Source organism: Acomys russatus, chromosome 24 (assembly GCF_903995435.1).
Source record: "Acomys russatus chromosome 24, mAcoRus1.1, whole genome shotgun sequence".
Classification (NCBI taxonomy): domain Eukaryota; kingdom Metazoa; phylum Chordata; class Mammalia; order Rodentia; family Muridae; genus Acomys; species Acomys russatus.
The window spans coordinates 21,604,944-21,749,122 of NC_067160.1; the positions used below are offsets into that span (position 1 = coordinate 21,604,944).

The following is a 144,179-nucleotide window of genomic DNA, read 5'->3' on the forward strand; positions in this document are numbered from 1 at the left end:
TATAAGGCCTGTTGGAAATCTCAGCATCCACATGGCCCAGACTACTCATGTTCCCTTTTTATTCTTATTTTTAACTTTAGGAAAATGAAGACGTTGGATATTTTCCTTTTTTTAAAATTTTACTGAGGTGTTCTCAGTTTTTGGAGTTCCAGGCTTTAATCATGAAGCTAGTGACCCCTGGTTGTCATCAGTGTTTGAGGCTGAGGCCCTGAAGGAGGAGGACGCCCAGGCAGGGGAACAAAGCCTGTTCAGTTTTTCAGGAGGAATGTTTATTTTGCCATGGGCAGAGGTGTTGGAAGTTAGCTTAGTGAAACAGGCCAGATGATTTCTAATTTGGTCAAGGAACAAAGAGTGTGTGAAATATCTGGAAATCTTCCACAGTGCACAGGATGTGTGACACTTGATGAAAGCAGGGACAGAGGTCTGGACTCAGTGTATAGTAGCTGTAACTTGGATGACACAATGTGTTTGCTATCCCACTGTCTGGGTTTTGAGATGGAAGTTTATGGGTTGGAATCTTGGCTGCACCAGTTACTAACGGCTAAGCAACATGAGCTTGGGGCCCTAATATGCTTACATATAAAATAAAGCAAGTAGAATTGTAGAGAACAAGGCAGAATGAGGAAAATGTTCTCATTTAATAAAAGAAAGGAAAGAAAGGAAGGAAAAATTAAGCCTTTTAATAATCCCAGACACCTTCAGATTTATTCTGGTTTTCCTTAGAATTCTCACCAGTTCAAATGAGTTTTTCCAAGACAGCAACCCCTGTTCCTTCACAGATCTCCTCACTTTACTCCATCTCTTGTTGTGGAAGGAAAGGAAGACCAGAGTAAAGCTAGTGCTATGATCCCCTGGTTTGCCAGTGCTGTGGGGTCTGACCTGACAATCCAACCACAGCTTAAGTGATCTCAGGCACGGAAGGATCTAAGGATCAGTTCTGCCAGGACCCACGCAGGTTGGCAGTCGGTCCTCCTAGCCCAGAGTGGCACTGGGCCCGCGGGATTGGGACGACAGGATTCAGCCTTGCACTCGCTGTGTTGCCCACCTGGGAAGGCGACGATGGGGCCTCGGGAACCAGAGGCTAAGGTCCCCGCGCAGCGGGAGAGTGACGCCAGCGCCCCCGAGTGCCCGGGCCAGGCTCACGGCCCGCCAGGCTGGCGCGCCATCCTCCCCGCCCCCCGCACCGCTCCTCCCGGTCCCCACCCTCCACGTCCCCACCCTCCTCCTCCGCCCCCGCCCCCGCCCCTCCCCCGCTCCCCGCCCCACCGCGTCCCAGCCGCCCCGGCCCTGAGCGAAGGCTGCCTTGCTACCGCACCTGCAGGGCGCTCGCTGCCTGCACCCGGGTTGCACTGCTCTTCCCCAGTCCTTTCCTGCTGTCGCCGCACGGTTGATGACTCTCTAGAGCCCTGAGCGACAACCATGACCACCTCCCTGCAAGATGGGCAGAGCGCCGCGGGCCGGGCGACCGCCCAGGACTCGCCGTTGTCCGTGCAGGTGTGCCGCGTTGCCCAGGGCGGGGGCGCCGCCCAGGACCAGGCTCGGGTCCCGGGACTGCTCGTGGTGTCGTCCGCCTCCGATGCGACCCGCCGCGGTGCGGCAGACAGGTAGGCAGCTTCCTTGGGGTGTCCGGGTCGGTAACCCGTGCTGGGGTGAGGGAGATGGCCCAGGGGTGAGTGTGTGCCCAGAGCCCGACCAAGTTTTCAAAGTGTCTGAAGACAATTCCCTTGGAGCCTGCTCCCTCGGGGTCGGCAGGGCATCGCGATCTCCAGGTGCCCTGTTATAAATAGCTTCACGGGGTGGTGGAGAGCGGTCTGTCTCACCTTTGCCCTTTGGTGTGAACCAAGAGGCCACACTCCAGACTGACCACACTCAGCTGCTGGGTGGCCCTTTTCATACTAAACTATAGGCTTCAAAAGCCGAGGCGTGAACGCGTTCACCTCCCACGCAGAGTCTTCCAAGGACCCTGGAGAGACAGAGCAGAGACTGACATTTGAGAAGTCTTTATGTTCCACAGGAAAGAGCAGAGGCTTTCAAAGGTTTCTCCTCACCACAGCAGTGAGCACTAAATGCCTTCAGAGTTGTCATACTTTAGGAAAGAAAAAGGCGACAACAGCATAAAAATCTGTGGCCCTTTGCAGGCACACATGAAAATACCGCTCTTGCTTCTTTGTTAGGATCGCAAAGTGCTCCGACTTCAGTCAAGTTCAAGTAACTCCCCAGGGGCCTAGCGTGCATTCCAGGCTGACAGCCTTCTATTGACTTACCTTCCCAGAAGGACTGCCTTGATGTTCCGTCTCTTATAAGCACTTGAAAAATTAACAAACTGTGTGTGTGGGCAACACTGTGAATGAAATCTGAAGTGAGATGAACCACACCTATATTTAATAAATCATAACTTCCAGCAGCGATGAGTAAAAATTCCTGGGGATGAGCTCACTGGATGTGACTTACAGATTTTGTCAATCGAAAAGGCGCCAGGCAATGGCGCGCTCGTCCACTAATGTTTGCATAAATCATGATGTAGCTGTGTTGGTGTTCAGGAAGCCCTAAGTGCAGGAAATGAAGTGTCCATGTCGACTGAGCTTGCTTTTTTTTTTTTTTTTTTTTTTTTTTTTGAGAGGGGATTCCATAGAATTGTTTGTGCTATTCGGCATATTTTCTTTTGATCCACAGATAGACAATTATAGCTCTTTCCTATACACTTATATAGTGTGACCATTGTCACAGAGTGAGGCATCAGCCTTAACGGCACTCTCTCCCCTGACGGCAATTATATTATATATTCTGTTTTATGTAAATGATGTCCTATGTTCTCTTGGTGTAGGAGAAAAAAGAAAGATCTGGATGTTCTGGAAATGCCATCAATTCCCAACCCCTTTCCTGAGCTTTGCTGCTCTCCACTTACATCTGTGCTGTCAGCAGGCCTGTTTCCCAGATCGAATTCAAGGAAGAAGCAGGTATGTGCCTCTAGGGTTGTGAAATTCTAATGTCTTTGGAGGTTATGCCCACAGACTTCAAGGCTTTTGAGAGAGAGAGAGAGAGAGAGAGGAGAGAGAGAGAGAGAGAGAGAGAGAGAGAGAGAGAGAGAGAGAGAGAGAGAGAGAGAGAGAGAGAGAGAGAGAGAGAGACATCAAAGGAGAATTTGCTTGGCCCACGTGACATTAGCCTTGACTGAAGAACTCTCTTGAGATGAAGTTCCTTTTGGGGGCCTCAGTTTCCTTAGCTGTGCGGTGGGAATATCAGACGCTCCCTCTTAGAATCTTGGGGGAGCATAGAGTTGAAAGACTGTCCTTGTCTGCTATTGTCACTCACCAGGCAGATGGGGCAGTTATATGTGATGACAGGTATCAATTTCAAATTTCAGTCTTAATTGGAAGGTGTGGGACAGCAGTATTGGGTGAGAAAAGAATGGGCTATGTAGTTGTTCTTTACAGCGGTTCATCCAATGCTAGCCTCATGTTTCCGAAGGAAAGTGCTGTGAGGAGACAGGGATGGGAGATAGGTCAGTAGGTGAAGGTGTTTGCTACCAAGCCTGATTTCTAGGGCCCATAAGGTAGAGGGAGATAGCTGACTCCCCAAAGTTGTCCTCAAACTTCATGGGTTCTGTCAGTTCTATGTCAGATCTCTGACTTGGAAGCAGTGATGAGTAAATGGATTTCATTTTCATGACCTTCTTTCTTGTTTGAGTCGGACTTACACAAATCGAGTTGCAAAGTCCAAGTGACCAAGAGACTTTTATGTCATGACTATACTTTCTGAGAGAGCGATACATCCTAGAATTCTTTATCTCTTCTCACAGATTTATTCCAGTGTTTAATGAACAAAATGAAGAACAGCTTCAGTAGTCAAAATCCACCTGTTCTTTTAGGGAGAGGAACAGTAAAATTCAACACCCAGATAACTCTGGTAAGGTGAGGGGAGAAGGCAGGTGGCCATGTTCCAATCTATTCTCCATAGCCCCCCTCCCCCCGCAACCTCTGATGGGCTCCTGATGTAGCTTTCCTTAGAAGAAGGGATGAAAGACTCTGGGAAGCACCGTAGTTTTTGGACTATAAGATGCAATTGACCATAAGATGCACCCAGTTTTTAGAGCATTAAAACAAGAAAAATAGTAAAAACAGCAATTGGACCATAAGGTGCACCCTAATTTCCTTCCCCACTTTTTTAGTGTGAGGAGGTGCGTCTCATGGTCCAAAAAATATGGTAGATGTGTTTTTATTACAATGCGACACTAGATATAGTAGGAAGTGTGTGTGCAAGAGTTTCACAAGTGTGCAAGCACTGTGTGATGTGTGGGTTAGAGGCCAGAAGTCTATGGCAAGTGTCTTCCTCAAACACTCTCTGGCCTGCTTTTACATTTATTTATATATTTAATCGTGTGTGTGTGTGTGTGTGTGTGTGTGTGTGTGTGTGTGTGTGTGTGCGTGAATACACGTGCGTACCTAGTCAGGCAGAGATGTCCCACAAGGAGTGATTGGCAAAGCAGGACTGTGGTGTATGGCTGGGGTAGAGTCTGCAGAGGAAGACAGTAGAAAGAGTGGTATGGAAAGGCTTTCTCTTTAATTTTATGAATAAATACAGGATGCTTCTGTCTAAAAAAAAATACTTATAGAGCAAGCTGGGTTCAAAATAGAATGGGAAAATAGATATTGGTGTGTTCATGCTCACAGGGTGGGGCGGTTAGTGATTTTCAACTTGACAAAATCTAGACAGGCCTCTGCCTGCAAGGATTAGCTCTATTTGGTCTAATTGAAGTGCAAAGATTACTTACTGTCGGTGCGACCATTCTCTGGGCAGTGATTCTGGACTCTATGAGGTGGAGAAAGTGAGTAAGTCAAGCAGGCGTGCATTCATCCATTGTTCTCCTTCTTACGCATGCAATGTGGCTGACTACCTCAAGCCCTGCCACTGTGACTTCCCTGGCAGTAATGGGTTGTAACTTTGAACTGTGAGTTAAAACAAACTTTTTCCTTCGCAAGTTGCTTTTGTTATAGTATTTTATCTATAATTTTTTTGTTAATAACTAAGATTAGAAGAGAAAGAGAGTAGTTAGGGCTCAGCTCCAAGTAGGAAGTGCCTTCAGACCAGAGAAGGGCAGTGGGTTTTCATGTTAGGAGGATAGAGAATAGGGAAAAGATGACAAGTCCCTCACCTTAACAGCTTTTGCTTTTTCCCTTGCAGCTTGTACTTAGCGTGAAAGAGAACACTGCACACATATAGACAGCTGAGCCTATTTATGAGCTAGTATTGGCTGCCTTACCGGGGCCAGTCCCTGAGAGGTGTCCTACCTACACAGACAAGCTTGTCAATCCCTTCCTAGGCCCAGGATTGACAACTTCATGTTGATGAAGAACATTTGTTTTCTCTCTCTCTCTCTCTCTCTCTCTCTCTCTCTCTCTCTCTCTCTCTCTTTCTCATTTTCCTTTTTATCTCACTTAGACATTACGTTGATAATTGATCCTTTTATTTTAACTATTTTGTGCATTCTCAGTTCTTTGGGATAAGGAGGCTTTGAGAACTCATGGTTGTCTGTGTCAGCAATTTCCCTGGGCTCAATATCTTTATTACATACATGCATGAACCCCCATCCCCATCCCCCTCAGTATAAGACAGTACTTCTGGTTCCAGTGTCTGCAGACTTCAATTGCACCTCTCAGTATTACTTATGGTTGAAACATTGGAAGACGATTCCTTTCTTCGTAGTGTCTAGCATTTGTTAAGGCATTCCAGACATGTTAGAAAATTCTTTTCTTTCCCTAGGAAAATGAAGAATTGTTACTTATGATTTATAAACCAATGTCCAGAATGTTTGAAAGCATCCAGACTAGAAATGTTAAGTTTCATTTGGCCTTTCAAAGCCACAGTCGAAATCACTTTCCAGGCCACAAGTATGCTTTTAAACAGCATCTTGAGATGCTTACACGATGTGGGATTGGTACATTGCACTGGAGCCGCAATACAGTGGGCTTTGTCTCTTTTGCAAGGAAGATGTGCCAAAGCCTATAGTGTTGTGTGATTTCGGTATTATTTTAACATGAGAGCTAGGATGAAAACTGCTTCTTTATTCTCCATCCCTCTTTTTTCTTTTTAAATGTTCATAATGTGAAAGCATGAATGAATTTTGTATTTGACAATAGCTAGGTGAAGTATCCATTCCTTTAAAATGTGTGATCTAGAAAAATTACTTACATTAAAATTGATTTTCATTATGTAAAGAAGTCTCATTTCTCATGTATGATAGACATTTGCTAGGAAATTATTCTTCACTTATAGATGTTAAATACCCATTACTGAGGAATAAGAAAAATAAGAAGTTTTGGTCCTCACTGAAGAATCATTTTTTTGCCTTGCTTTTCGGGCCTTAGGTAATTTTTGAGCGTAGACACAGCTTGTGTGGGGGTTGTGGTGAGTTGCCTCCCAGGACTGTCTAGGATATCTAGTGTGGGATAAGGTACCTGGACATTTTAGAGATTCAGCACAGTGAAAAACTGTGTCACTGTCTGCTGGATTCAGGAGAGATGCTTGACATCATCTACTGCCCTACTTTCGCAGATCTGTAAATTGTGTCTAAGTGATGCTAGCTGCTTAAAAGTGATGTAATTAGGACTTGGCACTTGTATTTCTTGAGGATTTGACAGTAGTATTTTCTTTTTAGGACGGTACAATTTCCAAAGACAACAAAGACCACATAGCTAGTGCAGGCAATAAACTCTTACAAACATTCCTGGCTATAACCCCAACTGTAAAACAAGACAGCAGGCCTGAGTAGTGTTGTTTGCTCATATTCATCTAAAGATGTGGCATATCTCTTTCCTTTTCTTTCTTTTCTTAATCACAACTCTCTGATTTTCTCTTTGTTTTTTATCTGCTAAAATCAATAGGAAAAATTGTAAAATAATTAGCTACATAAATCATATTTGTTAGTGTTGTGAGGAACTAACTTTCATATGCAGCTCATGGTCCCAAGTGAATATTAGGACGTGATAGTAGGTCATAGTACTTAGAAGGCTGAGTCAGAAGGATTGTGAGTTCAAGACCAGGCATGCATAGGGCATCAAAAAGATTATAATATCTTCATGTGCTTTGTGGCTCACATTCCATTTTCAGTCTGTTCTGTACCATTTTTCTTTTTCCCTCCTTTACCCTTCTTTCCCTCCTTCCCTCCCTCCCCTTTCTCGCTCCCTCCCTTTTCTTTCCCTTCCTCCCTTTGTTCTGTTTTTTCTTCTTTCCTTCCTTCCTTCCTTTTTTTTTTTTTTGAGTCAGGATCTCACTATGTTGCCCTGGCTGACCTGGAACTCTCTATGTCGAGGAGCCTGACATTGAACACAGAGCCACTGCATCCCTGGCTCTGAGAGCAGTGATGAGCACCACAGTCCTTGGCCCTGCAGCCTCTTAACATTTATATCAGGGAAAACAAGAATGTCTCTCTAATAATTAAGTCATTAGTCTTCCATATTCTCTGTCTTGGGTTTCCTGACAAAATTTCCTCTAATGTGTCAATGATGTTCAAAAATAACTAGATCTCTGTCTCCAAGTTCAAACTTATCTTATTTCACTGTGATGCTAATAATTATCCCACTGTGTACGTGTCAAGCCTAGGTGTATGGTCCAAGGGTTATATGTATATTCTCCTTATTTTATTTCTCTAACATGCATAGAAACAGAGATAGAAAAAAAAATCTACCCTGATGCTCTTAGTGTCCAAGCTCAGTGAGTACCAAGATTTTGCTTAATTTACTTCATCTATTCTTTTAAAAATATTATTTTCTTTGAAGGAATATTTTGGAGTAAATTTCAGACATTCTGTCACTGTAGCCCTACTTAGTTTTTATATATGAACCCAGAAAAATACATTTAAAACCTGTAGCCCAAATAGTATTATCTTCTAACAAAAAGAATTCCTTGATATTATGTGAAACCACTCCTAATCAAATTTTCTCAGTGGGAACGCCACATGAAATTCTCATATTATATATTGATTATGTTTCAAAAGTCTGAAAATTAGCCCTTTGGAACTTTGAATTCATCTTCAGATGAAAACAACATCAAAAATCATATTTTGGTCCTCCAACTCTCCAAGCTATTCTATAAAATTCCATTTAATGTGAAATGAAACACACACACACTCCCATGCGCACACACACACACACACACACACACACACACACACACACACACACACACATATTCAGGAAGAATAATCGAAAGAATACTTGTTTTTTTTGTTGGGTTGTCAAACAAATCTACCTCTGTAAGAACCATTTTCTATTTTTGATACTTGACGAATATCACTGTTATTTTGCAGAATGTAAGACTGTACAGATCTGTTAAAGCAGGCTGGCAGAGCCAAGGCTTCTCAACAGGTGCTCACAATAGCACCTTCCTTCAAGAATTTGGACTTCTTACTGCAGTCCTTGAAGAGTAATTTCCCCAGGAAGAACAGAAGAAATGTATTCCTTATGAGCTTTCTTTGCTATGTGCACAAAATCAGCTCGTCTCTTCTCTGCCACTTTTAGGCGTTGTCAATATGACTTTGGAAAACTGTGAAGAAATCCCTTCCGTTGAGAGAAGGTGGGGATATTGCAAATGGACTTTGGCTGGTATCTTAGCCATCTATTGATTCTTTGTGGGAAACAGAGCCTCACATGAACTGTCCTGGGAAATTATGTTTTAGTACACAAAGGAAAAACAATTTCAATGGTCTTATGAAAGACTGGAATTGGAAGATGGAAAAATCTGCAAAACAAAACAAAACAAAACAAAAAACAAAACAAAACAAAAAAACAAAACCCCCAAAACAAAAACCAAAACCAAAACCCAAAACATAGCAAACAAACAAACAAATAAAAACAAAACAAAAAACAACCAAACAAGAAAACCAGGGCAACCACATTTTCTATCTCTTTCCTCCTAACTGCATAAACTAGCCTGTGCTTCTTACAACTTCACTTTGTCCTCTTCCACTCTATATTATTGCTCACCAAAGGCTGTCCCTTGGTTATTTTAGTGGTAACTCAGTATGTGACAACTGACAAGAGTCTGTACCTGTAGAGATATTATCCCAAGGTATCCAGCTTTGAAACAGCGTGGTCAAGGGCACAGAGGGGCATGCGAGGGAGAAGGACAGGTTCAACAGGTGTGGTGTAGAGAGACAGAGAAAAAAAAAAAAAAAAAAAAACCAACCCAGGTGCCAACGTGATCGGCACCAGAGTGTGCTGTTGGGAGCACACCAAAGCTAGCTCTTAATGGGCATGCATGACAGGTGGTGACTGCTAATCAGCTGTCTGACTTTGTGTGTGGCCCTTGGTGTCCAGTTGTTTGCTTTAATTCATGTATTTTACATGAAGCTCATTTTCTAAGTAGTGGTTTCAGTTGATGCCGCTCTTCTGAGGTGATCAGCTGCAGTGACATTGTCTCAAGCTTCAGGAAGTACCTTGGCCTCTGATGATGGGAGCTATCAACACAGCGTCATCTCCACCTTCTGTAAGTTACCTTCATTTACTTCAGAAGACAGATGCCTCTTTACACTCTACAGTCTCTCTGGCACACCAGCTATTTCAGCTAGTTTGAAGATTACTTCCAACACTGGTTTAATGTTGCGACCACATTTGCAGTCCATGTTTTTCCCTTTCTGAAAGCTTGGCTTCTGTTTTGTTTTTTTTTTGCTTTTTTCCTTGGAGTATAGATTATCTTCTATCACAGGAGGGGAAATTGGAGTTATTCATTGTTCGGAACAAATGTGTATCTTAATAGAATAATTTCTCAGGTATTTCTTTAGAGAGAATGCTAATTTATATGAAACAGTAATAGATATATTGTGTTAATAAATACTTGTAAGTAGAGATTAAGAAAGTGAGCAAATTTCTTTATGAAACTTAAGAGACAGATCAAAGAAGAACCTAGGAAGTGATCATAGGCTTTGGCCCCAGCAAAGGAACAGAAAGAAGGATTCTGAGTTAAGTGAAATGAGAGTGAACTCAGAAAGAGACTGACTTGCCTCTTCTGCTTTCTTGCAGTGGCATATTCAATATTTTTCAAAGCCACAAGTAAAATAAACACAGACTTAAGACTGGAGATCCCTAGAGTGCTTACAAATGTCTCTATTCTTAAAGGTCATTAGTAAACTAGAGGGTTATCCACATATTTTATTCCACTGATGAAATGCTGTTTGTGGTAGTTTTGGGATCCCTGGAACGTGAAAGCATAGAGAAGTTACAACCTTCTATGTACCACGTTTAGTTTTGTATCTGTGGGATGGTGTGAGTCAGTGTGTTGTGATTGAAAGTCGTTAGAGTGGGGACCAGCATGTCTATGTTATAATACCATCCTACTACTTCTGGCAAATGCAATGTGAGACTATATCTTACACTTCCCCAGGAATTGGAGCTCTTCAGTTTTGTTCTGGTCCCAGGGCAGGGAAGTCCTATGGCTCTTAAGTCATTCATGACTCCAATGTAGTAGACGGAAGAGTTACAAGATGATGCTCTCGCTCTCTCGCTCTTTCTCTCTCTCTCTCTCTCTCTCTCTCTCACACACACACACACACACACACACACACTAGATGTTCCCTTGGTCTCCTTTCTGAGCTTCTCCCATGGTCACTGCACCTCTTTTGATAAAGTGTGCATCTGTGGTGAGATGGTGCAAAGGGCAGCAGGTCGTGGTCCATGGAGAGAGTGGGAGCAGGAAGGTCTGGTTAAAGTAATCATTGCATAGTAAGTCAAGGATCAACTATCAAAAAGAGAACCAGGAGGTCCTTACATTGGAGAAACAAAGGGATGTGGTACAAGTACTTAGACTAAGAGAGAAAGAAATGAATCACATGTGAATATTTGAGGTTGTCATAGGCCCAGTCTGCACTTCCCTCTGCTTGGCTGTCTGGCTGTGGGTTGGCTATGGCCCAAGTTCTTCTTCAAACTCCTCCTGTTTCACCCTCAAACCCTTCATTTGGGTGTTAAATATGCAAATATAAGGAGACCACTTTCTCTTCTTAATTATCACTGACTATACCATTGAACCAAACAGGCTAGAATCAACATAATTCTCTTTGTCTCTACCACTACTGTCCTATTTTAAGCAGAGACCATAACTGGCCCTGGCTCTACATTAGTCTATCTTGATCCATTCCTCTATGATTTTTGTTACTAGGAACTTTCAAAATTACAGACCAGGCTACTTCAGAGAAATGGATCAAGATAGGCTACCAAGATAGGTTACCAACGCAATACAAATTAGGCCTAGGAGCTTAAATACACACATAAAACATTTACAGAAAAACAGAACAGACCATATTGTCTTTCTTTGGTTGAAAAGTCTTGATCACTTATAATAAAGATAACAGCCCTTCCTTTGGCCTACGGTACTGTATGTGGCCAGTCCTGTCCAGTGGCTCTTGCATTTCATCTACATTTTCCTTTTTGCTCATTATACTGTACTGAGAGTCCTGTGTGCTATGAGCTGGATAGGTTCCTTGCTTCTGTCTCAGTGACTGATTTCTGTGCTTGGAGACTCCTCCTTAGCTCTTGATGGAGCTGACTCTACTCATTTAGGGTTAGGTATAATATGCCATCACCATGGTCCTTCTGCCACAGTGTACATGACGTGACTTTCATTCCTTTTTCTCCCTACCCTAGTTTAGTTTCTTGGCTGCACTTCCATGATCCAACTTGTCTTTTTATCTTTTTGGTCTGTTTACTCTTTTTCTATCCACATGAATTATCCTGGGTTCATTGTTTCTAGGTTCTTTTGTTGCAAATGAATGGAGGAATGGATTGTTGAAGGGTAATACAGAATGGAAACCCAATTTGATCATATTGTGTCATGTCACAGTCCAACCATGGTCAATTATCTTCACTAAAACTTAAAAGTAACCATAGTTTTATTAGAATATTCTATTTACAAAAACAGACATATATTAGGACTAATTGGACTTATTATAATATTGTACTCTAGTTCTTAGTACTTTGTGGTCATCTTTAATGCAATTAGTGGAGACATTTCTAATTTTATGCATTACTCTTATTTGTTGTACTCCTAAGAAACAAGTGCTCAGTGGACTACTGGACTGTGTTATACCTTACTCTATCTACAAATTCTGCACAGATATACTTAAATGCAACTGTCATTTGCCTATATTTCTCTCAGCCTAAGAGGAAAAACTAGCAAATGCTCTATTTAATTCTTGGTTTTTCTATTTATTTTTGAGACAGGGTCTCACTGTTTAGTTCCAGTTAGCCTAGAATGTGTTCTGTTAGATAGACCTCAGTCTCTCAGAGATATGCTACCTTCTGCCTTCGAGTAATTCATTACTAAGTATTAGTGTCACTGGTGACTTATATAGACCAGAGTTTATCACTTGAGAGAAGAAAGATACAGACCATTGGATATATGCCTAGACTTTTTCAGGGGAAGGCAAACTCAGAAATTTGAGGGAATTAGTATCCAAGTCTTCATCTCCTACACACACATTTCCGTAAATCTTTCCTCTCTAAGAATATACCATGCTCACAATAGCTTCTCTGCTTTGCTCCTTGCCTTGGTGTAGGATTCCTTTAGGGCATTTCAAGCTATTTTCAGTTTTCTTTATGAGATGGGGGAAGTCACCGTATTGTTCAAGACTGCCTAGACACAATTGTTTTTGCCTCAGTTTTCACATTACTGGTATTATAGACAACAGATGTCTTGATCTGCATTTAAAACAGGTTTGTTGAGGGTGCATCATGGTTGGAAAGTATTCAGGCCAGTTTGAAATGTTTATTGAGTCATATAAAGATATGAAGGGTCTAGTGACAGTCTTTATCTTCAATCTTCAGCTTTAGTTGTGTTGTGTCTAGACTGTTAGAAGACAAAAGCCTCAAGGGACAAAGTAAAGAGCTCATCAGAGAGAAGCACTTAAGTACTTAAATGGCCTTTGTCATGGATGTCAACATATTTCCTACTGCACTTAATACATACTTATAGGATCTTGCCAATTGGGAGAAAATGTGCCTAAAAATACCTGCTGTGATATAGGCTAGTGCTTAGTTCAGAGTCTCAAGCACAGGCTTGCTTGCGGGAAGCTTTTTGCAGTGTGCACTTAAAAGCAGTACCCATACTGGTTAGTTTTTTTCAACTTGACACAATGAGAGTCACTTGGGAAGAAGGCACCTCATCTGAAGAATTGCCTCCGTCAGTCTGGCTTTGGACATGTCTGTGGGGGCATTTTCTTGGTTGTTGATTGATGTGGGTAAGTCCAACCTGCATGCCCTGGGTAAGTGGTCCCTGGCTGTGTAGGAAAGAAAGCTGAAGAAGGCATGCTGAACAATTCTTGTCTGTAGTTTCTACTTCAGCCTCTTTCCTTGGCTTTCTTGGATGATTAACAATAACTTATAAGCTAAAATAAATTATTTGTTTGCCAAGTTGCTTTTAGTTAGTGCATTATCTCAGCAATTGAAAGCAAACTAGGACAGTACCAGAGGGAAAGGCTAGGAGAGAAGCCAGGCTGTGGTGCACTTGTGACAAAGCCCTCAACCCATTCCTTAGACACTCTGGAGCTAGGTGGAACCTATGGAATTGTTAAGAATTAGGGCACAGCAGCTGGGCTGCCCAGGAAATGCCTGGCTTCTGATACTGAAGCTCCCTGTCGCAGAGTGCAATGGCAAGGAAGGAAGTCTTAGCCACAATGCCTTACTGGCTGCTACTTGGAAAGTGAGAACTTTGGTCTTGAGTAGAGTGGGTTTGTGTGGTTGCCAGCATCCAATACAGTTAGTGATTGATTCTTCTAAATGCAACATATTTTTTCTGCAACTACTAAGTTTTTAGGATACATTGGTTAAAAGTCAAAGATAAAATCTATGTGTGGTTTCTTTAAAATTTTGCATGCATCTCAACATTGTGATTAACTGTACAGGAACAAGTTATATTATGAATTGTTTATTCCAACTCTGCTCAGTTCCCATCTACCTCATCACAAAATATTTAAATATGTTCTATTTCCTAAAATAGTCACACACTAGTGGGTGGGTTAATTTTTGCAGAATATATTGTTTGCTGTCATCAAAAATATAAGAAACATTTACTGTGACTAGTATGACATTTAGTGTATACATTTCTAATATTATACTTGATTTTTATTTGATTACATTCAAAGTTGCAACCCATAGGGGAAATGTACTCTAACACAGATCACAGAGCAGGCCGGTGCACTTCCTAGGATTTCAACATAACGTGCAGAAGTCTTAACCCCTTCACCATCATTATTATGATTGTTTGGAGTAAAAGATCAGACAGGTTCTCATTTCTTAAGGCTGTGCTCAGATTTCATACGTAGCAATGGCTGTCCTTGAACTCATGACATGATACTCCTGACCATACCTCTTAAATGCTGCAAATACAAGCATGGACCACCATGTCTTGTAGTCCTGTGTTATTAAAGTTTGACCTTTTTTTTTTTTTTTTTTTTTTTTTTAGCTGTTTCTATTATTCAGTCTAAGCAATAATTTATTTTGTCAATTTTTTAGTGTTTTGACTCAGAATGAGGTTGATATCACTATATAAATGATCAATAAAGTTTAATCTTAACTGAGAGTGGATTGACTTCCACGTATATGGTTGGGCAGTCACTCTCGTTTTTTCTCTCCTCTCTCTATAACCCCTCTCTCTCCACAGGGTTCTACTATGTGGCCCAGTCTGGCCTCAGAATTCTGATCTTACCTTCACCTGATTGTGCTGATTATAGATATGCACTACCACACAGGGTTGACGTTTTCCTCAAATTGAATGAACCAAATCTAAAGTCTTAAGCTTTTGAAGAAAATACACTTAAAACAAAAGACAAAAGCATATTATGAAAATGAAAGGTTGGAAAAATTCATTCAAGAGCCTAATAAATGTACCGGTTTGGTCAACATGTGCTGAAAGTATCCACTTCCCTCCAGAATTTTCTATGTATATTAGTTTGAAAAAATTTGTATTTATGTAAAAGACTATAAGTCAATACTGGTAAAGCTATATTAGTAAAATATCTAGACACTAAGAAAATGAGTTAGTCTTACTGGATGACATGTCTTTTTCAATCTAGTCAATATGAATTTAGGAGGCCTTGATTAGTTCCAGTTGATTGATAGACAAAGATGGTTTTTATCTCAGGTGGACTTCAAGATTGACATTGTCTTTATTGTCTTCAGCTTCCTCTTTCCCCTTTTATATTGCTGAGATCTTATTACTGTGACAAAGTAGCTAAGGTAACCAACTTAAGAATTAAAAGAGTTTTGGATACAGGGCGGTTTCTTCTCTCTTGTTTTTTTTAATAATAATATTATTATTATTATTTCATATTACATCCTGATTATAATCTTCTCATTCTTATTTTCTGTTCCCACCCTCCTTCCTTTTTCCATGCTATTCCTCCCGTACCATCTGACCACAGCTTACCAGGTCTCAGGATAGCTTACCATTCCCTTCCTTTGTGTTCCCACAGGGCCTCTCCCCTAAGGGGCAGTGATCAAATCTAGGGCACCAGAGTTCTTGTCAGAGGCAGTACGCCCCCCACCTCGATATGTGGAGAATAAGCTTTCCATTTGCTACATTTGAACAGGGTGGTCTAGGTCCTCTGCTTGCAATGTCCTTGGTTGGTGCATCAGTTTGTGCAGCCGCCACCTGGGGCCTTGATAGTCTCCTTTTGGAGCTCCTGACAACTCCTTCCTCCCCCATCTTTTCATCCCCCAACTCTTCCATACAATTCGGGAGGTTTCTTTTTACATCATGGTCTTGAGTCTGTGGTGGGGTCAGCATATGTTGGTGAAGAGTACATGCGACACAGTGTGAGCCACCTTTTGGTACCAGCAAAGTTGCACTGAAAGGTGAAGGGACCATGTTCCAGGGTCTATTTCAAAGCCCTCCACTCATCCCCTCATCCTAGTTGTCACATCTCAGTTTCTGCCACTTTTCAATGATGTTATGTGTCAGGGATCAAGATTTTAACCCACAGGCCTTTGGGAGACATTCAAGATCTAACTGTTGTGTTTACCCAGCCTAATCTTTCTCCCTAGTACTTATTATCCCTGTACTCTTTGTTCACATATTGTGTTGGCTCATTGCCTCTACTCACTAAAGAGAAGTTCTGTGAAGGTGGAAATGCTATTGCATTAATATTTTAAACTTTATTTTATTTCTATGTATATGCATATGTTTGATGGGGGAAGGTATCCATGGAGTATGGATGGAGTATAGATGAGAATGTTGATTCCTTGGAACTGGAATTATAGGTGATTGTGAACTACTCTTTGTAGATGCTAGGAACTCAGTTCCTTTACAAGATCAGTATGCTTTCAACCACTGTGTTGAGAGTATACCCCTTGTGTTAGGTTTTCTATACTAAGTTTCTAGAAGGTAAAAAAAAAAAAAAAAAAAAAAGTCTGGCTCCTAATAGACTCTCAAGAAAATTTTGCTTAATAAATGGAAAAATTAATGAATAAATAAGTGGGGGAAGAAACAGGGCAGTGTTGATTTGTTGGGGGCAGGTAAGAGTCTATCTGAGATCACACTGATAATTTAATATAAATGAATTTAATCTATAATGAAAGTTAAAAATGTCAAGTCTACTTTTCGGGGTAAGGTAAGATGTTGAAATAGATCCTGGTCAGGATAAACAGTTGACTATTGTTTTAGCACTATAAGCGTATTCTAAATTTGGATCACACTTGCTCAGAGTAAGTCCTGCTCTTTGTCTCATGGTCTCCTTGTCAGCATTTTCATCCTTCCCAGCACATGTGTGCCAATTCATAAGTACATCTACTTTATGGGGCTGCGTCTGGTATGTTCTTCAGCCAAGCCACATTCACAGTGGAAGATTGCTTTCATTCTTGGGGAGGGTGACACGGGCGCGGGACGCTCAGTATTCAGATGAAAGGGCCACTTTGGTATTATTTAACTGCGTTTTGGCAAGACTCTGGTTAGTGTCTGGTTTCTCTTTAGAGCCATTTTGCATTATATTACAGTACTCTGACTGTGCTATGCCAAGGAAACTAAGATCAGCTGGAACACTGTGTTGGTCGTTGGCTTGGACTCTTAGGGCACTGGGAACTTGATGACCTCATTTAGGCTGAACCTGCCTTTGTCCCCAAAGCATAAGGGCTCTTTTTACAAAACCAAGTCTGCAACTCGGGAAAGATATGAGAGAGGTTCAGAGAAAAACGACTTAATAGTGAAAGATATTTCGGTCAGCATTGAGTATGGAATATATAATACATGCTAATATAATTGAGAAAGATGAAGTGGAGGCAGAAAGTTCCCACAACATGACTTTGGCCACCCAGTCTGGTGATCTTGGAGATGTAGTTGAAGACTGGTTTGTAAGTGCCTGTGCATGTATGGCATGAAGGTGAGATGTCGATCCTGTGTCTTTCTCAATTGCTCCTGTCTTGTTTTCGAGATAGGGTCTCTTACTGAACCTAGAGTTCTCTGGTTAAACCAGGATAGGTGGCCACTGATGCCCCTGGGGGGCTCCTGTCTCCAATGCTTGGATGTATGATGCTGCTGGCTGTAGCTTGTTTTGGTTTGGTTTTTTGAGACAGGGTTTCCCTTGTGTAGCCTTGGCTATCTTGCTCCTTGCTTTGAGGACCAGGCTGGCCTCAAACTCACAGAGATCTGCCTGCTGCTACCTCCCAGAGTGCTGGCATCACAGGTATGTGCCATGATGCCCTACATGGCCATAGATTTTTTAATGTAGGTTTCTAGGGGAGTCAAGTTCAGGTCCTGAATCTTTCCCAGCAGGCACTTAATTAACTGGGCTGTCTCCTCAGCTCTGAACGACATGGTTTAAAGAAAACTATAAGAAAGAAATGTCCCCAGTGCCAGCAGCTGTTTGTGGATCGATCGTATGTTCTGTCGGTCTGAGGAGATATACAGGGTGAGGCATACATCGAGTGAATATCCTCCGTACAGTGGGACCTCTGGTGTGCTCTGAGTGCACAGGCTGTGTGAGAAACTTGTAGAGGACCATCATCATATGAGAAAAAGCTGCATGATAAACATAAGGAGCCTTTTAGATGGGTATGAAGAATGTTGAGGACAAAGACTCACACTATATAGCACTCCTTGGCTGGATCTCACAGAGCTCTGCCTGCGCCTTCCTCTAAATGCGGGAACTAAAGACATGTACTTGCCGCACCCAGTCTGGATTATGAAATTAATTTTAATTGAAAAATATGAAGAAGATATCTTTCTTTGGGGATGCATTTGAGAAAAAAAATGACAGCATGGACTTTCAAGCACAAATTAAGTTCCTTAGTAATAGTACTTTCTTTGAGATGCTTAGGGCTGAGCAACTAGTCTCTCTTCCATGTTGGGTGGTTCTTGTAGAGACATTTGAAAAGTTCCAAGGCTTCCAGTTTTGAGAAAAGGGCCTATTTGCAACCTCTACTTCTTTCTGCTCATTTCTTCTCTGGCCAAATTTCTTCCTCCAGATTTTTCATTTAGTTAAAATCTGTGTCATTAGTGTTGAGGCTACTGGGTTTTGTTGCATTTGAAAAGTAGTTTTTGTTTCATGTTTCCTCATAGTGACAGGAAAATGGCTCTGAGTGATGTGTCTGAAGACCATGTAATCCGGCCGGCAGCTTCTCTGCCCCAATTTCAGTGGCTCTGAGTTTGGTTCACTTTTCCTTCTTGAGATACCTTCTTGGTTTTTGAGTCTTAAAGAGCATGCTGTAGGATTTTAATGTCCGTGTTATCTAGAATTTTATCTTGAAATTTGATTTCATTTTAACTGCCAATGTGATCGCATTGGTTTCCATGGCTGCAATTGCAGTACAGTGAGTTGGAGCTAGAACTTTATCGTGGCCCAGTTGCTCCTTGTATTCACTAGTGCAGCCCAGAAATGGCTGCAGCTCAGCGTATTTCTAATGGAATCAATTATTTTCTGTTGGGACTTGCTCCTTCTCCTCTATTCCCCTTCCATGAAAATTGAAGACCTTCCAGTCACATTGGCCAATCATAGCTCTCAGCTCATCTTCAACCTCCCTCTTGAGAAGACAAGTGTTGGGATATCCAATGTTTATAACCCGTCTTCCATAGCAGTAGCTCAGGCCAAATCATTGCTCTCACACACATCTGGAGGCTCTTCTCACTAGTTACTCTGTTGTCATCTTCTGCTCTTATAAATACAATATATTTTAATTATGTTGCTGCTGTTGTTATGGAGGTCAAGTTCATGCAATGTAAGAGTTGTTTTTCAGTGTTTGATTTACTGGCATTTAATGCATTCCAAGTTCCGCCATTGCATTCATGCAGTTTTAAGACATTTCCATCACGGAAAAGAAAGCCTCTCCCTGTAAAATTGTCACTCCATCTCTTCCTCCCTTTTAGTGATGGATAGGCATTAGTTTGTGCTTCATCTCTGGAATTTTACAAATCCTAGATGCTTCATAAACCTGGACTCTTATACCACGTGACTCTTTGAGTCTTGTTTCTTACAGTCAGCCTATTTGTGTTTATTTTGTAATGTGTTAAAATAGCTTCACCCCATGAAACAATTCTCAATTTGTAGAGAGGCAATTAGTCTCTCTAATACATAAGAGAGTATTACTAATTCCTGCTCATTTCTTTATTCTCCATCCCTGTTGCTCCTTGTTTTCCACTTTGATGGGAAAAAAATTTTTTAAGGTAGGAGATAACCTTTTTTCCTTCCATTATTTTATACCTTAACAACATAGAGCACCACAACATGACTTGATTTATATAAAAGTGCAATGGGCCTGGCAACATGCCTCAGTGGGTAAAGTTACCTGCTACCAAGTCTGATGACCTGGGTTCGTTTCTAAGATCCATATGAAAACATGATTTCCACAAGTTGCCTTCTGATCTCTTTGTGTGTATGTGTACCCCCCCCATATGTTGCCTCCCATAATAAATAATCAAGTATAATACTTTATAAAGAAAAGTACATTATATGTGCTTTTTTAATTAATCCATCCATCATTAGATTATGTATCTGGTTTATTTTCATTACACATATCATAATTTATTGTGTTTACACCTTAGAAATTTTCCATGAGAAAATGTGCTTGGAAATGGAACTGTTGGAATGTGAGGTCAGTTAGCTGCTCAGTATTACTAGATTCTGCCAAATGGCCAACCTGAGTAGCTGTGCCCACAAACACTATATGTGTCTCTGTTTCCACACTTTCTGTTCAACAGCAGGCATTTCACAATTTTAAGATTTTTTTCAGTCTGGTACATTCAAAGAAATTTAACCAATGTGTAAATTTGAAATTCCTTGATTATTTGTGGAGTTTTCCCTAGCTTCTGCTTACTCATTTCTCTTCTTTGTGAAGTAGCTATGTTCTTCTGTTATTTTTCTCTTCAGAATGATTTATGAGAGTCATGTTAGTAATACACGCTTTTAATAGTTGAAACCATTACAATCATGTTTTCTCAGTATGATTTGCTGAAAATGTGCTTACAGTGTCTCATGGTACAGATTATTGTCTACTTTTGTGTGTCTTATTTGAGAAAAATTAACTTTCTATTCATAAATATATTTTTTATCTAGCCAGTTTAACATTTGAGTTAGCATGGAGGGCTTTTAAGACATCATTATTTAATTCTTATTTTTTTCAAAAGAATACCCTCTCCTACTAGCACTAATACACCATATATTAAAGTAATTACCTCCCATCTTTTTCAGAGTTTTGAAAATGCTCTTTCATCCTGATCACTTTCCTTATGGAAGTAATAGTTTTGAAGACAACTGTAGTTATAACATTTCTTTTTTTCTTTCTTTCTTTCTTTCTTTCTTTCTCTCTCTCTCTCTCTCTCTCTCTCTCTTTCTTTCTTTCTTATTGGTTTTTCAAGACAGAGTTTCTGTGTGTAACAGCCCTGGCTGTCCTGGACTCACTTTGTAGACCAGGCTGGCCTCGAACTCACAGAAATCTGCCTGCCTTTGCCTCCGGAGTGCTAGGATTAAAGTTGTGTGTACCACCACGCTAGCATAAAATTGATTTCTTAAACTCATTTCATGAATCCTTAACCTGTGTTTGAGTGTTGATTTCAGTGAGCTCCTTGAGATGCTATGTGGCAGGGCCAACTGCTTAATTTTTTTTCTAACCTCTTCTTATTTATACTGCATGTTTTGACCACACTAGATGTCTTCAGTTTCCTACTACACAACTTCTCTGATAAAATAAGGAATTCCAAGCACACCTTGACACGTGGGGCAGGGCTCAAGTCTTCTCATGAAGCTGATGCTCAGTCTTCTCGCGTTCCTTGACCCCTTCATCTTTAAGTAGCTATATGAAGTGCATCTCTTTGGAGTGTCAGCTCAGAGTGTTTTCTCTTTCCCTGACAAATGGTCATGAGCTACCCTGTTTGGAGATGACCTACCTGGTCAGCCACATGGCACTATCAGTCTATTTACTTACCAGTATCCCATGATCTGGGAAGCATTCCCAGGTCACAGCAGTCATGTTTACCTTTGACGTCAATATATTTCTGGACTCTACCATTGTACCTGGACAGACGAGGCCCTCTGTAAATACCTGTTGAATGAGCAGGAGGTTCACAAAACTCAGCTGTGAGTAGGATTTCAAGATATCTAATAGAAGGATATATATGCATATATATAAACATACACAAATATATGTATATATATATTCTATTCATTATGTGTGCATGTACATTTATGTATGTGTAACACATGTATGAGCTGGCCAGAAGACAGCCTCATATGCTAGTCTTCTCAACAGTCATGGATGTCAACCTTGTTTCTTAGCACAGGATCTCTCACTGGGATCTGGGGCTCTCTGATCAGGTAGGCCTACTGACCTGTGAACCTCAGGGACCTGTTTCTCACTACCCCATGACCCACTGCTATGACTCCAACTAGGCATCTCCTCCCACTGTACTTTTTGTTGTTGTCTATGTGGACTCTGGGGATCAAAATGCTGGTCTCCATGCACGCTAGCAAGCATTTTATTGACTAGGTTAGCTCCCTAGCCTCTCTCCATGTTATTTTTCCTGTGGAGTAAGTATATTGCTTTTAAGAAATATGAATTCTTTTTGTTGTCATTTAAAGAAATGTCAGGAACCTTTATCATCATTTTACACTGTGTAGGATTTTGAATGATTTTTTTTTTTCAGAAACTAGAGGAAAAACTGGATTATCTTAAGATCAGGATGTATTCGTATTGAATTAATAGCTGTGCTCTGGATTGTTAAATTAATTTTCATTGACAGATAATAGTCTTAGATTTAAATAAGATTTATGTCAGGAAAAAAATCTAACTGGACAAATTAGGGGAAGTGGAGAGGACAGAGACCCTTGGACAAAGTCAGGGAGGGCACCTGCAGAGAGAGTGACTATCTAGCAATGGACCTGTCTTGTTAATCTATGGCAGTCACTAACAAGCCACACACATACATATCATTAGAATAAGTGTGGGTCTGTAGGTATGAACTGCAGGTAAACACAGTGTTATTAAAAGTACAAAAATTCGGAAGTCATTCAGGTACCTAAGAGATTAAATTGAATTCCATTTCGAGAAGTGTTTGACAGTCCTTTACTTATCAATACAATCAGTCTTCCACAGGTTATCTTATATGTGGCCCTTCATGGTGGCAGTAACAAGCACTGGCCTGGAGCATTTGGTGAGAAGTACTCATCCTCACACACCATCCTGGAGAGTCTGTGTCTTTAGGCTCAGGTACTAGGCGTTTGAACATGTACCTCCCAGAAGAACCCTCTATTTGTGATGCAGCCTGTCTTATGCCACTTTTGAAGAGATCTTGCTGCAATTCCATTGCAGGTTTGGAAGGACAGCACTTCCCCTTCCAGGATGCACTGGGCAATCTGCCATCCTCACAGGAGGAAATGTTTTTTTGTTTGTTTGTTTGTTTGTTTATCATATGCTTGTTTCAGCTTTGTGCATCTATATGTTTTTGATGGATAACTCTTGCCTAAATCTTTTTACTTCATCTTAAGCTGCTTAGCTTTTGCTTGGGTTTTGAATGAGGTCACTTCTAAAATGAAAGTGTATGCACTGTTGGATAAGAAAGTGGTTTGGCAGGTGGGAGTTGTCTTTTCTCCAGTCCTGCTGAGTGGCTGTTGAGCACACAGGGGCGCTGTGTGAATATGCTTTGGCCTGGGTAGTTCCAGACACACACAGCAGAGAAGGCATGCTTTGAATGACACAGGAAGCCTACTGCCTGATTTCATTTGATTTTTTTTCCTCCAGTATAAACCTTTCTAAATAACATTATTAATTCATTTTGTTTGGGTCATTAGAACAATATAATTTGTTAAAACAAATAGTCTGTTGAATAAAGGAGTATGTGAAGTTCTTGTAACTTAATTATCTGACAAAAAGTATTTTGAAAAATGTATTTAAGTAATTCTTATTCTTGTCATGGTTTCACATCATATTATGAACACTGGCCCCAGATAGCATCTGTTTTAGGCTGAGCGGTTCGTTTTTTAATTGTGAGAGTATAAATACTTCCTTGAGTATGAAACTATAATGGGCAGATATCTCCTGTAGATTATTATTTGAATAAAAGTTTTGTGGTGTTTTGCCTGAGAACTGATATATCATTAGGCTGTACCATGTCAGCATTACCTTTTTGTCTAGACTTACTGCATATGCAGATATTTTATTTATAGTTTAGTGGTCGCTTTCATATAACATCATGCCATTAATGCTTTTAAAAAAATCAATTCTCCGTTAATTATGATGAAAAAGAAGCCTTGAGCTAAGTTGATTGTAAAATGAATACCTTTTTGTTATTTTACTTTTTGTTATTCTCTTTTGGAGCTGTGAACTTTTTGGTTCACAATCTTTGGGGTGAAGAAGGGGCTGCTCCATTCTTATGTACAGTCGCTTCAGTTCCTGTGAAAACTGGACAGAGTAGCAAATGTTACTGTTGGTGTCAACACATGGAGGCAGGCTTTAGTGGACTAAAAATGGTTAGGGATCTTTTGTTAAACCTCCCATTGAAAGAAGGAGCCCACATCTCCTCTGGAGTCTGGAGGACTAAATATTGAACAGTGTAACTCAGTGGAAGCACCCGTGTGAGTTTCTGGTGTGAGGCTCTGTGGAACAGGTGCTGGAACTTTGAGCTACCTCATCCGAGCCTCTCTACATCACTTGCTCCGTGATGGAGAGTTCATATGTTCATTAACTCTGCCTGCTGCAGCTGGAGGGAAAGTGAAGCCACAGAAATGTAGCTTAAGGACACCTAAAGAGCAAAGGCCATGTCAGGAAGAACTTTGCTAGTCTTAGACAGGTCGCCAATCAGAATTTGTCATAGGCATGAACAGTCCAGTTGTTTTGTGTTTCTTATAAGCTCTTGTAGAAAGAGCCCTTCCTGTGTTGGTTTTATTCAACATTCAATGACAGAACGCTATACAAGAATAATGCACACAAAAAATGTAAAATCCTGGTATATTTTGGACATCCCTTTGAAAACTTTGCACAAACTTTCCCATAGAAGCACTAGTTCAGATTTGAATGTAGCAGACAGTATACTCAAAATATGACATTAGAAATAATCACTGTCTCTATCAATTCTGTGTACGCAGGTGTGCTCTATGTCATGGCAAGGGAAAACACAGCACTGTGGTTCTGATCTCCCTTGTGGTTGACACCATTGCTTCAAGTAAGCCCTGGCTCACCTCTCTCCTCTTAATTCTCAAACTTGGAGGGGCTCTTTTGTTGGTGTGTTCCCCTTTTCCCTGTTCTTTCTTTCTTCTTCCTAAGGGAAATAGAATGAAGTTTATCCATTTGATGTATGTTGCTGATTTTTGAGGGAAAACTGTTTTCTTTCTTTTTCTAAAATCTTTTAATTGATTCTTTCTGAGTTTCACATCATGCCCCTGAGTCCCGCTCCTCTCCCTATCCCCTCATATCCACCCTTTACCCTTGCATCCTCCTCCTCCAAATAAACACAACAGCAACAACAACAACAACAAAGCTTAGAAAACATCTCATTGTGGAGCTGTGGGATGTCACTGTGTGCCACACAGTATATTCCTCTGTCCACACATCTTCTCTTACAAATGTTCATTGCAAGATCTCTTGTTCGAGATCGCTGGATCCTGTGTCCTCATCAGTATTAGATCCTCACCAGGAATCCTTCTGGTTATCCTGTTGTTGTCCCACTGTCATGAACACCCTGCAGCTTTGATACAGAAAAACTGTCCCTTTCCCATGTCTCAACCTTTCGCAGATGGTATAGATTTTGGGATGAACTGATTCAGAGCCCTGGATCTGGGCCTTTGTAGTGGTGCCTGAGATGGTCAGCACACTGGTTCTCCTTTGTCTGCACCACTAGGGTGAACTCCAGCTCACCCAGTGTGAGCTGCACTGCTCTTGCTAGGCTACTCAATGCCACTGTAGGCAGGAGGCACTGTCAGCTCTCCTGCTCTCATGCCCTCAGGGCTGGATCACTAGTTAGTACCCAGGACTCCAGAGCCAGCTCCACTGTGTTGCCCAGTCAAGGTGTGGGCCATATCCCACCAAGTGCTACAGCCTGTGAGGGGTTGGGCCAGCACTCCCAATCTTGCATCTTCAGTGCTTGCTCAGTAGCTGGATCAGTTCTGTCATACTAATGCCCTTGGGGCTGGCTCACCCACACCCCTGCCACCAGGGTCAGCTTCACAGTGCTGCCTGGGAAGGGCACAGAGCCCACTCTCCCAAGTGCTGCTGCTGGTGAAAGATGGGACAAGCTCTCTAGAGTACTACATCCAGTGAGGGGCTGGGCCTGGTGTTTGTGGTGTGTGTGTGTGTGTGTGTGTGTGTGTGTGTGTGTGTTTTAATGTGTCTTAGGTATAAGACAGGTTTGGCCACCAAGCCAGACATCAAGCTAGAATGAACAGAAGGACTGCTATCTGCTCTGGCCCTGACTCATAAAGAACAACACCAACAAGGTGTCTCTTTGCCCATTGCTGGGGGTAGGTGGAGGGTGGTATTGTTTTCTTTATTCTTCTCTCCTTCTCTTTTGTCTCTCTTACTTCCCTTCTCCCCATCCTCCCCTCTCCTCCAACCTTTTTTTTTCTTTTTTTCCACCTTCTCTTCCTCTCCTTTTCTGCCTTTCTTCCTTCATCCTCATTCATTGTCTTTTTTTCTCTTAAAAGCAACAGTTCCTTTTATGCATTGGGAATTGTTGGCTGATACAGTCAATTGCACTCCTCAGTTTATTTTTGGGTTTAGGGAATGTGAGTGGTATCAGCTATATATCTTCACTGCTTATGACAAATAATTTAAGGACTTAGGCAAAACCAAATATCGCTCTCTGTCTCCCTCCCCCCGCCACCCTCTCTCTCTGTGGTATGTGTACAGTGTATTTGTATATGTGTAGTGCACATGCACGTGTGTGGTGTGTGTGTATGTGTGTGTGTAGTGTGTGTATGTATGTGTGTGTGGTGTGTATGTATAGTGTGTATGTATGTGTGTGTGGTATATATGTATTTGTGTCGTGTGTGTGTGTGTGTGTGTGTGTGTGTGTGTTTACGATTGAGGATTAATCATAGGATCTTCCTCATACTAAACAAGCATTCTTTCACTAGCCTGTACCTCCAGCCCACAGCTTAAACAAATATTCTACTAGGCTGCAAACTTATAAGAAGAGGGAGTACAGTTAATGTGTCATTATAACAGTTAACACTTAACAATACTAAGTAGTTTTGCTAAGCCAAGATTAAAGCTATGACTCCTGTGTGAGAGTAACTATGTACCTGTGATACGATGAGGCGAATGCACTGGACAGTTCATCAATGCCAAGAGAAAACTTGATACTGCACTTGTCACAATAAGAAGAAGTAAAGGAAAAATTTGGATGTGACTTTGAGCATTAAAGACTCCACATAGGGATCATTTTCTCCTGATAGTTTCTTTGAAATAACAAACCACAGTTCTTTCCTCAAGTAGAATAATGTACACTGTGACAGTTCCAGGTTTTACCAAGGATAGGATAATGATTGCTGGAAAAGTTCAAGGTAAGTTTTGAATTTTATGTTGCCTTGAGCCTGATTAAAGTGTAAGAATAAGATTCTAAAGAGTCCCAAGTGGAGAATAAATCATTCTACAAAGTGTTATCTTCCTTTGCAGTTATCAGGGATTTTGCTCTAGCCATTGTAAAGTGTTTGCTATTTTTATCTTCTTAGACTAAATATACTTCAAATAATTCCTCAAGTCACAGAGAAGGGAAATGGAGCTATGAGAGAATCCTACATGCTAATTTTAGGAGACATTTAGAAGATGCAAGAAAATATGTGTCAAGGATTACAGTTTTGTTTCCCTGCTCCCATTTTAAAGGAGATTTGCATTTCAGTGACACGAGGGGTGTTCATTAAAATTTCCACATGTTACTTGACTTTGGGATTGTTCACATTTCATTATGGCACAAATTACTTAGGAGCTACGTATTTAAAATGATGAGACAACCCTATTGTTCTTTGGCAAATGTTTGTTACACATCCAAACAGAAGCTTCTGTTCTTTGTGCCAGGGCAGAATCTCTTGTCTCTGAGAAAGTATGATTTGCATTTGCTCATTGAGTGAAATGGAGGACATTTTAAGTTTGAAGTTCACATCTAGGTATAGAGAATGCAAGCCCATGTTTCTCCCACCAGACAAATTTCAGCATCATTGCTGCAGTCTCTAGTGCTAGCCACTGCTCTGCGCTTAGATCCTGTCTGTCTCTTGTTCCCTAGGATGCAGCTCTAGTACTCTGGTACTCTCTCTGAATACTTAATTCTTAGTGTACCACCATCTGTGGCGATTCCTGGTGTCTTAGGGAGGAAAGGGTTTATTTCATCTTTTACTTCCATGTACAATTCATCTTGGAAGGAGCCCGAGGCAGAAACTAAAGCACAAGCCATAGAGGAATGCTGTTGCTAGCTTGCTTCTCTTAGTTGTTCATTTTGCTTTCATAATCCCATAGCCACCAGGCCATGGAGAGCACTGCTCACAGTAGTCTGTGCCTTGCTACAGGCAATCTGATGGAGGCATCTTCTTAGGTAAGTCCAGGGCTGTGTCATGTTGACAAAAGGCAACCCAAGACACTTCAATCACTCCTCACTGTCTATCCAGTGAAATGCAAGGTTCTTATTGCTTGCCTGGCCACCAGAATCTGATCTATAACAGCCTAGTCCTGCATGTTGGCTCATTTGACCCACATCGTTCTTGCCCCTTCACATGTAGTCTGCTATCCCTGAATGGATTATTAGCCTTCCTAAAGAGCATTTCCTGAAAGTCTCAAGGAAAACTGAGCACATTCTCTGTGGTGTCCATTGCGTTTGTTTTTCTCAGTGCCTACAGTATCTGTGTCCTTAAGACCTATCTATCTGTCTGCTCCTTTGAATTCGACAAATCATCAAACAAAGAGTGGTGTTACATATCAGCCATTCACAGCACTGGTCCCTGGGATTTAAAAGCATTTATTGAATAAAAGTGTTTTTTTTTTTTTTTTTCAAAACTGAAAAGCTATGTTTTCTGTTTGAGTGCATGCACACTGGTTTATTATGAGTGTCTTCTCAGGTTCTGGAGTCATCTGCTCCTCTGGGCCTTCTTTCTTACTTCCCTGACCTGTCTAACAATGCTTTGGTTCTGTTTACAGACAGCGAGCTGAACTAAGGTAAGTGGAACTAATGTGGACCCATTAAAGTGTCCAACAGTCTCATGTGGCAGCTGAGGAATAAAATTATTTTCATGGAGACTCATTACCCGAGGCCTGGCAGGAACTAAATTTGGTATTTTATATGAAGCCTGACTGTGTATGCCCTACTTTAATTTTTATAAATATCCTTCTGCCATAAACGTTTCAAGGAAGGTTTTCATTGGGGAAGTTAGAATGTGTGCACTATAGTCTCAGTAGGGGAAAAACACAACAACAAAACAGCTGTCCAATCACTTACGGAGAAATCAATTGCTTCTTCCTATCCTGGATTATGGTGGCTTCGATTAGCATCCTGGAAGTGGTTAGATTACAGACGAGTGCAGAGTTGTCTGGGCTCCTAAAGTAGGGTACAAACATTACTTAATGTTCTTGGGTGAAACAATCCCATGCAACCTTTATGCTTTACAATGAAAAGCACAGTGGAAAAATGCATCCCGTAGACAAGAAGCAAGAAAGTAAGCTTTTCACATGAGGCTCTGAGGTTTACTTGCTGGACTTCACAGTGAAAGTCAGCAGACACATTCTGGACTTCCGTATCAAGGGCATGCAGATGACATTGAGGCCATTTATCTCCTGCTGTACCATGACAATTAAACATAATATAGTCCTGTGTACACATGCAGTTGTTTTATATCAAAACAACCCATGATTCAAAAGCACATAAATAAAACCTTATAAAAATGAGAGACTTTTTATTTTCCTACTTCATAGAAGAAAAATGCTGCCAAATGATTTAGCCCTATTTTCTGTTACTTAAGAATTTCACTTTCTCTTTTTTTCCTTCCGTCCTTTTTTCCTTTTCTTGAGAAAAAGTCTTGATACATATCTTAGCATGGCTTTAAACTCTCAATCTGCTTTCTCTGGCTTCCCAAATTCTGGAATTATAGGTGTGCATACCACACTTAACTGGGACTATTTTAATCAATACTGTGTTGTGTGTTGGGAAGTTATTGGAGTTGTCAGAGGCAGAGCCTGGGTCCTGGCATATATAATAAGCTATGCCTGAACCCTGTCATAAATCAAAAGAAAAGAGATACATAATAGTTAAGAGCAGAGGAAGATTTACTTAATGTCATTACATTAAGAAGAATAAATAGGTGCTATTGAGATGGCTCAGAGGTTAAGTGCACTGGCTGTTCTTCCAGAGGGCTTGAGTTCAATTTCCAGCAACCACATGGTGGCCCCACAACCATCTATAAAGGGATCTGATGCTCTCTTCTGGTGTGTAGGTGTACACACAGACAGAGTACTCCTACATTTAAAAACATAAATACACATATAAATAAATAAATAAAATATAGAAGTAAAAGAAGAAAGAGACCAACCATCCTTCCCCCAAGACTGTCTTTAGGACCGTGACATGATGGTGATTGAGGAGTTTCTTGCTCCTTGGCATCTCTTCTGATATGCTCACATCATTTTCCTTTCTATAATTCCATTAACAGAAGTGTGTACGCATTACCCACTGTTGCTCAGCACGTTAAGATTGTACTGCTTCCACTGTGGAATCTTTCTGTTTTCCTAAGGTTGGTAGTTGCACTGTTGCTTTATCTATTTCCTTTTCTTTCATCTGATCACCAAATCCTTCCAAGGAAACAGGCTTGTGAAGGGGCACAGTGCCGGCAGTCTGTCAGCTCCTCCTCTAGCCCAGACTCTTTCTCCAAATAGACACACCTCCCCTGCCCTCTCCAGCACTGCTCACTTTGGCTGTCTGCTTTGTGTTTATTCTTAGAATCCCCCTTTCCTCTTTCTTATGTTAGAGTCTCCATTTCCTGAATCTCATGATTTCTTCCTTTTTCTCCTTTTGTGTTCGAGTACCTTGCTGAGAGGAAACCAAGAGGTCTTTTTTTTTTTTTCCAGTGTTTACCTTTTTGAAGTAGTTTAGCTTGAGTTTAGGACTGTAACCATTCTTTACCCTTTTAGACCCTGCCTGGCTTGCTGGCCCACCTATCTTCCTTCCTTCCTTCCTTCCTTCCTTCCTTCCTTCCTTCCTTCCTTCCTTCTATCTCCCTCCTTTCCTCCCTCCCTCCCTTCTCCCTTCTGCCCTCCCTCCCCTTCCCTTTGTCTATTTTTCTCTCTCTCCTTCCCTTCCTCCTTTCCTCCCTCTTTTCCTTCCTTCCTTCCTTCCTTCCTTAGCATGTTGTTATGAGCTCTCTTTGGGACTTTTTTTTTTTCTTCCTCTTAGGGCCATCTGTTTATCTTTGACATTCTATAGCTTAGTGTGAGGCTTTACAAGAATTCGTTGTGTTGGGAACATTATGACCTTCTTAATCTAGAGTTTGTCTTTCTGTCTTTCTATTTTTCTTATGTTTTTATGCAGCATATTTCTACCATCCTTCTTTTCCTTCTAGTCTTTGAAATTGCATGGATCAGATGTTAGGCCTTTTGATTTAATCTTATCATTTTCCCCTCATCCTCATATTCTTTTCTGTTTTTTTAGGCATTAGGTCACATTTTCACTTTGAGATAAAGTTTTTTTTTTCAGCAATTATGTGTCTATCATCTAAGAAAATAACTTTACTTATTTCTAAATATTCTTTTATTTATATGACTCTTGTATTGCCAACTCTTTCAGGAAATTACTGATTGCTTTCATTGTTTCTGTCCATTGCTGTGGTTCTTTACTTCTTGAGTGGAGATAGCAAGGGTCACTACTCATTTTTGTTTTAAAATGAGGCCATAAAATATTAGACCACAGCTCAGTTTAGGAGCCAGTATCCTTTTACAGAGGCGATAGGAAGTAGACCAGAGCCTTAGAACAGACTACTCTGGAGCAGCTGAACTCTTTGAGAGCCCCACCCTCCACTCAGGTAGAACCAGATCTCTTACTTCACTGCAGAAGAGAGTTTCAAGATGAGCCAGTATGATCCGGGCGTGGTGGCGCACGCCTTTAATCCCAGCACTCGGGAGGCAGAAGCAGGCAGATTGTTGTGAGTTCGAGGCCAGCCTTGTCTACAAAGTGATTCTAGGACAGCCAAGACTACCCAGAGAAACCCTGTTTCAAACAACAACAACAACAAAAACAAAAAACAAAAAACCCCACAACCAACCAACCAAATAAACAAAAACCAAAACCAAACAAACAAACAAAAACCCAAAAAACAAAACCAACCAAACCAAACCAAACAAAAGAGCCAGTATGAAGGAGAGTGGGAGTTTATCAGAAAGTATATGAAGTATATCTGCTCAGACTCCTAGAAAGTGGACACTGTGCTAGTGAAGGCAGTGAGCTCACAGATTTGGTACAAAATTTCCCAAGTTGGACCACATAGCTGTCTGAGACTATTGCAGATCTACAGTCCCTGGGCTTGGAGGAGGCTGGCTCTCTCTGTGTCTGTTCTCTGAGAATTACTAAACAGCTGGGGGGTGGGTGGTTGAACCTGGTAGAACCTTTGACTTCTTTTGTTTGATTTTGAGATGGGGCTTTGCTGTGTCCTGCAGCTACTCCTTCCTGATCCTGCAGTCTCAGTCTCCCAGGGTCTCTCTATGGAGTTCTGGCTGGCCTGGAACTCACAAAGATCTAACTGCCTCAGCTTCCCAAATGCCAAGTTCTAGGATTAAAGGAGGACATCACTATACTAGGCCAAACATGGTAGTTTGTGTGTGTGTGTGTGTGTGTGTGTGTGTGTGTGTGTGTGTGTGTGTGTGTGACTTTATTTTCAGTGTCTGTGTGCTTTGCCTTTATGCATGTCTAGGTACCATGTACATGCCTGATACTCTTGGAGGCCAAAAGAGGGTGGTAGACCTTCTGAAACTGGAGTTATAGGCGGTTGTTAGCTGCCCTGTGAGTATTAGGAATCAAACTCAGGTACTTAGTAAGCACAGTCAGTGTTCTTAACTGCTGAGCCATCTCTCTAGCCCATTGCATATTATTTTTTTACTGGCAAAATAAAGACAGCTATTGAATCTTGGGCCTGAGGCCCTGGAAGAGATGTTCTTAGTTGGATGATCCAAAGTGGAATAGAGATTGATCTCTGTGGCCTCGAAGCTTCGGTGGGCTCGTTGCACTCCATGGATAATTTGTTGGTGCTAAAACAGATGGGGAATACCATGCTACGATGGCAAGGGAGGTAAACGCATGCATAGTTGTCTCTTGTGCTCTTCTTCCATTCCTAGTCCTTCTTAGAAATCCCTTCTACCACTAAATTGATGGTCAAAGGAAATTGTAATTGCCAGAGTATCTAACTGCTGGGGTTGGTGGGAATTCACAATAGACAGAAAATGATTCCTAAGCATTATTATCTTTGCTGAGCTACATATTAGCACTGAAAGCAATTTCTCAGTGTTATAGACGTTCATTAGGTCCAAGTAATCTTGATGTCTTAACAGGCTATGTAATTAATATAGCCTTGCAGCCATGTGTTGAGTGCTCTCCATATGCCATATAGCCATTTTTTAAAAATAAATCAAAGTGGGTATCAGAAAACATGGATTAGAATGTGGGATTGGTGCAGCTGTGTACTGAGAAGAGTAAATCAAAATAATGAAGATAATATTTAGGCAAAGAATGTGATTAGGTCTTTGTTGTAGAATCAAGTGTTATCAAAGCCACACAAGTGAAGTCACAGTACATTAGACATGGAGGTCTTGTATGGTTCATCCAGTGCTGACAGCTTGTTATATAACTGATTGCAATTTGTTAACCGAATGTCAATTTGTGCTATTTTTTGATGTTAATACAATGGTCAGGTTGTTTTTCACTTTTCTAAACTATTGAACTTGTTTTATTTTAATGAAACTTAAAGTTGGTGGTTTATTAATTTATTTGTTTTATGATAGAAAAGACACATTTGGATAAAGATAGTCCCATTCAAGGTAAACTGGTGATGGGTTTGGTTCGAGTGGCAGTGTTACTGCCCAATAAATCTGGAAGAGGTAATTGAGTTTTAGAGATTAGTGACCAAGTTTTAAACTTCTCATTGTTGATTGATCTTCGATGTGGGAAGAGTATCTCCTTTAGGGAAAACATATAGAGTTGTGGAGAGCCGATTCTGGGATTTGAGATGAGGGATCTACTGGGAGAGAAGAGGCTGAGGCTCTGAAGCCCTTCTGGACCTTGTAGAGCTCAGTAGCTGAAATAAAGAACATTAGCACGCCTCTGCAGAGGAAAGCCATCAGCTGAACATGTGGCCTCTCCACGGTCTCGGTTGAAATCTGTATTCCCATGTGATGGAGTTAAGAAAAGAGGCCTATGCGAGACCATTAGGTCAGAAGGTGCGAGAATAGGATCCTCATGAATAGAATCAATGTCCTAGGGAGCTAGCTGAGTGAAGGCCCAGCAAAAAGAGGCAGGCTCTTGTGGACCCTGACTGTGGCAACATCTTCAATTTGGATGCTTTGCTAAGAAAAACATTTTTTGTTTACCAGCTGCCCTGTCTATGGTGACAATGAAAACTGATTAAGGTAGTGAGCATTTTGGAGTGAGAATATATGTAGACCCTGCACATCTTTCTGTGGAACTCGATATGTGGCACTTTATCTAGAATAGGGCTTCGTCAAAGCATGAATACAGTTGTGATTTGAGCTCAGTACTTCCCAGGAGGATGGTTTCCTCTAAGTAAGTCTAAAGACCGTACACCTCTATGAATGGCAACTGAATACTAATTTTGCATTTTAACCCCATGAGTGCATGCTTGGACGATGGGAAGGCTCTGTGGACTATGATGAATAATTTGAACATATAGAAAGTGTACATTTCCTCCATCAGTCTTCACTTGCGAATAATGTGCTGGCCTGAAAGTCAGAAATACCACTCACTGAACATTATCTCAAAGAAGTCTCTCGGATGAATTTTCTGCATAAGGAATTCTAACAAAAGAGCCTTGGATATTTAAACGGAAGCCATCATTTTCTTAAAATAGCCTTCCTTGCAGCAAGTTGAACTTTCAAAAGTTATTGCATTGAATTTAAAACCTTTTTGCTAAAAAGAGTTGGCAATTCCTCCTCATTTACAGCACATTACTTTGTAAATGATTGGTCAACTGGAGAGGGATGGCTGAAAATAAGAATATAGGTGTGTTTTAAACAATTTTGTATGAAGCTTCAGAGGATGACACTTGAATAACATCTGGGACAGTCACTTTTGAAGAATTTACTCATTTGCTGCGTCTAGATCTTCTGGCATACCTCTTAAATCAGCATCACCTCATCAATATGTGAACTTGAGGTAAAAAAAAAAAAATGCGTCATCTCCCATAATCACCATAGAGAACACTCCTTTCTCTCTACCTTCACACGGCTCTATAATGATGTCCACATTGCTGCTTCAGGGCTTCTGCTGTGACTACTGGCATAAGCAGCCTAACAGTCCAGATGGTCCGCTGATTTGAGTACAGCCATTCCTTGGCCCTTGTTTTAATTCAGTAGTTCTCCTCGATCTGCCCAGGAGCATCTAATGAGAGAACATAAGGGTACTGCTGAGAAGGCAAGGTGCTTTGGCAACATCTCTGCATTTCCTATCCTCCCTTGGCTGGGCGTTGATTTTATTTTCCTTATCTTAGTAGGGCCAGTAAATGAATCATTTGAATAATAAAACTGCATTTTTTTCCACATGGCATAATATTTTAGAGAGCTATCTTTATGTACAAAGCCTACGGCCTGTAGAGAGTTTTAGAAGACCAGAACCAGACTCTTCTTTTAACAAATGACTATGAAAGTTAATCTATAGTCACTGTTGACTTCATTTTCAGGTACAGTGGGAAGGTTTGAGAATGGTATGTCACTCATGAGTTTTAACACTTGTTCCCCAGCTGGCGGCACTTGCTGAGAGGTTGTGGAATCTTCGAGAAGAATTTAGCTGACGGCCATAGTCCACAGGCCACTAAGGTCAGGCCTTGATGGTGATCAACCCCTGTTCTTAGTCATCCCCAGTTCTTGACACACTAAGATGTGTTGAGACATGAGATGTCTGCTTCTGCTTCATGGTACCATTGCAGCTGACTATGTCGCTCCAGGTGCTATATGAGGCGGCAAAAGAAACCCGCCTTCTTTGAATTGTTTTTTATCAGGTGTTTTTCATAGCTATGGAAGAAAATAACTAATAAAACTATCATGCCTGTATTGTGGGAGGGTAGGAAAGAGCGAGCAGGGACTTCAGAAGAGTGCAAGGTTCTCTTTGGGACTGGGCATCTACCTCAGAAGCTGTCATGACAGACACCATCCTTCGGAAGGCCCTGTTGGTGTTCTTCTGCTGCAAAAAGATTCTTTATCCTCCAACCCCACAGGGGGACTTTTACTTCTGTGAGAACCATTTTGGGGGCTGGAGAGATGGCTCAGTGGTTAAGAGCACTGACTGCTCTTCTAGAGGTCCTGAGTTCAATTCCCAGCAACCACATGGTGGCTCACAACCATCTATGATGTGATTTGATGCCCTCTTCTGGCCTGCCGGGGTACAAGTAGGCACAGCACTATGTACATAATAAATAAATAGATCTTTTTTTTTTTTTTTTTCAGAGAGATAGAACCATTTTTATGCCTGATGAGGTTTTCTCTTCAACTGGTCCTGATACCTAGAATCAATGTCTCGCCTGGGAAATGAACCTAAGCATCACTTTCTGATCTTTCAAATAAAAATTAGTGAAGAGTGTGTGTGTGTGTGTGTTTGTGTGTTGAATATCTTAATTGAGTTCAAACTAATTAACAGACACTAATAGGCTCCCATTTCTTTTTTCTCTTTCATTGGTTAATGGTATGATTTAATAGTTTATAGTAAGAGAGTTAGCATATACAAACAATGCAGCATCATTATGATACCACCATATTTTTAAGACAATTACTATGGAGATGTTGTCCCCCAAATGTGTTAGTGAATATGGTATCCCATTAAGCTAATTTATTATTACTATTAGCGAAAAAGCACATCTTTTACATAGAGAGAGAAGCTGACTTGAGAAATTATCCCTCTGGCATGATGCGTGTCTAACACAGTGCCTGAGACAGAGTGGGTGTTCAGAAGTGAGGCGGTTCTTCTAAAGGATGCTTTTGTTTGATGAATTTTTTTAGTTCGGCTGAGTATAAAATTCCAAGTTCAAAATAATTTTGATCTCAGAGCTTTGAAGTTATGAATATGTTGTCATCTGATACTCAATTTTGAAGGCAATAAAAAGAAAGAAAAAGAAAAAAACTTTCAATGGGAGTCTTGTTTATTTGTAAGACTTTTTGTTTTGACTTATTTACTGGTTATTAAACTTTTCTCTAGAAGCCTTGTAGATTTCACTTGTTGGGGTTATGATATTTTCCTTCAACATGCTCAGGTTGAGTTCTTAGAGGAACCAGAACTGACTCCCGCTTTGTCCTTGGTATGTAACCAGACTTTTGGCTACTTTATTGGGTTTTTTGTTCCTTACCTCCCTACACCTCCCCCATCTCTTCCAAGAAGGGGAGAGAGGAAGGGGAACATTGATATAATTAGATAACTTCCTGTTGATTAGGGGCGCCAAGTTCCTTGGAGATAAGTTTGGTTTTCATTGTCAGGCTATCTCCAACCAGCAACTGCCAATCCAGCAGCAGCAGCAGCAGCAGCAGCAGCAGCAGCAGCAGCAGCAGCAACAGCAGCCTCTCTCAGAGCTCTGGCATCTCTATACCCTCTGAAGAGTCCTCAGAATTCCAAATGTAAACTAACTTCAGCTGGCAAAATCACACCTCTGCCAGAGGACAAAACAAATCATGATCAGCCGCCATGGACAATCTGAATCAAACCCCACATCCCACATCCGGGATGGAAACAAAAGCACATTCACATAGCATTTCTGTGTTTTTAAAGAAATCAACACTCTCACTACACTGGTAAACTCATTTAAACACAAGTCCACAGTCTTCAATTCAGCTCAGAGAACATGGTGTGTTGCTTTATTTTTTGTTTTCTGTTTTGGGTCCAAGTTTTGTCAAGCATTATGCTAGCTAGCTTTGAGGTTTTGAAAGTGTAACCTCTAATATCTTTGATCATCAGTTGCATTATTATAATGTGGAAATTATAGTCTCTGGGAGGAGGGGGGTCAGGACTCACTATGTCAATCATTTCCCTCCCCCAGATGCTGTGCAGCTCTGAGCCTTCCCTTTTGATCAAGGCACTCAAATCTAAATATAGACCTCAAGCTCCTACAGTGATGGGCTAGGCTGTTTTTAGCATGAAGGTTACTGGACATGACTCAGGTCTTCAAGGTAGCACTGGCTATTTGTGAAAGCCCTTTGAATAGTGAAGTCAGTGGGTTATGTGGCAAAGATAGAGGTCAATTGCAAGGAGAAGATAAAAATGTGTGTGCAAATGGGGCAAGAATACTGTCTGACAAGGTTACCTTTAGAGCTTGCTTTAAGGAAGATATCTATGAAATAAGATGTGGGATCTATAATATTCCTACATAGATTCATCTAACATTTTCAGAGGCGTGGTTCTGGTCAGGTTCCGTTTCTTCTTAGAGTGTTCGTGAGATCCTTTGTGTATAGTGCTAACATGCCACCTGAGCTTAGTCTTTCAAGATGTGCAGAACACTGGCTCTAGGGAAATGTTTCATTTGGGTCCCTTTTTCTCTACCGAGCTCCTCAGTCAAACCCAGTGCATTACTTTGTTTCCTGGACCAGTGTGGCTTCACTGGTGTCTTTCTCTGAGATGCTACCTCCCCTTATACAAAGGAGATTGTTTTCTTTTGACTTGGCTCTGAGACTTCCTCCCAGGCAAAGCTTTGGGAGTCACTTTAACTCCATACACTGCTTCTCTCTGTGAGTTACTTGTGTGGTACGTGGCCTCTTGCAATTCGATGATTTTTATCTGGAGGCAGGAAGTGCATCTCTTGTTCTTGTTCAGTCAAGGTGGAGTCTCTTCTACTTGTTTGAAGGAGGAGACTTCGGGAGGAGTCCTCTTATCATACTCACTACAAGCCTGCTGTGAGCCAGGACCCCAGTGGTACAGGGACACAGAGATTCCCATCATAGCATGATGCTTGCCTTTTTTGCCATTACAGGACAGGTTGAAAAGCAAAGACTAGACAAGAGTCCTGGGTCCAAAGTTAAATGAGATGACATCATACAGAGCTCTGAAATCTGTTGTGATACTGTCATCCTTGGTATAATGCATGTTAAAGGAACAGGTGATGGGATCACAGGGCGCATGGCATGGAAACACTAGAGACAACCATTCAGGGGCAAATGCTGTGTAGTGTGGATTTTTAAGAAGCAATTGCCAAGCCAGGAATGGTGCCACATGCCTGGCACTCAGGAGGTAGAGGCAGTGGGTTTCTGTGAATTCCAAGTCAACCAGGGCTACATAGGAAGACCATTTCAGAAGACAAAATAAATAAATAAATAAACAAACAAACAAATAAATAAATAACAAAAGAAAAGTGAAAAAGAAAGAAAGAAAAAATAAGGCATTGCTGAGTTTTGAGTAGTTAGATCTCATGGTCCTTTTTTTTATTGAGTACTTGCCTCCCAACTTAAGGAGCCCAATATATGACATAAAAGTATGGACATAAAAGTGAATACATTAAAATAGTCACACAGGGATATGTTATATTATTTTGTATATCATATGCAAATATATGCCAAATAAATAAAAGTATAACCCTGACATGATCTTCTTTCCTCCAATCTTACTGTCTTCCTTGGAGAATAAGATCATTTAAGAAAAGTTGGCATGGATTCTCTTAGGTCTTTTTATTTATTTATTTATTTATTTATTTATTTATTTATTTATTTATGTTTTTTCCCCTTAGGTCTTTTTCTACAGGCTTATTTATAATTATGTATCCATTCAACATACATGTTTTGCTTTGTTTTATTTTATGCAAATATGGTCATACTAAACATCTTCTTTTAGTTAATTAACTAATCAATTCTTTTTTGATTTAGCGTCATATGTTGGCACACATTCTTGTTGGGCTAACCCTTAGTTCTGTTCTTTGCTGCCTAGCAATCTGTAGTCTGAGTACACTGTGCGTGATTGGTATAAACTATTCTCATTTCTGTTCAACAGAGGTAGTTCATGACAATGAATTATGGCCTTAGAACACCTTTATCAATATATGATAAATGCATTATGTTCTAACTATGCTATGATAAAAGTCAGATTTTCTGATGCCAGGAGCTAATATTGCAGCTAGGTTTTGTTAGTGAGTTTTCCTTTCATTATTTTGTGCCTAGGGAGAGTTGGGTGGATTCTTTCCGCTTTTAGAATTACGAGGGTTTCCTTCTTGATGCCGTATGAGAACAATTTTTCTCTTAAATCAGTTTCTTGAGTATATACATATATTCTTTGCAGATTAATATAAAGCAATTCAGTCTATTTTATTATGTTATCCTGTTGGTGTGTGTTTGTATTTATGTCTGTCTTTAATTCCCTTGTGATTCACCCTTGGAGAGGGCTGGGTAAGATTCTACTAGTAGTATATTATTGCAATCTGCTACTCTTTGTATCTGCTTTTCTTTTAAACAAACGTGTGTTACATATTCACCCTCACTTTCTCTTTATTGTGGACTACGTCTTTCAGCACTGTAGTGATGTCTTCTCTGCCCATGAATGCTTTTTATCCTGAGTTCACTATCACTTGAGATTTATGACTGTTTCTTTCTCCTTCCTCCTTCTTTCCCCTCCTTCTTGCCCTTTTGTTATTCTTTTGTTTTCTGACTCTGTGGATCACTGGTTCACAGGGGCTTCTCTTTCCCATAGAATAAAGTGGAGTGAACTTTGTGATTAAACTGAAACGTGTTTCCTTTCAGCAGGTAAGCTTAGCTGTGTAATATTCCTGAGAAAACATGGAAGTGTGGTGTTACTATTGCCATTTTCTATTGTTTTACAATTCATAGATTCTTAAAGAATCAAAATATTTATCTGAACTTTGTGTTTATTTTAATTACAAAATTCATATTTTAGTATTTTTTATTACATTTATATTAGTAATTATAGGATATTTAAAGAGAAATTCTTAAATAACTTTTAAAATCATCATTTTTTCCAAAGATCAATACTAAAGTTAAATTTTTCTTTATCCCTTATTTTTATGTCAGCTTATTTTAGCATTCTGAAATAAATTGGTGGGAAAGAATCCACCCAATGCTCCCTAGGCGCAGTTTAAGATTTCCCTGTGAGTTACCCTTTTACATCTCTTTGATCTTATATACCAACAGAGTCAGCTATGTTTTGCATGCCATGTCCTTCCTCCTTCAACTTTAGTTCTTTATTTTAGAAAATATTTTTTCATTTCTATACTGCTATTGTCTATATTATTTACATTTATATTATGTCAACACAATCACATACTGATTGAACCTTAGTATCATAGCCAATGTCATTGTCTATTCCAGACCTGTTGGCCCATTCATGTATATTCTATCCATCTCTTTTTGGCTGTAGTTTATCTTTCAGCATACTCAAGATCCCAAGAGAATAAGCCTTAATGTTTTGTAAACCTTTAAGCATTGTTGCATACGCTGTTAATGAGTCTTCTGTTTATAAACCTCCATATTTTTTTCTTCCTGTGTTTCATGAGAATGAGTCTTTCAAGGTTATCAAGATAAATCCGTCCAATATGCAGTGGAAGGATTTCCCCATCCTCTTACTAGCTATCTGAAAATTTTTGCTGGTTATCCAAAGAGTTTAACTCTGGGAGGAAGTATTATAATATGAAAAAATTTCTGGGAAACTGTGTGAGGTTTTTTTTTCATTAATGCTTTTTTATTAGCATATATTTATTATCGAATTTATTATAACAAATTTTGATAATTTTTACCCTCTTGCCCACTTTATTCCCCTTATTCTTCTCAAATAAGCCCCCCTCTACTTTCATCTTTCTCCCTCTATTTTTATTTATTACTTTGTTTTATAACCAAATAAGTTTTATTAGAGCAGCTAGGAGCATGGGTGAGGGTTTACTTAAAGCAGCCTGGGCATCACCTTAACAGTGGCCATACTTCCAAACTCATAAACCATTAACTGGGTGTAAATCTTGGGTAAGGGATGGTGATGGGGTCCCATCTGCTCCTGGATAGATGGTTGAAGGTCTTTCTTATGTAGATCTCGCAGGTAACGGTAGCTGCTGTATGTTTAAGAGGGCAACAGCTATGATGTCATGTATTAGAAGTCAGTACTTCATGTTACACCTCTATCCGCTTCCTCTTTTTGTAATGTTCTTTTTGCCTCTTCTCTGATATTTCCTGAACATTGCAGGGTGTGACATAGATGTTTCCTATAGAGGTGAGCATTCAGCAGTCATTTATTTTCAGCTCTTTGACCAGGAATGAGTATTCACAGTCACTTCTAGCCACTGTAAAAAGAGGCACACCAATGTATAGACATAATCAGTCATTTAGAAGGCAATTTTACAGGGGTATTATGGTCATTTATCAAATCTATAGCAACCCAACTATTGCATATAGTTTCTTCATCCTTGGTGTTTGGATTAGATTTAGGGTACTATACATAAATTCCCTCTTGTTAAGCCAGTGTCAAATTTGATGGAACGTGATTGGTTACCTCCCTAGCATATTTGTCACTATCGCTGAAGTGGGCACATCTTGCCTGACTCCTGGGCAATGCTGTGCCCAGGGTCCATAGTTGAATAAGACTACTGAAGCCAATTCTCTCTCAACAGCTTGCACAGCTCCTCCTGGTAGGGATAGCCAGCAGACCAGACACTTCTCACTCACAGCTTGACTGTTCTATTTATTCTTCTGTATGGTTTCTTCAGCAATAGGGTTCCCCCCCCCCATACAGTTCTGGTATGTAACCCACAGTAGTAGCAATTGCCTGTATTATTTTAGAGGTTCTCAGGAGCCTCCCTGACCAAGTGTTCAAAGTTTATGCCAAGATTATGTTCTTAGATTTTTACTTATATTTAACTTGTATGTTTATCTTTTCCCATTGCTTTTTTTTTGTGTGTGTTTTGTTTTTTGTAAAGATGGGTCTTTTAAATATTTCAGCTTTGGAGGTGAGGCATGTGCCATGATATGCAGGTGGAAGTCAATAGACAGCTTGCTGTCTGTTTTTTCTCTCTCCACCTTGTGGGTCCTGTGGTCAAACTTGGTGCCAGTCTTGGTGGCAAGCACCTTTACTCACTGAGCCATCCTGTCAGCCCCGTTCTTACATTTGAATGTTAAAAAAAAATTAAACAAGTAGGTAATTTTTCTTCTCACTTTGGCTGTTTTTAATCTCTGTCATATTTTTGCCTGTAATTGCAATTTTCTTAGTTAATTTAATGTACTGAAATTGAATCTTTATGTTCTGCTTGTGCAAATTTCATATTTTGGCTACTATTTTCCCAATGTGCTGTCACTTACTTAGCCATCTTTAAAGTGGACCTCTGGTGGAGGAGGCTCTGGATTGCTTCCACTGCATGTTCATTCTGTTATGTTTACTTCAGGATTGTTTTTGGAGAGTGGTTCCAGGATTTTTATCCTGGGGCCAGGAGAGGTTGAGGACTTCCTCCTTTCAGCCCTCAACAATCCCCTTCCTCAAGTGCTTCTCAGCCCTTCATGAATTTCTCTGGAGCTATGGCGTCATTTTTCGCGTGAAAGTGTTGGCGCTCTCTCTCGTGTTTTTAGAACACTGTGCTGATTGAGCATTCACACCAGCACCATGCAAATACTGACAAAAACAAACAAACAAACAAACAAACAAATGTTGCTAGCTGTGGTGGAGCATGCCTGTAATCTCAGCAGTTCTGAGCCAGAGGCAGGGGTATCTCTGTGAATTTGAGGCCAGTCTGGTCTACATAGTGAGTGCCAGGCCAGCCAGAGCTACAAAGTGTGACTCTGCCTTAAAAAACAAACATTGTGTGTGTGGTGTGTGTGTGTGTGTGTGAAGGGGTGGGGGGTGGGGGGAGTACAAACTGCCCACGCTAAAAATAATACTTGGCAAAATTTAAAATGAAATTGAGGAGACATCAAAGTAAAATTTATAAATAATAGTTTTGAAATTATGTAGATACTGGAGACTTTGCCAATGTTGGCTCAAGATTATACCAGAACCTTTAGTAAATTTCTTTTAAAAGCACACACACACACACACACACACACACACACACACACACACACACACACCACATGTGGATAACATGAGGGTTTGAAGTGGGAGTCACCTAGATGGCTCAGTAAGTAAAGGTGCTTCCTACCAAGCCTGATGTTCTGAGTTCAATTCCTGAGACCCACTCAGTCAGTTGCCGAAGACAGCTGACTTCTACAAGTTGTCCTCTGACTGCTACACATGTGCTGTGGCATATGTGTGCTCATACATATCTCATATGCACAATAGATAAATTACACATAAATGTCATGAAATTAGAAGGGGGTGCCATTTAAGAGAAAGAAGGGTCTGGTGTGAAAGGGGATGGGTGAATGTGGTCAATGTACATGGTATAACTAAATGTAAATGTTGCTGTGAAACCATTGCTCTGCATAATGAGTATATGCTGATAACTATTATCATGATAAGCCTACTGGATAAGTATATCCCCAAACTAGAGCTGTCTGAAATTACCTACATTAAGCATACTAATGGCCCTACTCCCATATACTGAGCTGAGGGGATACTGAGCTTGGAATTCAGAGTAGGGAAGCCTTTTTAAGGGAAATGAGCTCAGCCTGTGCAGGCATCAGAGTCAAGTGGAGCAGCGAGGCACTCCTCCTGTAGAAGCAGTTTGCACAGTGACACGGGAAGTGTGTGTGTGCACAGCCAACACTGCTCCATTTGCCCTGTTGATGCAATAGTCCTGTCACTCTCTGGAGAAGGCATTGCCCTCACGAGTGGGGGCAGTGCTCAGTTTGTGGGTCACTGCTGAGAAACACTAAGGTCCAGCAGGCTTTGCCAGTGTGACAGTCCAGATTGATTTCACCATTGTGAGAATGCAGATTAGCTTTAATATGCAACATTTTTGGACATCTATGAACATTTCTTTTATCCTTTATTGGAAACTTCCTTGGTAAGGATCGCTCTTTTTGTTTTGTTTTGCTCTCCTTGCGGACTCCCTCGAACCCCTAAATTATTAGTATAAAAACTATAGTTATCGTAAGAAAATGGCAAAAAATAGTTATTAAAGGTTTAGGGTGGTTTTGGACAGCAGCTGCTTTTAAGTGTTCTAATATGCTGAAGTGTGCTAAACTATGCAAACCTCTGCTTTCCTGAAAACATGTGTCAGATCAGACCATATACCATGAACTCTTCTTTTTCTATCTAACATTATTTATATTGATTGCTAGACTCATGCTTAATAGTTAATATTCAACAGGATATGACCTTGAGAGTGGTTGGAAGTTTCATAGTAGAAACATTTTAGCTCCTTGGGACATGATATAGATCTCTTACGTTAAAAGCAGCATTAAAACTTATAGCACAAATTAAAGTGCTTTGCCAATTTTAGGCAAGGGCTTCTTTCTGTGCGCATAGATGATGCTGCAGTTGAAGCATTTATGAATTTTGTGAGTAGCATAAGTAATTTGGCCCACTTACATAGTTACATACTTCAATGTATATAACTAATATATGTAAATAATATAAGGAGTTTCTCATCTGGGTTGCGTTAAAATGCTTTAGCGAAACAGCTGTTTGGTCAACAAAGATGGCATTGAATTGCACTGTTTTGGAAAAAAAAATGAAGGGAACTAGATGCCTGTTAATCTGGTTCTTTAAATATCATAAACAAAAGTATCCGAATGAGTCTCCAAGGACGAAGGCGGGGTTCTGGGAGCTGTGATTGGCTGCAGCCCTGCCCTGTCCGCAGCCATCCTTAATTGGCTTTGGGTAGCCTGGGATCACAGAAGCAGGGTGACATTTATTACTTCCCTAGAGTTTCTTTGCCCTGAGCCTTGAGATTCCCGAGGAGTAACCGTCAAGGACTCCTTTCATTTCGCCTATGATCTCTAAGAGGGATCATTCTAGAAGAACAAACATGAGTTTGAATGCAAGAAGAGTCACTCTGCCTGCAATAACACCACTAGTTCTACAAAAGAGGGTAGGTGGTTTATTCTGCTTCTTCCACCCTTGCAATCTTTTTTTTTTCTGCCTATATTTTTTCTGATACCATGTTATTTACTAATAAGTTTGGAGCTTGAATGACTGTGAGAAAAGACTAGAGTACATTGAGACTAAGGGTATTTAAAAAGACATAGTATTGGAATTAAAGTCAGGGGGGAAAGCTGCCAGAACATTTCTGTGGTTAAAAAATACCTCTATATAAAAGCTGCTGGTCTCACGTACTGTCCGTTGTGACTTAGAGTACATACAATGAGCTTTCCCCCTTTTATTCTTTTCTTCTGTAACTTCAGGCATTTCTGCCTTTAGCAGGAAATCACTGGCTGTTGCATTCTGTGTTTGTGAAGGGGCAGCTTCTTTGTGTGTAATTCATAATGCACCCACCTCTTCATTGTTTGGGAGGACGGTGCAAGAATGTGACTGATAATCTTCATGTGGCCACCCATTTGTATGGAGTTTCTGTTTGCTCAAGAAAAGTTTTCCCAGGAAAGGGTTTTCTATTAATTATTAATCTGGGGAAGCACATGTGTGAAAATAACTTTTTTTTTTTTTTTTTTAAAGATTACTTTCATGTCTTACTGTGACATTTCCTTTGGTAAGATGGTATTTGTACCATGCAGTGTATCTGCAATAAGCTCTTGCCAGTATGCCTGGGCCCTCCAAACATACAGAATCCCATTTGTATTGTAGAGAATGGAGGCCTAGAGACACGTTACTGCAAAAAAAAAAAAAAAAAAAAAAAAAAAATACCCTTTCTGCACAGTTCTAGTGGTACAAGAAAGTGTAGTGTTTCTCTACTCAACCTTTTAAAAGTTAACTGTTAACTATTAGCGCATTCCATTAAATCAAAGGTCATGTTTTAACTTACTTGAAATAGGGCAAACTAAAAGAAATTTAAAGATAATTGTTTCTTGTATTGCTTTTAATTTTTAGCTTTCAGGTTTTTTTGTTTTTTTGGGTTTTTTTTGCCAGTCAACTACTAGTTACTAAGTGCATTTTACTTGGCATTGGGATAGTTACACTGTAATTTTGCCAGTGTGTGTTCTTTATTTTTCTTGATGCCTTTTTGTTTTTTTAACTTTAAGCAAATTTATTTAAAACATTTTGCTTTGAGCTTGGATCTTGATTTTCGCTTACATTTAATGACAGTGTGGGTTCTCTGAGGGGTATTCATGTAGGATAAATACGTTGATGTGTATCCAATCCATGTTCTGTTTGAGTTCTTTATGCAGCTAACGTTGCTGTATGGGGACACCAAAACGCTACCGTGTGCTTTATCTTATGGCCCATTGATGGGATTGGTTTCCTACTGTCTGGGCTCTCTCATTAGCTGAGCCACGTTGGCACATGCCAACACTTCACATTCTGACCTCTGCAGGGAAAGCTGAGGTGTAGGTAAATAACATCTGCAGCAGGATTTAGGGGATGCTATTCTGTGACATGAGAGGTAAATTTCATCTTACTTTAGCTCTAGTTAAAATTTTAAGTTACCTATCTTTCACCAAACAGTATAAAACAATGGAAAGGGGTGCCATCATTCTCAAGGACCCTGAGCTGCTAGCAAAGGTGGCATTGTTAGGAGAAAAGCCTGGCTGGAAAACAGTTTCTAGTATAGTATGCTGAAGAGAAAAACAAGGCAGCTTTGGGATACTGTAATTTTGTCTGTTTTTTTTTCCTAATAAATTCTTATCAGATTGCCATTATAATAATTGTGTGCATCAAAATTCCTAAAGGCCAGCTCTGTGAGTGTACACTTAAACAAGGCAGCACACGCTCATTTTATGAATATATTTAGGCCATTTCTCCTGCCACTTTACTCCTAAAGGATCTATTTTGTTTACTCAATTGGTTTGAAAACCTTGGATTTTTTTTTTTTAAATTTAGAAAAATTCTTTTTTCTCAGAGTAAAAGACATTCAACTCCTATGGTCACAAAACAACTAAGTGTTTTTTTCCTTCCTTGAAGATATGAAAATCTCCCATACTTGTCATTTTTCATATGCCCTTAAATTTAAAATCATTTTACACTTAGCATGTATTTTATTAAGTCTCAACTTGGTCCTGAGCACTGCCTCCCCAACAGACCTTACAAATAAACACAAACACTTTAGAATATTGCCAGGTACAATTTCTCCTCTTTCTCAGAAGGCTCTGCTCACACATTTTGTATAGAGTTGCTTAGCCAGGGTGAGTGGTCCTTGCCAGACAATTGAGCAGCTGGAATCCCTATCATTTGGAAAGCCAGGAACATTTCTGAAAATGCTCAAAAGCACTTGAGGAGGGGGTTCTTAATGGCTGGTGTGCCCTTCTGAGGTGGCTCTGGGATTTGGTTGGAATGACGAGAGGCTAAATTTTAAACACGGTCCTTTTTACAGAGCAGAGCCAGAGAGGTCTGGTAGACTGAAGAGAAAAAAATTGACTTCCTCTAATTCTATAAGGATTTGAATTCATTGATTCTAGGAAATCAAAATTTTAATGAAGAAAAAGTTTCATCAGATCTCTGACTAAATCTTCCATCTTAGCATTTTTTCCAGATTAACCACGTAGATGGTTTCTTTTTCCCCCTCTCTTCTCTGCCTCTGTTGAGTACCTTGTACAAGGTCACCCAGAAGGTCAGTGACAACACTCAAAATAGAATCTAGGCTTTGTGACTTCCATGGTGCATTTTTTTTTCTAGACCCGTGTTATGTCCTGAAGCCAATCTGTAAATGAATTGTCTTATGTATCGTGTGTACAGTTGCCACCCACCTCAGTTCTGTGTTTAGTGAAGGCAAATCCTTACATCTTTCTGTGCAACACCTCCACCAACTCCCATATGTTCTAGTGCAGAACATATTTTATGTAGAAAGCAGTTGTTATGTCCTCCGTGTGTGTGTGTGTGTGTGTGTATGTGTGTCTGAGAGAGAGAGAGAGAGAGAGAGAGAGAGAGAGAGAGAGAGACAGATGGACGAACACACACACACACACACACACACACACACACACACACACACACACACACACACCCCACCGGGTAGGGGTAGGGCATACTTTTACCTGAACTGAAACTCTAGACTGGCATATTAATTACACCAAGAAAGAACATTTTAAGGTCACAGTATTAGTAGTTGAATATTATAATGTATAAAATAAAGGAAACATAAATTGTCTGTAAGATCAGAAGACCCGATACCACATTTTAATTCTGTAGGTTGCAATTTTTGATGCCTATGTTCAATTAATGCTGCTTTTTCGGTTTATGCTTGCAAATTATTTTTGCATTCTTTAAGCAGCCTACATTTGTAGGAGACATTCATAATGAGCACACAGCTTACTAAAGTAGTTTCAGAGATGAAAGACAAGTGAAAACCCAGTTTTTAACCACATACTTTTCCTTAACACCTGTGGCCGTTCATTAGAAAGTGGGAATTGTGCATTGGTACAGGGCAGCACCTTGTGTTCTAGTCACAGCTCCCATACAGCCAGTCACGTCTGTGATTACAAATCACCACAGCACTGTTTTCCCCACAAAGTTTTGAGCGGGTTCACAGCTGCTCAGTAAGCACCAGCTTTGCAGTAGCCTGCAAGGGAGCCTTTTATCTTCCCACTTGCAATTACTTTAACCCTGTGGCTGCTGTGTTCCAGCTCCCAGGGCTGGCTCTCTGGCCTGCACTGCCCCTTCTTTCTTTCCCAAATGCTATTGTCTAAGTCTCTGCCCAAGCTGGAGACTGATTCTAGTCCTCTGGATATCTCTCTTTGCTTTTCTCCTCCGTGTCTTAATTCTGAATGAATGGGTAAGCCTTTGTTACCCAGCAACCATGTCCTGTGACATCACTTTATTGTTGCCTTTTATAATACTGAAACCTTAGTAGCCATCATGTGTATTTATCCCATGCTTCTGAATGTTTTAAATTTGGATTTTCAGTCTTCTCTATGTGTTTTGTTTGTTTATTTATTTATTTTTGTTTTTGCGGTATTTGTTTTTCCAATTTGTTTTCGCAATTCAGGTTTAATATTTTATCTCGTAATTGTAATTTAACACGTCGTTGATTATAAGCAGAATTTAACTTTATGAAGTGAGAAAAGACCAAAGACATTGAATGTGGAAGCAATTTTTTTTTCTTATGCTTTGCAGTAAAGATCAGTCCACAGCTCGTCCTGCGGTTCCACAATGTCCTCAGGCAACCAAATTCTCTCTTGCTTATGATATGCTCCCTGGTGTGGGTACCCTTCCCTTTTATGGAGTGATAAATGTCTATCCCCAGGCATCCTGTTCACAGTCTTGGCACTGAGGATGGATGCACAAGGCAGGCCTGCAGGCTAGCTGGCCAGTGCTAGCTCTTGCTAATGTGAGAGTCTGGAACAAACAGGAGCATATGCTTACTGGTTGCGCCTGGACACTGTGGGTAACCAAAGACAAAGCATGCTGGGAAAGCAGGCTTGGAGCTCAACATACTGCTCTCCTCACCAGCACCAGGATTCATTTAAAATTAAATTTATTTTAATAATTTTATACATGTGTATTGTAGTTGCATCTTTTTTTCTCCCTCTCCTCCTCCAATGCCCTATGTGTTCCCGCTCTTCCCTGTTTCATCTCAAACTCATGAACTCTTTTTCTTTAATTATTGTTACACGCACACACATACACATATACACACACACACTCACACACAAAGGAATAAATACATACATGCGACCTGTTGAGCCATTTAGTTCTGCTTATGTGTATAGGGCTGACCACTTGGAATTGGATAATTATTTGGAGGGCTCATCCCTTTTCTTCCAGCAGTCATTAATTTCCTGTTGCTCTTTATCTAGGCATGGGGACCCCTGAGATTTCTTCCATCTGTGTTGTCTTGTTAACTGATGCTGCCATTATCATTGTTCAGGTCTTGTTTAGGAGATCATATTGTTGAAATTTTTTGTGGGTACAGCTTCCCTTTTATATATAGAAGCCACTCTTTCACGGCAGATAGTCTAGTCCTTTGGATCTTACAATCCTTCTGATCTCTCTTTTGTGATGTCCCCGAGCCTGAGATCTGGGAGTTGTATTATATGTACCACCAAAAACAATTTACAGGTTCAGTGCCATACCATCAAAATACTCACAACGTTCCTCACCGAAATGCAAAACCATCCTAAAATGCGTATGTAACAAAAAAGACTCTAAAGCAAGCCTGAGCACAAAGAACAATGCTGAACGGATGGCGCAACAAAGCCAGTGTGACGCTGGCACAGCCACAGCCACGAAGATCAATGGAACAAAATAGAATACCCAAACACGAGGACGTGTAACTACAGCCTTCTTATGTTTGACAAATAGTGCTGGGAAAACTGTGTGTCAACATGTAGAGGAATGGAATTAGATCTGTGTCTGTCATCCAGCCAAAAACTATAACCTCAAATGGGCCAAAAACCTTAATATGAAACCCCAAACATAAAACTTCTAGAAGAAAACACAGGCAATACCCTATGAGATGGAGGTGTAGGAGAGGAGCTTCTGAGTAGGACACTATTTTCCTAACAATTCAGACATCAGGATTCTTAGGAGATGAGTATGTGAACCGTGGCCATGAGGCTCAGCTAGCCATCACCATTACACGTGCCTCTGCCTTCCTCGGCATGCAGAAAATACTGTATTGTTATGGCCCGTGTGCCAAGTTTGACGTTGTCCTTTGGGGAAAATGCATTTTACCCTTGTGTGGGGATACTAGGCAGACAACCAGGCAAATGGCTGCCTTAGAGGGTGAGGTGGTAACATTCCTACTCATTCTTGCTAAACCTTGATTTTTCTTCCTGCTCGTGTCATTTTTATTAGGGTCACTTAACTGTTTCCTTAACGTAGAAGGGAGTCACCTAGAACATGGTTTGGGTTATACTTACCCAGTGTTTCCTTAGTCAAGAAATAAGGGTTCAGGAAACATTCTTGGTGGACAGTGTGTGTTTTAAAGGTACAAATCATGACACCTGAGCTCACCTCTCTCCATAACCTATGAAGTGACTTTTGGTATATCCTTTCTTACGCAAGAGCCACTCTCTCTATGTTCCTCATATTGCTGGATTTGTGTGGACCAATAGTGACCATGAAATAGACATTTATAAGTGTTAACCCATAGGAGAAGCCCAGAGTGTGTAAATTATGACCCTGACTCAAGAAAAGGCATGTGGCATGCTTTACACTCATTTGTTAGGTTGAGTTTTCAAGTCTTCTGTTGTTGAGGGTGTGTGTGTTTGCTGAGAGGCCGTCCCTATGTGTAATACGGACTAGTTTCAAATGCTACATTCTTCTCTACAGCCCCTGAGAGGTAGAGCTCCAGGCACGCACCACTCTGCATGGCTTCAAAATGCCATACTGCATTAACTTCATAAGCAATTTAAATTGTATGAGGAGTGTTTTTTTTTTTTTTTCTTTTTCTATTTCTTTTCTCTTTTTCGTTTTCTGTACTTGGTATTTGCCTGGATTTCTGAGAGATGGAATTTAAATTTCCCACTAACATGGATATCAAAAAACCCTTTTATTTTGGCAAATGAAACTAATTAATAGGCCTTGTCCTCCATATCATCCAACTAGGGCCAGAGAAATGCCATGCTTCTCAAATGCTTTTCCCCCTTCTCCCATTCTGTAACTATATTAATGACTGCCATGGGACTTAAAAACACAAATAACTAATATTCTGAGTTTATATCTCTCTACCTATCACCTATCTTTTATGGGAGCATAGATTGAAATTCAACAAGATATGCAGTTAAATTGTCATTCCTTTCAGTGTCCTAGGAGTTGTTAGTCATTGACTGGCAGGCTGTATATTTGTGAGATGTAAAACTATACGAAGACCAAAAATGTTGGCAACGTTTGCAAAGTAGCTGTATGACAGTGGGGCTGTGTCACCTTTGATCATGACATAGACAGCAAAGGCCATAGTTTTAGTTTATTCAAAGTGAGCATACTTTTTTTTTTGGGAAATGAAAGAAGTAACCTAATTTTGTTTATTTATTTTTTTAAATTTTAATTTATTATAATTTATTCAGATTACATCCCAATTGTTATCCCCTGTTGTATCTTCCCAATCCCTCCCTCCGTCCATCCCTCCCTCCCTCCCTCTCTCCCTCCCTCCCTCCCTCTCTCTCTTCTGCCCTATTCTCCTCCCCTAGATCAAATCAGGGGCATATTTAATTTGAAAAAATCTCAAATGTGAAATGCTCCTAAATTTAAAGCTTTTATGTGAAACCATATGATGCCACAAAGGAAACTAGTGTGCACCAAAGCCACTAAATAGAATTGTCCATAGTCTCTGTCTTAGGTGTAGATGAACCACAAATGAATTCTGTGTTTCCAGATGGGTTCTTTCTTTAGGATGGCTCATTGTGTACACAATACTCCACAAAGAAAGAGGCAAGTGGGGCGAGGAGAAAAGAAATCGGATGCGTTTTCCACTTAAGCACTTCAAACAGAGGCTACTCTGACAATTGCTATTATTTGTGTAAATGTGTTTTGTGGGAAAGAAGATACTGGCCTACTATTGGTATTTCTCAACATTGTTGTTTCTCTGTATTCTTCTTAGAGTTTTAGCCCATAGGATGAGAAGCCATAGTCCTTGGCCTTTTCGTTATTCTTATCCTGCTCCAACTTGGGGCTTTGGCAAGCTAGAAGACTCCCCCCAACCCGCACCCATGGACCAGTAGAAATCAAAGCACCTGTGATCTGCTTAGCATTGAGTGCACATGCTCTTCAGCGTTCATAAGAGCCTCACAAGGTTGATGGTCAAAGCCATTTTGGATGTGGAAAAATGGTTGGAGAAAGGTCACCCCAAAGCTCCTACTAATAAATGACGCCTATCTTCCCCAACAGAAAATGGTCACAGAGGAACCTGGGCACACATGTTTGCACACTCCAGCTGAGAAATGCATACCGCATGGCCCTGCTCCACAAAATAACCTGGGCACACACACCCCTGCTCTGCACAACATCCTGAGCAGATACTGTAAACCCCTCTGCATGGCCCCACTCCACAGAACAGCCTGTGCACACACTGCATAGCCCCGCTCCACAGAACAGCCTGTACACACACTGCATAGCCCCGCTCCACAGAACAGCCTGTGCACACACTGCATAGCCCCGCTCCACAGAACAGCCTGTACACACACTGCATAGCCCCGCTCCACAGAACAGCCTGTACACACACTACATGGCCCTGTTCCACAGAACAGTCTGTGCACACACTACATGGCCCTGCTCCACAGAACAGCCTGTATATACACTGCATGGCCCTGCTCCATAGAACGGCCTGTGCACACACTGCATGGCCCCACTCCACAGAACACCATGTGCACACACTGCATGGCCCTGCTCCACAGAACACCATGTGTACACACTGCATGGCCCTGCTCCACAGAACACCATGTGCACACACTGCATGGCCCTGCTCCACAGAACAGTCTGTGCACACACTGCATGGCCCTGCTCCACAGAACAGCCTGTGCACACACTGCATGGCCCTGCTCCACAGAACAGCCTGTGCACACACTGCATGGCCCAGCTCCACAGAACAGCCTGTGCACACACTGCATGGCCCTGCTCCACAGAACAGCCTGTGCACACACTGCATGGCCCTGCTCCACAGAACAGCCTGTGCACACACTGCATGGCCCAGCTCCACAGAACAGCCTGTGCACACACTGCATGGCCCTGCTCCACAGAACAGCCTGTGCACACACTGCATGGCCCTGCTCCACAGAACAGCCTGTGCACACACTGCATGGCCCTGCTCCACAGAACACCATGTGATACTTTTCTCCTCTTACCTGTACTCTTCACATGGGACAATTCTCACCTCTTTTGCCAATCTGCTTTTGCCCTCTGACTTAGTGTTCCGTGCTGTGTCCTCAGTCTAACTTCCAAGTCAGTGACTAAGCTAGCATGTCAGAGCACCTTAGAATACACTGGGGAAATAAGGTTTAATCGTGGGATGCAGACACAGTAGCTTATTTTCCTTTAAAGTTTATAGTACTGCTGCTACTGTGCAACAGAAAACATTGAGTGTTGATAGCTCTTTGTAAATTTTAAAGAATGAGAAGTCTAAGATTTAGAAGATGGTCAGTTGATGGTCACCAGTTTGACCCAGATCAAATTCCAGTATTCCCATCACTGTAGACACCTGGGCTGTAACTCCATGGGAACAGGCACTGAGCCGCACGTTATTTTGTAAACCACAATGCCTGGTTCATGCCTGGCAGAGAAGGATGATTAAAAATAGCTGGGGTGATGGACAGTCTCAGACTCCCGCTTGGGGCAGTCTGAAGGGCTGGTTCTCTTGGCTGTGCCCCAGTCCCCTGAGCCAGAATTTAAAAATAATAATCTCTTGTTGGCAAGGAAATAAGTAGGGCTTTGGGTAGTTTCAGATACTACCTCCCCCAGAAAATATATAGATTTCCATGCCAGCAGGGTATTAAAAATGCTCAGTCTTCAGACAGTTCCAAAAGAGAAATTAAAAAATCGTGTTGGTAATCATAACATTGTTGGAAAGTGATTATAGCTTCAAGATCCGTCCTGTGTCTCCATATTTTCAAAAATATCAAGAACATTGTAGCTTTTGAAGTCAAATTAGCCCCCGCAGCCAAGTTAATATTTGAAGAGAAATTTTGATATCAGTATTCTAAATCACAAGGCCTCAGAAAATGTTCTCTCACACACATGTGTTTGTGTGTACACACGTGTGTATATGCTTATATACATGATCACAGAACACTTTATCAAAATTAATCTAAAAATAACTAACCTTAAAAGCTCGAATGGTTATGAATTAAAAAAAAAACCTGCTTTGATACAAGATTATAAATATATCAGGAAGGAATTTCATGCAGTTAACAATCTTTTGGTTGTAACTTTCAAGATATGTATTTCCCTTCCTTCGTTCTTTACTGTCTGTGTGTGCTTAAGGTGGGATGCACATTTTGGTGGAGGCTAGAGAGTGACTGGTGGGAGTTGGTTTTCTTCTTCCACTCTGCGGACCAAATGGTTTCACTTAGACATGCAGACTTGGCAGCAAGCCCCAGCCACTGCCCCAGACAGAGAAACCTATTTCAGGGTCTGTATTTGTACCAACTCAGAATAAAGACTCCCTCTGCTGGCTGTTTCTATATTTGCATACTTTCTGACATACTCAGGAAAAAAAAAAAAAAAAGGATTAAAAGCAAACAACTCTTTGGCACTTCAAAGGCTATGTGCTTTGGGACAGACATTGCCTTTACATGCTGGCATAATGTTTAGCTAATATTTTTGTACAATGTGTCCTGTAGCAGTAGCAGTTCAAAGAGGTGTGGACACTGGACTAGCAGTGGGGGAGGGGTTCAGACACCACCTGGTTGGAACCTACCCGGGCTCCGTGGCTTCTGCCAGGGCACATCTTCCTTGCTTCCTTGACTTCTTCTTTTTACAATTTAGCCTGAATTATGCTGACTTCTATTATATTATTATTCTGACAACATTACTTTTTAAAAAAAAAATAAGGAATGTGCACACTGATACATAAGAAATATTTAAAGGTTCAGCAACAACAACAACAAAAAAAACCCAGAATTATAGCATGGGATATAAATTGGTTGTCACTAGAACTGCCACAGCACGGGGAATGTTAGGATTTGCAAAGTGATTTTCTTGGTGCTATTTAAAGTCTGTAGAGTGCTAATTAAATATCACAGAAAGACTTATCACAGAAATATCACAATGATATATAACTATATCATTGGCTGTTTGGCACTATATATTACGTAATGATGCTATTTTATACACCTCTAATTAAGCTACAACATACCCTTTATGGTATGCTTCATGTGAGTTTCTGAAACATTAAATTATGAACAAATTAAAAAAAAAATCGATGGTGACAAAGAGTCCCTAACAGAGCATGGCTTCATGCCGTATGTCTCAACACATGGGCTGGAGCCAGAGGTGTCATGTCTGCACGCTTCTTGTATGTCTCCTTCTCTCTGTACTCTTTTCCCTCTGCCCCTCGCCACTTGTTCTTCTTTCTCACCGATCGGGCCGATTTTGGATTTCGTCACTTAGACTGTGTGTAGTGGTTATTCTGGGAATAAATGATTACTTCAAAGCTGAAAGGAGGCATCAGGATAACATTGTGCCAGTGGTTTTTCTGCCTTAAGTATGAGTGTTAGCACTTGAGAAGGTAAGAACTGTGCTGAGGGGAATTAGCCCAAGATGAGTTACATGAATCTTAAAACTTGCCATCCGGAGACGTGCCTTGGATGAGGTCATTGGGAACTTAGTGTGGGATTTGTCACTTGATCCTCTATAACACACGTTGGATTCAAAAGGCATAGAAATGTATTGTGTGTGTGTGTGTGTGTGTGTGAGAGAGAGAGAGAGAGAGAGAGAGAGAGAGAGAGAGAGAGAGAGAGAGTGCACGCACATACATGTATGTATGTGGGGGTAGCTTAGGATGGAAGGCTATATATGAGGCAGGTTCTCATATGTGGCAATTAGAAATCTCTTTCTAGGTCAAAGTTAGGACATGTCCACTAGTGAGGCTGCATGGGGCTATTTTTGCCCAATTCAAGAATACAGATTAATTTGTAACATCCTAAGTCTTTTCCTATTACATTCTGGATCTGTATGCAGACCTAGATCCCTGATTATTCAGGTCCTTGAATCTTGAGTCTGCTCTCTTTGACCAGGCACTCCTTATAACTGTCCAAATGAAGAACAGCAAGCAAATGAGTGCTAAACCAGGAAGCTGGCAACCATTCATCCCTAGTCTTCAAAGTAAAAAAACATTAGGGATGAACTGAAAGACTCTGGGTTAGTAGGAACTTGAGGGACCTGCGTACTCAAATCCTGATCTTCCAGACTTAAGAAGAAGAAGACCTGGGCCTGATCTTCTGCTATCAGTAGTTAAACGCTTTCCCAGATGGTTCCATCACCACGGGGCTGTTCAATAGTCCAGTTTTTTTGCCCCTACTGAGAAAGGCTAAACTTCTATTTTAAGTCTTATTACTATACTCCCAGACAGTTTTGAGAGGTGCTTTGTAGATTTGGTTCTCCATTGTGGTGGTCCCAAGGGAACCAGGTGCTCAGCAGGTCTGAGTGAGGCCACCTTCCTCCGTGGTCAGCTAGTCCTGCTAAGGCAGCCCCAGTCTCTGCTATTTGGATTTTTTTCTACAAAAATATTATTATATCATTTATTTATTTTTTTTTCAGGACAGGATTTTTCTGTATAACAGATCCTAGCTGTTTGGGACTTACTTTTTAGACCAGGCTGGCCTTGAACTCACAAAGATCTGCCTAGTGTTGCCTTCCATGTGCTGGCATTAAAGGCATGTGCCACCATGCCTGGCCTTATTTTATTATTATTATTATTATTATTATTATTATTATTATTATTATTATTATTAATTATTTACTCTTTTTTTCCTCCATACCATTTTCTCATAATATATGCTCTTCTTAAGTTTTTCCTTATCATATGTTTGAACTTTTTACACAAACCCAAATATGACAACAGGCCTCCTCAAGTCCCTGACTGATCTTTGTTCAGCTGAGAAGTTCCATGAAAGCTTGCTAGTATTTTCTCTTTGTTCTGCATGTGTGGTGTGGTTTCAGACTTGAGGGCTCAATGCTGCCGCTGTGGAATCCCTAATGTCTCACATGGGGCTACAGACAATGACTCTATTCATCCTGGCATAACGGTTTCAATTGTCCACTGTGAGCTAGCTCCGTGTTCTGCTAGCTGCTGGAGAGATGGGAAGCAGCTACAACTGAGGTCATGTGGCGTTCTGAGTAGCCTTGGCCTTGGAACTCGATGGGACAGGTACGCCACACACGGAATAGGTATTCTGACCTCACACTGGAAAGGTCATTGGCATCTTCTTCATAGAAATAATGGAGCATCTGAGACTTTAGGGAAGAAAAGCAGTTTTCAGGGCAATGGTTCAGATAGCACAAGGAGTAAGTGCAATAGTGCAACAATTCTGTGTTCTGGAAAGAGCCTGACACTTGTAAGCAGCTGAGAGGTGTTGGTGGCAGGATGGTTGGGGTCATGGAGGAAGGAGCAGGCTGTGTGGAAGGAAGGTGACAAGCAGACTAAGGATAAGGAATGGTCCTTGTCATGTCAGTTCCTGAAAGTCAATATTGGTGACATTAGTGTGGTTTGAATTACTGTAACCAATTAAAAACACACAGTTTGTGCTCAGGTACAATGACTGTTAAATATTTCCCTCCAATTTAAGACGTTATTACATGGTGTCTGTAAGCTGTGTCCTCCTTTGCTTTCAGTATTTCACACTAGAAATGAGTATAGTACGGACACAGGAAGGGAGTGGAGTTTTTTGAGTTACTGCGGCGGGGGGAGGAGGGGGAGTTTCTGGAGCAGGAGTTGTTTTTGAGATTCATTGTTTGAAAAGCAGAGATATGAAGTAAGAACTAATGAATGCATTATTTCCATTCCCTTAAGCAAACACACAGGCTTGTTTTAACTCAAAATCCCCACACTGTCTCCTCTTATCTCAGGCCATAACATTCCTTATTTAGAAGAATGTGACGATCCAAGGCCGCTCTGACCTTGCTATAAAAATATTCATATGACTTAAGTTCATTTCCTATCTGCTGAAAATCAACAAGAAATCTTGAGCCATTAGAAGATGTTTTATAGTCTGACTTCAGTTGCTAATAACTTTGAGAGAGTCATAGAAACAAACTGAGCTCCACTTTGGGTCTCAGTTCAGGGAAATCTTCCGTGGACTTTCCCCCTCACCTTCAATCGTTTAGTAATTATATGTTAGTGATAATGAGCCAAACATTTTTTATAATTGTAGTAAGATCCATTTAATGTATGCTTATCAAATTATTTTAAATTCAGTATTAGCTAATATTAATTGAGCTCAGTATTTTCCTTAAATAGAAACTTCAGCACAGGAGAAAGCTAGGTACACCCCTGCCCCCCCCCACCCCTAACACCATTCCTTCATGTTTGCCCTGCCTTTTTCCCCCTCTTACTCCATTCTGTGGATTTTTGGTTTTAATGATTAAGCCCACACGGCCCCTCCCTCCCTCCCCCCACCGTGACAAGCCATGCTCTTTCTACTGTCTTCTGAGGAAGCAGAGGACAATGGACAACGAGGGCAGCACGGTGGTGGTGGTGGTGCTTTTTTCAGTTTCCCACCTTGGCAGTTTGGAAAGCCCTCGCCGAACAATCAGTGGACAATCCTGACTCATTCCCACTGCTCTCAGTGCATCCGGCATCCACTACCGTGCTCAGCTGCTGAGAGAGAGAAGGGCCTTGCTTAGTGTGTGCTCTGTTTTCCTGGGCTTCTCCATATAATGATCTATCCTTAGGAACCCCAGAAATCAGCAGAGCACTCTGAGAAGAAGACAGTGTGTATTGCCCATGCTCTCTGCGTCTTTCTTCTTATTTTGGTTCTTTTAGACACAACCTTCAGCTTACACTTGGCATATTTTGTCTCTTTAAGTCTAAAGGTTATAGGACCCTCAAATGTTTTCCTGAAATCAACCATTTTTTTGTTTCCTCTCTTTTCTTGTCTCATTTTTTTTTCATTATTTTTTTTTTTAAAGTGGATTTTGAAATCTCTTTCCTCCACACACTTTATATGTCAGAACAGGAGTTGATGGATAGAGGGTCTAAAGAAGGCATCCTATTGGGACTCTAAATGAGAGACGCATGGGAGAATAGCAAAATAAAAGGATACAGAGGGTCCTAGAAACCTACAAGTAGAACAATATGATAGGCAGATTTGGGCCCAGGGGTCCCGCTCAAACTAAGGCACCAGCCAAGGACAATACAGGAGGTAAACTTTAAACCCTTTCCCAGATCTAGCCAATGGTCAGAATATTCTCCACAGTTGAGTGGAGAGTGTGATATGACTTTCTCACGTACTATGGTACCTCACATTTGACCATGTCCCCTGGAGGGGGAGACCTGGTGGCACTCAGAGGAAGGACAGCAAGTAGCCAAGAAGAGACTTGATACCCTATGAGAATATATAGGGGGAGGTAATCCCCATCAGGAACAGTCATAGGGGAGGGGAATAATGGGAAAATGGGGGGGGGGGAATGGGAGGATACAAGGGATGGGATAAACATTGAGATGTAACAAGAATAAATTAAAAAAAAAAAGAAAAGAAAAAAAAGAAAAATTTAAACAAATAAACATGAAAAAAAAAGTTCTAGTATATTCCTATAAATGGATACGCTCATCCGCACTCCAGACTCTGTCCCCTCAAGGACTATGCCACCGTGACCTGTGATTCTCAGGCTTCTAGCTTGTGTTGTCAGAGCAGATTTGGAAGCTGTAAACTGCTCTGAAGGCCAAGACGGTTCAGTTTACTCAGTTTCTCAGTCATCCACCCACACAAAGAAATAGGAGGCTTTCTCATCAGAGCCATTGTATGAACCATTGGGCAGTCTGTTTATGCTAAGGAGATGGCGTAAACAGACCTTATCGGAGCTGTGCTTCACTTGTTACTCTGTTGTCCAATCCACTGCTAAGTAAAGTCTTGGACTCAAGTGAAACTTTTTTCTTTTGGTGTACAACTTCATATGATATTAGTCTTCTCGTGCTATTTTCTTTACACCATAAAGCAAGCTGAGAATTAGGGGGGGCACTTAGCTAGAAATGTATAATATTGATTTATTAAATAGCATGGTCATATAAACTTCAGCCCTTTTTATCTTTCAGGCTGTAGAGGAAACAGGATACTAATATTATGTTCTAAGGGTTCTGAAGAACAGTGTGCTATTTGTTTTCCCACGATCTTTAACAGTCCCAGTTTGAGTTTTACCCACCCCAGCCCTGTGGCTTCTGAGGGGAGCTGACATCTTCATCTTTTCCTCCTCTTCCTCCTCCTCCTCCTCCTTTCTTCTTCTATAGGAAGGCTTTAGTGCCACAGTGCTTTTTTTGCCAGAGGCCTAACTTTACTTGAGAGCTGAAACTTAGATTATCCTCTCTGTTTTCAAATATTTAAGGGAGCTAAATAGACAGAACAGAGGTCCTAATGGCCTTTCTGCACCAGTGGCATAAAGAAGTTCTCTTATTGAGTACGCCCCAGAGATCCCAGGCATGTGCTGCAGAGGAATGCTAACCTAAGTAAAATGTCATCACACACAAACATATACACACAACCCATAAATATCACACCCTCACACACACCACATTGCATACATACTATACAAACATACATGAGCATACACACATATATACACCAACATATGCCCTGCACACGTACATACACACATGAACACACAACACATATTTCACACATACCCACTGTCCATGCACACATACCTCACACACACACACACACACACCACAGATGTACATATAGGGACATATATCCCACACATATACAAATGCTATCCCATATACTTCACACACATGTATGCACATAAATACATATATAGAAGTGTATGTTACAAAAACATCAGCATTAAATAATGTTTTTATAAAATCAGTTTTTAAAATGAAGTTCAAATCAAAGTACTGTTTCTTTTCAGTACATATTATTTTTAAAAATCAATAACATTTATTCCATAAATCTCAATTGCCTTTTAAAAATATATTTTATTAACTTATTCATATTAAATCGCAATTGTTATCCCATCCCTTGTATCCTCCAATTCCTCTCCTTCCCATTTTCCCCTTACTCTCCTCCCCTATGACTGTGACTGAGGGCGACCTCCTCCCCCTGTGTATGCTCAGAGGGTATCTAGTCTCTTCTTGGTAGCCTGCTATCCTTCCTTGACTGGCTTTATGGCTTTGTTCAAGGAAAGTTTCTGTTGACTTTGCTTTTGAAATTTAATTTCCTGGTACTTATGTGCTAATGATAGATATAATTGTACATGTTTCAAGTCTTGATAATCCTCAAAATTTGTAACAACAGAGGTTGTGTGAAACAGTGGTGTTTCCTGCATGCATGGTTAAAATTTTCCTTCCCAGCCTTCCTCCTGCTCTGTACAGTCCTTGCTCTCATTTGCAATCTGGCAAAGCTCCTGAGTGTCTCTAACTTTTGCATTTTTGTAGCTTCTTTGAAATAAAAGATGGCCATGAAAAGTAAGAAGCAGTCTTCTTTGACACAGGTGATAAAAGTTTGCTATAAGAAAACACATACAGTAGTTAGGAGGTAGTGGGGCCTTTTCATCTCACAGTCACTCTAGCTGTATTTTTTGGCTCCAGGATACACCATTGCTCTACTGAGTCTGGTACTGTGATGCTCACCTAATGGTATATTCAAATGGCTGTTGGCAGGTGTGCCCTATAGAGTTTGGTCCAGTCCACTGTAACCAGAGTAGCATGGGCATAGTGAAAGCATCCTTAGAAAGTCAGCCCTGTTCTTTCTCAGACTCAGATGTAGGAGGCATGGCCTTATGAGCTGCAGTCTTTCTAAATGATAACATGGCACAGTGAGACTCCACATCAATTACTCTATAGGGAACTGCTAACAGACAGATGATATGAAGGGAATTTCAGCAGCAGTCCTGACTGGCTTTGAGCATGTGCTGTCAGACACTCCATGATTGCCTCAATGGCTTCTTACTCAAGATGGTCATATGGAATCAGTTCGTACTTGGATTTTTCCCCCAGTGAGAAGTTATATGTACAAACAACCTTCTTAAACAGACATATTATTGAGTAATTATATTTACCATGGTAGAAAATAGTTGCAAATGAAATGTCAGGAAGATGTATTGAATATTTACTGTGTCCTGAATGCCCTGGTGGGTTAATCCAGCATGACCAAAGCAAGGTTTCTGGGACATAAGTGTAAATAGTGAATATATAGAAATAGAAATTTTCCTTGGGCAGGGGGTGTATGCTAGCATAGGTGGGGAGGAGAGATCATGAAGCCCTGAGCATCAAGATGGCCTTCTGAAACGGATCTCATTGGAATTCAGGTGGAATATAAGTACAGGTTTTTCAAAATAAACATTCTTTTTTGAGGGTAGAACACAGACGATATTTCTAGGTTGAGATTCACATGTAATAGGAAGGATGGCTTGCAAGAGCGTATGTCATGTTTTTCCTAGGCTCATAGAGTGAACCATTCCATAAAACCTTAATTGCATCTGGGATAGCCACAGCCCTAGTCTGATCACCACTACCCCACCCACAAAAGTCCACAGCACAGGTAATCCCATCACTCTGGAATTAGGGTTTCAATGTATGAGTTGTGTTGGGCACAAACATTCAACATATTGCCATGTGCCTTCCTTGATATGGGTTGCATCTGCCCAAGGCCAGTGTCTTTGTGACCAATCCCAGCTCTGCTGTACATCTCCTCATCCACAGCTCTGAAGAAAAGAGATCCTACCCGGGCACTATTGAACAGATATCTCTATGAGTTCTGTTGGCTCTTAAGACACCGGCCTCTGAATAACTACTTTTGTCATGGTTGGTTTCAAGATGCCTGGCTTGCAAGGTTCTAGGGTTCCACCAAAGCCAGGACCAGAACTCCAGCACATTCTCACTAAGCTGGAGGGGGAGTTGCCATATCACAAAGATAGCTGGTGACTGGGGAGGGAGAGAGTGCTTCTGAAATAAACAGTTAAGCCCGAAGAAGCGGAGTAGGGAGCTGGGAGCCAAGGCTAAGGAAGTATGGAAGTTGCACTCTGTCTCTGTCTCTCTGTCTCTGCCTCTCTCTCTCCCTCCCTCCCTCCCTCCCACCATCCCTCCATCTCTTCCCCTCTCAGCTCAGGTTGGCCTCAAACACACTCTGTATCTAAAGTTGGCCTTGGAAATTGCATCTGCCTGTCTCTACTTCTCAAGTGCTGGGATTACAGCCTCGTGCTACCATGCCTGGATCTAAATATTCTAATATAATTTCTTTGGGTAATGTTTTTAAAGCCCGCATATCACTCAACACTTATGTCATTAGAATTATGATTAATGCTTTGTTGGCTATGTCTCTTCCTAAGAACCATTTTCTAAAGTTGGCAAAATATGAAACTTTTTTTTTTTTTTTTTTTTTTTTTTTTTTTGAGAATTTTAGCTTTGAAGTGAAATTGCTGGGTCAAAGGAATGGACTTTTTTTTTTTTTTTTTAAATAATAATATCCTCCCATCAGTGCACATAATAAAATTTCACTCTATGTTACCTTCCCATGGAAGAGAGAAACAACCTCATTTGATGTAATAAATAGTACTTCATAGAATGATAAGACAGAGTTGGCACTTGTTCTCTACTGCATTTGTTTGAATTACTGGCCACATGTGGATGCTGATGTTCCTCTGCTAGGCATGTTTTCTACACAGCATCGTCCTGCTTCTCACTTTAGTATGCATATGTATGGTATTCTACACTATGCCTGCATTGCCGTGTGTCTGCTTATCTTATTATTAACTCAATACAGATAATAATCGATACTGGACATTCTCATCCAGAGCACAGCTTGGCGAGTTTGAGTGGCTGCTTTGTGGAAACTTCTCACTTGCTTTATTTAAGGTGGACATTGGGTGAGAGTTTGCAGTGTATAAATCTGCTTCTTGTTCCCATGGATGTTCCTAGTGGGGCGTTGTCCTTGAAGTCATTTAGGGACAAGGACTCCTTCTGTCTATGACCTTCCTGTCCTCAAGGCCTGTGTGATTGTTTTCATTCTGTGGGAGGGTGGTGAAAGACAATCAGGGCATGTGGAAGAATTTTATGGGACAGATCTGAAGGCTTCCTGTTCCATGGACTTCTGTTCTGCTGACTAAAACTCAACTCCATGGCCACACTGTTGGCAAGAGAGAGAAAGAGAGTTGGAGGACATATGAATACCTAGGCAGCCCTTAACCAAACTTCCATATCTGAAATGGGAATATCTTTCCAGATAGTCCGATGGTATTCTGGGCTTCATGATCATAATTTGATATAGAGTACCCATATATCTTATATTATTTATAAAACTGAAATAAGGAAAGGGAAATGTAGAATATTAATAAGAAGCTGATAGCCTTTAAAATACCATAAAATTGAAGAAATGAAGAAGTAGTAATCAAGGGGCTGGAGAGATGGCTCAGAGGGTAAAGGCACTGCCTGCTCTCCCAGAGGTCCTGAGTTCAATTCCCACCAACCACATGATGGCTAATAACCATCATAAGGAGATCTACTACCCTCTTCTGACAGGCAGGCTCACATGCAGGCACAATGTTGTATACAATATAAATAAATACATGTTTTTTTAAAAGAGAAAAAGTAGTAATCAAATGGAACTTAGTTTAGATACTGCAGACAAGATAGAAGTTGTTGGATAAAGTAACTTTGGCATGTAAGGAAGGCGTGGGTGCACAGCATTCAGCCAGCACATATAAAGATGAAATGCACAAGGGATTGTACAGGGAATTTATGCTCAACCCACAAATTTGATGACTAAAAAGAATGACATTTGGATGAAAAGTCTGCCTATAGAATGGAAAATATTTGAAAGCCATGTATCTGACATAGGTGCTCCCCCGCCCTCTCTCTCTCTCTCTTGTTATTATTGTTGTTTTTTTCAAGACATAGTTTCTCCATGTAGCCATGGCTGTCCTGGGACCCATTCTCTAGACCAGGCTAACCTTGAATTCATATCCACTTGCCTCTGCCTCCTGAGAGCTGGGATTAAGGGCATGTGCCACTATCACCTGGCTATTATCTAATTTTTACAACTCAAAAGCAGAAAGTAAGAAATAAGCTGTATCAAACATACATTTCTCTAAAGGGACATGGTCATCTTGCAGGCATGTGAGAAGGCACTGAGCACTGAGAAGTATAAATCAAAAACACTATGAGGTGCCATCTCCTGGAGACCAGAAGATGCTGTACCAGAGATGATGTAGATGAAGGGAGAAAGGCTTCCATTCTGATGCAGGAAGAAGGTCATGTTAGTAAGCATTATGAAAATTGGCACAGATGTTTCTAAAGAAATTAAACACTGAACTACCACATGACCCAGTGGACAGATACTCAAAGGAACTGAAATCACTACCTCATGTAGAGAGTTGTAACATCGTGCACATTGTAAAGTTATTAATAATTCCATGACTTGGAACCTAAGTGTGTCTCTCTGATGGACAGATGTTTAAAGAAGCTGTGGTGTTTATGTGTATATATGATCACAATGGAATATTATTAACTTTTTAAAAGGAGGGGATCCTGAGTTGATTATAGTAACTTCTGTCTGTAATCTCAGCATTTGAAAGAGTAAAGCAGGAGGACTGTTGCAAACTCCAGGCTGGCCTCGGTTAAATAGCGAGTTTGAGCTAGCCCAGGCTACAGAGTAAGACCTTTTGCCAAAAGGAAAAAATATCCTCTTTGCCTCATGTCTTAACCTGGAGGACATTTTGTTAAGTGAAATAGCAGATACAGATGGAGAATATTCCATAATCTCATTTATTAAGGAAAATTTGTCAAATCTGTAGTTACACCGGATGAGGCAGTTGTCACAGGTCACAAGGGTGCCATCTAGGAGAGACATGGGGATGTGTAGCTAAATATACAAATTAGCAGATGCTTAGGAGGAGAAAGTCTTCAGCTATAACATCCATCACCAGGCCTGTGGGATGATGCTACGTGGGGTGCAACGGAGCTGGTGATCTCAACCCTCTTGCAGTAAGCCAATCAGGTGAAGGCTGACGTATTAGTTTGTTTCTACGGTAACCATTTTATTAGTTATGGCTACCTCATAACTTTATGCCTAATACCTCAGATATTTAGGATCACCACAGAAACAAAAAGTGGCACTCAGAGAAAAGATAAGCAGGCTACCAAGATGATAGGCTGTGACCATATGGTAGGGGAGGATGTCCCCTTTTGTCACAGACCTAGGGGAGGAAAATAGGGTGAAAGAGGGAGGGAGGGAGGAACGGGAGGATACAAGTAAAGGGATAACATTTTAGATGTAATCTGAATAAATTAATAAAAAATATAAAAAGTTTTAAAAGTTTTGGTATGTCTGAGGAATTATTAATGTTGTGATAACTGGCATGGCTATCACATGCACTCATGCAAATATGAGTGGCAACATTACCTGGGCTGAGCCCTGGATTCAGTATATAAGAGGTGAATCGGGCATGAGCGTCCCTCCCTCTCTGCTTCCTGAATGTGGATGCAGTGTGACCAGCTGCTTCAAGCTTCAAGCTCTTGTTGCCATGACATCCCAGCATGACGGTGCAAATCACTTCAAACGATGAACCAAAACTAAACCCCTCATTCTTTAAGTTGCTTTTGCGAGGGGCTTATTCACACACAAAAAATTAACCAAGGTATGTAAGCATGAAGATCTGAGCACCTTCTCTTGTTTCTCACAAACACAGGTGATTAAAGTCTACAGCGAGGATGAGACCAGCAGGGCGCTAGAAGTGCCCAGTGACATAACGGCCCGAGATGTCTGCCAGCTGTTGATCCTGAAGAACCACTATGTGGACGACAACAGCTGGACCCTCTTTGAGTACCTGTCTCACACAGGTGTAGGTAAGGACACAGGATCACTGTCTAGTAGTTTCCAGGCTACACACCTACCAGATGGCAAAGCTATTCTTCTCATGCACAAAACCAAGCAAATTATTTTTATTTGGGGGCCATTGGTTGCGGACAAAGAAAGCACGAGATTGAAACAAAGGTAAAAATGCTGTAAACTTGTCACCATTATTTAAATAATGATGGAGATGCGTCCGTTTTGAAACCAAAACATGGAGCTAAATTTCATAGACAAATTTCATAACAGCAGGAAAACCTTTTGAGAAGTTAATAGAAGTAGGTTTTGTTGGGTTTGCTTGTGACTTGGTTGGGAACGTTTGGTCTAAACTATGCCTGAAGAAATAAAGTGGCTCCTTCACATTTTCAAGACTTAAAAAATAGTGATCTTTTCCAAAATATTTAATGGGATGCATCTCTGGGTCGTGAGTCGTGGAGCGAGTTTTAAAGCTTTCTTTTAATTAAATATAACCAATTTATTAGGCCTTAGAGTGGGAATTGACTTTGACAACAATTTTATTCTCTACTTTCTTCTTGTTGTAGTTACTAAGGTGGGAAAAATATGCTTTTGTCTTTAAGTAGATGAGAAAGGAAGGAGGGAGTTATGACAAGCTATTTCATTCATTCAACATTGTATTAGTTTCATGTGGTTCCCATAATAAGCTATCATGAAGTAGGATGCTTAAACAATGCAGTTTACTATTTCACACTTCTGGGCATGTGAAATCAATACCTTTGGTTGAAATCAAGGTTTGGGTGCTTCCTCAGAAAGCTCTAGGATAGAATATTCTCTGTTTTCTTCTTTCTAGCTCCTCACGGGTTCCTAGCATTCCTTGGCTTGAAGGTACATCATTCTGCTCAACCTCCTTGGTCAGATGCCCTAGCTCTCTTCTGTGTGTGTTGCATCCCCTGTTTTTGTCCTAGCAATGTTTAGGACCTCCTACATCATCTGCAGCAGTGAGATCATTGCAGATTCCTTACTTAATCGCACCTGCGAAGTCTCATGGCTGTCTTTTGAGGGCAGGTGTTCAGTGTGCCACAAATTGCTTTTCTTTTTATCATATAACTGTTACTAAGCAATCATCAAAATGATTTCTCATAGCTTACTATGAACAGCCAAATTGCTTCAATGATTTAGAGAACAGTAGAGGAATTGTATACCAATCAGGACAGTTTGTGCTTTCTGACATAGCTGCCAAAGTATAAAATTTTACCCTTGTTTCATTTGTTCTGGGGTTTATATACCAAAGCAGCATTCCAGAGTCAGGTCCAGTTCTGAAGTGAGCTTCGCCTTTCCTTCATAAGATGGAATTGGAGGAAAAAAAATAATGGTGATGACAACAGAATTCCTTCTTAGGCTTGCTTTTAAAAGAAAATGGGAGGGAAGGAGGAATGGGAGGATACAAGGGATGGGATAACAATTGAGATGTAATATGAATAAATTAATAAAATAAAATAAAAGATTCTGGGGTTAGGGAGATGGCTAAGTTTCTAAAGTGCTTGGGGTATAAACATGAGGATCTGAGTGTGATCCAAGCACCCACTTAGAAATCCAGATGTGGTCGCTTGCGTTTGTAACACCCATTCCTGACTTTGTGAAGACAGCAAATCCCCAAAGCTTGATGGCCTACAGGCCTAGTTTATTTTATCAGCTTTAGGTAGCAAGAAGAGATCATTTAAAAAAAAAAAAAAAAAAAAAAAAAAAGGAACAGATCCTGACCTCTTGCCTTCACATGTGTGCAGTGTGGTTATACACATCCTCTGGTGTGTGTCTTTTCTGGGGAGACAGGCACAAAGTAACAGTTCCACCAAAGTTGCACTGGGAGGTCCAAAGAGTTGTGATTGCTTATAGCACTATGGGTCAGGGGTTACTTACAGGGGCAGAAGTGTGAGTAAATCATGGGCAGATGCATAACCAAAAAGCCTCTAGCCATGGCGTTCTCTCTGTGACTTGCAAGGAACTTGACAGATCAGAGAGTATGGTCTAGGCAGCTAAGCTGGTCAGTATCTTCCTGTCATCCTAGCTGCTCTGGCTCCCTTCAGTTGTTTACCGCTTCTCAAACCTTGGGGCAGGGCAAGAGGTGGGGCAGGGTGTGCATCTTGGACACTTTAGGAACTTCCCCAGACGTTTACTTGTCAGTTGTTTACTTCCTAAGTCTCCAGTGCCTCTCTCCAGGAGGAGAGCTTTTGATCTGGAAGAAATTGCTGTACAACAACACACTGGCACAGACAGGCAGGCAAACAGACAGACAACAGGTGCTTCCTCACCACTTCTGAAAAGTTGGTTTGCTTCAGTTCACCTGCTTAGAAAGTGTTGGTAGACTTTCTGGAGGTGAAGACAGTTGTGGTATGGGCCCAAACTTCAAAGAATGCAGGACAGTGTCCGTGAGGCCTCTTTGGGGACAGACACCTGCATTGTTGCTTCGTTTTTACTTTGTAACAACCGAGTGTGGAACATGAAACGCCTCCTGAGGAAGCCTGGATTGCAAAGTGGGCTAGGCTGGCCAGCAGCATCTCCTGCCTCCCCTGAACATTGCCTTTGTCCATTGCCACGTGTGAAGAGCTTGGCTTCAGCTCCTGATAATTAATCCCCAAGAAGCCCAATGTTAAGTCTCAGTAGATACTTGCCATATTTCAGACAATTTCATTACTTATTCAGCTCTTAATTAACATAATATATAAATTCTGTGGTTTATATTCTTATCTTTTTTGTCTTTCGTCTTAGGGAACTTTGGAAACATTTTGTATTACAGTCAAAACAATTTATGCCTGACAAACAACTTCAAAATTCAGAAATAAAATCTATTCTGTAAACAAAGGGGCCATACTCATAGAAAACTTACTGAGTATTTATAATGAGGAATAAAATACGTTTTTAAATGAAAAAACTTAAAATGTAACCTTTGAAATAATTGTGAACACCTCACTAAATTCAAACTTTTGCACATTGTTATAATGTACTTCTTCGTGACTTCATGCGTTTTCTAGATATATCTAAAATAAAGTCAGAACACCTGCATTTCATCTCCACATGGCATCAGCCACGTGCCAGGCCAAAGACCATGGAAAAGACATTCCCTTTTGGTCCTTCTCTGTGTTGATCTTCTTTTGGCTTTGTGCTCAGGTTATATATCCAAATGAAGCAGTTGTAAACACTGATTTTTACCTGAGCACCACATGACTTAGCTGTTGATGAGGCAGCGCAGCACTGTGGTTTTCCTCAGCATCCAAGGCAAGCGGATATTTCTTGGTCATGTTTGAGATGTATTCCATGCATCGAATAGTGGTTGGTGAAAGGTGTTTATGTTTGTTCCCTGAAAAGGTTGTAAAAAGAAGGAGGTAGGTATCTGTCATTAAACAAACCAAACCAACCAACCAACCAACCAACCAAATCTGTGCTCCTCTTGAGGAAACCAGGACCTGATACTCACTAGGCAAATCCTGTACCCAGAGAAGTCACCCCAATCCTGAAAAATATTACTAAACACATGAGTAATCAGCTTCCCTGTACATAATCGACAAAGAAAGAGATTCTGAATTAAATATAAAGACTGTCACAGCATCAAGATGACTTCTACTAACATTTTAAGACTGTGGGTATTTTCTCTCTGCATCTCTTCATTTTCACTACTTAACCCAGGCTAGCCCCAAATCTACCGTCAGCTTACCTCAGCATGCCCAGGCCTGGAACTATAGGTGTCTTCCTCCACATTTGTGTTGTTTAGCACAGTTCTTATTGGTATTCAGTTGCATAAACTACTTTTAGTCCACTGAAATGCACTTTATGGAGTTTTTAGGTCTTCCCTTCACTTGTCAGTCAGGAACTCTCGCCCTGCCTCTGATTTCTTCTCCTGACCACCCTCCAGCTATTCATGGGCGGTTTGTGCCTTGCAACTTTGAACCCAGTATCAGTGCTTCATGCTGGTGCCGGGTCACAGGTGGGCTCATTTTCTGTCAGTTAAAGAATTGAAAGACAGAGCTGGGGACTACTGAGTCTAAAGGGGTTTGGGATTTTATCTGGACTTATGGACTCAGAGTGGCCCATCACTTGATTTCCCACCCCTTTCTCTAGCATTTAACATTGTTTGGGGCAGGGAGTGACTCTCTCTAGGCAGCTGCTGATTGGCTCGGTTGAGACTGGGTGCTCTCAGGATTCTCGGCAGGTCACAGCTACAGAGAGACCCGCCACATGCAGGAGGAATAGAAACTCATTATGGGGACAAAAGAGCCATGCCACAAAGAAAGGGATGCTCTGTTTGTTGCTGCGTCAGCTTCTCCCACCCTAGGGACCATGGCCTTGATATCCTGTGCCCAAAATATATACTCCTGAGAATTTTAATTGACTAAATCATTGATAGAAAGCACATGCCCTCATTAGCTTTTAAGCCTTTGAAATGTCCAGTGGTGGAATATAGCATGGCATGATTGTGATAATGCAGTTTTACAGACGTGAAGTTTAAAATGGTCAGGGTATCAACACACTGTAATAATGGTCACAGCTCTGTATTTTCCTTGACAGCCACTGGGTGTCACTATAGTTCCCCAGATGGACCCCTCTGTTATCACAATTCAGTGGAGCTGCTGTGTGTGTGTGTGTGTGTGTGTGTGTGTGTGTGTGTGTGTGTGTGTGTGTGTGTGTTGGGTGTGGTTTCAGTTTCAACTCCTCAGGAACTTAATAGGAGCCATGTTTGTCTTGCTCTCATTTGGAATCCTAATTGAAGCCCTGGTACAAGGCAGTGGCAATTAACACAATACCTCAAGCGCATTCCTATGCACTCTTCAGGAAAAAGGATTAATTGTGTTTTAGTATTATTGCTACAGTGGCTGAGATTCTCATTGCCAATATTACTGTGTAGTGGCTTTAATAAGCAGAATGAATGACCAGAGGCTTTTAATGAAACTGTTTTGTTTTGTTTTGTTTTTTTTTTTTTTTACATGTGCAGCCACATCCATACCATCTCTCAAAGCCAGGAGGAGTTGTGCAGTGCGGGCAGCTTCCGGCTACCTGCTCTGAAGCTGTAACTGCACACTTATTCTTCCCCTTTTGTTTCAAACAAAAGAGGCCCTGCATTTTCCCTCTCATCTGGAGCAGATACACTGTCGCACTTCCTGCGCTGCTTATAACTTAGCAGTTTTCAGAGTTATAACTACCATGGTTACCATCCAGAACCTCAGTGAAGCCCACAAGAAGTGTCCTCTCCATAGCACCATGTGACTTTACCTTCTGTGCCCTCAGATCTGGTGTCTTGGTGGTATATACAGTCCCCAAACCAGAAAATATTTTACTGGCAAAAAAAAAAAAAAAAAGCAGGAAGTCTCTGACAGGTTCTCGAGCTGTCTGAGGGCCAACAGTCCACCTCTTCAGGTATTATGATAGGCTCATAACTGTCATCATCGCCCCCTCCCCCTCCCCCATGTATCATCTGGCTGTGGGCTTTGGTCTTGGTGGTTTTACACACTGTCACTAGTGAGGCCTAGAGTAACTGCCTAACCCCAATGTGCACAGGCTATGCCTCACTCCTCAGTCCTCACAGCACCTCTCATTTCCCTGTATGGTTGTGGGTGCCAGTTGTCCGTTTCTTCTTTTGTTTGGGCTGCTAGAATTCTCAGGTACCTACTTTATCTGGCCATCTGCTTGGCCTCCCAGGGCTGTTAATTTAGTTCCTTTAGCATTTCTTTTGAAAATCATTCATGCTGACAAGGTCTCTTCTTGCTTAGATGACCAGGCTGACCCAGCACCGCACTCCAGGATGGAGAGCCGATCAAGGAAGGTAGCTGCCACCATACACTCAGTCATGTGTGGTATGAGACATCCTTTGTGTCTGAGAAGGAGCAGGTTGTCACAACAGTTTTTCCCACATGCCCAGTCTGTCTGTCTGTCTGTCTTTCTCTCTCTGACACAACTGAAAAATAAATCTTAAAATTGACTGATTTCAACAAATACAGGATTACAATGATGCTTGAAGAAAATATGTACAAATGCAATATTCCCTAAATTTTATGACAAATGTTTATATATATATACATATACATTAATATATATATATATATATATACACACACACACACACACACACACTCTCATATAGACCTAGAGAAAAAGCAAGGAAGGAATGGTTTTTGCTTATCCTTAGTTGGCAGATTTAGAGACTGATTATGGTAACCAACATCCTATAGCACCTTCCTGGAGTCTCGAGGAGCAGGGAATAACCACTTTCTTAGCTGTTGTAACAATTTTTAAAGAAACAACCATCTTAGTAATAATCTTGTTGCTAAAATTAGATAGTGCTTTGGTGAGAGAAGGGACTCTGCCTCCTGCCTATGTCTTCGTAACCCAGGGTCAAAGTCAAGTAAATGTGTTTTGAATTCAGTTGCATTAAATTGTGAGGTGTTTATATCCAGTAATTCAAAGTGTGCCTTACAAAGTCCGGTAAAGAAAGAGGCTTGGGAAACACACTCCGTCTCTGAGGATGCACCTGGTGCCTTGCAGTTTATGGAAGCTGTTTGTAAGCACTTTGCATGCTTTCCCAGTTTGCTGGAGATAGCATAGCTGCAAGCCTTTATAGAAAAACGAGTCTTTCTGTGAGTGTAAGTTGCCATTATGGATCTGAGTTCATGTGTAGAATATTGTGATTTGCTAACACATGAATTTAAAGGCCTGTAAGCCTTCAAGGCAAAGTGCCGTAATCTTCCTCTGATTTTCCTCAGGGAGTTCTTCTGCCTGGGGGTTTTCTGGGGGTTCTTGGTGGTGTTAAGTAGCATTCTCAGTTTAAGGAGTCCTTTAGAAATTGAGCCCTGGTTTATTCTTTGCTTCTCAGATTCAGGTTTTGTTTTGCTTGGTCAGAAGCTGTTCATTTTGATCTAGAAAATAAGATTGACAAAATACAGGTGGTTTCAACCCAGCTCTGGGAAATACAAGGGGCATTTGTTGCCTGGAGTTTCCTGTAACAATGGTGTAGGAAGGACTGTTTCCTGGGTGCATTAGAGGTAAAAGCCACTTTGTTTCTTCTCTTATCAAGTGATGAGAAGAGCAGGGGCTTGGCTTCTATTTGAGCCCAATGTGGAGCTTTTAGTGGATTCAGGGAACAAATCCAGGCAGAAGGTCACAGGTGAGCACTTCCATTCTTGGCGGATTGAAGTTTCTTAAAAGACTTTGAACTTAAATCAACAGTTTCAGAAGAAACTTTCTTTTCTTCTTTTTCTCTTAAAGAAAAGAGTTCTTGAAAATTAGACAGAAAACAGAATTATTTGATAACACTTTTTATCTATCTCCAAGACCCTGAAGATATATTAGAAACAAACAAAAATAAAATAAAATAGTATGAAGTTCTCATTTTTGTTGTAAGCATTTAAAACTCTTCAAAGCTTCCTGTCCCTTTTCACCTTCTTACTGGCTGTTTTGAAATAATTTAAGGAGGCATTCCTGCTATGTTTTTACTTATGTATGAGTGATGGTTGATGGTTGCAATTCACTTTCCAATGTCGAACAATTAACTTTAGAAGGTTTTTTTGTTTTGTTTTGTCTTGCTTTTTGTTGTTGTTGTTTTGTGTTGTTGTTTTGTGTTTTTGAAATAGGCTTAACCAATTGTTGATTAGGCATATAAGGTTGGCAATATGGCCTTTGGGAGTGAAATAGTTTTTAAAAATATGTTCATGTTGCTTTTGTGTGACTCTGGCCAAATGCCCAACAGAACCAGTTCAAGCAGGAGACCTTTAATTTGGCTCACAGCTTTGGAGGGTTTCATTGATGATCCTCTTCTCCCAGGTTTCTGGGCTGTAGTGAGGGGACCTTCATGGTTACACGAGCATGTCGAGAAGGAAGGGAGACAGGAAGTGACTAGAGACAAGATGAGTCCACTTGTTTTCAGTGACCTGTTTCTTCCCACTGTGTCCCACTTTCTAACACATACTTACAAAGTCTCCCAGAGTAGCACCACCACCTGGACGATCAAGTGTTCAACTTGTAAACTGAGGGGAACATCACCCAGGGACCCCAGAGCCCCAAAGACGCCAGTTTGCTTGACTAGACCGACTCCATGACAGGCTTCAGGTTTTCACTGTGCCTAACTAGGCCAAGTTTCTAACAATTCCTGGAAAAACCACAAGTTATGGGCAGCTCATGGGCAGCTAATCAGCTTATAGAACAAAATGACTAGATACTATGTTTTTATACTTCATGGCCTTGATGAAGAGCACAGCTGGCCCCATCCAATCAAATTTAAGGTCAACTCCTGAGTAAGAGCCAAAACTTCAGTGACTCAAAAAGTCCCCAGTAACCAAACAGCCAATCCTAAATCCCCTCGTACACTCTGACTCAATTCTGGCCAACAAATTAAAGCTTGTCCCAGATCTCTCCAACTGTCTACAAATTGAGCCTGAGTGCTCATTTCAGGATCGCCCTCTAGAGGAGAGAGGCAATCCTAGCATGCTAGAATAAAAACATTGTTTTTGCATACTGCCATGGGGTCTTTCTTCAGCAGATCACCTAGATTCTAACAGAACTGGTGGCGATCCTTTCATAATTCAAAGCATGGCTGTAACTGTAAATTTTCAGTAACATTTTAACAGAGTATTGAGGTTGATTTTATGAAGTTAAAGAACAAAACCAAAGTCTTTAAAATATCTGAGATGGATTCATATGAACAGCACCTATGGCTGTTCCTTGAATGGCTACTCAAAGGTTGTAGTTCATTGTGGGTTTTGAACACAATTATCAAAGAACTATGTTTTGGAGAATTAATGTTGTTGTGTTTTTTAACTTGAAAAATATAGAGTTCTTAGATTACTTAGTTGACTAAAATGTGCTTGATTTTAGGGCTCAGGTAAAGGAGGACAGTCATGGGAAGAATTCATTAGGTGCCAAAAAAAAAAAAAAAAAAAAAAAAAAAAAAGCTGCTGTTTTTCTCTTTGCATTATTAGGTCTTGCTAACATGGGTCTTGGCAATTCCTAGGCTTCCACACTGGTGTTCTGCAACTTTTCATTCCCTTTACGCATTCATTACCGGTCTTCCTTTCAGAAGAATCTGCCTTAGCATTTTGTATCTTTGTGTTGAATGTTATGTCGATTCATGCCTGTATTTAGTGAGCTATCTTTACCAAAAAGAAAACAAATACTGGAAGCTATGATTAGCTGATCATCACTGGTCTCCACTGGGATTATTTTGCTCTCTGTAACTGTAGTCCTGAATGGGATGAAATTGACTTGGGGGGGGGGATGGTATGTGAAATGGTGCATGTAAATTGAGGTGATGATTTATAAATGTATAAAGAATATCTAGTGTGATATTATTATTAAAAGTCAATTCCCATGCTAATAAAACTTCATCTTTATTGTCAAACTTGCACATGAGGTAAAAATAAAACAAAACGAACAAACAAACAAAGAAACTAACTAACAAAAAACACAGCCCCATTCAGCCCCATGAAGTTTTACTGGTTTTGTCTATATTATCTAAGTTATCCATAGGCTGGAGCCAGATCTTTGCTTTAAATGGATAAAGCAAATGTATTTTGCTTTCTTAAATACAGTCTAGATTTTGATAGCCCTTTAATAATATTTTTCTTCTTAATATTGTGGGATATTTTTCCAACTTCATTGTTTGCATTATTCAAACATTCAATACCTTAGATCTGTGAAATTTCCTGAAGTATTTCTTTCTTACTTATCTTTTCTTTACAGAGTTATATCCTGGCTGTGGTGTCCCCCCCCCCCCCCGTGTGTGTGTGTGTGTGTGTGTGTGTGTGTGTGTGTGTGTGTAATGGCCACAAAGTACCATGCTACATTCTACTTGATGACCACACACACCACATTATTTTTTTAAGCTTCTTACTCGTTGTGGGAATATAGGGAGTAAAGGATACAGAGTGGGAGGTAGAAAGAGATGCATAAGGGACTTCAAATTTTATATTTATTTGAGAGAGTCTGGCCAAATGATATTAACAGTCAGAAAAATAAGATTCTAAGAATAGGCACTTCTAGGATTAGAAGAAGGAGAAGGGTAAGGACAATGAGGCATACTATAAAATGTGGTGGAATAGCATAAATAAAATTGATCATCTTAACCAATGTAACTACACAGTTAAGTGGGCTTATGTGCAGCATATGACCTGTAGAACCATAGCCCCACCAAACCAATGTTTTTCTGCAGAACACTCTCTCTTCCACTATGAAACTCTTTACTAGTTAAACATTGATGCTATGTATCCTCGCATCCAACCTGGAAACTGCCCTTCTCCTCTCTGTTACTGTGCATTGGGATGCTCTTGGTACCTTCTAGGGGGTCATATCATCTTTGTCTTTTTGTGTCTTTCTGATTTCCCTTAGCACAGAGTCTTTAGGGTTCATCATTAGTTTAGTCAAACCTTCACTTCTTTTAAGGTTGATTTCCTAAATTGTGTATATATTCACCTCCTACTGCATGGTCACGGTGTTGTTTTTGCCTTTAGGTACAAATATCTTCTGGAATCTCAGCTTTCTCTTCCACAGGACTTAAAGCCAGTTATGGAAAATGGAGTGGCACTGAATGATCATTTCATGGCTACTGCTTTGAAAACTTAGGGTGTGAAGCTTGACTTTCAACAAATTGTATTCAAGGAGGCAAAGAATCTACTAGCACCAGGGAAAGCCATTTTAGGCAGAGATTTCACTTCAGGGAACTTGACGGATGTGGCAACAAGAGTGACTTCCTGTAGAGCAGAAAGGGAAGAGCAAATCCAGGCACTGAGTTCTAGGGCAGGGAAGAAGTAGAAGGAACTAGTCAGTGAGACAGAAGCAAAGGTGACCCAGCTAAGAGCAGAAGTCTGCTTGCCCATGAGCCCTTGCTGTACCTCATCCATAGCCATTGAGATAAAATCATTCAGAAGAATAGGCTTCTGTGTCAGTGTGATTATTTACATCTGCGGGTTGAATTTCCGAGATGTTGATTTTTGTCAAAAGGTCCCGGGAACATTCTTTTTTATTTATTTATTTATATTTTTATTTTTAGCTAGTCTTCACTTTCTCTTCTGCATTGATGGATTCCTAATTAAAATTTCCTGGCTCTTTTTTTTTTTTTTTTCAAGCCTCTTGACCTGAGTTTAATCTCTAGAACTCAAGTAAATGAGAAAGGGGACAAAGTTGTCCTATAAACACAAGTTTGCCAGGGCACTCATGCCTGCATACACCCACGTGCATCGCACACGACAACAGCAGTAAACAGTAATAACAAAACAAAGAAAAAGTGGCCCCAGTTTAAGCAATCTTAATGCAAATTCCTCTAGAAAACAGATTCTTTTTTAAAAGTTTTATTTACTTATGAAGTATATAGTTTTCTGCCTGCATACCAGAAGAGGGCACCAGATCTCATCAGAGATAGTTGTGAGCCACCCTGTGGTTTCTGGGAATTTCACTCAGGACCTTTGGAAGAACAGCCAGTGCTCTAAACCTCTGAGCAATCTCTCCAGCCCCATTAAACAGATTCTTATTCAGGGTAAATAGTTACTTAGCTCCTTTGCAGGTGTGCATGTTTATTCTGGTGCTCGGCTTGGGTGAGATGAACTGAGGGTCAAGTTTGTAAGGGTGCCATTGGGAATTCCCGAAATTTCCTGACTCTTTATTGAAGAAAGCTGAACATCCCATGGTGGCCACGTGGTGACTTTTCAGACACTGCCTGTTCCTGAGTAACTAACGAACATCTACAGGAATAAATAGAATTGCGAGCTCCCCCAGTTGCTTCCCACTTGGCCCACTTGTCTTGTATCTTTATTATTCCTAGACACATAGATGAAGTTTCCACCCTTTGAACCTATGTGAGAGGAATCTTGCAGTATGCATCTTCTTTTACTTAAGATACTTCTGTTTGAGATTATTGTAGAATATACTTATTGTTTGCTCTTATAAAAATCATTCTCATGTCAAGAAGTATATGGGTATTTCTAGTTTGGGGCTATTATGAATAATAGAGTCACAAACACTATCACTGTTTCCATTACAATAGGCATTTTACAAGTTATGTTTGAATTCTTTAATGTTGCCATTGCTTGGTTCATTTAATATCTTTTCTACTAAGTACCTTCCTACCTTACTTAATTATCTTCATTGTTAATACAGAATCTATTTTTCTTAAATTAGGTATGAAAGTCTAAAGTGCCACGAGGAATTGAGCTTCATAAAAAAACAACCTGTATCCACTTGAGTGGAAATTTCCTCTTTAAAGCATCTATTTAAGTTTTTCAGCTACCCAGATTATGTGTCTTAAATGCATAGTGAACCTGTCAAAATTCTTCATCTCTTAATGAGGTGAATTGTTCAAACCTGGAGCAAATATTTTAATTTTGGCACCATGATGAGTTAAAGGAAGAATAGCTCTCATGTCTTACTAAAGATTTGTTATCAAACTTATACCGCAATTTGCATAGCAATAAAAGGAGTCTGAGAATTAGCAAAAATGCCGTTTGTGATATTTTACGTAATTCTCTTTTTAGTTGACTGCTTTGGTATAGAAGTTGATGTAATAATTCAGAACTGAATAGAAACCTTGCCAGTGTAGATATTTAAGAATTGTGATGAAACTTGCTGTTTAATAATGCATTGTGAGTGATACATAATTTACTTTATATGTTTGTATGCCGATGTATTTGTGAGTATTTTTACGTTTGTCTGTTGAACTATTTATGCGTCTGTCAACACATTCACTGAAACATTCTCACAGAAAGAACAATAGAAGACCATGAGCTGGTGATTGAAGTGCTCTCTCATTGGGGGATGGAAGAAGAAAATAAGCTGTATCTTAGAAAAAACTATGCCAAATATGAATGTTTTAAGAACCCAATGGTGAGTGGACTCTCCTCTAATGGTTATGGAAATGACTGAGTCACTTAGCTTTGCTGTGCCAAAAAGCATCACAATAAATGAAAATAGAGGCTCTGATTTCTTATTCTAACAATGATGAACTAACATGATGCATGATCGTTCACATTCAAAGATAAAGTGCTTTAACATTATTGACAAAACATAAATGGAGATGAACTTGGTTATTTAATTTCAAAATATTTGGTAAACCAATTTGGAGATACTTACTGTTGCTTCTCTTCTCTGCTTTTTAAGACAGAAAGTCAGAGAAATTCTGGATTTGCTTTAGAAAATGAATTGTTGTAGGTCCCTAAGTGTTTTCCAGAACATTATAGTTTAATACACTTCATAGAATTAAGGAAAGTAAGGCATTTTCTGAAGTAAATTGGTGATTGTTGCGAGTGCTGTAGCTTTGCCAGACATTTAAGAGTGATATTTATCTTTCTTTAAGTTCTTTTATTTTCAGTGCACTAACTTCTGAACTAAGTAGAAATGAGGTAAAGAACAGTGCACTACCTGGTAAACACTACATTCATTACAGCTCTCTTTAAAAGAAAGTAAATGCATATTACCCTAATGAAGTGTGCGGATCTGGAGAAGTCAGAATCGCCTCTGAGCTCATTATTTTAAATTGTTTTTGTCTCTGCAGCCGTGGTGTATTTTTACACTAAGTTTTGGATAATTGGATTGAAACAATCCTTTATGAAAAATATATGATACACACCATAATAGAATATTTTCAAACCCTGGAAGACCTCTTATGTTCTCTTTTATTGTAACTTATTAATAGAAACATAATGGGTTGAGCTTTGACAAAGAAAATGAGAGTCCTAATAAAAATGAAATAGAATTAGATTAGAAGGAAAAGCATTTTCTTGTTGAGAGTCATTATCAAGGAATATATTTAAAAGTATATTTAAGGAAAGATGGCTTAGTTTACAGTTCTTAGTTTATTTATTTTTATCTAATTTATTTATCTATTTTTATCTAAGTTTGACATTCATTTCTGTAGATCTGAGTAGTGTGTCTTGACTTGGGTATGTTGTGGCAATTTTTTTTTTTTTTAAATCATCACAGCACAGGATGAATGGGAGAGCAGCTGTGGGTGGGGCTGGAAGCTAGCTGCTAAACATCTCTAACACACAGGTCAGCCCACCGCGGTGCCAGTAGATGGCTGTTGTCATCCCCTCTCCTGAAGGAAATAGAGGAGACTATATGCTTCCAAACTTTTCTTATCATGAAATTTACCTTGGGGAACCCTGGGACTTATTAAAAACACAGACTTCAAACCTACTGTCCAAACCTACTGAATCAGAAAAGTCAAGAACGAAGCTTGGGAATTTCTATTTTAAACAATTTTCTGGGGGTGAATTTTATGATTAAATACGTTTGGAAAGACAGTAGGTAGAAATGAGCTGCCTCTTGGCTTCCCAGCTGAGCCCCAGCTGTTACAGGTGCTGTGCTTTGGCTTTTGAGCCAGCCTTTGCCCCTTACTCCTGCGAGTCTTGACGTGCTGAGGTGGGTCAGGACTCTTGCAGTACCTGCTAACGTGGTGGGTGAAGGCATGACTGAAGTGCTAAGAGCAAACTCTAAACGCCAGGGCTAGAGACTCTCTGTGTGATTGGGATGTCAGCTTCTCTTAGGACACATTGCCACCTAGGTTCCTTGTAGGCCACGTAGTTTAGGCTTAGGAATAGCATTTTCCAAATCATTTTTAGGGGTTTAGGACATGTTGGTTTTAAGATATTTCACTTTAGGGTGCTGTATTGGTCATCATGGAGCCTTTTCTGGCATCAGTTTGAGATTAATTTAACTTGTATCTTTGGCCAGTATTTCTTTCCAGAGCACATGGTGTCTTTTGCAACCGAAACCAATGGTGACAGATCCCCTACACAAATCCTGCAGGTAAGATATATTCATTAAAATATGCAAGAACACAAAAATGAAAACTTTTATGCACTTCATACGTTTTTTAAAAAAATTTTGATCAGAGGTTTAAATGTCTGATTAATTTTTCCAGAAGATAAAAAGAAAAAATACTGAATAAATAAATAATTTACTAAAGAAATTAATAACATTTTTCTTCCTGATTGTAAATAAATTTCAACATTTAAAGAGGTTTTATGTAAGGGAAAAAACTTGCATGTGATTTGTGTTAAAAACAAAACAGAACAAAACAGTGCTGGACTGGAGAAATTGGCTCAGAGGTTGAGAGCACAGGCTGTTCTTTCAAGGGTCATGAGTTTGGTTCCTAGCAGCCACATGGTGGCTCATAACCATCTATGGTGAGTTATTGGTACCCTCCTCTGGCCTGCCATCCTACATGCAGGCACAATACTGTATAAATGATAAGTAAATAAATAAATAAATCTTTAAAAAAAAAAAGTGTGCATCCTTTGGGAAATTCCAACTTCCCAGTGTACTGCAGGCACTTTACTGGCAGATACTTAGTATAGGTTTTGTAAGAAATAGCTTCAAAATTATTTGAGAGAAAACACATAGCAGTTATATGAATGGAAGAGAAGGGGTATGCGATAGATCCATAAGCCACACTTCCAGTGGCTGTGGGGGAAATCCTGAAACAGTCTTAGCGTCTCCGTAAAGTGAACCTTACGACTACTGGGCTCATTTCTGTCACCCTGGCTGTTATTTGGGATGCTCATTTCCCAATGCATTGTCTTTGCTTGCAATCAGCGAACTGCTTTGGGTAATGTTATCTTTGATAGACTAACAGACCTGGCATCCTCAGTTGTTTTGCACAGGTTTGTTAGTGCCATTTAGGCTAAACCTGGGTATTCACAAGATCAAATCATAGTAATGGTCCTTGGCCCAGTATAGACAAGGCTGTTTGTCACAGATATGTTTCCTGTGGATTTTTAAATAGGGTACATCTTATTTTTTTAATGACTATAATGCTGCAGCGTCTCACAGAGGCACCCTTAGAGGGGTAGAACCCGAAAGCTTTGCCTGTGGGTGCTTTACTGATTTGTGGTGGGAAGGAGTTTTTCTTCCACCTCGTTTCCTAAACTGTCCTCTCCCATGATTCTCTTGCTTTAATAAATTATAATAAAAAGGGAAAATCACAGGCTTTAGATTCAGATAGCCCAGCACACGCCCTGACCTCTCCTCTCCACTGAGGCAATGTTTCTACTTTTTAAAAGGTTTCTTCTCTCTCTAAGCGTGACCCCTATGACTCTTCTTTAAAAATTTAATTGGTTTGGTTTAATAACTTGGAAAGCACTCAAACTAAAGCCCTACTTGCCTGCTTTGCATATCAATTAATTAATGGCTCATTGCATCAAAATTTTTTTAGTGATTTACTTAAAAATGTAAATATCTCCTATCAGCATTTCCCTGGATGTATTACAGGCCTCAGGATATTTTTACCCCATTTTAGTTAATGATTTCTGCTACTTTAAATTTTTCCATTTTTGCATTTGTGTACTCATAAGGATTTCTGTTTTCTTTTAGAAGGAGGCACTAATGCATTTTCACTGTCTTAATAAGGACCCAGTGTGGCCACTAATGTATGGCTGTTCTTTTCCTTTTCCTTTCCCTATCATCACATACCCATGGTCTCAGCTAATCACCTTCGCTTTGTAACAAGCTCTTCCCAGTCTTGATGGCTTAAGTACCTTCACGTTTTACCAGTGATTTTTCTGAAGCATAAGTTAGGGAGGAGTTTGCTGCCTGGGCTATATTTCTCTTGCCATTTGGCTCAGTGGCTGGGGCCTGAGAATCTCCTTCAAAGCTGGCTTTTTACCCTGTCTTTCCATATGGTCTCTCACCCTCCAGGCCTTTCCCACTTTTATTAGGCTTCTGGCCTATGGTTGTCTTGGGTAACCACAGGGTTTTGTTTGTTTGTTTGTTTGTTTGTTTTTAAAATCTGACATCTGGCTTCCATGAGTCAGTTCCTGGAAACCATCAAGCCAGGTCTCCATCTAGAACTGGTGGTGCTACTCCTGGTAAAATTTCTAAGGGTAAGATACTTGTGAAGACTCCACCTCTTTATGGCTCAGTGCCAAGATCACATGATCCCAATGCCAAAGAACATGGGGCATAGAAGATGCTGTTAAAATTCTCCTTAAAACACCAGCCTCCTCTGCCCACCTAAAACTAAAGTCATAGGAGACAAGGAGAGATTGCATGCATGTCTGTCTAGTGGTGGCAATCAGGATGGTGGACCTACAGTATACTGCATTACATAATGTCCCTTACAGACCAACTACTTGTGTGGGACCCTATAGAAAAAGATGAAACATATCAGGACTGAATGCACTAGATAATGTCCACTTTTAAGTATAAATTAAAGTAGGTGTGATTTTTGGTTTTCACCCATTTATTGGTTACCTTGAGTGTGTATTTTCTGAACAACTTTAATCTGGCACTCGTACCAGGTTTTTGATACAGTTATATCAAACACACATTGTAATCTCTGTGCAGCGCAAATGCCATTGATACTATTTGTGTTTGTGTCTGACGGGTAAAAGACACCAGGTGTCATTGCTTCCATAATATTAGGATTGCATCTAATGTGTCTTCCAGATGTTTTTAAGCTCAAGCACATATCCCGAGATCCACGGATTCTTACACGCGAAGGAACAGGGAAAGAAGTCTTGGAAGAAAGCTTACTTTTTTCTCAGAAGATCTGGTTTATATTTTTCTACTAAAGGCACATCCAAGGTAAGCCAAGGTGCCCTGGTTTTGCTAGGAACTATCTATTAGTTGTAAGATAGCAGGCTCAGCTTTGGTATGGTGACTACTCTTGTAGCTGATGTCGAGTTAGAAGTTTGTTTGAACCCCAGTCGTCTGCTCTTAGACTTTTTAAAGGTCTTCAACCTTGCTTTACACGGAGTCTGCCTACTCTGTACAGCATTCCTGGACTCTGGGTGCTCTTACTCCCATCGCAAAGGCATCAATTCCTCCTACTTCTTCCTCATCTGAGGGTGCAGATTCGAAACTTAACATGATTTACACTTTTTCTTTTCAAAAACCATTTCATTTGATGTGTATGTATGTTCCGTCCCTGAGTATGTGTCCGTGCACCACATGCGTGCAGGACCCTGTGGAGGTCAGACGTGTCGGGTCTCCTGGAACGGGTGCTATAGAAAGTCGTGGGCCACCGGATAGGTGCTAGGAACTGAACCCAGGTCCTCTACAAGAGCAGTAAGTGCTCTTAGCCACTGAGGCATCTCTCCAGTCCCTACACTTTTTTTAAAAAAGTCTCTTTTATCTAACCAGTCTCCAGAGGCAGGCAAAATCTGCCTTAAGACTTGAAGATAATAGTATTTTAAGTGTTGGGTGTATATTGACAGCCTGCTGTTTTTCTAATCCACATAGCAGGCAGGAGAAATGTCTCAGCGAGTAAAGGCGCTGCCTGCCTAACAACCTGAGCTCAAGATGTTTGAACTGACAGGTGTGCGTGTGTGCACCCATGCGCATGCTCTATGCTCCCCTGCTAAACACCTGGGATCTTGTTAAAATACAGATATTGATTCAAGGGTCCTGGCGTGGGCCCTGAGATTTTGCATTTCTAACAAGCTCCCAGGTGAGACAGGTTCTGTGGTTCAGTGACCACACTGCTAGTAGCAAGGATTTGGAGAACAAATGCACTTTTGGCCAGTTTTGATTATAGGCAACCCCAGAATTAAGCACTTCTCTGAGTTATTAACCTATCACAGAGTCCTACGACCTGCCGATTTCCCATGGCCAGCTCCCAATCTCTCAGATTTTCCAGAAAGGAAATAGCTGCTCATGATTTCCCTTTGCCCTGACAATCCGACACATTCCATCCCAGGTAATTTCCGTGCACTAGTCTTCTCTGTTCAGGCTCCTTTCCTTCTGTGAAACGAGATGGCCACACAGCCTGCTGTCAGCACACAGATGCGAGGGGTGGGTGTGTCAGAAAGGAGCAGATGCTTGCTTACTCTTTCCCCCATTTCTGTCTCAGGAAGCCAAACGTCTTGCTGTGGCAGAACCTGCACTTGACACTGAGATGAGGGAGACACTTTGAAAGGCCTTAAAGGCTTTCACTTTTCTCTTCTAGACATGATGGCTAACGAGAACAGGGAACTTAAAACAGGAATTTGTCTGTTACCAGAAGTAAAATTATGGACAAGTTGCCACTTATCAATTTAAATGAAACTGTATGCAGCTCCTGGTTATTTAATGATATGGCTATTTCCTTTCTTTTTGTTTTTTTTTTTTTTGTGATGTTGCCCTGGAATATTGTTTGAGGTAATTTTTTTTTTTTTTGGTCTGAGGTATAAATTGTGTAGTTTGAGAAATGCAAAAGATATTGTGAAACCATGCATTAGTTTCAATGTTCACATATATGTTTTTTTTTTTAAGGAACCACGGCATTTGCAGTTTTTCAGTGAATTCAGCACTAGTAATGTTTACATGTCACTGGCTGGCAAAAAAAAACATGGAGCGCCAACTACCTATGGATTCTGCTTTAAGGTACAGGCTTAATGTTTTGATAGATGAGCAAAGCAAGCCTCAGCCTTTTAGGTAAGCTTGAATTTCCCTCCATTTCATTTGAAAGGAGATAGAGTTCTCTTATGTATAGGAGAATTTTAGTGGCTTTTATTTCAACAGGTGTTACCTTCGAGATATACATTAACAATAAACAATGTGCTGTGGCCTTCTAGCCTAACAAAGCAGGAGGGCCCCGGGACCTGAAAATGCTCTGTGCGGAAGAAGAGCGGAGCAGGACGTGCTGGGTGACGGCCATTAGATTGCTCAAGGTAATCTCTCAGGCAGGGTGGCGGGGTGGGCACCTAGGAAATGCTCTGACATCCATAAGTGTCTAAAGACACTTTAATTTCCAAATGTGAAGATGCTGTGCTGATCTGTGTGGCTATAGGAGAAAGAAGAAGAAGAGGAAGAATCATGGCCATCTTTAGTTCAAGAGATAAATATTCAGAACAGAGTGGCTTACCCTAATCTCTATGCCTTTTGTGTGTGTGGAGCAGGAAGTATTCTGTTTCTAGAAATGACTCATCTTTATCGTTGGGAGTCTTATATATGTAGTTAGCCTGTGTAGCATGTCTCCTGTATACAACCTAGCCTGGGTTTGTACAATGACCCCAAAGCCACAGGGAATTTTGTTTTTAAAAGCTTTCCTCTTAGATATTGCAATTGGAAATTTTTCATGTTCAATGTGTGTGTGTGTGTGTGTGTGTGTGTGTGTGTGTGTGTGTGTGTGTGTGTCTGTTCTTTGAGAATTTCCTAAAACATCTTCTGCTCATTTGATGACATTCATCATCTCTCTCCCAACTCTGGATCCAACCTACTTCTCTTCCAACTCAACTTTGTAAGCTTCCCCCCACCCCCCACCCCCGCCCCTTCTTTGTAAAGGCTAATTTGTGCTGTCCAAGTATTCTTAGATGTCTGGCTTCCCACCGGAGCCAGGTCGACACTCTTAAATGCCACTGGCCTACCTCTCCCAACAGCACTCCTCTATCAACTGCTTTCTGGTTCAACAAGTACAATTGAAATCATTGCGTGCATTTCATGTTGAATATGTTTTTGAAGCCTCCCTTGCGTTTCATGTTGAACTGAAAACTCTGGAAGTGTAATTTGTTGACGAACTGTTTGAAAAGAGTCAGAAAGTTCTAAAGGTAGACTGAGAACACAGAAGACACAGAACTGATTTGTTTCAAGTTGTGTTGGAAAGATATAGTTGGAAGCCATTGAAATGACTGAAAATTAAAGGAACTTGTCCCAAACATTATGGCCTGAGTTTGATCCTAGAGACCCATGTGGCAGAAGGACCAAACTCAGTCCCACAAGTTGTCCTGTGACCTCCACATGCATATGAGAACACATGCATGGGCTAATGCATAGACAAACATACAATGTACATATATATATGATATATGATAGAATGCATGCAATAATTTTAAAAAGAACTTTTATTTTTAAAGTGTATGCCAGTAAATTTGTTACAACCTTAATTTTCTATTTATAAAAATGATCAATCATTTTCTTTTTAAAACACTGATTTCTCATTAATAATTTAGAAATTACAAGAAATACTTTTCACCCAAAGGGGCACAACCCAAAGAATGTGCTTGCCCGTATTAGTCAGTTTCCCATTGTGACTGAAGTTCACAAATACATGGTTTACCGCCTTCTTAAATCTTTCTTATGAAATGGAAGTTTCAGCAATTTCTGAGATACTCTTCCTAATTCATACCTGAGAACTGGTATGATTTGCCAATATATAAATGATGCATATTATATTGTATCATGTACCATGTGTTATACTAATTATCATCTATATGGAAGGTATGGTTGCATAACATACTAAATGTGATAAACATAAATTATTCATATTAAGATAACCTGATAAATTTGAACTCAATTAAAACATTGAAAACTACAAAATAAAGCTTTCTCCTTCACCTAGCATGACACCCATGTGGTTCTCTCTACTCTGTTGTGTTTATTCTGATCTCATTCATACCCTGGGTGCCAGGATAATGTTAACACATTGTAAAGACAGTAAAAACAGAGTAACAAAGACAGGAAGGAAAACAGGACCCAGAGCATTAGCTATAAACCAAGAGAGAAGCCTCCTTCCTCCCCTGTCTCAGAAAAGGAAAATGGAGATACTTGAATATTCCAAACAAGGCGTAGTTTTCTCTCATTTTCATTTATAAATACACCAAAAAGGTGGCTTTAGTATACACTTAGTTATTTTGTAGTTTTAAATTATTTCCTTGAGTTCAAATTCATCAAGTTATCTTAATATGAACAATTTATGTTTATCACATTCAGTTTGTTGTGCAACCGTGTCTTCCATGTAGGTCTAAAAGGAGATAATATTTTCTTTTTTTAATCATTTTATTTTGTACATATACATTTATATTATTACACTTATATACAATAGATTACCTATAGCAAGAAGAACCATGACATAATCAAGAATTATATAAATGTTACATTCTTAGTGTTTTGGCTATTTGTATTTGACAGCCTTGAAGAAGACATCTTGTCTTCAAAAACCCCAGAGACATGCAGAACATAGCACTTAAAAATGTTTTTATTACTTTAAATGTTCATTGACCATGAGACAGGCTAACTCCTGGCAACACCCAGCCTACCTCAAAGAAGATGATGACTATCAAAGAACCTCCTTATGGAGATGGCTTCAGATGAGATAATATTTTCAATAAATAGTTTCTCCCGGGCCCTGGTAGCCACTGATATGAGCTGCCTTTATGAATTTGCCTATTCTGTGATTGGAATGATATATGAACCCCTCTACACTAACATTTGCTTATCCACTGGTGGACATTTTGGTTGTTTCTATATTGTGACTGGTGGTGTGTTTGAACCACTGGAGAGATAGGACATATAAGAGTATGCCAGCCGGTTGGCCTACATAGTCTACAAGCTTCCGGTCCAATGAGAGACCATGTCTCAATAAAGTAAAATGGAAAGTGATTGAGGAAGACACCGGACATGGACCCCTGGCTTCCAAACACATGCATGCCCACATATGTGCACTCATCTACATAACAAATCACATGCAGAAAAGAACATACACATACACCTAACCTAAACTGCATAGGTGACATTCTTTTTCTCTTTGGAAAAATACTCTAGTTCCTTAAAGAATCGTAGAAAATCTGTGGCTTAGAAAAGAGAACAATTGCTTCCGTTATTGTGCTGTATCCTGGTTGTGTCAGCTCTTTCCATTCCCGGTCCCAGCAATTAGAACTCGGCCAGCTTCTTTCTAGCCCACTTTGGTGCCTATCTGCCCCTCCATGGGACAGGCAAATGTTGAAGTGACCCATGCCCTACCTCTCGGCCAGAGTTAAATGCTTTCTAAAGACCCCCAGCAGCACAGAGGCACTGACAGGATAAAGGACAATACATCTTTGAAGAAAGCTGTCTTATTAGTGGGTAGCTGGCTTTTCAATGCTGATGAATAAGAGGTGGCCAAGCAGTGTGTTTCTTGGGAAAGTGTTGGTTTGAGGTTACAATCTGTTCTCTAAAATGAGTGTGTCTAGGAATTAAGCTCCTCTGCTTTCTTTATGAAGTTACTGTTGGCTTAAAGTTAAATTTCATTAGGTCCCATTAATGTCAATCAAACTTTAAATTAAAAAAAAAACCCAAATTTTAGGAATTGAGAAATAATTGGATAAAGGAGTCAGCATGGAGGATTTTTACACGAACGTGGGTTTATATTCATGTTAAAATAAAAATCTTGAGAACAGTAATTCTCCTATTCCTCTCTGACATTTTTTTCTAATTACCAAATATATTCACTTTGTGGGGATTACTTTAAGGAAATAGTTTTTAGTGTAAAAATAGCTGTTCTGAAATGTTTACATAGATTCATCCTGAGAGTAATATTTGACCCCTTGATCCCGTGTTTTCTACTCAATCTTCGTATTGGACATGACAGCACCCCCTTGTTTTTCTATTAGTTCAAAAAACAATCTAATGCACATGACCCCTGTGACCTGGGCAGGATAGAGGTGTCTAAGTATTGTGCAGGCAGACAAGTGTGTCATAAGCCTACACTTGCCCTTAGGAGGCAGCACAAGGTACAGGAGCTGGCCTAGGCAGGCAAAGTATGTGAAAGAAAGTAGGCCCCTGCTGGTTTTTCCACAGCCCAAGCTGTGCTCTGACCGTGGGGTGTGAAGGTGAGGTCTGGTCAAGGCTTCCCAGGTTGAAGAGGCAGGTGTCGTGTATCTGATGCTTAGATGTCAGCCTCTCTTGGAGTGGAGTCGGTCATTCTTCTCTTCAAAGTGGACCAGACACGAAATGATGATCATCACCTTGGAGTTGATGGGGGCTTATTCTGCTTCCCCAAAGTTGGTGTCTATACATTTCATGCCTGCCTACACCTTCTTGTCCACATCCTCACTCGCTGCTCAGCACTGTGGCCTCAGATGCTGAAAGAGCTAGTAAGAGGTGGGGATTGCTGTGACAAAAGCTGAGGCCAGGAAGAAAGTAGAGGCCTACATTAGAATCCAGAGGCTAGGCCCTAGCGGGTCTTCATTATAGCTCCTTGCAATCACCATATTGGAAGAATGTGGCAAAATAATTAAATAGAGCTGCCCATCCTATTGCTTTCTTTTCTTTTCATTTTTATGTTATGGAGAAGTTTATTATATAAGCATGGAAGAAGTGGGAGGGGCACCCCAGAGAGAAAGAGAGACAGGAAGAGAGATAAAGAGATAGAGATAGCAAGAGAGGAGAAAGAGATAAGAGAGGTAAGAGAAGGCAAGAGAGGTTAGCGTGCTTTCTTTTCTCCAGTGACGTGACAAATGTAAGGGGCGAACATGCAGATTCTTTTGCAGACATCTCTAGAGTGAGCTTGCTCATAGTTGGTATGCTTGTTTGCTGAGCTAATAAGCCTGGCCTACTTTCTCATGGTAGCCTTCTTGTTTAGTCTATGTGAAACTGTCTCCTGAAAGTAAAGACACTGCTATCACTTACCTTCTGGGAAATTGAAACCCTCTGTCTGAAATCCAACTGATTCCCTACTACTTTGCCGCATGAAGTCAAAACTAAATGCCTTAAGAATATTGAAAACAAAAACAAACCAGAAATGTCGAAAATGAAATAAAACAAACAGAAAAATGGACTAGGGAGATACCTCAGTTGATGAAGTAATTTTACAAGTGGGAGGACCTGAGTCACTAGACTCATGGTATCCCCAGAACTCATGTGAAAAGGATACTGGCTTGAGGACTTGCACTTGTAATACCAGCGCTGGGAAGACAGAGTCAGACTTGGGGCTCGCTGGTAAGCCTGCCTTGCCTATTTTGCAAATTCTTGGACAGAATATGACCCTTTGCTAAAGTCAATGAATTAAATAAATAAATAAATAGATAAATAAATAAATAAATAAATAGAAGAAGGTGACTTGGGAATGACACCTTAAGTTGATAGATCTCTGGATTCCCCGCCCCCCCCCCCCACACACACACACTGGAGAATGGGTCAGACATAGGCCTGCATGCACATATGGACAACATACTCCTAAGGGTTCTTCCTCATACGACCAAGTTTATAATTTGCTTCATCAACAAAACAGCCCACCAGTCAGACATCAGATGGACTGAGTTTCTCAGTGCTACTTAGGATGTGTAATGTTTTAAAAGTATCATTGTTCCCCAAAGGATAACACCTTTTCCAACTCAGCTTTATAACTAGGCAGCGTTTCATATCCTACTGCAATTAGGCACCAACGAGAAATGTGAATTTTAGATCTCTGTTCCGGTGAGCTTTACTAAAAGTTTTGGGTCTAAATGAAAACACTGCCTTACCAACTAAGGACAGTACATGCAGTAAACAACGAACCCCTACCCAGATCTAGCCAATGGACAGGACATTCTCCACAGTTGAGTGGAGAGTGGGGACTGAATTTCACGTGAACTCTGGTGCCCCATATTTGACCATGTCCCCTTGATGGGGAGGCCTGGTGGCACTCAGAGGAAGGATAGCAGGTTACCAAGAAGAGACTTGATACCCTATGATCATATACGTGGGGAAGAGGTCCCCTTCAGTCACAGTTATAGGGGAGGGGAGTAGGGTGAAAGTGGGAGGGAGGGAGGAATGGGAGGATAGAAGGGATGGGATAACAGTTGAGATGTAATATGAGTGAATTAATAAATAAAAAAAGAAAAAAGAAAACACTGCCTTTATAAATGAATTTTTTTAAGGCTCTAAAATTAATATTTAAAAAACTTGGTTGTTTGCTTGTTTCAAGGAAATGTTATCCACACATCCCTCCCTTTAGCCTTCCTGGTTACTCAGCCCTTCTGGGTCTGTGGGTTGTCACATGGTTTTCCTGTACTACAATGGCTAATAACCACTTAAATGAGCACATGCCATGTATGACTTTCTTGGTCCGCATTACCTCATCCAGGATGATTTTTTTTCTAGTTCCATCTACTTGTCTATAAATTTCATAATGTCATTTTCTTAAACTTTTGGGTAATATGCCATTGTATAAATGTACCATATTTTCTTTATCTATTCTGTAGTTGAGAGATATATAGATTGTTTCCAGTTTCTGGCTATTATGGATAAAGCTGCTATGAACATAATTGAGCAAGTATCCTTGTGGTAGGATGGAGTATCTTAAGGGTATATATTCAAGAGTAATATAGCTTTGTCTTGGGGAAGATCCATTCCCACTTTTCTGAGGAACTTTAGTATTGACGCCCATAGTGGCTGTACAAGTTTGTGCTTCCACCAGCAATGGAGGAGTGAACCCTCTGGAAGAGGGGGAGTAGGGATTGTGAAAGCCAGAGGACACCAGGAGAGCATGTTTCGAGGACTGAATAAAGCAGGGCTTATGGCGGCTCACAGAGACTGCAGTGGCAATTGCAGAGCCTGCCTCAGTCTACCCTAGATCCTCTGTACTGTAGTTGTCAGCTTGTTGCTTTGAGAGGAATTCCTAAAAAGTTGGAGTGTGGGTGTCTCTGACTCTTTTTCCTGTCCTCAGGACCCTTTTTCTCCTACTGCCTTGCCCAGCCTTAATATGAGGCTTTGTGCCTAGTCTTACTGTATCTTGTACTGTGTTAAGCTGATGTCCCTGAGAGGCCTGCTCTTTTCTAGAGGGGCTGAGGGGTGGATTTTTGGGAGAGGGAAAGTGGTGGGAAACTGGGAGAAGGAGGGAGGGGATGTATGTATGAGAGAAGAATAAATAAAAATTAAAAAGAAAAAATAAATTTTTATATTGATATCATATAAGTAATAAAAGTGTTAATATTCAGTGCGCTGATATCTTGAGAGCTTTTTTTTCTGTCTGTTCCTTAGTATGGCATGCAGCTGTACCAGAATTATATGCACCCATATCAAGGTAGAAGTGGCTGCAGTTCCCAGAGCATGTCACCCATGGTAAGGACCAAGGTTTTCAATCTGGTCTCTATAATTACATTACTTAGTGCTGCATTACACTAAGCATAAATGTCTTTATACTTTGCCTTATGGTCAAGTACAGTAATTCTGCAACATTTTCATGTAATGTTATAAAGAAGTTGTGTTTTTGTGTTTTGTATTGGTTCAGTTTCTGTAATTAAAAATAAAACACAGAAAAAACAGGAAGCATTCAATGAAAGCCAATAGGTTTATGTGTTAATGTAAAAAGAATTGAAAGACCCATGTGACCCTATTAATGCCATTATGACATATGAAGATTAGGTCATAATAAGATAGTGTGCAAAATATTTTTTTCTTGGCGCTATGTGGGTTATGCCTAAACAACCATTGGTTTGGGTTGTACAGTTATAAACTTCTTTCAATATTAATTTAATATTGTTATTGCCAAGTAACATAGTTATTTAGAAATTTGAAGGTACATTATAAATATCTAGGCTTTTCTGTGTTCTGACTTTTTAATAATAAATTTTTTGTAGGTTTTAGGCCCTTAAAAAGCCAGACGCCTTCTAGGAAACCACAAAACTGGAAGTTAAAGTCTAGGCCATGCGTGACATCAGTACAGAATTACTTGCTCTCCAACTGTCCCTTGGATACTTGTTTGTAGATACACACAGACACATGTTTTGTGCTTTCTCTAGAACTTAATTTCAGTTTCCTGTACATGAGCACAAACTCTTTATTTCTCATGTAAAGTTTGCATTCTGCTCCTTCTGCTGTGCTCCCTGATGTTGAGTGCGTTCAAAATTCAAACATATGTGCCCGTGGTACGAATTAGCCAGTGTAAATTTTTGAAATATGCATTTCCACTGAGGTTAAAATACATTTTTCATGGCTGTGACCAAAAAAGGGTACAGGTGTCTCCCATGTCAGGTAGCAGATGAAATGCCCCATTCTAGGAACGAGGCATGAAATGATGCTGATTGTGGTGCCTGGTAGAACTGCAGAGAAAAGCTGCCTCAATTCTGTAGTTATGTTCCTTTGAGTGCTAAAAAACTAACTTTCCATATTCTTACAAGCCTTAAAATAAGAAAATAAGCAATATAATGAAATTTATAAATGCAATCTCTTTAACGTGAATGTTTTTACAGTTTGGCAGCTTTCTTTTATCTTTCAATCCACATGTATATAAAAAGCATAGTGAATTTTATTATCTTAATCCTTTCCTAAATCCCTCCAAATTTCTTTTAAAGTCTGAAGTGATTAGGATGAGTGTGTTAAGAGCAACTAAGCATTTGGAAGCAATTACTGTGTAATATCCTTTTAGTCATAGGACAATGCTATAATCAGACTCCTTTTGCAGTTTCATCACTGTCATTAGCATGAACTATGGGGGTCACTGCTACCTTTGTCTGTTGAAATGGTGTAATATGGGAACTTGCACACTATGGGGAACTACAGCTGGTGGCTAAGGTGTATGTGAGATTTTAGTTACAGTGATAATTGATCACTATGTATATAGGAAGACAAACCCCATAAATTACTCTTGTTCAGTATGGTGACTAAGGAAGGAGAGAGGTTCAGGTCCTCAGGAGTGGAAAGGACCTGTTCATGAGGTGGGGGGTTGTGATCAGAAAGGGCAGTGTTTATGGCTTTTATGTATGTGGTTTTTAATTCCTGTGATGGAAACTTAGAAGATGTGGAAGGCATTTTGTTTATTTATAGGCAGCTGTGGCGCATCCCACATTATTATGGAAACATTAGAGGCTTAACAGATGCCAGGCCCTGTCCCCCACCTTAGCTGCTTTTCACTCAGGGACTACTTATAGGAAGTCTCATAGAAAAGATACACATTTAAAGGCATATGCTATAATTCTTTTCACCTTATACCATAATGAACATCATTGCTGTAAAGCTGCATATAGCTACCCCTCATTGGCTCTGAGACAGGAATCTGTAGCCGCCATTTCCGGAGACCAAACATACCTGGTTTTTTACAGGGCAAAGTAAGGATTCCTGTGAGTAGGGCCTGTTGATAGGGCCCTAGCTGAAATGGGGAGACAGAGGAAATCCACCTGTGTCCCTTCTGTTCTCCACTTCTGACCCTGACCTGCACATTCTACACATTCTTCCCTGTACCTCCTACTTTGTGGTCAATAAAAGAATCTTAGAGGAGACACAGCATGCCAGTTCCCCCTTTTACCATAAGCTGTCTGCATGATTTTGGCTACTCACTGGTTTCCTACTGTGCCAGATAAAGGGATTACTGTATAGTCTTTGAGGACTATTGTATCTCTACTGTCCTGTGGCTCTGTAGGAAGGCGCTGGAGTGACAATACAGGAGAAATTCTGTGCCCTCTTGGCAACAAGGGGCCTACAAATGTATCCAGCTCCTTCGAATGAGATGGTGGATTGTGGCTACTATGTGCCTGGTAGTTAAAACTCCTAGAGTGACAGGCATAGTATGCAAACTGCACTATGAGAGGGTGCATCTGATTTCAAAGTGTGAGTTGTAAAGCCCATGTTAGTCCCAGGCCTCTTGTTCTTTGGAATGAAAGCAAGGCTCTTGCAATTGTGGACTGTTTCTTGGGGGAACGTCTCATGCATCGCCCAAGAGGAGTGTGTGAGAAAAGGAGGCAACTATTTGAGAAACCCAACCAGTTCTGAATGTTATCAGCGTTGCTTTCCTGTGTGAAGGAAATCGAGCTGAAAATGACCTTTCCAGTCTGTCAAACACTGCTTCGCTTCTATTTCTTTGTCCACTAAAGGTAAACTATTAATTTTTCATCCACCACCTGCCATTCAGTAGAGACCATTTGCTGTATTACTGTTCTCCCACGGTGTAGTTACCATAGCAAATAAAAGTGTTCCCCGCGTGTCTTACAATCTCCTTGCATTTGCCAGATAATTATGAACATGGGATCTTGTTTTACATCCTTGCCTGCCATATTGTGGAGGAAGAAAAAAAAAAAAAAAAAAAAAAAAAACCAACCTGATTGTGTTTCTCTCTCTTGCCTGACATCATTTTTATGTTATCAGGAACTTGAGAGGGCAGAACCCATCTTGGCATGTGGAGGTAGAGATATTATAAGGATCAAGCTATCATCAGGATCGAGGCCAGTTACTCTGTGGTTGGGGCAGGTGGATGATTTTCATTAAGGTCGGGTCCACAGCCCAGCACAGAAGATCACCGGGTGAGAAGGGCAAACTAAAGTGTGACAGCAAATAGAGATTACAGAGACAGCATCTGGCAGAAAAGAGCAGCTGTCAGTAATCAAAAGCCCTGCAACAAGCCGGAGATTGCATGCGGGCCTCAGGAGTAGAGGCGAGCCGTAATAAGACTGCAGCTCCTCTCACATGTCTTGAAGAGAAAATATCAGATGCTAATAAACAGGGGTATGTGATGCAGTGATAAAGGAACCCTAAATTTTTTTTTTCCTGTGGATAAAAGCTTTGCTTGAAGCTCACATGTGACCACCGTTGGTTGGCTGACTCCTTAGAGGAGTAAGAAATGGCAGTCTCCGAAGGTCCCCACATGCAACCTGGCTAGACTTTACCGTCATCACCCCACTCTGGCTCTCACCCTTCTAATAGTTAATGGAGAATAACTTAAGTATTTCCATTTTGTGCTGTTTTTTTTGGGAAAGTTTTATATCATTTTCTGGACTGATGCAAACTCTTGAATAGAGCGTTTGACAACTATTTCTCTTTTCTAGATTCTTGACTTTGAGGGGCCACATACTTTTAAGAGATTTATTGTGAAATTTAAAAACCTCCCAACATGAAACTAAGATAAAGGAATTGGTTGATTTATTTCAGAGAATATGAAAAAAAAAAAAAAAAAAAAAAAAAAAAAAAAAAAAAGAAGAAGAAGAAGAATTAACCAAAAAACCCAATAGCCTTTTCATTCATTCATGGCAGTCTTCATTCTGTGGTGCCATCTGTATGTAGTTTAGTCTCATGTTCATAGTTCCCATTTTTCCATGTGTCTCCTCACAAGAGAAAATGATGATGCATTAAACACAAACATGTCTGTATTATGGAAATATCTGAATTACTATTCTACTAAATTTTACTTTCTGAGTAAAACCAGAATCAAGGCACTAAATCTTAAAAATAGATGTTCAAAAACAAAGATGTTCAAGGTTTTTTTTTTCCATTATAAAACACAAGGACTTTTATTCAACAACTATGATATATTTTAGAATTTTAACACACAGTGAAACAAAAAAACCCAAGTATCTCAGTACGTTAAAATTCATGACATTGTACTCTATGGGCTTGGGGGACAGTAAATCATATTTCCTGGAATTCCCACAAGCTTCAAAATTGTGTTTATTTTAAGGGTATTTCTAATGATCTCCACACTATTATATTTTAATAGCTAAATTTATGGTTAAAGAATACTTACATTAAAAATTAGTAGTAAAAATAAAATATGAATACCAATTCTAAGCATATGTGCCTTGACCTAATTACATCTTACATAGCTATGAGGTTTTTAAAAAAAGCTTTTTATTGATTCTTTGTGGGTTTCACATCATGCACCCCAATCCTACTCATTTCCCCATCTCTTCATATCTGCCCTCTGCCCTTGCAACCTTCCCTCCCACAAACAATAAACCAACCAAAGCATAGAAAACACCTCATTGTGGAAGCTGTATTGTGTCTCAGTGTGACCCACAGTATATCCTTTTGTGGGCCTCACACCTTGACTGGACATCACAGTAGAGCTGGCTGTGGTGGCATGGATGCAGGTGAGCTGGTCTGAAGGGCATGAGAGTGGGAGAGCTGGCCCTGTCTCTTGCTGACTGCAGCATTGAGTGAGCTAGCTGGGGCAGTGCTGGAGAGCTTGTCCTGGTGGTGTGGATGCAGGGGAGCTAGTGGGCTGATCAACTCAGCTACCACCCAGGTCCAGGGCTTTGGGCTGGCCTACTCTCACATCTACCCCATCTATGAACTGTTGGAGTGTGTGCAGGAGAAGGAGCTCCATGACTCAGGGCAACAAGAGGCTATCTGAGAGGAGTCCTGGTAAGGATCCAGTACTGATAGTGCAGCAGAATCCAGAGGCCTTGAACCACACCAATGACTCATTGCAATGAACATTTGCAAATAAAGATGTGTGGAGAAAAGGGCAACCTGTGGGACAGCTATGACTTTTATGAAGAGCTATTCCAGGCCAGAGAGATACCTCAGGCATTAAGAGCACTGCCTGCTTTCCATAGGGCCTAGGTTTGATTCTTAACACCTGCACGATGATGACCCCCCCCACCCCCCCACCCCAAATCCTAACTCCAGTTCTGAGGAAGCCAGTCTCCTCTTCTGACCTTCTCAGGCACTACATGTGTGTTGCAAAGACATAAATGCAGACAAAACACACAAAACAATAGGCTATTTCATAAGTAGTTGCACTGGACATTTATTGACAAATCTTAAAGCTTAGAAAGGTGAACTACTGGATCATTTCAACAAAGAGAGTTATGTCTTGCTCAGGAGTCATTTTGCCATCTTCTTAGAAACCATGAAGAAATCCATCCATTCGGCATTTCCTTCAGTTTTCTTGACAGATAACCTCCGGACTAACGAGTGTTGACTCACCATTTCACCTCTTCTGTATGTTTTAACTTTTAAATTTCTGATTAGCCACACTTGGAGCACAGCTTAGAGAAAGCATTGGAGGAAGCAGACTTACTAAACACATGGACCTATTTTCTCCAAAGGAAGAAAATGGCTGATGCCTGGTCACCCGGAAGGCTGGAGTGGATGTTGTCCGGCGACCTGTGATCTTTCTGCTGTCCTATGGAGCCAGCCCTCCTGAATCCCCCAATATCCTGAGCTTAGTCTTTCAGGGAACAGAACCCACCCTTATGAAAGAGCCCCATGTACTTTGCACTGTTGATCGACTCAATAGAACCGATTTTTGTTGAAACAGTCACAGATGTTTTGCTACTTTGCAAGGGAGTTTCCACGTAGCTATGCCTAAAGCTTTGCTGTGATGGTTGATTGTCATCTGGTAACCTCTTTCCAAAGTGTTACTGTGCTTAGCTGTGTAAGAAAAATAAACCATGAGGTCAGACCCTGCCAGTTTTGACCCAGTGCCTGCTAAAGTGGTACTGACTTGGGCTTTATTCTCCACCTTGCATGTATTGCCTCCCTGCTGGCCATGACACTTGAAGGGTCCCTGATAGGATCCCCATCCAGAGTTGACACATATGGCCAGGAAAACATTGAATCTCACTGGTAAAATATATACTGATCGTGCAAATGTTTCTGCTCTATTGTGTGTATTTTTCAGAGAAGCATATCGGAGAATTCTCTAGTAGCCATGGACTTCTCAGGACAGGAGAGCAGAGTCATAGACAACCCCACTGAAGCTCTTTCGGTTGCTGTTGAGGAAGGACTGGCGTGGAGGGTACCAATAGCTTCATTTTTTCTCAAGTGTTTATGATTTGAGTCATTTTAGGCAAGAGGTTGAGTTTTATTTTTGTTCCTTTCCTTGCTCAGAAAAAAGGATGTTTACGCCTGGGGAATCACGGTAGCCCCACTGCCCCGTCTCAGAGCTCTGCTGTGAACATGGGTATGTGTGCTCTCACTTTGTTAACCAGGTGATGGAAAATCAGTTCCTTCATCTGTGGTCACATGGGACAGAATGGGGATTGCATACAATGAAGAGCCATGATCACGTCAGAGAAACCTTTGTCTTTCTTCAGCTATCCATCGGTCCCAGCCATGGTTTCACCACAGAATCTCTCGCGATGAAGCTCAGCAGCTGATTACCCGGCAGGGGCCTGTGGATGGGTAAGTTTGGTATTTGCACTTTGAGTGATCATGTTTGGATTTTCTTCTCTATGAATGATAATTACTTAGCACATGCTACGACATTTTAATATTGGCTTACCACAAAGCAGAGGTACCCACTATGTTCTATATGCATGGTTGTCAGTGTATTCTATCAGTGTTTACTATTGGTACATAAATGACCAAATAACAGGATACTTTATTTTGGACCAATGAGCATTAATATCCATTTTGTTTATATGAATTCTATCATCTCTGACACCAATGTATGAATGAGGATAGCCAAATCTGTTTGAGGTTTCAGCACTTTGGTTTGCATATATAATAGATATGATCCAAATATATTTCATAGCATGATGTTGCCCTAAATTGGTTTTCCCCAATGATTTATTTATATATTATGTTTATAGTGCTCTGCCTGCATGTATACCTGTATGTCAGAAGAGGGCATTAGATCACATTATAGATGGTTGTGAGCCACCATGTGGTTGCTGGGAATTGAACTCAGGACCTCTGGAAGCACTCAGTGCTCTTAACCTCTGAGCCATGTCTCCAGCTCCTTGCAACATATATTAATTGAGAAACTTTTTCTTGTACATTTTGAATTCTTGCCTCATTTAATATCTTCATTGCTTTTTCTCTGAAATAATGTGTACCTATAAAATTACTTTTTGGTGATCATTTCTAATAGGTATATTAGAGTATAAAACGAATTATGGAACATTTATAATCAGCCTTTTCTGTTTCATTTGGTATATTTCATCCACTTAGTATAAATTCCAGCCAGATTTCCTCATCAAATGCAGAATAAGTGAAGGGGTTGTGTTGGTATTTGAAGAGGAAAGAAAGCAGCCCTGTTTAAACAAGTGCTGTTCACATGTTGCATCTGCAAAGGTTGGCTTAAGATGTTGATGACATTGAGCTCTTTTTGATACTGATGCTTAGATAAAGATGCACATTTACACATTCCATTAGGCTCTATGTAGACATGTGACTGTTTCTCTACATCAAGCAAAGTCCTTGTGGTTACAAATTTGATGAATTGTAGACTTACCTAGAAGAGACCAAGAAATAAAATAAATGATAAGTACTTACATAAGTGTTTTAGAGGATTACAATTCCCTTACTTTTGATGTCCAGCATTTGTAAATTAAGGGAAATAATTGAATAAGGAATAACATATGTTTCTTTAAACATTTTTGTTCTTCTTTATTTCTTTGCAAAGATGTGATGGTGCCAAGCAGCCCACTAGATGGTAGTGCTGATCTTCTTGGGATGAGAAAAGAACTACATCTTTCTTCGCCACTGAAATGCCCTTTTGTCCCATCCCCCAGTGACGTAATCACTGAATCTCACACAGTACACATGAAATGGATGCTCTCAGCAGACACTGGCTGCCTCTTTGCCCAGGCACAGTGAGATTAGTATTGGAGTCAGCATAGGGACGTTTACACAGTGTGCTTGCCAATAATTAATACAAAACAGGTTTTGCACAGCACTGCCAGTAAATTCAGATCCCTGCCTGGTAGTCTTTTCTCCTTAGGCCATTAGGCCTCATCTTGCTTGTCTAGCCTGACATTATAAAGGTTTTCTGCTGGACTCTTCAAGGTTAAAGTGCACATTGTTTTGGGTGTTTCTTTTGCTTAAAGCATCTTTATCTAAACATTTCACAAACAATTTCGAGATTTATTTGTTATACGATAATCATTTCCTTTTACTTAAGTCCATAGCGGTAGAAACAAGAGGACCCGTTACAGAAGAAAGCTAAAACTATTTCATTCCAAATAATTTCCTCCTTTCAGGGGCCTGTCGTGCCCCGTCAGTGAAAATAGCGATGTTCATTCTTTGTGATGGATAGCTATGGGAAAGTACCTAGTTTTTCTCAGTGAGAAAAGGACATAACAGTAATTATTGATGTCACTTTAACATTATATTGGCAGTTGTGAATGCACAACCTGACGAAAGGTTTGTGTATTCACCATTCTACATTCCATTAGTGTAATGATAGTTTTGGGTTTGCAGTATTAATTTAATACCTGCTGTTTGCCAAGCTAGCTAGTCTTACCCATTGGCCACGCAATTAAGGAGGCCCTGACTATACCATTTGCATGTATGCTTTCCTGCATTTGTACTCTATGTATATTTCTATTAAATCTCAGTATACAGAGAAACAAGATAAAACTCCTTCTTTCTTTTTAGAGTTTTCTTGGTACGGGATAGTCAGAGTAACCCCAGAACTTTTGTACTGTCAATGAGTCATGGCCAAAAGATAAAACACTTTCAAATTATACCGGTAAGTAACTGTGACTTCAGGTTTGTGTATTGGAGATGTTCTTAATGCATATGCTTTGGAAAACATTGGTTTTCTTTTGTTCCTTTTATTAAATAGAATTTGGGAGCTTGTGCTTTGACTAGAGTTAACTTTGGCAGAAATGGCTTTATGAGCCTGAATTAATATAAGAAATACAGGAATTGTAAAAATTAAATTTCCCCCCTTTCCACGAAATATGATTTAGCAATATTGCATAGACCTCATGCCACCTATTGTTAAAGGCCACTAAAAAGGCCTTCTCCTGAATGTCACTAACAGATTTTAAAAATCAATGCTTAAAAGCCCCTTGTGCCTCCTCCCTCCTCTCAAAAATATTTGCTTCTGCTGATGTTTCCTGCTACGTTCTCTATAGCCGTGATGAAATCACAGTGCTGCATAATTAGTGGGCACTTAAATAATCCTTTAAAAATATTTAGCATAGGTTGCTTTGATGTTTCTCTTGCATTGCTGCTGTGTGTCTGTCTGTGTTCATGTTTCTGTGTGAACACTGGAATCCTACAGAGTAGCAGAGATGTGGTTCATCTTTAGGAAGGTGTTTCGTTGGACTGCTAGAATGCCGGTGATTGCTCTTGAGAGGCCTCTTTCTGGATTATTCCAATAGCTGTCTAAAGTGTCCTCCTTGCTTCTTTAACTATTTTTATTATGTGGTCAGCGACCCCAGCAAGTAGGAAGTGATTATTTTTTTTTAAGTGGAAACAACTCTAAGTGAAAACATTGGAGTTTTCCGCTTGGCAAAGAGTACAGAATCCTCACTGCGGGTAGGCAGTAGCTGTGCTATCCTAACTCTACAGAAAACTGGGAAAATTAAGAGAGAAAGAACCAGCCTGCTTAATCAAAGAGTAGATACTGCTTTTAGGTGCAAGTGATATTACTAGGACGAGTAGCTATGATGCTGTTTTCATTGTCCTTAGATTTATATACTTGTTGATTTAAGCTTATAAAAACATAGTATATAGAAGACTGTACTTGCTGTTCTGGGCAGTTTATCCCTTCATGATTATTATTATTATTCTATCTTTTTACTTATTTGTTCTTTGGTTTTTCCTTTTACTGGTTTGTTGCTTTTCCTCTTGAAGGTGGAAGATGATGGTGAGATGTTCCACACTCTGGATGAAGGCCACACAAAGTTCACAGACCTCATCCAGCTGGTGGAGTTCTACCAGCTCAACAAGGGAGTCCTTCCTTGCAAGCTGAAGCATTACTGCACTAGGATGGCGCTCTAGCCAAACTGACTGTGACTCTTTACACTATAGAAGAAAAAGGATGCAAAGAAGAATCTTTAAAGAAAGAGATCACAAGGCTGAAAACGAATCGTGGTGAAAAGACTATTTCACCTGTGGGTTACAAAAAGAGGTCATGCATTGCAAAGTAGCGAAGACTTGGATTCATGTTATACTCATTACTCAAAATTTATTAGTTAAAATTAAACCTTAGTTTAAAAAAAAACAGACTTGTTTGTATTCTTGTGTGACTTTACACTAATATAGTGTTTTGTTTAATGTGAAACTTTAAGCACTGACTAGTCTTTAGTGGCTACGGAATTCTTACCATGAAATATGAAAGAGAAACTGGGGGTGGATACACAGGGCTTGGGAGGACATACTTATAGAGTCAGCACGGATCAGCAAAGACACAATGGTCATGAGTTCAAGGCCATAAGTTCAAGCCCCAGCTGTGCTATGTAGTGAAACCCTGTCTCTGAGAACAAGGCGTTGGATGTAGCCAAGTGGTTCTGCCTTTGCTTGAAAATTGGGGTTTGGTCCTCAATACAGCCAAAAGCAAAAAACAAAACAAAACAAACAAACAAAAAAACCCCAAAAAAACAAAACCAAAAAAACAAAACCAAAACTGATTCAGAAAGATCCTTTCCACACTGTATTTCAGCTGTGCTACTTAAAAATATTAAAAAGTATGGTAAAAGCTTGAGTTAAATGAAACTGCCTACAACTTGTTGATATAAACTATTTTTGAACTATGTATATATCTGAGTTTAACATAACAACAACAACAAAACAAAACAACAACAAAAAACAACAACAACAAAAAACAAACAAACAAAAAAATCAACCAAATCACATTGCTAAGTAGTAGCTAAATTATTTTTAGGAAAATTTACTTTTGTGATAATTTATGATGTTTTAAAATCACCCAGTTACACACACTCTTCCAGTAGTGTTTCCTTAGTTGCATATTATTGAAGTGTTGTCATTCATTCTTTTTGCTTGGGTGGAAAGATTTATCTTTAAGAATCTAATCAAAATGTATAAAAGGTTGCCAAAATTACCATGTACCTCAAGACATACAATCTATGGTTCTGCGAATGACTACCTCAGGCTTTCACACTTCTCTCATGTTCTGGTTTGCAGAGAGCTCTATATCTCTATAGACAAACTGTTTCCTTCTCAGTGTGTTTTCCTTTTGCTTCTTACTGTGGTAGCTAATCAATTTGCAAACTTAAGGCACCAAGACAGGAGCCCCATAGCATCATCATCTTGGGAGCTTCTGGAAAGAAGCCTCCCCTTCCTCTTCCTCCTCCCCTTCCTCTTCCTCCTCCCCTTCCTCTTCCTCCTCCCCTTCCTCCTCCCCTTCCTCCTCCCCATCCTCCTCCCCTTCCCCTTCCTCCTCCCCTTCCCCTTCCTCCTCCCCTTCCTCCTTCCCTTCCTCCTCCCCTTCCCCTTCCTCTTCCCCTTCCTCCTCCCCTGTCTTCTGTCTCCTTTGTTTCTTTCTGTTTCTATAACTATTGTTCCCCTTTTGCAGGAATGATAATACTTGTTTTTTTAAAAAATGAAGAAAAACAAAACACCAGGAAATATTAATATATCTTTTTTCCCTCTAAGTGATCTTTGTAACATCATCATGGGAAAGTTAAAATTTTTCTTTAAAAATATGTCAGAAGTGCGTACTTTAATCTTAGACAATAGTGATGTATTTTGGTAATGGAGCATTGAAAATATTTCCAAGATGGTAATAAAATCAGTCATTACTGAGAAATAATTATTGGTTGAATTTTAAAATGTCCAACTTACTGTAACATTGCAAGCTTAACTCTTGAATTACCTAAAACACAGGTTATTCGTCTTTTTAAAAAAAACCCATCTGGTCTCTATGAAGACTTAGAGATACAGGACAGGATCTTCAAGTCTATCAGCCCCTCTTCACCTTCCAGAACAGGTCTGAGGAGATCTGATTTATTTCCAATTTATAAAAACACTTTGTGTTTTGAGTTAGAGTGCCTTTTACCATTTTGAACACAGCCAAGTATGTTGTTTGCAATACTAAACTCTAATCAATTGACCAATTTGTGTTTGTCTTTGTTATTTATGTACTCTGACTGCATTCATAATCTACAGACATTGTAAGTCAAGAAATGACTGAGGAAAGGTTGGTGAAGGGAAATCGTTAGTTTTATTCCTTCTGAAAAAGTGTGTGGTGGGCTGTGAGTTTAACGTGGCCTTAAGTCTGATGCTATCAGACACAGCTAGATAACAAAGAATTTCAACATATTCCCCAGAAAATACGAATTACTTTTGGATTATTTTCCTCTCTGATTTAGCTCTGTTCATTTAATTTGTACAGTTTGGGATAAGGGTGAGGATGGATTGGTTGCATTCTTCTCTGTTCACATGTTGCAGTGTGCTCCACTCTCTCAGAAAGGAGGGTATAGGGTGGACCATCTGTTCCCTGGTCTTTTGTATCCCCTTATGCCGAAGGGCATTGTTGTGAAATGTTTAAAAATAGCCAAGAAAACAAGTTAACAATTATTAGGACTGTTTCGTGTAAAATTAATTGCTTGTTTGTCTTAGGGTATAGGCCTTGGCGAGCATGAGTGGACTAGATTGATGTTTTAATTCAGCCCTCTTTCACGGTGCTTACTGTTAGTTAATCGGAGTGCGTCATGGCCTCTGGCTTCTGAACACCAACAGTGATAACTGTAGACATTTTATTTGTATGTTTAGTCCTCAGATTATAGTATTCTTGTGGAGGAAAGGTTGTTATTGAGAGCAGGTCTCAGAGCTGGCCTCATTATTGAAAAAGCTGTTCTCTCTTTTGCCAGGCATTTGTAAGCTTCAGGGTGCTTTTGATCCATCCAGAAGCCAGGTGACGCTTATCGTCAACTTTCATAGGATGTGTTGCAATGTGTAAAAGAGACAGACTTTGAGCTAATTAAGCAGAGACATAGTTCTATACACTTCTGCATCCAGGTGACACCCATGGAAAACCCTGATGAGCAGTCTCTTGCTGTGTCTACCTCTAGCATAGTGGTGTCTATTTCTCATGTCTGTGTGCTCAAGGCTTCTACCATGTGTTCTCTGGAAGCTCAGTGAGTGGCTCACACTTCTATTCATGCTTCCTGTGAGTGTGTGTGTGTGTGGGGGGGGGGTGGGAGAATAGTTTCCTTTAGGTGCAAGGTCTCATCTCCTGAACGTTCATTAACAGCTCTATGCCTACTCTGTTTGGCATATATCATCTTTGCCAAACTTAGCTCCCACTTTCACCATCTGTGACGTTTAGGAATGCACATAATTGGGGGATTGCTAGTAATGTTTCCAATTGAATGTTCCTTTGCCTATAACTTTGATATTTGCCTTTTTAAAAGGCCATACTATTGGCTGAGTGTGCAACAATAATCTCCTTAAAATATATTGCAGAAAGTCCCCAAGTGTATTTCTCACCAGTATAAATGTACATTTGTGTTGTTGTAAAAGCATGTGATAAGTTCTTTGTGAAGCACTAAGCTTTCAAAGTTCCCAACTTTCCAATTAAATCTCACTTAATACAAAAGTCAGTAGGAACCAGAGTTAAGGTGGTAGTTCGGGTTTCGCATTTTGTAGGTTTGAATTGCAAACCATTTCTAGTGGCTATGTAGCCTTGTCCAAATAAGTTTTTTCAACTCTGCAGAGTATACCACCAATGCTACCAGCATTGTCATCCTTATCATCACCACCACCTAAGTTTTCTTGACCGTTAATTAAAATCAGTCATGTAAAATGTTTAGCAAATTCTTTAGAATCTCAACACAGAATTGATAGTGTATTACTGGCTCCACCTTTAGACCCACTGCCTCCCAAACATCCCTCTTTCTGAATAGTGCTGTTGCTATGTTAGTTTTATTTTTCCCTTCATGACAGGGGCAATGGATTGCTTTTTGTATGGTATGCCTCTATGCTTGGTGTAGGCATCCGCCTAGCCTATATAGAAGTAGCCATGAGCACTTCTGCTGGTCTTCTATCGGGCCAGTGAGGACAGCTAGACTGTATCCATTTGTACCCAGTCCTACAGAAATCCATAACCGCTTTCACCTTCTACAATGGCATTCTCAGTTGTTGAATCCTCTGTCCAAATCATAGTGCCTGATACAATGGAAAATACAGAGGATGCAGTCTCATTTTGGAGATATTACATGGACTGTGTAAAGAAAGAGGGAATGTGAAGCTAGGTGGGGAAGTTAAACGAACTCTTCCTAACTGCTTTGTTTCGCACTGAGAAATTAGGAAACTGCATATGAGTACCCTTGCTTTGCCTGGTTCTATACTAAGCTTGGTCTTTGCCAACCTTAGAAGCTCTTGCAATTATGAACAGAAGATGCTGTTATTGCCTTATGTATGTGCTTGCTATATTCACTCTTGGATGCACTGAGTGCCTGTTAAATGAAGGCTATTTTTAGGCATACAAAGTTGATTATTGAGCTATAAACATCTGTCCTAGAAGGCAGAGCAAGTGCTGTACTCTAAATAATAGGGGGCATTAACTATGCTTAAAGAAAGATGGGGAAAGTAAGGTTGGATCCCAGAAGGTCAGCAGCAGTTAGGACTACAAAGCCTCTGGCAAAGAACTGCACCGTGCTGTCAGAGGGCTGAAGGAGAGTGCCAGGTAGCATAGAAATACTATAGATAGAAGTTAAGAGTTTTTCAAAAATTGATAATAGCTGCAATATAGCTAAAGTGCACATGCTATGACAACAGATAACAGAGCTATGGAAAATAGGACTTGAAAGCATTTCACTGTGAAGCAAAGCAAGTTTTTGCCTTGGTTAGGTAAAAGCATAGTAAGGCAGCTCAGTTTTAGACACCATAAATTCTTTGTTAATCTTTTAATTTCTCTTCTGCATCTACAAAAATAAATATGTGGACAAACATTCTACAGCTACCTTAAAGTTGGCTTAATGGCCCAGAGTTAGAAAAGGGACCAGTGATATGGTGACTAAAGCTGGAGAAGAGAAATGAGAGGGATGGTGGGAGATATGTGATAATCAGAAAAGCTTGCTCAAGAGCTATGGCATGAAAAATGAATTGTATGGAAGATATTGTAAAAGACTGCATGAGAGTGGTGAGGGAGAAAGAACTAAGGACACTAGGGGAATGAATGTTGACGCTGATAAAAACTAAGTGATTTTAGCAGATAACATCAAAGATTCCTAGAACAAAAATTGGTGTCATGTAGATCCTGTCACACAGGAAGGCAAAGTCTTGGAGTAGTGACATATAGAGAACTTGTTGCTCACTGGATGATCAGAATAAGAGGACAAACATGAAGAAAGGGGGGCACAGTGGCAGGGTAGTTGGGCTCTGAGGGCAAAGATACTGATGAGAGAAAGTGTGCCACCTTCATTGGCATGGTGCATGAGAATGATGAAGGTGAAGTTGCAGGTGACATCAGATGACATAGATTCTTATAGACCATGGAATGCGATTTTAAAAATTTTTTTTATTAATTTATTCTTGTTACATCTCAATGGTTATCCCATCCCTTGTATCCTCCCATTCTTCCCTCCCTCCCATTTTCCCCTTATTCCCCTCCCTTATGACTGTTCCTGAGGGGGATTTCCTCCCCCTGTATATGCTCATAGGTATCAAGTCTCTTCTTGGTAACCTGCTATCCTTCCTCTGAGTGCCACCAGGTCTCCCCCTCCAGGGGACATGGTCAAATATGAGGCACCAGAGTTCGTGTGAAAGTCATACCCCACTCTCCACTCAACTGTGGAGAATGTTCTGTCCATTGGCTAGATCTGGGTGGGGGTTTAAAGTTTACTGCCTGTATTGTCCTTGGCTGGTGCCTTAGTTTGAGCGGGACCCCTGGGCCCAAATCTGCCTATCATAATGGTCTACTTGTAGGTTTCTAGGACCCTCTGGATCCTTCTACTTTGCTATTCTCCCATGCTTCTCTCATCTAGACTCCCAATTGGATGTCCTCCCCTCTGTCCCAGTTTCCTGGTAAGTGAAGGCTTTCATGGGACATGCCCCTTGGGCTAGTATGCAGATATAAGTGAGTATATACCATTTGAGTCTTTCTGCTTCTGGGTTAACTCACTCATTATGATCATTTCTAGCTCAATCCATTTGTCCACAAATTTTGGGAATTCCTTGTTTTTAAAAGCTGAGTAGTATTCCATAGTGTATATGTACCACAGTTTCTTTATCCATTCTTCTACTGAGGGACACTTAGGCTGTTTCCAAAATGGCAGCAAGCAGTGTGGACTGTGTTTAGAAGCTCCAGTAAACAATTCAGGGAATTGCACAGATTTCCCCCATGGAATGTGATTTGGGCTTCATTCTGAGGAACACAGAAAGGCCATGTATGGATTTTAAAGAACCAAGATCAGATTTATGTCAGGATAGGACCCCTCTTGATGCTTCACAGATCATGCATGGGGAGCAGGCAAGAGTAGATGCCTTCAACAGCGCCATTTATAATAGTAAAAAATTGAGTCATAGAAACAGGTGATTGGCTATAGTCACAATGGATAATCCTATATGTGCTTATACTGGGGTGGAAAATTTTCTCTAACTTTGCAGAAATATTTATCTCTGTGTGAGTGTGCATCAGTGTTAGGATGTTTATGAATATAGTAGAAGAAACAGTTAAACCTTCTGTTCTTATCACCTAAAAGCACTGGGATGTTAAGGTATTTTGTTTTGTCATTTTATAGTTTTTAAATGAATGACTATACTTTTAATATCTGAAAATTTTACATATAGAGAATATATTATGCATGAAAATATTATTCAAATAATATTATTGATACCTTCCTGAATTTGATTATATTTGTTCATCATTATTAGGTTTAACCTTGAAGTGTTTTCTCTGAAGTATACATTTGGAGTATTTTTTTTTTGGAGCATTTTTTTTTTTTTATCCAACAGTCTAATTTTCTAATCTGGACTCTTACAAAACACATACACTCATTTATTCCGATTGATTGTCATGAGCATGCGTGGCAGAATTCTTAAGCAAAGAAAAGTAGTAGAAATTTACCTTCTCCTCAGACTGTGTGTGGTATTTTTTTAATAAAGCATTTATTTAATTTATTATTTATACAGTATTCTGCCTGTATGCATGGCAGCACACAAGAAGAGGGCTGTGAGCCACCATGTAGTTGCTGGGAATTGAACTCAGGACCTCTGGAAGAGCAGTCAGTTCTCTTAACCTCTGAGCTGTGTGGTCTTTATAACCAAGAGGAGCTAGAGAATTGTCACTAAAAGGACTTTCTTTTAATTTCCAAGGCAAGTGTAGCTTCCAGCTTTTCTTCTTGGAAGACTGGTAAAGATTACAAAGTGCACCAACAGGAAGCTCCCCAGGCCTATTTCAGCTCTAGCATCTTGAGCACACACGAATGAGATCCAGGGAGTCTGAAGGTTGTTTCAGCACACCTTCCTGAAAGGACAGTAATGTCTCATTGGTGGACAGTACACTGTTACAATATTTTACCCACAGTAAAGAAAAATAACTTACTGGAATAGTAATCAATGGGGACAATTTTCAGTTCCTTCAGAAAATGAAAAAAAAAAGTTGCTCTAAATTCTAGATGTGGTCTCCTTTCATCTTGCTGAACTAGTCTTCTGATGCCTTTACTTAGTTTCTTTTTTTTTCCTTTTGTCTTGTTTTGTTTTTTCCCTTAGTTTCTTATAGAAAATAGCCTAGTCTTTTTTCTTGTAAAGATTTCATTTTTTTGGCATATACATTTATATTATTACACATAAATAAAAAATTACATACAGCAAGAAGAACTATGAAACAATCAGGGATTTATCCTAGCCATTGTGCTTGCTTGCCCTTGTGTGTCTTATCCTTGGTACCTTTCAAAACTGTCCTTTACTCCATGCCACAATTATGAACTTAAATTTATTAAATTGCTTTCATGTAAGTTCTGGAACCCTGTGCATTTGCTGCAGTCATACGTGAAGCTTCAGAATAACTGGGAGCTTAGTCACTGGGTTTGCAGGGAGAATGCTGCTGCCACTAATGAGCTAACTAACAGTTAACTCAGGATTGCTGAAGACACCACCAGATTCTCCCCCACACTCATCAGTTCCCTGGGAGCTGTAAGGTGTGTACTTAAAACAAGTCGCACAAAAAGAAATACCTTCATGAGTGAAAAATTAGATACCGTTAGCAGAGCCATATCACCTGGGGGTTTATAAGTTGCAGATGACACAGTACTGCAAGCACTGGTATTTGCAATGAGACTGACTGATTCATCATTCCTAGACATTTCATACTAGTTATCCCTGTTCTAGCAAAGCTAAATTCATGTGTGGCACATGTCTTATTTTCACAAGTCGTCATAAATGAGTCCTCCTCCTCCTCTTTCTTCTTCTTCCTCTCTCTCTCTCTCTCTCTCTCTCTCTCTCTCTCTCTCTCTGCTTTATGCACAACCTGTAAGATTTGGAAATAGTTTTTGAAGATTATCCATGTGTCTAAGCGTACTTGTCTCTGGGTTTTATGTGTGGAGATGTTCATATGTGTGTTGGTGCACATGTGTGTGTATTCATATGGAACCCGGTAGTCAGCGTTGTGCTATCTCCCTCAGTAGCTGTCCTCTAATGTGTAGACAAGGACTGCGTTGGTGCTGGGGATCAGGGCTCAGGTACCCAGGCTTCTGCAGCAAGCATTTTATTTCCTCTTCAACCCCTTTAATAACTTTTGATTGATAGTGGATGAAGTTTTAGGAAATTGAACAATATAAAATATGTCATTATGGAAGAGTTTGGTTCCAAAATGAAGTTAAATCTCTATTCTGTGCAGCCTCTAATGGAGAATTTGTGTTCTCAACTCTGTATGAAAGTCTGATGGTGGAACACTGATGACAATAGTCTCAATGCTAATGCAGTGTTCGTTGAGGTGTGGTTTGGGAACTAAATACTTGAGAAATTCCTCAGAAATTTCTACTATATTTCTGCAGGTATGCTCCTCCCCTCCAAGTTACCACTGGAAATAAGCCTTCCAGATCATTCTGCTTCAATTGAGAGTCAAACTAAACTTTAGAATGAGTTCTAAACATTGAAAATTTTAATTTACCTGATGTTTCCTGGCCTATTGGTTTTATCCAAATTATAGTAGCAAGGAAGTTCACCAAACTCCCAGGTGTGAAATTATAATATTGATGTTCATTGCATAAAACTGAAAATACTTTCTCTGCTCACTCAAGTTTTCTTACTGCAAACTCAGGACAGTGAGACATTTTATCAGATCCACTTTACACGGAAAAGTCACCGTCTCTGACCGAATGGCAAGGATTTGAAATGAGACATTTTGTGCATTAAATGCAATGGATACACAGGTGGTGCAACTGTGGTTAATTAACATCAAGGGAAGAAATCAAAACACAATGCAAAACATACCAGCTCTCTTTACAGTCCTTGTAGTGGAATCCAGGCGATGCTAGTGGACAGCCAGTGGATGTCACCAGTGCGACATGGATTTGTGGAACCAAGTGTTGTTTTCCCTGTTACCTCTCAGGATTAACTGGCTGGTGGTCTTGTACCTTGTAACATCCAATATGTTTTTTCCCTTCCCTTATAAATTATTGACTGACTCTGCACCAATTAGTTCTACCAGTTGGTAGGTTTGTTATCAAGTTAAGCTGCAAGACAAGAACCTGGACTCAAATGATTAAAAATTTAGAAGCAGTTGATTAAATATGCAGCTAGTCTGTGAAGTTACTTCTTGAAACTATTATATTGTCTTTTTAATACTAATGGTTTACCTAATTAAGAAATTAAATCTTGAACACATGTAAGAAAGAATGAGGCTTTTGAGTGGATCAGGGTAAATGCCAATACCTACAACTTGTGTTAGGGTACATATTCTGTGTGGGATAGTTATAGCCATTTTAAGAAATGATTTCCATTTCAGAAAATTCTGTATTATTGAATGCCACAATGGTTATGGGATTTCATGTTCAATCGATGTAGGATCTGAGGGCTAAAATAAATAGATTTTGTAAGTGATAAATTTTTTTGCTTCAGTTAAAAATCTCAGCGACTGTAGGGTATGTTGAAATTCAAAGGTCTAGTGTGCTGTCAGTAGCGAGAAACGAATGTCCCCAACACACTGAGACTATTGTTGAGACCCCACCCCTGGTGTGCAATGCAGCTGGATTTGGGCTAACAATGGAGTTAAGACATTCCCCTAAGCAACTCTGATTGCCAGCTCTTAGGTTTTAAAATGTATGTATCTCCAGGCCATGGCTGCCTCTCGTCTGTAGGCATGAGTTAAGATTCAGCCCAGGTCTTCCCACTGTCGAAAATCAGACAAGCCATTTAAAGTTCTGGTGCTTGCTTTCCTCCCCTGTCTTACTGTGCAAATAAAGCAAAGGCAGGGATAACTGGCCACGGATTTCTCAGCTACATGTTCAGTCCTATCATTGGTTCTCTGATTAGGTAATTTTTGTCTTAAAAAAAATCAGTAAGGGTAGTAGTGCTGTTCTGACACCACAAAAAAAAAAAAAAAGACAACTTAAGAGCTGATGCTTGCTTTCAAGTCATGGGGTGTCTGAGTCAGTGACCTTGGATTTCAAAAGAGCTCCCTTTGGTAGATAATGCTGTTGCTGTGCTTTCTAAGACCTGGGCATTACGGCATTACACTGAGCACACTCCATGGGCAATGCATTCACTGAGGGCTGGCAGTGCGTTCCTCAATGTGAGTACCACCGATACCCAAATTTGATATTACAGGACGGAGTGTCTGTCAAGCCTCTTCCAGAGCTCTTTGAAATGGGCCCTGTCTTGCTGATCCATAAGATTAAATCTAGTAACCTACACTTGAGACGCTGTGGAGTCAGGGTTCGTGGGGCATTAATGTTTATTGGCTAACCTTTGAAGCACAAGTAGAAGACAGAAGAAAATGTTCTTACTCTTAAGGAATGGAGAAACACCACCACCAGGTGAACCCGACTATCAGCTTCCAGGCCAGTCTGAACTCATCTCTACGGCTGATCAGCTCATCTCAGACTACTCCATGGCTATAATTTGTATGAGGTTGCATATTAACCCCACTTCTGCTATAGAAAGAAATGAGCAGGGGCAGTCAACACCGAGGAGCGATGGGCTGTTTTCAAACTAAGGATTTGTTAGGTCATTAGTAACCGTGCCTTTGGCTTTTAAAGACAGGGTTTCTCTGTGTAACAGCCCTGGCTGTTCTAGATTCGCTCTGTAGACCAGGCTGGCTTGAGAGGGAGAGGCAGGGGAATCTCATGAGTGACTATGCGTTCTAATGGCACAGCACGATCTGATTTGTGGAAAAACAGCGTCGGTAAATAACACAGGGACTGTGAAATTATGTTTAAATCTTATGAACCAAAAGTATATATTTATTAGAAAAAATGTTGGTAGCATAATTTATTTCTATTCTTTAATAATTTAGGATTTATTTGTAGAGTGGAAGGATTTCTCTAATGCTGCTTATTTAGTAGTTGCTTCAATGTGCCGATTTTCAGCGGCTGGATGGTGGTTATTTTTATCTATTTATCCTTTCTTTTAGAACCTGGCCTACAAAGCCTTTGGGTAGGCCAATCTTGTCACTAGATGCTTTAGCGGGGTCAGATTTGTGGGAGTCAGCACGTATTGGGGGGCAGATAAGAAGACCATACATCTCAGGCACAGAAAGACTGAGGGGCCAAGCTTGCTTATTAACTCTGTGACTTGAGACAAATGACTTCTCTGTATTGACCAAGAGAATGGTTCTATGAATCCAGATATATACACAAAGCAGAAGGCCTCGGCTGTAGTGTAAAATCCTTCGATAAAATTTATTTTCTATTTTCTTTTTCTTTTTGTGAATATAACAGCCATGCCGTAATTTTTGGCTAAAAGGATAAAATGACCACTACTGTAAACACACAGCTTTTAAACCCATAACCCATGCAAGGATTATCGTGTCTATCCTTATTATATTTTTTCAGTTGTTTGTATCCTAGTTTCTTTTTCTTCCTTTTTTAAAGGCAGCTGTCAGCTGCAATAAGAGAGACTGTGCGTCTCAGGCACAAACCTCGGTTCATATTCAGTACTAATACTATCCTAGAAGAATACACAAATGCGAATGGCCTGAGCTCTCCGCAACACTTCTGGATTTTGTGTTTGTTCTGGGTAGAGTCTTCTGCCCCCTGTTGTATCTACTCCCCTGTATGTAGACATTGTTTTTTACTCAGGGTCTCTTTTGCTGTCTGTAGTCTGACTGTGCCTCAGTTAGCAACATAAAAATACACCTTTCCTTTGAGACCATCCAGGAAAAAAAAAGTTAGATTTATACAGCAAAGTGTTCACTCAAAAGTTTATGTCTCTGAGAACACATTCAAATGTACTTTGTCAAATTAGCATGCGTTTGAAACAGACTGTAAGGTTCTCTTGAGCAGGGAATGCACCTCATATGCTACGGGCTTTTCTCCCCATGCTGTCTGCCAAGACAGGCAAGCAAATACGGTCTGATTTGAATAATAGATACATTCATTTCCTACCAAAATATACAAAAATAGAGCATAACCCTTCCTCAATATTTAAAACATAATATTGAGAGCTGGGAAGATGGCTCAGTGGTTAGCAGCATTGGCTGCTTTTGCCTAGGACTGGGGTTCAATTCCCAGCATCTCTGTAGTGTATAAAAACTTCAGTTCTTGAGGACTCAGCACCCTTTTTGGCTTCTACATGTGGCATGCACATGGTGCACCTATACAAACTCAGGCGAAACATCATACACATAAAATAAATATAAATAAAATTTAAAATAATTTTGAATATTTCTTCTTTCCTTTGCTAGCACTTTTTGCAATATATAAAAATAATCTAATTTTGTGTATAAATTAGTCTCTGAAGGTGTTTATGACTGTGATTTTTTTATGCCTTTAATATACTTACCTATTTAACATTTACTGATCACTTCCTCTGTCTCAGGAACTGTCATATGTGCTGAGGAACTGAACTATAAAAAGACAAGGTCTTTGTCCTCAAAGAACTTGCAAACAAGGGAGAAGGTAAAGCTATGAATAGGTAATTATGAAAATATCCTCCAGAGATAAAGAGATCACTCCAAATGTAATGACTAAAAATGTGTAACTTTACCCTGTTTTTTCAAAATAACATGTTCTTATCTTGTATCTTGTTCATGAAGATTTTAGTGGAAGTGTTCTAAACCTTTTAACTTCATTCACACTATTGTTTCTGAGTGTTTGAGTTCATAGAATTTTAACTTTCACATTCTGTGATTAAAAAAAAATTTACTATATATACACACATATATACTTTTGCACTTATAAATTATATTGATAAACCTCCTTCCTATGCATAAAGTTATCTTATAGATTCCATTATATGACAATATTTACAATAAACTTCTAGGTCATGCACTTACTGTTTTACAAAAATAACAACTTGGACAAAATCCGTGAATAGCCATACAGACTATAGCATTTTATATAGCCATTTTATATAGCCATATCACGTGATACTTTTCAAAATGTATTTTTAATCATCTGAGTGTGAGGAATCATGTTTCCAGAAGAGATGGACCGTGTCTGTTAGAAACTACAAGGGGCAAAGTATACGGCCACTTCTACAACACAAAGACAATTCAACATGCTTATGTGATCCTTGACTTGTCAAAGATTGCAAAGGCACTTCAGATATGGTTGGCTGATTCTATAAATGAGTTTTTCCACTTTTATAGTTATATCAACAGACATTTCATTAAATTATACTTAAAGATTTGATGAGGTAGGTGCTGGGGAAAAGAAGTGAGCTCAAATTTCATCAGCATGAGGTGATCGGTCTAGGTGTGGCAGAGCCTGAAAGGGTGCTCTCAGACAGCACGATCACTTGCAGAAAGTAATGAAAGCTAATGATAAATAATTCCAAGAGAACTTGTTAAGCTGGAACGTTATTATCCATATACGTGTTGACGGCTATACCAAATGAATTCAACTTAACCACATAAAATAATGAATGTCAGCCAGAAGAAGCACAGCTCTTCTTTCAGGAGAAGGTATGGTCCCTCCTCTGTCTTCTTCCTCGGTCCCAAAAGAGGGAAAGAAGAAGAGGTGCTCCTAGTTTTCCATCAAGACATGTCTGAAACATTCGCTAAGCCTATATAAACTGCATGAAGCAAAAACTCCTAAAGAGATGTTTTGGATTACAGTCATGAATAGTAATGTAAAATTACTTAATCCAAAGAGCTGTATTTTGAATGCAGAGTTTAATACACACTCATAGATGCTATGTTGAACTTAATACAGTTAAAGTCAACAAGTAAATATGCATGAGAGCAGATTATGTTCATTGTAGAATTACCAATAACTTTAAATTTTGTTTCCTTTGATATAACGTAAAGAAACAGACACGCTTGGCTTGATTTGCTTGTTACAGAAAACATGTACAGTTTGGTATTAAATTGGCTTTAATTTACAAATAACTGGCATGCAACTTTACATAGGAACTTTCCAGCACAGATGACTACAGTTTAGCCTGGCCAGGAGAGAATCAAATCCATTACAGAAGACAGGGGATTGATGAATTTTATAAAGAGACTTATCCTAATGAGATTAATTTTTGATTTAATTGCACAAACCTAGGCATAAATGAAGATAAGCAATATAAAATACCCATAAAAGTTCTTTTAATCTGGATAAAGTATCCTTAGAATTTGAACACATTTTCATTTCTTATACTAATCCAATAAAGGAGTGAAAGAGCAGAAAGGAATTACTTTGTTTGATTTTTGTATTTCCTTTTTAAGAATAATAAATTAGGAAAGACTTGTCCCCTGTTTGCTCACCACAGTCCTGGATGGAATTGTCTGAACACAAAAGTTCTAATAACTCATGATCAATTTTTGGGTTGGGGCACCTTGCATAGTTCCACTCAAGTTCCACACTAACAACTGTGTTAAAGCTGTTCTTTCCCCTAACTCCTGCCTGCTAGGCAAGTGTTGGCTGTATTAATGCAGACTTGGGACGAGGCTTGGTACTCTGTTCTTTATGTGCTGTCCTCTCTCTCACCTTTACACTCACTGTCCTTTCTGGAATTCCTCTCAAGCCACCCGGTGGCTCCCAAACCTTAGCCTTGGCAGACATCACCAGCGGTCATAAACACTGAATTTTTCTCTCCTGCCAGGTTTGTGGGAGATTGGTCTCCAGTGCTGGGATTAAAGGCATGGGACACCAAAGCCTGCCCAGAAGCCATTTCTAAAACAGTTTATTGATGATATAGTTAAATGCCTCCCTTACTAGTTGCCAATCTGCATCCCTCTTTCTCTTTCCAGATTTTCATTTGGGTCTGCGATTCAACTTGTCTTTTATAGTCTACAAACACATGGCATTAATATCAGAAAAAGTATTTTCTGGTGAAACAAGATGTTTGTACCTTTTTCTTCTTCCAGAATTGGCTAGTCTTGAAACTTTGTCCTCTTCTATCAGAATGCTGGGGCCTGGAGAGATGGTTCAGTGATTGAGAGCACTGCATTCTCTTCCAGAGGACCCAGGTTAGATTCTCAGAATACATAGAGCTGCTCACAACTCTCTGTAGCTCCAGATCCAGGGATCTGATGTCTTCCACATCACCATGTGCATGTGTGTGCAGACATATGTGCAGGGACAATACCCACACATATAAAAATAAACAAACAATTTGAAAAGAAGAATCAGTGAAACCCCATTGTGCTTATGATTCCAGTTGCACTGCATTTATGGGTGCCCATGGTATTTTCTTTAGTTTTATTTTTAAAATATATTTTATTAATTTATTCATATTTCATCTAAATTGTTAGCCCATCCCTTGTATCCTCCCATTCCTCCCTCCCTCCCATTTTTCCCTTACTCCCCTCCCCTATGACTGTGACTGAGGAGGACCTCCTCCCCCTGTATAGGCTCATAGGGTATCAAGTCTTTTCTTGGTAGCCCGCTATCCCATGGTATTTTCATGCGTCTTCATTTCACTAATATATTTGACCAAAGAATCAGTGCCTTTAATGCTAAGCAACAAATAGCATGTATACATCTCTTTAAAATCTAACGGGACTCTCAAGAAATGTGAACCTGTGTTGGAGGTATGTTAGCAAGAAGAGCAGGTGGCGTTTAAAAATGGGAAAGAATTTGGAGAGGATTCAATTTTAAAAACAGAAATAGAGAACGAGAAAAAAAAATCATAACCACGGCAGAGAATAGAATGAAATTTTATCAGGTGTGTGGATGGTAGGAGGGGGTGTTAGGAGGATATCACGGGGGAGAGAGAGAATGCTAGCTGCACTGTTTGACTGCAATGCTCTGAAATTGGAAACTTTTGAGTGTGTTTCAAAGTGGCAACCTTTTCCCGCAAATAACAAATAAATTAGTTTCGCAAGCCATTGCCAAGTCCAAGCTCTAGAATCCGCCTGTTCACAGGGGTATGTGCCAATGCACTCTTGTGCATCCCACTTTCCTCTGCCAACTTTGCCACTGATTGGATGCTGATGGGTGGCATTGTTCTGTTCCGCTGTCGCACTTTATAAATAACATAATGTGCTATCTACAACACAATGGAGATTCCTATGTTTGCAGAGATTGGGCCTTCTGGAAACAAATGATTTCCCTAAGAGCAAGCCTTTGAATGAATACAGGGATTTTGATCTATGTGTGTAAATGTGTCAACATGGAATTAAAACAAGACATATATGAATTTAGATTGAGTATGAACGTTTTAGGTGTAGGGCAAATTTGCCATTTAAATGCACTTGTGCAGCCATAAGCGAACAAAACTAAATAAAAATAAATTGATACTAGAGAAAATGTCAAGCATGTTCTGCACGTTTGATAGGTAAACATCTCTATTTGGCATTAGCCGATATTCTTATTTTATTCTCCAAATGTCCCTCTTTACTACTATTTCTGGTGGTTACTTGTGTTTTACTCACAGACTTGTTTATACACTGTGCTATGATAAAACTGGCAGTATTGTTGTGAGACAAAATTTAAAGAGCAGAAATTTGACCAAAATAAAAAGGGAGTAGGGGCAGACAATCTCAAGGTTATCTTCTAAGGGATGCGTGAGCTTGATGTCTTGAAATGTTGAGTCAGCTAAATACATTAACTAATTAAGAGTTCTGCAATAAAACTGCCAATGGCCAACGCGATTAAAAACGACTCAAGGAAATCCAGCAGTGGTACTTTCCAGCCTGGTACAGGAATTGCAGACCTTGGTAATTGTGGGAGCACCTTGTCATATCCTGCCGTTGTGCCACCACAGAGTACAAATTCTTTTTTAATTTGAAGGCTACCTATGAGGTCATTTTGATGTCATGGCTACCTATGAGGTCATTTTGATGTCAGGCTACCTATGAGGTCATTTTGATGTCATGGCAACTGTCTCTCTTTACTTCATCATGGAACAACGCCTTCTCCTTTACTGTGTGAAACCCCCCCCCCCAAAATTTACTACATACGTGCTCTCTCAAGATTCTTCTCTTTGTCACACTCGGTCTCTTTTTGGCCATCGTAGGTGTTCTTTAGTTTAGAATGGCATTTTCCCTACTACCTCATCCACATTGATAACTTCCTGGCTTAAAAAACAAGAGCCAGCAAAGCACAGGCCCAGGTGTAGGCATAAGGTTATTGTGTAATTCAAATGCTGATTTCTGTAAACCTCCTCCCATATCTGGTTACAAGCCTTGTTCTAAGAATGTAAACTCTGCTCACCAATTGTCACACCCCGCCCCCAGTATGCAATAAGGCAGCTTATAGTCAATAACTGAGCAGGGGAGAGGATAGTGCTGGACTTCCTGCCAGCCAGGGGAGGAGGAGTTAGAGGGGGAAGCAGGGGATTCGGCCATGGGAGAGGTCCAGGTAACGGCAGGAGAAGGAGCTGGAACAGGAAAACTACATAGTGCAAGTTATCTCTGGCATATACACTCGGAGCAAACAAAATTAGCCTAGAGGAGGGTTAAGAATAGTTATTGTTAAGAATAGTTAAGAATAGTTATTGTTCAGTTATTTTGTTGTGAAGCATATTATTAAACAAATATACAAGAGTTTCAGTTATTTGTGTGATATCCAGGGTAAGAGGGAAACTGAGAAACAAGCATACCTTCATAAAGAGAAAATAATGGCAACACCTAAGTGCATGAAAGTATTCCTTCCACTCACTGTGTCCTCATGCTGACGTGGTAAGGTGTATTCTTGTTTGACGGGTGGAAGAAATGAAGTGATGGGATAGTAAATAAGTAAATTTCCAAGATGACAATATTCTATTAAAGCTCAGATGGATATCTGTGAAACACCATAGTCTCTATGTTACATTGACAATACAGGATTAACAATTACACCCATTCTGAGAATGTACCATGTCACTGTGTATACCCTGTCCTATAGCAAATATTCATAGATTCCATTTTATGTCTTCCCCCGCCCCCTGCCATCATGAGATTTTTAAAGGCAACAAGAAATGTTATGTAGAATTCAGATTTTTGACTTGGGATTAGACAGACCTACATGTAAAACCCCAGGTCTGACAGATATTTAATATAAAGCACTATGACTAGTTACCTCATCTCTTGGAGCTCAGTTGGTCTTATCATCCTCTTGTTCGAGAAGCATAAAGTATGTTAATTATATAAATTAGCTGTGATAATATTATCATTTGTGGGCCTCTAAATTTAATGTTGGCCAAGTGGTAAATGCATATTTGTTGCACGGGATATGAAAAGACAGAGATGAGACAAATTGTGATGTAAATTGTCAAGCATGCAACACATTTGTTTCACGAGCCTTGAAACTTCAGCTTTTGGTACAGAAAAGTAACTTTTTTTCTCCCTTTTCAAAAAATTGTGCTGTCCTGCTGCATAGGCTCCTCCTGTATCCCCCACAGATACCTTTGTCATCTTAGCTGACACATTAAAGTAAGCTGCCAAAGATATTATTTAGGACACAGAAAGTGTTTTTTTTTTTTTTTTTTTTTTTTTTTTTTTTTTTTTTTTTTTTTTTTATGTAGTGGCATTTTCTGAACGGATGGAGGGATGGGCATTGAGAGAATTGACTCCTTTAAATAGCTCTTCAGGCAGATGGAAGGAGCTATTGTAGCTGAGCGATCTGAGCCATAGGGTTGCTGTGTGACCTTCATGGTTTCATTCTAGTTACCCTTGAAGAGAGGAAAACAAAACTACAAAACTCTGTTTCCTTCATCACTGTCCCGCGTGTGCGTATGTGCTATGTCCATGTTTTCACAAGCGTGGCCCCACATCATCTTTGTCAAGAAGAATTGGGAGCGTGAGCTGAGCTCTGCAGAGGGAGGTAGGCAACAGCATGCCTGAAGTTTCAGCCTTTAAACATATGACCTTACGTCTAGAAATCTAAAACTTAGCCAAACAAGTAAAAACAAATGTGAAGCAAAAGAGCAAAAGAAGAAGTGGCCTCTTCTCCAAAGGATGAAAAGCCCCACGATGCTCATCCTGTGTCCAGTGTCAGAACAGGAGGGATTTATCAACGTTCCCAGCAGTGGCGATGCACATGAAGGATGGTGTGATCAAATGCCCAGACAGGTGAGGGGTCCCTCATGCAGTTTACTGAGAGAGTTGGGGATTCTCGCTTCATGAGGAAAAGTTTTCTTAGGTACAACATAATGTTAGCAAGTGCCTGAAGGATACCTAAGAATTGTCATCAAGTGTCCTCCACATCTCAGCCAGGAGAACCTCTGAAGACAGCCGTGAGACTTGCTCTAACATTTCCTCACCATCCATGGAATTCTATTGCCCTGTGAGGACAAGGGGAAGTTACCATTGTGACTTCCTGCAAGGTTTTCCGAGACCCAGCCTCTACTTTCCTTTGCAATCCATTTCAGGCATGTTTGTTTTGTGAGACAGAGGTCCTCCCACTGAACCTGGAGCTCAGGAATTCGGCTGGGCTGGCTGGCCACTGAGCTCCGAGAATCTTCCTGTCTCTGCCTCCCTAAGCTTGGGCCACAGATGTGTGGTGCTCCGCCTGGTTTTTACTGGGGGATGAGGATCCAAGCTGAAGTCGTCATGTTCGTGTGACATGTCCTTTACTGACTGAGCCATCTCCCCGCACCTTTAAATTAATTTGTAGTTGACATATTATACTAAGGATGCCACCAATGGGGAAGTAGAATAAAGATCTTAAGGAAAGGCTTCTAGTAAAACATAAATCATGTGAAGGGGAAAAGAGGAATACTGTGAAAGGGAAGGGCTTATGCAGAGAGAGAGGGGTGGAGGACAGGATGAGGGGGAGGACAGATAGCTAGCACTAAGGATGGTTTTAATATTCATATGGAAATCTGATTATATATATATATATAAGCATATATACAGGCACACATTTATATAAAAGTATTTAATTGTACATGGGAGTTACTGCTTCTCCGAGAAGCCATAGGTTGCCAGATATGAGATACTCTTCTTGACTTGCTGGTCAGGAGTGTGCCAGAGATTCCCCAAACAATACAGGCTATTGCTGCTGTTGTTGTTTCTAATTGCCTACCAAAACTTTGTGGTGAGACCTTATTGCTGGAGAAACTCTGGACATTGTATATGAGACAATCAAGTTGGGACTGCTCATGGCCTTTCCTCTATCTTAGGCTCTGGAGTGTAAGGAAGACCTTACCTGATTTGATCCCCCAGCACTTATCTTACCCCCTAGAACATACGGTGTGAGTGAGTGCTCAACAGTCTCTGACAGATGAAGAATGAGTGGATGGACTGATGTTTCTCTCATGGACTTCTATTAGAATAATCAGTCACTTGGATTGGAGCCCCAAGCCAATAGCTTTGTGTGTTTATGAGGGTCATCCATTAATGGCTCAGTTAATGGGGAGTGTGAAGCCAATTTAGAGAAGGGCTGCAAATGACAGTGTGTCTGAGTTCCGCTGAAGGTGAGGACTAATTGAATATTTAATGTTCTTTTGTTATGTGTAAGGGACTCTGGGGAGATCCAAATTTGAGCATGATGTGACATCTTTCCTAGTGAATCTTGTAATTTAGGCGTGGGAGTAGTCATGCAAACAGGTAAGTATAAGTGAGTGTGGCAGAGAGGCCTGTATCCCATATTACCTGCCATTTCACCACTGTATACTGTAAGTGTGCTGTGAGAACATAGATGCTATCTGGCTTTTCCAAATAACACTGGGCAGTCTGCGAGTTCCTCGTCTCTCATTTGCTCTGTTCTCTACAAGCAATGGGCTTTATCTATTCATCAGGTCTAGGTGCTATTACCAAGATCTTACTTGGAACTGGTGAATGAAGGTGTCTATCATTTAATCATTAAGCCAGGAAAACATTTATGGTTTCCTCCAGAGAGTCAAGAACAAGGCCACCTGGGCTAGGCAGAGGACATGGCTGCGAAGGACACAGTTGTGAGCTCTCGTTCTATGATTATTGGGTGGGAGGACAGATGGTGGAAAAGGACATTGTCAGAGTGTGGAAAGCAGGGAGATAGAGGCAGTGGCATGGGAGTGACTTTAGGGAGACAGATAAGGAGATGCTTCCTGGAGGAAGGTGGCCTGCGCCTAGAGTTTGCTGTTAAAGAATTACTGAAATTAATGAGAAAGAGGTCATTCTGGAGTCTAAAGGTGTCCCTGGAATCCATGTGTTAAAACATGATCCTGTCAATGGTGGTCTTAAGAAATAGGGCCTATGTGTAGGGGACCTAGGTCCAGTCCATGCATGGTCCTTGGTTGGTGCTTCAGGCTCCACAGACCTCCCTGGGCCCAGGTTGGTTGACTCTGTGGGGCTTCTTGTGGCGTTTCTCCCGCTGCTTTCTGTCACGTATGCACCCAATGGGCAGCTTGGTCTTCATGTGGGTCCCCTAATAAGGGGTATGGGAGTTGTCTCTCACATGGACACTGTCGCTGGTTTTCCTACCACTCCCCCCGGCTGGGCTGCCTTGCCCAGCCAGTGTATAAGAAGAGGGTGCACTCAGTAGGGATATGATTTGATGTGCTGGGATGGAGTGGGGGGTTCCCCTTTTCTGAGGGGTAAAGGAGGGGAAATAGAAAGAAGATGGAGAGAGAGTGGGCCTGGGAGGAGAGGAGGGAATGGGTTATGATTGGGATGTAAAGTGAATAAATAAACTTAAAAAAAAAAAAAAAAAAAAAAAAAAGGAAAGAAATAGGGCCTTTTGAGAATTGATCAAGTTAGGGAGACACGGTCCTCATGGATGGATAAATGCCTGAGAACTGTCAGGAAGGAGCTAACCTAGACCTCCTTTGGCCCATTGCTTTTCAGCTGTAGGATATTCGTCATGTGTGAAAAAGACATCCGAATTTGGTGAAGCCTTTATTTCCCAGCTCCCCCTCCACCCCCAAACCGAGATAGAGACCTGTGACCTTTAATAGACCTCATACAGTCTTAAGCACCTTTGGGATTGCTGTTAGATGCCACTTCCCCTTTGTAGGACAAAGTTTCAGGCAAAATGTGCCCATTGATGGTGTGTGCCAAACAGAGTGCAGGAGCCCAGATTTGTGTCTCTCGGTCTCATCAACAATGCTCCTGGGTTTCCTATAGGGATGGAACTGCCATAGTTTTCAAAATTGATTTCTTCATTCATTTTCAATTTCCTTTTTATGATTAGCTAAATCAAAATCAAATGTTTGGGGTCCTTTTAACCTGCTCACCTCAAACCCAATTCCTCTTTTTGAACAGATCTGTAATTTCCCAAAGTAGTGCGTGGCTGTGGCAGATCCGCACTTATCCGGAAGAAGCAGGTTCGGCACGGGGTTGCTGCTTGAGTCCATTTTCCTTATCTTTCTCAAATGGCCGAAGTTAACTGATTTGAGAGGGCCTCATTTTAAATTACATTCATTCAGTGAAAACAGAAATTAACACTTAGAGACATCTATATGCTAATGATTGGGGCCCAGGGAATTCACTTCTAACCTTTTGAAAAGGCGCTGGGAAGGAGCCATTTCACTTGAAAGCAACTTAGGAAAACTGGTAGATTAATTAAATACCATAAAATTTCTTTTTAAAAAAAATCTTTATTTCATTTATCATTAATGCTTTTACTTTTTTTTTTTTTTTTTTTTTTGCTTTTTAAATGTGACCTTCTGTATTTCAGATTGTACCCTCTAAACCCCTTTATTTAGCAGATTGTTTGGTATGAATAATATAGACTCCAGGGTGAGAGGGGCAGGCCAGGATTTTGGAAAACAGAGAAAGAACAAAAGATAAAAACAAAGGAAACCAACTATTTCCCCATGGCTGCTCCTAGCTTCTGTGTAACTTTTGTGCAGATTTTTAAGAGTGTCCTGCTGTCCTGCCCTGTTTTGGGGGATGCTTTCCTTAGGCAAGGGTCCTAGTATAGAAGTGGTGACAAGAGTTAGGGCACAAAGGGACATTTGTCCCCCAACCGAAAGCCTCTGTACCAAGAAGACACAGCACAGTTACCCATGCAAGTCAACACAGAGGCTCAGGGGCTCTCTTCTTTCTTTTACACCTCTGTGTTTAATCATCTCCATGTATTTTTTATTTATACTTTCACAGATGTTTAAGCTATGTTATCATGGAGAAGTGAGTTTTATAAGACAGCTCACTTCCCGAATAGGAGAATGCTGATTAGCCTTCTGGGGTCGCACACATTTAATTGAGGCAAGAGGAGTTGGAGGCCCTGTCTTTGAGCAGCACAGCTCCCTCAGATGGTAGATTCATGAAGTGCAGACGACGTTCTGTCATCTTTACACCCAGCAGGTTGCTCTCTTGGTCTGAATAAGCCTGCCATAACTGCACACCAGCGGTTTTCGAGTTCTGTGCAATGTCCTACTCTGAAACCTGACTTCACCTGACACATGATAGTTATGACAGCCTGTGTTCTACATCATTTTTCACAGCCTCGGTTTTCCCACCTGTAAAATGGGTGCAGGACAATTTGGGAAGATTAAGTGAGAAGATGCTTGTAGAGTTATTGGTATAATGACATGCACGGAGTAAATGCTCAGTGGTAAATGGTGTCTGAAAAGATGAGAATAAGTTGAATAAGTAAGGGACCTTTCTGCATACGCTATTTTTCCTTTAGCCTCAAAAGTGCTGTGCTTTCACTATAGCATCGTGCCAGGAAAAGAACCAGCATATGCTCATTTTTATTTCTCTCCTAGTTTTTAATAACTGTAGAATCTGATGTATTTAACCCTTATGTGTACCCACAAATCCTTCACCATAATCAAATTAGGAATTTAGGTATCACCTTGGGAAGTTTCCTTGTGTCTTTAGTCCACCTTTCTTACCCAGTCTTCATTTTGATTACCCCATCTTCAGACAACTAGGAATCTGGTTTCTGCCTCTATAATAAATTTGCATTTTCTAAGATTCGATATAAAGGAAGTCACACATGTGCATGAGTTCGTTTATTGTTGTTGGTTCTGTGTACTTTGTTTCATTTAGTGTGATCATTTGAGATGTGGGCTTCAGGAAATATTTTGACCTCAGCAAAGATTTTTGCATAGTAGTAATTTCATCCTGTGTCTTGCTGGGGTGGCAGTTACTCTATAAAAATACTAATTGTCTAATTGATTTTTTTTTTTTTGGTTATTTTCTGTATGGGAAAATATCTTTGTATAAGCATTTGAACACCAGCTTTTGTAATGACGATTTTTATTGCTTTTGGGGAAGTATCTAAATAAAATGTTGGTATCCTATGGGAGTGGGTGTTTAATTTGGTGAGCTGTTGTCCAAAGACCAGCTTCAGATTGTCATTTCTTCCTTCAGCACATGAAAGATCTAGTGAGCAAGCATTCACAGTATCTGGAGCTTCCAGGAGCTTTGCTTCTGCTCTTTTAAGAGTGTTCTGAAGTGGCTTCTTATTTTCCTTTTTAACTTCTCTATATCTGACCATATCCTCCTTCCCTATTGTCACAGCCTGTCTGATGGACTGGCTCCTAGAATGTTTGCCTTACTATTACTGAATTTGTTTTACTAGTATTACTGAAATTGTGTGCATTACCAGAAGAGAGTATACAAGATTTATTTATATGTTTGGGCTAAAAATCTTTTTAAAAAATATATTTTACTAATTTTTTCATATTACATTTCAATTATTATCCCATCCCTTATATCCTCCCATTCCTCCTTCCCTCCCACTTTCCCCTTACTTCCCTCCGCTATGATTATGTATGAGGGGGACCTCTTCCGATAAAAATCTTTTATCAGAAATGTGATTTGTAAATATTTTCACCCCATCTGTGTCTGTGTTTTCATTCTCTTTATGATATCTTTTGGGCAGACATTCTTAACTTGGATAAGGTTCAGTTTATCAATTTTATCTTTCATGGATCTTTTCCTAACTTAATCATAAACTTTCTTCTATTTTGGGGGAGGGGCAGGAAGTCTTAGTGATTTTCATTTTACTTATAGGATTTGATCTGTTTTTATTAGGGATATTTAATTGCATTACTGCTATGTTTTGAAAATCCTATTTTTTTCTGAATTTCCTTTGCATCTGACCTAAAAAATCTCCTTACCATTCACGTGAAGGTTTATTCCTAGACTTTTCTCCAATCTGCTTTGTTGCTAGATCTGCCTATTTTTAAGGCCAGGTGTAACTTGAAAAAACTTAATTTTGAGACAGTTTGTTGGGCTCTGTTCCACTATCTCTTCCCATTTCTTCATGTAGTTCAACCAGAGAATTCATCATAACATTCTCTACTTTAATCAAAGTGAAGTTGTTCAGTCATTCTGATTGCTGTATAGGATCTTTCTACCTTTCTCCACTTCTTCACTCTCTCTGGCTTTTTCTTGTTTTGAGTGGAATGTGGGCGCAGCACGAAGATCCTTCTCTGGCCCGTTTCCCCGCTGCGTGCAAACCTATGCAGATCAGCGCACTCCATCACCACGGAGGGAAGAGTGAGATGAAAACATGCCAGGAAAGAAACCAAACATCAATCGATCCTCGCAGAAGGAATCTTCCTAATAAGTGCATCCATTTTCAAATTATGCTCAGTTTTTCTCTGTCCTTTGCCGGATACACGGAGGGAAATGTTCACGTTTGCCTCAGACATGACATTGGGGGTTCGCAAAAGCAGCAGCAGGTCACAAATCCCAGGGCAAGATCCAGTTGAGCCTGTTGGAGAGCAGGGCTTTCTCAGGCAGGCTTCTACGTGTAAATCCCAGCTGTCAAACTGACTGACAGAGACAGCTTGGACAAGGAAAGGAAAGAGCTAGCCTAAGGGAGGAGTCCAGAGAGAGCGTGTGTTGCAAACTAGAAGGCTGGAAAGTGGTTATCAGGCCTTTAAATAGGTCTAAGCTGATTGGTGGGCTCCTTGTTGATTCTAATGAGGCTATTTTTGTACTGATAACTATATTATTCCCCGCAATTGTCATGGTTACACAGACAAAAGGAGAAGGCGAATGATAAACTTTCTGAATAAAGGAGATGGCACGAATTGGAATCATTTAAATCGCTTGTTCTAACAACACAAACAGGGTCCTGTCTGTGCTGAGCTAATGAACTCTGGTTTATGCCTCAGGCTGTACCCCTCCACTGACATCAGTCTCCTCATCTTTAAAAATGAGAGGGTGGACAAAGTCAGTGCTCTCCCAGGTCCCTTTTATGTTAAAACTTCCATGATTCGGCGATTATTTAGTCTATTTTGTTTTAATCACTGGAGGTTTTCCATCTGTTTTATGTGAAAAGGAAACAAAGGGAACTTGGCAATTTTGAAATCTTATATCATTGAGCCACACGCTTGCTTTCAAGGCAGGAAAAAAGGATGGATATTTGAACTGAGGAAATCAGTATTAATTTGGATTTTTAGTTGGTGGTTTGAGAGCTGGTGGTCTAATCTGGCTTGTTGGGACACCAGCTGGGCTCCCAACAAGTGATGGCAAGCATACCCTAACAGCTCACTGACTAGCCAGCTTCTTAGAAACAGCAGGCCTCTGTTTTAGTGAGGGAGCCTATAGTAAGGCTGTGAGGGGAAGGAAGAACCATGGAGGAAGACACTCAACATACCTCTCTGCCATCCACACGCATACACATAGGCAGTCACATCTTACATTCACATGCGCACACCACATAGCCCGAAAAGGGAATTACCAGTCAACAACAACAGAAAACATAACTTTGAGTCACAGGAGACTAAAACAGTCATTGAACAAGCTTTGGATCTGGACCTTGAATCCCAGTGAATCCGGTAACCAATACCTGCGCCACTTCCCCTCCACCGGAGATGGGAGCAGACTTCACCGGGGAGGATGTGCCTCTCACCATTTGTTGGCTGGCATGGGTCTTCAGTGTGTCCACACTTGTTCCAGCATCTGGTGGTTGAGCTACTGGCATGTATGGAAATGATTGAAGAAAGGAAATGGAAGGTCAGCTCAGTGGAAACTTCACTATTTGGGGGAATCTTTCTCAGAGAAACTTGGAGATGAGCTGGCCTTGGTAGCTATGCACAACTTGGACAAGTGGGACGAATGCAAAGCAGTGGCTAAAGCTGAGCACACATACGATCTGGAGGCAGCACCGAGCAAAGCTTTAAGGAAAAGAAGACACACACACACACACACACACACACACACACACACACACACACATCTCCTCTATTTTTATGGTGCTTGGGCACTTGCCTTTTTCACTCCATGTTGACAATGGGGCAATGGGATCCGAGTAGATGTTTAAGCTGGTTCAAGGCCAGTTTGCATTTACCCCACCGCTTGAACAATCTCTCTGTGTTTCATTAGTTGCCAATAAGTTATCTCTTTGTTTCTGAGTTTAGTTTTATGGATTCTATTGTTGTAGTGATGAGCGCACAAGGGAAACCATGTAATGACAGAGAGAAGCACTCACTAGGGGAAAGAAAAAAAAAAAACCACTTTGAAGCCGTGGGGCACCCAGGCGGCGTCTGGGCATAATGCCAGCTTCTCAGCAGCTGAAGAACTTGCCACAGAAACAGCTGGCGATAGCTACAATTCACCTGCAATAAAGACAGCAGATACAGGACCACTCAGCGCACTAATCAATGATTTAATAATTGTGTCAATGAAACAGATTATTCAATTGCCTCAGGGGCACTGGAATCTCCTCTCCTGTTCTATACAGGCTTGAGAATGGCCCAGCCTTTCCCACTAGACTCACATATTTCCCTCTAGTACTTTTATTTTAAGACCCTCCTGGTTACAACTTTTATACGGAAATATATTGGAACATCACATGGCCCCTAGACCAGTGTTTATTGACATTTATGGAAGGGCTAGCATTTTTCAGTGAGTGAATAGAGCCTTTCCCCACTGTCTGCTTAGGCTTGTGGAATCTCTCCCTGGTCACAGCACTATCCCCTTGAGGGCCATAGAATGTCTTCTCTGAAAAGTAGATAGTGTTTTCTGAGAGCCGTCACACTTGGGTATCACTGAAGTGCTTATGCCAGACAGAGTATATACTAGGCTCCATTGTAATTTGGACAGTTAACACCTTTTGTTTTTCACTGACACATAGTATGTTGGCTTAAACCAGCCAGCATTTTCTCTAATCTTAAGAAGAATTTCTCATTGAGATTAGGGTAACACCCTCTACATACTAGTGGTCAAATTAGCATAGGTAATAAGACACAGCTATTCCCCGTCCTCTGATGGCTTGTACCAGTGGCTGCTTTAATCCCTCAGTCCTCTGTAGGTTCCTTACATGATACCCTAGATCACAGCTGTGGAGTCTGGATATAGCTTGCTGAAATAAGCTCTGCGAAGGGGAAGCAAGCGTGGGCTTCCACTCCTAACCAGGAAACTAGCTGCAAACGGTAAGGAAAGGCAAAGGAAAAATAGTTTTCTCCAGTGGAATTTTACTGGGGATGCTAACCACACTTCAGTGGTTGGTTGACCAAAAAAAAAAAAAAAAAAAAAAAGAAACAACTCACTTTTACTTCTGTAGATTTTTTTTTTATCCTTTATTGTTTTGTGGTGTGTGTGTGTGTGTGTGTGTGTGTGTGTGTGTGTGTGTGTGTGTGTGTGTGTTACTGTTTTGTCTTGTTTTTGCTTGTATACTTTTTTGCTTATATACATGTAAGTAATGTTGGTTTTCTTTCTTTTTCTTTTTTTTTTTTTCTTGTATACTTAGGTCTCTGTTCTTGATGTGTGTTTCTTGTTTTTCACTTTTATTTTTGTGTATGCAATTGGAAGGGGAGGTAGGGAGGATCTGGGAGGGAATGGTAGAGGAGAAAAGTGTGATCAAAATATATTGAACCAAAGAAAAAAATTCAATTAAAAAATAAATGGAAAAGAGGTGGTGGGGTAGTGCGAGGTGTCAGTGGCCATAGCCCTTCCTAGCACTGTAATGACATGCATGCCCTACCTCAACAAATTTTCTCTCCTAGTACTTCTGTTTTTGGCTTACTATCTTAATCTCACATTAAATAGCTTGACTTCTTTTGACCCACATGTTAAACCTAGTACGTTTTAACAATCTAAATATTCATTATATTGGTTTGACTAGAGTTAGGTCTTCCCAGTTGATAAGGTTGATAAGGTTTCTAAAACATTAGACCTCCCTACCCCACCCCGTTGCCTAACTATGATATGGAATGATTATTAACAGGTGACTGGATAGGTTAAAAGCAGTATATACACAATGAAATGTTACTCAGACACAAAACATTTTACTTTAAAGAGAAAAAAAAAAATAAGGCACATGTAATTACATAGTTGGCAGTTAAAGCTTATTGGTAGATGTGTAGGAATGCAAACAGGAACTTAGTTCTGTTAAAAATGTTGAGCCTTCCTCCTACCCAAAAGAGTGTACTAATTTAGCATTTTTATGATGAAGCTGCCCTGCATCCTTTCTAGAATCAGCCTCTAGTCCCTTGTCAAGGCTGCCATGATCCCACAGTCCTGAGAGTAGGCTGCCCTGCCTGCTGTGATGCTCTTTAGAATTTGGCACTTTTTGTCAATTATTTTCAAATATAGACCCTGCTCATATGGAAACAACTGGAAAAGTCCTACTCAACATTCTGATACGTATGATAGACATAGGAAAAAATTTATGTGCAGAAATATATTTGTTTATTATGTTAATTAAACTTTAAAGCATCCTTCTTTTTACAGTCCACAGCCCTGAGTCATTTTTTGGGGGTGCAATTATTAAGGGCCTGATCTTTGGGAAGATGTGCATCTTCCAAGGGTGTGTGTATTTTAATAGGCTTGACTCAGACCTAGAGAAGGACTCAAAAGGATTGAGTCAATAATTTCAGGCAATGTGACAGGTACTGAGGGATATGTTTTTGGCCAGAGGCCCTGCCTCACTCCCTTCACATTTCACAGAATAGACAGTTGTCTACTCCATAAGCAAGTGGACAATATCCTTTTCTACTTTTTTTCCTTCATAATTTTGACACAAGCTCTGCAGTGGCAAGCAGGTACTGACTGGTAGTATCCATTATGTATGGGGGCCAATTTTATTAAGGATCTTGGAAATCCCTCCCTTGGTGGCATATTTAGAAACTACTATTGGCATTCCGTCCCTCCGTGTTACCAGTGAGTGACATGTCAATGTCTTGATGCCTGATCTTAATTATTCACTCTCTGCCATTTCCAGAGCCTGAGATAGCTTTCATCTCTGCTGACACATGGAGTATAGCAAAGAGCATTCTTGGATTCCAAATATAAATACAAGAACAAAGATGGAAAGTTAGGTATATAAAATTACACATATACACATAAACACATAGGTACATAAAAGTGGTCCACCACACTAGCTTTCTGGTATCCAGCAGAGTTGGTACAAGCCTTTCTTAGTCACCTGTGTAAAAAACCTCTGTGACTTTTTATCTTGATTGCTCCCCAGGCAGATGCTGGGTTATTTAAATGCTACTATTAATATTTATGCAATGCTTTTTATTATATAATTTGCTAGGTACTCTTCTGAGGATAGAATAAAGTGACAGATAGGAAAATAAATTTTGTAACTTAGAGGTTGAAGGATGCATTTTATACTAATTATGGCTATGGTTATCTTCATGCTATTGTTCAGATTCCAGTTTTAGATTACATCTACCAGGGAATTAGGGCTGGCATGAGTTGGATTTTCAGCATTACTACCAAAATGGCACTGTGAAGAAGGGAGAATGACCTGGGAACCAAGGAATGTGGGTTTTACTGCCAGCTCTGCTGGTAACAAATCAGGTGCATTGGGAAGATCTTTCATCTCATAGGGTCTTTGAGATCTCATCTATTAAATGAAGCTAAGTTGGCAAATCCATTACAATGTTTAGAAATTTATGCATCTTTAATATATATGAAATCTCTCATTGGGAAATTTTCTACAACTAAGAATTTCTTTCAGCCACAAAAACTAGCTTTAAAGTAACCCCCATAACATAGTAGTTTGCAATGAATTGGGGAGGCTGAAATATTGTTCAGAAATGCTTTCAGTGTCACCAGCCTGCTGTCAGTTGTGCTGCTGACAGGGCATTATAAAGCATGGACTGGGCTTGAAAAAAAAATCAGGATGTAAATAAAAGCAAAAGCTGAGGGAAAACATTTGCTGCTTAATGATGTTTTCATTCATTCAGATTTGCATAACCACAAACAAACAAACAACAATAAAAGTTTTCTTAATTTCCTCTCTCTCTAGCTCTCTCCTTCTCTCCCTCTCTCCCTCCATGTCTCTCGTCTTCCTTCCACCCTTTCTAGCCTGGTTCATTTCAGGAAAATGGAGAAAAATCAAACAATCGCAGATGCTACTTAGAATGGCAAACTGTGTCAGTTGCTAGCAGCTTCCCAGGAACATGCCTTATGCACTGTCATTATTAAGTGGATGACGAAAAGGAAGAAATGGAAGTAAAATGTAATGTGTTTTCATTTACCTCCCAGGAGCCATAGTATTCCAAAATTATGTGCTCATAGTTTGTACCAAGATTTTATCAACCTGTAGATTTTATTGTGACAATTTGCAGCATTATTCATTCTTTCATTTAAAATTGCCTTCACAAAATTAGTTGTAGGGAAAACAAACACATTTATATAATATATCTCTGAAGACTGTAGTGATAAGGTGACAGTTGAACAGTTTCTAGCTCCAAATACATTGGGGACCAGCTCCAGTGCTGAGGAATGAGGGGGTACAAAAGCCATGAAATACGTCTTTCATCGTAGACCACTGTTAGAAACAGCAGCAAGCAAGGTGTGTGTGTGCAGTCCTCCTGAGGTCAGCAAAGGATGGGAAGGCTGTGGAGACAACGCTGAAGAAGAAGAGGAGGAGGCAGAACTTACAGGACCTCAAAGACAGTTGTGCTGAATGGGGACCAGTGGAGGGTTTGGGAAGAGGAATGACTTTGGACGGTGGTGCTGCAACAAGACGTGTTTAATGACAATGGGGAGAGCTGTCTAGAGACAATTAAAACAAGGCAGGTGGCAAGTGATGCTTTGGACCAAGCTGCCTGACATGAGGAGACATAGTCTGTACATGTATTTTGAACGTGGGAAGGAAAGAGAGGGAGGGGGAGGGAAAAGGAGGGCAAGAAATGGAGGGAGGGAGAGAGGCAGGGAGGGAGCGAGCGAGAGTGAGCTTGTGGCTTGAGAAACTGAATTTATACATCAGACTCTGACAGTCGGGAAGATGAAGAATTCATCTAAGAGACTTTGCCAGTCCTGTATGACGAAGAAAGTATTTTTAAAACTTTGAGCTACTAGTGTGCTAGTATTGACTAATTCCTCTCATTCTCACTTAAATTTAAGAAAGGAAATTGCGAAGCGGATAAAATCCAGGGTGAGGCCATTTTCTCCAGTTCATTTAACATCCAGGTAATATATACTGTAACCTCTTATACATTAGCAGCACTCTGCGAGGTGCTGCAAAAGGTAGGCAAATGATCAAATGGGAATTATGCTATTAGCACACATATAATTTAATAGTGGCACCCAAAGTGTGATTCATTACAGTAGATGGCGTGCCATGATGTTTGGGCATAGGAAAGTGATTATGAAGGGGAAACATGTGCTAGCCCTAAACGCAGGTTGGCATTTTATATCCTAGGATAAACGGCCACATCATCAAAGGCAGGGAGGCTGGGCGAGGTGGAAGGCATCTCCTTATTTGTTAATGACTTTGTGAAATTGTTGCCAGAGATCTGAAAGAACAATTAAGAACATCCTTTGTGAAAAGCTGGAGGGATTAATCCCTGGTACTCTTCATCTCACGTGTTTGGAGAAGGAGTTAGTGATTTTCTTTGCATAGGAGCATTGAGAAAATAATTCCATGGTTGAAAATTTATGATCAGTCAGCACAGGTCCTCAATTCAAGGTTATATTTATATGGAACCTAAGTTCAAGATTATATTTAATTAGAGGAGCCCCTACTCTTGTCAAGCCTCCATTCTTAACCCTGTGAATAAATAAGATGGGGTGACGGTGGGCCTGATGTCTGCTGAGCTCTGTGTTCGATGTGAACATAGCAAAAGAAATCCAAGCAATCGCACTAAGTCTTGCGGGGTCCAGAATCTAATCTGGAAGATAAACACAAAGACGAACCTGTGAGAAGAGTTCTACAGCCGGACCAAAACACTGCTCACCCACACTGTAGTCTCAGAATGTGGACCAACGGTAGGGTACTGACTTGTGTTCAGGAATAATCAAGAATGGCTGGATTGAAAAAGAGAGCCTCATCACACTGGCTCAGAAACAAAACAAAACAAAACAAAACAAAAAAAAAAACACCAGCAATTCACTGCTATCAGCACTCAACATGGTGATTTCATGAACTAAATGGCTGCGGATGGATGAGGATGCTGGTGCTCCGATGTCTTCCCCTGATTTCCAGCATTAATCTTCACGAACAGAAATGTTTGCCTCAGTCATGTTTCTACATCTCAAGCCTGCTGAATTTTCTTTCCTGAAGGCTGACATCCATCTAAGAGCTGAGTGGTGACAGTGTCTTTTTTGGATAGGTTTTTCCACTGACAGTCATAAAAATCTCTGTTTGGAAATCACTGAGTGTTGTCAGCACAGAATGGGAGGCTCTAACATGACAAGAACTTGCAAGGAAATGCAGGGTCCTATGCAGGCTGATTCCTCACTTCCAGAGTTTGGAAAGCTGGTTGGCACTTCTCTAACTCTGGGTGTGCACTTCCTTAAGGACTAGGGGGGTATACCCTTTTTTTCTCACTGGGGAGCTTAATTCTTGGCGTCTCTGTATGCAAGACACCTTGTGCATATTCAGCACAACAAAACATGAAAATGGAGTTTTCCGTGTCCTCCGTGTAGAGCTTGCTTCCGGAAGCCACTGATTTGTAATGGTAAACATCTGAAGTGAAATGTCAAAGGTCATATACTACTGCTCATGGAGGAGGGATGGCTGGACTGCCTTCTGTGGGCACGTTGCGGGAGGCCAAAGAGAGTGTATCAGTGCCCCCGTACTACCTGAGTGCAGCACATTGAAATATCACGTAAGTGATGCATAGCATTTAATGAGTCGGGACTGAAAACTTTAATTAGCTTGTAGGGCTTTTTATTATTTTATTTTTTCGTTCATTATATTTTCTGCTCAGTCTCTGTGGATGTTCTGCATTTTCATCATCAAATGACTGGCTGGCTATTTTTGTCAAACAAGAAGCCTGAAACCATCAAGTCTGAGTGTGGAGACAGTCTGCCCGCTCTGTCAACAGGATGAAAGGGAGTCTCGGGCTTTTTTAATTACAAGGATAACATGTTCGCTCATCTAATAATGAAGATGGTTAGCAATTTTAAATTTTAATAATCAATTACTGAAAGTAATTCTCCATTAAACCACAAGAGAGCCATTAAATCTCAAAAGATGGAACATGCTGCATGTAACAGTAGCAAGTTTTCTATTTTTAAATATCATTAGGGAATATCTGATTGTTTCATTTCTCTGCATTTCTTTTACCTTTTTCCTCATGCAGACCATCTCATTTTCCGCAGGAAGACAGCACATGATCTTATAAATAATAAAAGAAAACCCTTGCAAGGCTTGATCCAGGGGTGTGAAATATGTGCTAAGAATGTAATTTATTTCAGTCTGGCATATTTTGACTGAATAATCAGGAAGGTGACTAATTAATATTATACTACACCCTGGGCAAAGCAGTGCAGTGGGCTAATCTATGCTTCTTTTAACTCTGGAGACAGTGCCCAAGCCTTCAAGGACTTGTGAACACCAAACAGGGTTTGTGGGGAGACAGAGGGGCCCCCAGATGTTGTCCCCTGGATGTGAAGACTCCTGTCCATGCTCTACAGCCACTTTGTGCATCAGTCTCTGTTCTCAAGTGACAAGAGAAAAGATAACCTAGATGGCTATGGCAACGTAGCAGACTTGTGTGTTGGAAAAGCTTCCAGAATGCTTGGGCTGCAGAAGCTGTAGCCTGGTTTAACTAGTTTGCTTTCATTTTATTTAAATACTAAGAAATATGCTGTATAAATGATATGCCCCTGTATATGTGTTGTGTGTGTGCATGCATGCCCCCACCTCTGTGTGTATGTGTAGTGTGTGTGTGTTTGTGTGTGCACGGATGCCCCCTCTGTGTGTGCATGTGTGTGTTTGTGCATGTGTTTGTGTGTGTGTAGTGTGTGTGTTGTTTAGGTAAGGTGCTGTGTGGGATTACCAGAAAACAACAATGACTAATTTTAAGTCAAACTATCATAAGGCTCCCTTAGAAACAGCTGATTTCACTTGAAAAAGTACCATGATCTATTCCTAGGGCAGTTTTTGATTGGTTCCTGGATGATGGGGAAGCTATCAGGAAGCTCATTGTCCCTTGCTCAGCATCTCACTCACTTGCTCACCTTCGGGATTCAGGGTCCTCGGCTGCTTCTAGTGGTACTCTAGACAAACTCTCATCATTTTTTCCCTGATAGCTTTTCTGATGGAAAGCCTGAATTTCTGAACTGTTCTGATCTTTTCAATGATCATTTCTCTGCTTCCCTTGGGGGGAATTAAAGGCAGCAGTATGAGGAGCCTGCAAAAAGGGGCGAGTGATGGTGGGATTGGAAGCAGGCAAGGAAGATGTCATGGTGTGGGAAACCAAGACAGTGCTCATTTTCTCTTAACCTAGGAGATTTGACTTTTCTGAATGCTACAGGATTCCCCATTTCTCTCTTGTTCTGCTACTTAGGATATAATAATTACTCATCACCAAGAAGAAACTAGATTGATGGAGACAAAGGAGGTGTATGTACTTCACGGTGGGCAATTCTGACCTGTGGCAATTTAAATAAGTTACTTAGGGCTGGGTAAAAGAAGTCATTTGTTACTTTGGATCCTGAAGGAAGTTTCAAAAACTTTGTTATGATCACTAGTCTGTTTTGTGTGTCACTGTGTTGTAGCTGGAACTGTGCGTAGTGTTCTGCTTCAACCACGATGGGCGGATCCATTGCCTATAGGCAGATGTTAAGAACCAGAATCAGGCAAATGCTGAGAACAGAATCCACGTTATTGAGTTTGGTTTCACTCAGGCAATGCGCATGTTACTTCTTGCATCATGTTCTTTCTCATTACAGAAATAACATAGAAATAACAACCCTCAAAGTGATGCACAAGAGGAACACTAAACTTCTGTCATTCCAAGTCTACACTTAAAGACACATTCTAGCTCCTGATGTGCTAGCTCAGAGAAGCAGCCAGTTCAGAGAGAGAGAGACATGTGTGTTAATTCTCTAACAGGTATAAGAACAAATTGACTCAGAGTGTGGAGACTCTTGCATCACGCTGACTGCTGGCTTTATTGAGGCCGTTTTACATTGGTCCCTCGCATACATGTGGGTAACTAGACACTGTGCATTGGGCCCTGAGCTATTTAGTTAAAAAAGTTAGGTTATATATCTTTTTTGCTTGGAACATTCATTATCACAGAGTGGGAAAGTCAACTCTTAGAGACTTCCCGGGATGTCTGAAACTCCACAGACCCTTGCAGAGAAAGAACAAGTGTCAAGTCCTTATGTTTCTTGGGAGGCTCTTAGGACACTCAGAATTTCATTCTACAGAGAAGGCAGGAAATCCGACAGGGGGTGCTCCAAAGAATTCCCTGTTGCTTGTTGAGAAGTAAAAAAACAGAATAAGAAAAAAGTCTTAGTGAGGCAAAAATCTAACCAGGGGAAGAGGAGTGGCGACATGGCCAGGTAGCCTTTCTGACATGCTCATGGTTAGAATCATAGACATTTGGAAGACACTTGCTGACGAGAATCTGAAATACCTATGAAGACGAAGGAGGCAGAAGTCAACTCCAACATTAAAATGAGGAACTCTCAATCAACGTTTGGGGATTTCTGCTTTGTGAGGTGATAAAAAAGAAGGAAGTGAGTTTGCAGGAAGACGCCAAACAGCCCGTCCCGATGGTGGAGTTAGGGTTTGGGAAGTCTACAGTACGGTGTTTGAGTTCCAGCTCAGTCACTTGTTACTAGTGAGAGCTTGGGTGGGATACTTGCCCTTTAAACCTCACATCTCTTTTCTGTCCAGCGAAGATGGCAGTAGGGCAGGGTCTCTCAGCTTGCATTCGTGCCATGTCACGTTGAATAATTCTTTGCTTGGGGCTGCTATGTGCACTGAGGACTTTAGCACTGTCCCTGGCACGCATCTCTTATGTACCTACTGCAGTAGTACCGTGTCTCCACCCCATGTTCTGATAACTTCAAATGTGGCCTGGAGAAAAAAGTTCTAGTTGAAGACTACAATAACGCTCTGGAAGGAGTAATGAAGCCCACTTGAAGTACTTAGAATTGTATCTCTCATATAATGTTTCTCAATAATTTATTACGTTCTTCTACCCACTGGTGAAAACCTGAGAGGTATTATTATTAGATTTTAAATAAGGCAGATACTAGCTTATATCAATCGCTGTCAGTGTGATTATCCTTAGTTCAGGTTTTCAGCTGGCCTTACTCTATTTTGCTTTTAAAAAATGACATGGGTTTTGAGGAAGGCTTTCTTTGTTTTGCACGTGTCCTCTGTCTCAGCTCCTGAGTACTATGAGTGAATATTCACAGCTCACCTTGCAGAGGCTTTGCGTAACAGCAGCTGCATGATTAATTGATTAAACACTGCAGCATTCATAGCATATTCTTTGAGAACAATCACCACTTCGCTCTGCATAACGTTGACGTTGACTAGCTGTCCACAGCATTTTCTTCTTGGGAAAAAATCATGGCATGTCCATGCAGGCCTCTACTAAAAGTCCTTTTATACTGTTCCTGAACAACACAATGTTTACTTGTTTTGTTGACATTATCTAAGTAGGTTTGATGGTTCTCGTGTCTGTGAAGCACAAACGCATTAATATCTTATCTTGTTTGCTACTATTAAGTTGGAAGGCAACCCTAGCATCTCCTTCAATCTAGTAATTAAAAAGCAACCTGCGCAGCACGATGTACTGAGTTTGGCTTTCCATCAAATTCCCGCCAATTCTTCAGCAAAGACAAACTTCAAGATACTAATGAGAACAGGCATGGCTAACCAAGGTAATTTCTTCCTGAATTAATCGCAAACTCTTCAAGAGTCATCAAAGCTTTATTTTCTTTGCTTCAGATTGAACTGTTGCATTTTGTAAAAAGCAGTGAAAGCTGATGCACATGGAGGATTGAATTTTAATATAAGACCCAACTGCCACAATATAACATTAAAATGTGAATGAGGGGACACATTTGTGTTTCATGCTTCAAAAATCTAAAGATGCATGCACACACATATGTGTGTATATATGCATTTCTATTTTAGAATTTTTTTGTTAGGAATAGCTACCTTTCAACTTATATTGAAAACATTTGACATTATCATCATGAGTGGCATAACTTCATCTGAACTATATTTCTGTAAACATTCATATATATTTATACACATATATGTATTATATATAATTTGGAGTAAATGTAAAAAGATATGGTTCCATATATATTTTTTCCCTGGGTGTATATATGTATAGTTTACATATATATATATACACATACATACATACAATACATATATACATATATGTATATTATACACACACAGGGATATGTATGTGTTTATGCACAGATTCATAAGTGTTTATGAGGGCACATACATAGCATGTTGTGTATGTAATCAGAGGACCATTTGGATATTAGTCCTTACCTGCTATCTTGTTTGAAAGGGTCTTTTTTTCTGTTGTGTACACCATACTAAAGTGCTCAGGAGCCTCCAGGTC

The 144,179-nt window shown here is 40.3% G+C and overlaps 1 protein-coding gene and 1 non-coding gene across 5 annotated transcripts; one reads left to right on the forward strand and one right to left on the reverse strand.

Moving 5' to 3' along the window:
- The first annotated feature begins 1,262 nt into the window (after window positions 1-1,262).
- On the forward strand, window positions 1,263-105,294 carry Grb14 (growth factor receptor bound protein 14). Of its 4 annotated transcripts, none has more exons than XM_051166977.1 (14): window positions 1,263-1,604; window positions 2,825-2,957; window positions 67,876-68,032; window positions 80,725-80,846; window positions 82,695-82,769; window positions 85,410-85,547; window positions 87,216-87,326; window positions 87,518-87,613; window positions 94,659-94,739; window positions 101,014-101,130; window positions 101,223-101,295; window positions 101,429-101,516; window positions 103,716-103,809; window positions 104,925-105,294. In XM_051166977.1, exons 1-14 carry the CDS (start codon window positions 1,420-1,422, stop codon window positions 105,069-105,071), a joined length of 1,617 nt encoding a protein of 538 aa, XP_051022934.1. In that variant the 5' UTR covers window positions 1,263-1,419; the 3' UTR covers window positions 105,072-105,294. The 4 variants fall into 4 exon arrangements, with proteins under 4 accessions (XP_051022934.1, XP_051022936.1, XP_051022935.1 ...); XM_051166979.1 differs by lacking the exons at window positions 1,263-1,604; window positions 2,825-2,957 and adding exons at window positions 44,401-44,551; window positions 45,416-45,580; XM_051166978.1 differs by lacking the exons at window positions 1,263-1,604; window positions 2,825-2,957 and adding an exon at window positions 45,345-45,580.
- On the reverse strand, window positions 25,784-25,924 carry LOC127207827 (small nucleolar RNA SNORA48). Its single transcript, XR_007833025.1, has one exon. It is a non-coding gene; the product is annotated as a small nucleolar RNA SNORA48 (small nucleolar RNA).
- Window positions 105,295-144,179: the final 38,885 nt, after the last annotated feature.

What these genes read in the sequence shown, in the direction of transcription:
- Grb14 (XM_051166977.1), top strand. Translation starts at nt 1,420, where the DNA reads ATGACCACCTCCCTGCAAGATGGGCAGAGCGCCGCGGGCCGGGCGACC. An exon ending in AATGTTTTAAGAACCCAATG is followed by an intron (nt 80,847 to 82,694) that starts GTGAGTGGACTC and finishes ATCTTTGGCCAG; the next exon opens with TATTTCTTTCCAGAGCACAT. An exon ending in AACACTTTCAAATTATACCG is followed by an intron (nt 103,810 to 104,924) that starts GTAAGTAACTGT and finishes TTCCTCTTGAAG; the next exon opens with GTGGAAGATGATGGTGAGAT.